Source organism: Schistocerca americana, chromosome 1, assembly GCF_021461395.2.
Source record: "Schistocerca americana isolate TAMUIC-IGC-003095 chromosome 1, iqSchAmer2.1, whole genome shotgun sequence".
In the NCBI taxonomy this organism is placed as follows: Eukaryota; Metazoa; Arthropoda; class Insecta; order Orthoptera; family Acrididae; genus Schistocerca; species Schistocerca americana.
The window spans coordinates 1255137076-1255266803 of NC_060119.1; the positions used below are offsets into that span (position 1 = coordinate 1255137076).

At 40.8% G+C, this 129728-nt stretch overlaps 1 protein-coding gene across 1 annotated transcript; it reads left to right on the forward strand.

Annotated features, from left to right (window-relative positions):
- The first annotated feature begins 13534 nt into the window (after positions 1-13534).
- On the forward strand, positions 13535-109083 carry LOC124566580 (myeloid differentiation primary response protein MyD88). Its single transcript, XM_047131032.1, has 9 exons — positions 13535-13676; positions 33959-34084; positions 42987-43171; positions 47252-47347; positions 51774-51901; positions 64196-64364; positions 76413-76593; positions 89615-89780; positions 108509-109083. Coding segments are annotated over exons 1-9 (1203 nt in total). The 5' UTR covers positions 13535-13674; the 3' UTR covers positions 108659-109083.
- Positions 109084-129728: the final 20645 nt, after the last annotated feature.

Genomic DNA, 129728 nt, shown 5'->3' on the forward strand with positions numbered 1-129728 from the left:
ATTTTTGTCAGTTTCGAGATATGTGGGGCACGATTTGAACAAGAGTTTGTAGTCGTACCAGACTTTACTACGGAAGTAATTATCGGGTTAGATTGGCTATTAAAGTACCGTGCAGTGATTAATTGCGAAAGCAAAACTTTGACATGTACATCACAAGATAAAACAATAGTAGGTAGTTTTGACGAGGCAGGAGATGGTGTGCATAGGCAATACAAGCCTATACACGTTAACTGGTCGGATGCCATTGACATAGCTATGCATTTAAACTACTGTAGTGTGAGGAATCTCGGCATTGACAATAGTGTAGAAAGTGAATTGGAAAGTATTGTAGACAGTGTGTCAAACGTAACAAACGAACAAAGACGAGGCCTGTATGAAGTAATAATGAGGAATAGGAGAGTGGTTTCAGACAAACCGGGACTTGTGGAAGAGATAATCAAATTCCCTACACGGATAGACATTAGTATTGGTGTGAAAAACGATCGTTTGCGAGAAATAATGAAGCTAAAAGCCGATGCTCGCATACGTCGTCATGACGCTAAAGCGCGTTTTGCTAAGTTTGCAATCGTAGACTTAGTACTTGTAAAAGCTCGTGAGAAATCCAGCGAAGTAGACAATGAAATCTCTAAATTTAAGTTTGTTTATAATGGACCATATAAAGTCATTGGTATACCTCACACAAATACTTATTGCTTAGAGTATCCAAGCTCTGGAAAACTATTAGGTATATGGAACATTGTAGACTCGAAATTGTACCAACCAAGGATTGATTAATACCACAGAATGGGTAATGTGCAGTATGTAAATATAGAGTGTAAGATTTAAGGATTTGCTAGTTTGCCATGCTTTTGCCTGACCAAGAGGTCATTAAAGAAGTTGTAATTAATAAGTAATTAATTTTGATTTAATGATTTAAGGGTAACTGATTATTAATTAATTGAGAAATCCAAGCTGCTAGTTTAAGTTTTCAGCTGAGTAACAGTAGATTAAGGAATGAAAACACGATTTTGTAACTAGCTGTAAGATTTCATGAATGTGTGTTTTACTAGTCATTGCCGATGTACTTAGACGCTGTTTTAAGTTTCAGGCTAGTACATGCGTGTGATGATGGACAGTGTTCAGTTATCCACTGTGATAGTATTAATGGACTCCTTGAGATTACTCGGGAGTGAGTTTTCCTGAAAGAATTCAGTGAAACGGACGTTCTGGAAATGCCGTTACACAGGCGAGTGATATCAAGCGTGCTGCACAGGCGGGCGCAACAGTACCGGCGAGGCGGAGCCGCTGTCGGCTTTTGTGCCGCTGTCGGTATTCTTTGTACTTGCGGGTACGGAAGACGGAGTTGTTTTTCTTCCCGGACAGGTGATGTGAAAGGATTCTGCTGTCAATATTTATGTTTTTTTCGATTTGCTGTATATTATTTTCTGGTTTAGCGTTAAGTGGACTCTCATGGCGAGAATATTAATTATGAAAAGGTTATATAAAAATGGGTACTCTATGCAATTAATTATTAATTTGCGTATTTTGATCTACCTGTTTTTATGACCATGTACTCTGATTAATTTTGTAAATAGTATTCCATTTCTTGATACTGTTAGGAATTTTGCTGATTTTAGAATAGCTGAACTATTTTCTATGTTTTCTATAAATTTTAATATGTTGTCAACCTGTTTTCTTTTGTGTAAGCTAACAGACTGGAATAAGGTTAGGAGTGTTTCCACTCAATTATTATGGTCTAAAAATTGGTTTATGGTTAATTAGCCTAATGCTAAATTTTCTTGATATTTTGATCATATGCATTTCCGCTGCTTTTTTTTCCTTTTTGGGACATTTTCTGAGTCTGTTTAGGTTACACGAACATCCTCAGACAATGTGGGGCACTTGTAACGCCGGAAATGCATATCCTTCTATTTCCATCTATTCTACTATAAATTTTTTTCCTTTATTTGTTACCTGTAGATATGACATTTCTTTGTCTTTATAGATTGTAATTGTTTTACTATTTATGCATTTATGTCGATATATAATTAGTTAGTTTTGTAAATATTATTTATAGTTTTACGCTGGGTCTGGCCTAGGGAAAACTATGCTATCGAACGACTACATCGATAGGTCGTGTGGAGAACCAAATTGTTTAGGATCTTTGGTAGTGTTAACTCTGCCACATGGAGCGTGGGCAGAGAGAGTCTGGCGGGAGTAGGGCAGTGGAGCAGAGGTGTGTTGAGTGACGCTCCCGCGAGTTGCCGCGCTTCCGGGGTTTGGCAGAATGTAATTGCACTCGACTTGCTAAGATAGTTTCTGACACAGTGTCGTGGACAGGAAGCATTAGCTGGCGCACATCAAGAGCCCGTTTCGCCTGGTGGCCGTGTCGAGAAGGAGGCGCGCCAACATCCAGCTTCTGCAACAGCGACGGCCGACAATGAGTGACTGTCGCCACCTCCTCGATCGACGACTTCAAACCTTCAATCAACCAACAAGGAAGACTGGAAGCACGTAAAGTTTTAGAACTGTATGGCAGACCTCAGCTTTTCAAACTGTTTCAAAATTACAGCAATGTAGCATGAACCTTTGTTGCTCATTGTCCCAATTGCATTACCAAGCAGGGTCGCTTCCTTTTCCAGAATGAACCCGAGTGTCGTTGAAATTCAAACGTCAGCAATAAAGTAATATCATTCCATTTCACTGCTTTAATTTCAACATTCAGTTAAAGTATTCATAGCTGGCTACAATATTTAGATTACACAAGCACAAATTAAGAGTGCGAGTTTTGTTATCATATTTTAGCTTATCTGTGACTGCAGCTCAGCTGCAATTTTACTATTGTTAGTTGTTCAGAATCATTTAATACAAGTTAAGTCTCTTATTTCTAAAATGCGCTGATTCAAGTAGCTTTTGAAATGATTGTTGAGGTAGCCCAAGACTAACCTTATTTTATTGAATTTCGTCGTGCTTCAGAAACAAAGTTCACTATTAATTTCAGTCACTAAATTAACTTTTAATTTTCCGGTTCTATTACTTCTTTTGCTAAATTAAGTCAGAGTGTAGCGAAATTTATTACTTCTGACAAACATTCAGTTTTCACACAAAACGTGTCACCCTTCAGTTGCCACGCCTTTAGTGTTAATTATATGTGCATTTATCTTTCATTTTCAGTTATTATAGTAGTTTTCACTGTCATTAAGGTCTATAAGTGAGCGGGAGGTTACAAGGCAACTGCAAATGTATCATGTTGGACTGTGATAGTGTTAAATTACTTAAAGTAATTTCTACGAGAAACTGATGATCAAATCTTGCAATAGATCTAACTACCATTTTTCCCATTTAAAGATATTTTTGGCACCACAGGGGTTTCCCCATAGCAGGATCGTTTCCACCTATAAAATTCTATTATGGGGAAACTCTGGTGGTACGAAAATAGTACTTTATGACATAAGTGGGTTTTAGATCTATTTTGGGATTCTCACCACAAGAATCTTGTAGAAATTTCTATAAGGAATTTAATGTTATGACATTGCCCACTTAATACATCAATAGGTGCCTGGTATATACTAAGAAATCAATTTGATCTTAGTGCTCAGTACATGCTGTAGTAGTGGATATCTGCCTTTGTTTCTTCTTAGATTTTATTTTATTTCTTCGCTTAATTTTTTGACACGTTTTAAATACTCAATGACGACCTCGATTGTTTTGCATTGAGTGTTCTTCAGTAACAGAGGTGAGAGATCTGAAAATAAAAAATGATTTAACTCTTACAATGGCTGGACAGAACCAACAGCTACCTGGTGTATAAATAGAAACATAAACTGAGGGAACTATTTCCAGTAAATAACCTTTTTTTAGGTGGAAAAGGCAGCTAATTGAAGGTGAAAACACTGATATTTCTGACATTATTTGTTATACAGAGAAATACGCAATGAACAAGCTAAACAGACTTTATGTGTTGTATATGTTGATTGATGTGTTTGTATGCACATATTTTTTCGAGCAAATAAACATCAATGTTTCACTGCTCAGTAGTTTGCTATAGAAAACTGATGAAGAACATCCATTATGAAGTTTGCTTTGCCCATTAATTTACCTTATCATTCCTAGCTCCTTAATTCTGATTTACATTTTGCCTTCTTTGCGTCAAGAACAGATTTTTAAATCTTTTTTTCATTGATTGTTACTGGGTTAAGCGAATTGAAGTTGTGTCGATATTCTAGTTTGAACACTGCGCCATTTCACAGTGACGTCTACTGAGGTTCCATTTTGTTCTGTCCTATTACATTGACGTCTAATGTGAATCGGTTTTAACACTGCATACTGCAGTTGCATATGTGAACTCCGAGTTTTTAGTGGGCAACTTAAAAGATGCAACTTTTGTCGCGCCACAAAAAATTCAGCTTAGTTGAACTTTGTGGCGCCTCTTTCCTACCACCACTACTCCCTGGTGGCAGTATTTCGAAACACCAGTTTTATGTCACAGTTATCGTGGTGTAATTGCTGTTGTCTGTCATTCGATTTAAGTGTTTTTTTATTTCTTAAAAAAAATTAAAACAGTGGTCAGCAGGTACACTTTCGCAAATTCTAGAGCTACAAGAACAGCAAACATCCCCGATTTTCTGCAGGTATGTGTGTGTGTGTGTGTGTGTGTGTGTGTGTGTGTGTGTGTGTGTGTGTGTGTGTGTGTGTGTGTTCTTAAAAGACTTTTGAATGCATAAAGAAACTTAATATACTTAACCATAACAGTGAATCATACAAACTTCGTAATTTGTGTGACCAAGCATTTTATAAATTGCGGATATGCGCGAAGTAGTTCCAGAGTGTGATATTGCAGCTATTAAACTAAAAATTAGTTATTCAAAACGCCTATATCAACGAATATAATAAGAGTCTAAAATCTTGGAAGAACTTCATGTCTGCCAATGACATTTACATGCCAGCTGTTGGTTAGTTTGCCATTTTAGACAGAATTTTTGGCTCTTAGTGTAATTTCTTTTATACATGTGTTTGATTTCGCCTTATTTATTCCTATGCGAAATCTATTTTTGGAGCTAACATTGGGGTTTCGTCTTCATTTTATTTAACTTTTGTCACAGCTCACAGGTCATAACCTGCACTATACATTCGTGTCCACCCATATTATTTCAGTTGATGCCATACTGAAAGCTGTGGAGCTATGTAGAATTTGTGGCATGCTGTTTATAAGGTAGGACACGATGCCACTACAGTGAGCCACAAGCGATGGCACCATATTGTATGTGTGGGTGAACCTGGCTTTAGAGAAGGAAGACAACAGTGCAAATCGACATAAAAGAGTGTGTGGGTCCAAAAAATGTTAATTTCAAGGTACAGAAGGGGAATTTCACACATCATACAAGGAGCTCTAGGAGAAGGAATCTGAATCTTGTGTTTATTTATTTTATTATCCATCTTTAGGCATTAAAAATGCTATTGATGTCGTCATTTTAGAAAGCCGAAGCACCAGTTTTTCATTTGTTACGTTAAACTTCACTGGCTTTTAACAGTTGAGGTGCCTTATTTGTGATACAGTTAGCTAGTGAAACCACATAAATTTTGACAACTGTGCTTACAAAACTGTTTCAGACACAATTCAGACAGCTACTTAACAAGAAATACGTCTATCACAAACATGTATTTGAAGAAACGGCTTGCAGTGTCTGAAGGTTTCAGTCCATTTATTCATGAAACTCTGCAAATGCATGACAATATTAAAATAAGTTCCACCTACTAATCAATCTGATCCTATACGCAGTAATTTTTTCACTTGCTGCCATATTGCAATCTATTTCATTCTAAAATATTAAATACGGTAGTGGAGGGCAAGTAATTTAGTATGCCCATGACGAACAATTTTAACCAAAGAAATGACGAAACGAAACAATTTACAACAAAAAACCAACATTACACAACTAATATTAACAACGAACAGCACTGCGAAACCATATATGGAGCCCTGCGCGTGGCATTGTATTGAGAGGAAATGTGCTTTAGGTCACGTGACCAACGACGCGTGGATGACGAGAACCATCAAAACTTTCTTCCCGAGAAACACTGATGGTGCTGTGACATTACGGGACGGCCAATGTGGATGCTGCAATTTGAAACTCATAGCAGAATGTTTTGATTGGACGTGACGTGACGACCAGTGTGAATTGCCGTATATACGCAGATGCAAGCATATTATGACGTGATGCTCCGGTGACACTGCTGTCTGCCGATCTGCGAGAAAGCCCGCGCTAAGGCCGGTATTACACTATCAAATTTCTTTGTCAAAGATTTGATCAAAGATGTGATCAAATATTCCGTCAAATATATTTGACAAAGGTCTTTGACGTAGTGCTACAAGGGGTATTACACTGTCATCAAATTTTTCGTCAAAGTTCAAGATGGCTGACAACAACTTGTTATTAACCGCAGCAGTTGTACGTACCCCAATTGCATTGTGTGCACATGCGGAAAAGAAGTGGGGGAAAAAATGGAAACATACATACGAGGTTGACAGTCTTAAAAGTCCTGGGATTACAACTTGATGATAAATTCAGTTGGGAGGAGCACATCCCAGAACTGCTGAAACGCCTTAACAAATCTGTTTGCAATTCGAATGTTAGCTGACATAGGCAATATAAAAATGAAGAAGCTTGCATACTTTCATTCCATAATGTCATATGGTATAATATTTTGGGGTAAATCTTCAAGTCAAACAAAAGTTTTCAGAGTCCAAAAGCGTGTAATACGTATTATTTGTGGAGTAAATTCACGGACGTCCTGTAGAAACCTCTTCAAAGAACTGGGTATACTAACTACTGCCTCTCAGTATATTTACTTCTTAATGAAATTTGTCGTAAATAATATATCTCTTTTTCCAACAAACAACTCGGTTCATACATACAATACCAGGAACAAAAATGATCTACACAAGGACTTCTACTCCATTGACGAAATTTTTAATAGAAACAAATGATGTATTGTATTTATTCATACTATTAGTATTGTTATTTCAGCTTTAAAAAATTGACATGTTCCACATCCATGAGGATCTCCTCAGCATGGATCTATGGAACGAAAAACTAATCTAATCTGGGTGAAGTCGTGGGTTTTACGACGACACGATAAAAGCATTCAACAAAACTTCTTACGTGAGCTTACAGTGGAAGACGTCAAGTGGTACATCAATTACTTAAGAATGGATGAGCATACATTCCTGTATGTGCTCAGTGAAGTGTATCCTCATATCACAAAGCACAATATTCACTTAAGAACTGCTACATCTTCAGAAGACAGGCTCACTGTAACACTCCGATTCCTTGCTACGGAAGAGGGTTATGTTAAGTTATGTTAGGTTAGGTTAGGTCAGGTCAGGTCAGGTCAGGTCAGGTCAGGTCAGGTCTCGTCTCCAATCTTCTTATTTTATTTTTGTATTCAGGGTGCCTCACGTTGTAAAGCGCCTCATCAGCTTCATACATCTCTATTAATTTTGTAGTTGTCGGCAGACACCAATTGTATTTACCGGCAATGTTTATAAAAACACTACAGACGACAGAACGCTGCAGCGATGCTAGCGCTCCATGTGGTAACATGTCACCATGGAGGTAGAATAAGGGAGATGGCGCTACAGACTTGCGCTGTACGTTGTTTTGAAGCCAGTGGGCGAGGCCTGCCGCCATCTTGGATCCCCCAAAACATTTTTTTTATTTTATTTTTTATTTATTTATTTACGTCCTGAATCTTTGTGGTACGTATACCATACCTTAGATGTTGGACAAAATATTACATTAATATACTGTTACATTGGTGTATAAATTACATTTATAAATTGTTACATTTTTATATTGCTATGTTGTTACATTACATTTTTATACTGTGACAACCAACTTATTTTTCAAGATACTGTGTAACTGAGTAAAAACAGTTTTCCAAGAGATATGATGTTACAGATTTTTTAAAGCTATGGATTTTGTTTATGGCCTTTAGATTACTTGGCAGCTTATTAAACAAATGTGAACCTGAGTGATATACACCTTTCTTGCACAGTGTGGTATAACAATGATGTCTGTGTATGTCACTGTTTGCCCTTGTATGGTGTTCGTGTACAGATTTATTTTGAATAAATACATTTCCATTTTTTAGCATGCTCTTTTTTAGGAACATTACAACTTCTAGTATATAGATACATGGTAGGGGTAGAATCCCCAGTTCTTTAAAGAATGGTTTGCATGATTTTCGGCTGTTGGCATTTTTCATTACCCTCACAATCTTTTTTTGTTTCCGGAATGTGGTTATGCAATGAGGAGAATTTCCCCAGAATATGATGCCATATCTTAATAGGGAGTGTATGCAAGCGTAATACACTGCTCTAACTGTTTCAGGACTTGTGTTGTTCCATATAATCCTCATCGCATAAGTCATTTTGGATAGTTTAGAATTTAATGAAGTGATGTGGTAATTCCATTTAAGATTGTCTTGTAAGTGGATGCCTAGAAATTTTGCTTCAGTGACACTGTTAATTCTTTGGTTTTCTATTGACATGTTTGGTTTTAAAGGGTTTTTATTTTGTTGTGTATGGAAGTGTAAGACGACTGTTTTTTGAGGGTTTATCAGTAATTTATTCCTCATAAACCACTCTGAGACATTATCACTTGTGACTTTAGCATTTAAACTTAGAGCCATTTCGTTTTCACCTTCAATTAATATGCTTGTGTCATCTGCAAATAGCACTGGTTCGGAGTGTTGAACGTGTAGGCGGAAGTCGTTTATGAAAATTAGGAAGAAAAAGGGACCTAAAATTGAGCCTTGTGGTACACCGTGGGTTAATGTGGAAGGTTTCGATTGATAAGCTTGGAGTTCGTTTTTTCCCATGTGTTTTACCTCTGTTACCTGAGAGCGATTTTCTAGGTAGGATTTCAGCCACTCGTGTGGCAGGCCTCTTACACCATACCACTCTAACTTTCTTAGGAGAATTTCATGGTCTATTAGATCAAATGCTTTTGTTAAATCCAGGAAAATCCCCGAAACATTTTTGTGACTATCCACTGAATTTAAAATACGATTTATGAGGCTAAAAGTGGCTGTTTCAGTACTGCACTGAGGCCTGAAGCCATGCTGACATCCTGAAATCATATTTTTTTTGTTAAAGAAATCAGTTAGTTGTAGCAGAACTAGTTTTTCAATGATTTTTGAAAAACCTGATAGGAGTGACACGGGCCTATAGTTGACCATCTGCTGCCGATCGCCCTTTTTGTAAAGGGGTACAACTTTTGCAGTTTTTAACTGTTGTGGGAAAATACCACTTGATAGTGAAGAATTGCATATATCTAGCAGACGAGTGTTTACAATTGCTTCTTGTTCGTTATTTATGTCGTGTGCACGTGATATTTGTTTTATATAGTAAATGTTACTCGGTTTTAGTGAACAACACAGCATAAGGGACGCAACTTCAAACGTTTTTCTGGTCTTAAATGCGTATTTGATACAGTAATACGTAAAAATGTTACGCTTCTTGCCTCAGTACTGTAATTCCTTTTTGTTTATACACTTAGAATAACCGAGAAGAGACGTATGTGCTATGAAAACCGTGCTTTTGTAATCCATTTCTATTCACTTTCATTGTGTTTGTGTCGATAATTGATAAAGCCAGAACTCCAAAAACAATGATTGATAGTTTAGAGGCACCGATTTGTATTCGTTGCATTTTCAAGTCAAATGCAAATTTTAAATGTTCACGTTTGCAAGAAAGTTACCTTATTTCCTTTGGTGTCCCATAGATGTATGCAGGGATGATATAAACAAGCCAGCTGTCATGTCAACAAAGTGAAAAATACGTTAAATTACGAAGGAACAGAACTGAATTTAAGATTGTCAGGCCCATTGCAATTTCCACATCTGCTTTCTTTTTAAATTGTACCTACCAAATGACAATCCGTGTGGCAAATAACAGCAATTTACGGGGTAACACGACAACACAGTGATTAATGTAATGATCTAAGCCTGGACTTCGATAGGGAACTTTGCTTTAACAAATATGTAACCATTTAAGTACTTATATTTTAACCACTGTAACAGGTGTTTCACACATTTTACTGAAGATTTAATTAACTACATGTAGTTACATTAGTTTTACATTAAATTATTGCATTTTAAAACATTAGTCCTCATTTCCAGGATATTTCTTGCCAGGACTTTTCAGTTACTTCAGAATAACCACACAGTGAAAACCAAGTGTAATGCTCACTTCCAGACAGCTCTTCGCCTTGGATTGATAGGAAATCTAAAGTTAAATCACAGAAATAAAACCATACTGTAAAACTTTACAGTGCATCACAATTTCAAGTATATATAAGAAAATAGCACTTAAATAAGTCCACTTACGAATGAAATGTGATTTGTTTAAACTTTAGACTACAATCAGAACGATTAATACACCCGTGAGCGACGCAAGCCGGCATTTTTTATCAAAACACTTCACGACTACACGGAATCAAACCACCAGAAGCGAATGTTTTGGGGTAGCTAACATGGCGGACCTTCTCTTGGACCGGCTTCAAGTTTGTGACGTGATGACAACTCCTCTTATTTTTACCTCCATGCATGTCACATTGCAGTGAACAGAAGACAAGCGATTTCTTTGATCAAATATACAGCGAGGCCCTAGATTTGATCAAATATTGGACGACATTTGACAAAGTACCTTCGACCATAGATATTGGTAGACTGGTCATGACGTATATTTCGTGGCACCAACAGCTCTACTGCTATACCACGTGACTATTGGCAAAACAATGGTGGTATCCTGTTGTGCTTATGGTTGTACCGAGCGTTTTGTGAAGGGAAGTAACATTAAATTTCACGTGTAAGTATTATTAGTATAATTTAGCGGCATTTCTTGAATACTGATAAACTATTGTGTGTATCATATCCTTACCCAGAACGCCACAGTTACGTAAATTGGCGGTTTGAAGTATTGTGTGTGTTTCCAGGCGCACATTGCAATCGTATATATTTCTTGAAATGGTAAGCTACAAAGCTGCTTTTTCTCTTTCGTATAGGTTTCCAAAGGGTGAAGGGCGCAGGCAGATGTGGATACAGGCAGTGAAACGAAAAGATTTCAAGCCTACTGCGCACACACGCATCTGTTCGAAGCACTTTGAAGAATATATATATATATATACAAAGATGATGTGACTTACCAAACGAAAGCGCTGGCATGTCGATAGACACACAAACAAACACAAACATACACACAAAATTCAAGCTTTCGAACCAACGGTTGCTTCGTCACGAAAGAGGGAAAGAGAGGAAAAGACAAAAGGATGTGGGTTTTAAGGGAGAGGGTAAGGAGTCATTCCAATCCCGGGAGCGGAAAGACTTACCTTAGGGGGGAAAAAATGACAGGTATACACTCGCACACACACACACATATCCATCCGCACACACACATATATATATATATAGTGTGTGTGTGTGTTTGAGAGAGAGAGATATATATTTATTACCAATAACCCTTCCCACTCTAAAAGCAATGGCAGTGTGCATTGCTACCACATAAGAAGAAAGGATGATTTTTACTATCCTGGATTAAATTTGACTTTGGTACAAAAATGGGTGAATTATGCTGGTATTATTTTAAAGAACAATTTGCAAAAACAAGTTAGGGGTTTGATTTCTCATCTGGGTTTAGTTTTATTTTGTACTTCCCAGTTACAAAACATACGAATATCAGAAACAAATACTGAATACCATTTGCAAAAATGGTAGTTGTATGGCCTATGTTAGTTTCCAGATAATAAGCTGTAATGCATGGGATAAATAATATGCTGCTACAAAAATCTTTGGTCATTTCCCAAAAAGCACTAAAAGCCTGACAGATAGCCAACCAGCATTTAAAATCAAACTAAAAGAATCTATGAATGACAGATCCTACTCAGTAGACGATTTTTAGATATAAATAAGTGATTGGACGACTCGTCATGTAATGATAGGTCTACCCTTCATTAAACTGACACATCATTGTGAAGTATCGTATTCATGATCTGTGGAACAAGTATTCATGTAAGTAGGTACTGATTTGGTAGATATCTTATTTGATACATCTACGAAACAAACTGTTTAAACCAAAAAAGAGCTTTCAAATGAAACTGCTTTACGTTTTGTGGGTGAACGACACAATTGAGTTCGTTACATTCGATATGAACACGGGTGTTTACGTTACAGGTTTCGTTGTTTATGCCGATTTATGAAGTCTATAACACTTTCTACAACCAAGGCATTAAAACACACACATGCAATATTTACGTTTTATGCAGTGCATAACGCATATTGTTAGTAGAGAATGCATCTCATAATTGGTAACACTGAAATATTCGCGGCGAATATATTGCCGAACATCGAAAGTGTTTCAGGAGTTCACAAAGTTCATTGTGAGGTAATGGCTGTAAAACTAAATTTGTACAGCGGTTACGCAATAATTTATCACTTCTAGCTGTGTTTACATAAGCTACATTTAATGTGGTGAAGTTAGCAGGAAATCCACTGAGAAATACTGGAAGTGAAATCAGGAATCAGAATGCTGCCTTGAACTCCCACCGACGTTCTGCCAACAGTCACGTGATTCTATGTTGCAGCCACGCCAGATGTATAGCTACCTCCATGGTATAGCCGCTGCTCTGTTTGCCCAGTCTATTAGTATCTATGGTCGAAGCAAAGTACCTATTACACCATCAAATATCTTTGACAAAGATTTTGGACAAAGAAATTTGATAGTGTAATACCGGCCTTAGTCACACTGTGCCGCTAGGTTTTCATAGACGCGCACGCACCGATGACAAAATTGTCCATCTCTGTGCATTCTCCGCTCCGCATTTGGTTTCCGACTATCGACACGGTGATGCGCAAACTGGCATCAACGTCTTCGCACAACGTGACAGTGCACGAAGTCGATATAGCTAACGCTATTCCTACAGAAGAGATGGGATAAAACCCAGCACTTCTCGACAGAATTTTGAAGGATTATTTTGGAAACATGAAAATAAAAAAGGATGGGAAGGTATCAGTGGAATGATATTTTTAAGTTGGGAAAATTTATGTTCAGTTGGGTCAGACACTCTCATGTTTATATTTTAATATTTTAATCAAGTTAAATGTAAATGATTCATCAAAAGTTTTAATACTTATTGAGAAATATTGAAAATTGTCTTGTAAGCGTGTCGAGGTTAATGAAACATTGTGTACAACTTTCCACTTATTAGCATGTCAAGGTTGTGTACACACTACTCTTTTTACGATATTTTTTTTTACGTCTCGTAAGTCCAGAAATAAAATCCATATAGATTGGATTTCAAAACTGTCATTTTACGTTAGCGCACGCCACTTTGATGATATGACGAAACAGTGATGGTCTTGTTTTTCCCGTTAAAAACTCCGATGCCTGCTAAGTACAGAAGCCGATCACGTCACTTCACGACATCCATAGATTTTAACCTCTTGGGTATCGACTTCCCAGGCAGCAAAGTCGTTATTTGGCTGGTTGTGTGAATAGTCTGTGCGTCCTGTCACCTGTTGATTTGCAAAATGTAGTTATAAATGGCATCAACATAACCTTATTTATACCTTAATTATAACTTTAATGTCGAAAGATAACTCTAAATATTTTGGACACAGGTCGCTTTTGGAGCTATGTAAGTTACTTTTGAGTTGCACAATGATTGTAATATAACAGTTGTCTTTTATTCCTAATAACATTTAGTCCTCTTATGTTCGGTCATGTTTGTTTTTTTATGTTATTCTTTAAAATTTACATCACACGAGTATTTAAAAAGGAACGAAAAATTTGATATCTACATTTAAACTCTGCAAACCACTGTGAAGTGCTCGACAGCGGTGCGTCCCATTGTATCAGGTATTAAGAATATTTATTCCATTTCATGTGATTGTGGAGGACGGAAAACTGATTGTTGAATTATCTCCATGCTTGCTGTAATTAATCTAACATTGTCCTCGCAATTCCAATTAGTGCGATACATAGGATGTTGCAGTACATTCGTTAAGTCGTCAGTTAAAGCAAATTCTTGAAACTATGTAAATAGGCGTTTCTGGGGTAGTTTACGTCTACTTTAAAGAGTTTGCCCGTTTACTTTCATCAGCATCTCTGTGACACTTTCCCACGGATCAAACCAACCTATGACCGTTCGTGCAGCCCTTCTCAGTATACGTTGTTAGGCCTACTTGGAATGAGCCTCAGCACTTGAGCAATATTACAGATAGGTAGCACGAGTGATCTGTAAGGTATATCCTTCGTAGATTGATTGCATTTCCCCCATATTCTACAATAAACCGACGAACACCAGCCTACCAATCACAACCTACAAGTGTTACAGCCAGATATTTTTTTGAGTTCACAGATTCCAACAGCGAGTCACTGATATTACGTTGATGCGATACGTTTTTCGTTTTGTGAAGTGCACAGTTTTACATTCCAGAACATTTAGAACAAATCGCCACTGCTTGAATCACTTCGAAATCTTAAGATTTGATGGAAAATTTATGCAGGTTCTTTCAGACAACACTTCATTATAGATAAAAGCATCATCTTCCAAACGTCTGAGGTTACTGTTGATATTGTCTGGATGGTCATTAATATAAAACATGAACAGCAAGTGTTCCAGCACACTTCCATGGGGCACACCTGAAGCTACATCTGCACCTGTCAATGATGCTCTGACTGAGATGACACTCTGTGTCCTCCGTTAACCCTTAAGCCTGTAGTCGGAAGTATATATATTCTCTCTCTCTCTCTCTCTCTCTCTCTCTCTCTCTCTCTCTCTCTCTCTCTAAGTGGTTGTCAAATTTAGCAGTAAAGCAACATACTCTGCGTGTTTGAGTCTAAAATTGTATGAAGTTAAAGATGTCCTATCAGAACTCACTCAGATGGTACTTCTTCATTGTTAGTAGTGCAGTAAGTCCCTATGGAGATTATTAAGAAAACATATTTAAAATATAATGTCTTTAGTTTCTCCAAAGTAAGCCAATAATTTGCTTCATACAGCTCACGTGTACAAAAGAATTGATTGTAAGTTTTCATTTGCAAAATTTATATCTTTATCATTTTAGCTCTGCTGTGACATTTTAATACCATTTACGAAATTCGTTTGTGGATGATGGTATTTTAAATATTTCATTGATACCTGTTAGTTCAAATTCTGTCCCCTTGTAATTTTTTTAATTTTTTTTAATGTGGGCAGAGCAAATTCTCATTGCAGGATACAGAGAAATACTAACCACAGATAAAATATGTAGCTCTTTGTTTGAGGTTTGTGGTACGTACATATTTTAAAGTGTGCCTGACTCAAATATTTAGAGATTAAATTATGTGGTGGTAAGATCATTGTCCTTGAAAGGCAAGCATCCATGTTTGAGTCCTGGTGGGAAATATCAAGATAGGTTATTTGACTTTATTTGGTTCTCTTGACTATCTACTGTACAAGTGGGATATTAGCAATCTAGGCCAATTACATGAAATAATACAATATTATGTGACTTTCATATCATCTATGTACTATTTTACGTACACTGTGAGGGCATATAATATTACAACCCGCAGGCTACTGGTGCAAGTTTAAATGAATACTTACGAATGTAGTATAAATGAAAGTACATATTTTTATCATAATGACATAGATAAATTCACATTTTGTCATCATATTAATGGCCGGTTTGAGGCTTAAACGACTGCTTTGGCGCCAAGCCAAACTGAGGTGAGAGAGATGCTCTTAGTGCCAAATTTGTACAATGGTGTAGCATAATTATTAGCAATAACAACCCATTTCCACGCTCACAAGATTTAGAGCCTACCACGAGCGCAAGGCAACTGATGTAAGGAGAAGTGAAAGAATGGGTGATGGGTACCAAATGATATGTGCTCGTAAGGAAAAATGTTCTTGAACTGGTTCTGGTTGCAAATTAAGTTAAAATACAAGATTTGTCTTTATGGTGTAAATAAAAGTACATACTTTTTCTTTCCTTCTAGATCATGTTTTTGCTTAACTGTTTTACTTTTTTTCCTTACACCAAAGGATAACTTTGAATTCTAAGAATTTATTCTTTTTATAAAGTTTTATCTATGAGGGAAGTTTTTAGTCTTCTTTTGAATCTCAGTATATAGTTAACTTCCCTCTTTTTTAAAGTATTGATGGGAAGCTTATTGTATACTTTTGACTCAGTAACTCCATTGTGTACTTTTGTGGGAGTTGCAGAGCCTGAAATCTGAAGCTGCAACTTTTTGATTATCATAGTCTGTATCATTACCAGAGGACAGTTTTTTGTGATTTTATATTCCAATTTGGCTCACTGTTTATGATGTTCCATATAGTTTCTACTGTATTGTTTTACTTGCCAATTTTTTGTGTGTAATGGATGTGTTTGGCCTTCCTGCTTACACAAGTTAGAATTTTGCAGTATTTGTTGGGATGCAATTTTGCTGCTTGGCTTGTATCTGATCGTGCCATGCAGCAATATATGTTAAATATTGAAACTTATCGGGATATAAGATCTAGTAAATCTGAGTACAGGAGGATAATAAATCAACCAAAAAGAATGTTTGGAAACTGCTCAAAAGACATGGATAGAAGTTTACAATTCTTCTGACTTAAATAGAATATACAGAGCATTCATTAATAAACTTACTTTCTCATTTGAAATTGTTTTCCCTAAAGGTAAATCAGATCAAGCAGAAGTCTAGAAATAACCCGTTTATTGCGGAAGGAATAGAGGTATTATGTGACACAAAAAGGAAACTGTATCTTGTGTCTGAGAACAGCTCTCTCATTAACATTGTAATGCATTACAAAAAATGCAGCAAAGTATTGAAGCAAGTAATACAGAAATATAAGCAGCTTTATTATGAGAAAAGATAGTTACATCTGGCAACAAAATAAAAACTGTATCGAATATAGTCAAGGCAGAGGCAGGTAGGACCAGAAAGGAAGAGGAACACGTAGCTCTAAAAATAAATGAGGCATTGGTAACAATTGCACATAGTGTTTCAAACATCTTAAACAAGTATGTAAAACATTCTAGGTTTTGAAACTTCCTGGCAGATTAAAACTGTGTGCCCGACTGAGACTCGAACTCGGGACCTTTGCCTTTCGCAGGCAAGTGCTCTACCAACTGAGCTACCCAAGCACGACTCACGGCCGGTCCTCACAGCTTTATTTCTGCCAGTACCTCGTCTCCTACCTTCCAAACTTTACAGAAGCTCTCCTGCGAACCTTGCACAACTAGCACTCCTGAAAGAAAGGCAAAGGTCCCGAGTTAAAGTCTCGGTCGGGCACACAGTTTTAATCTGCCAGGAAGTTTCATATCAGTGCACACTCCGCTGCAGAGTGAAAATCTCATCTGGATTCTAGGTTTTCTTGCCGCGTCAATTCAGGATAAAATCTCGAGTTTTTGACGATCATCTCCATCATCATCATCATCATCGTCATCATCATCATGAGCAACTGACTGCCTTCACTGCTGCTGTGGTAGCCTTTTTTTTTTTAATAACCCGTGGATGGCTTCTGATTGGTCGGCGATTACGTGCTGCTGTCACAGACGGTGTCAATGTGTGCGCTGGTGGCGCCACCACTTCCGTTGGAACGTAAACCTTGGAATTAACATCTCCGCTGCTTCTCTGCATCAAACACTCGTTTCCATGCGCAGCTCAGATAGTATCCGTTATTGCGGTTAAAGTTCTTTTGGCTCATTCTTATTTCAACAGCTTCCTTAATAATAGAATCCCAGTACGTGGAGGCATGGGACAGAATTTTTGTTTCATCAAGCAATGTTTTATGTTTGTTCGTGAAGTTGTGCTCTGCAATTGTCGATTACTCCAGTTCTCTATTTTTTATATGGCGTTGGTGTTCTGCACAGCGGTCGGAAACGGTACGAATGGTCTGATCTGTATATTGCTTAGACACTCACAGGGGGTATTATAAACTCCAGGAACCCTGGGGCCCTTAACAAGGCACATCATATACTTAATTTTCTTAGGAGGACTAAAAATCGGTCTTGCACCTCGTCTATGCAGGACTCTTCCTATTTTGCTGGAAATCGCACCACAAAAAGGAAGAGCCACAATCGGTGTTTCATCCTGTGAGTGTGCAGCATTTTCATGCTTCCTTTTTTATTTATTTATTTTTTGGAGAATGCTGCCTTTATATCGCGTGCACCATAGCCATTCTTTTGGAACACATACTTCAGATGGTGGTCCTTGTCAGAAAAAGTTTTTGCTCTATATACCAACGTGTTCAAAATGGCTTTTTTTCTGAGCAGGATTATGGAAACTCTGTGCATTCAGGTATAAATCTGTATGCGTCGGCTTACGGTATACAGAGTGGCCAAGATTTCGGTCCGCCTGTTGTACTAAAACGTCTAAGAAATGCAGTGAAGACAGTCAGACATAAATTTAGTTACATACCTTAGGACACATACAGGTTACAATATCAAGGCAAACCATGGTGATATTACTAGTTGCCTATAACATGCAGGCCTTACACAAATTGTTGTAAGTAGCCCATAGGCGTCCAAGAGAGATGACATTATAAATGTCCATCACATACAAGCCCAAGCTAGGTACTACCGCAACTTTGGCTCTGTTCTTACGCTACAGGCCGCGTTGCGAGATGGCGCTAGCAGAAGAGGCGCCAATGAATGTCACAGCTTGCATCATAACAGGCTCTGGGTGTGCGGTAACACTGCGTCATTGGGGCTTGTACATAATTCTAGAGATTACTGTATCTTGTAAACATATACAAAACTTGTGAAAGCTGCAGACCTACGCAATTGCCCATCTGCCTGGTCACATATACGACATATCGTAAAGCAAATGAAAATTTCATGAGAACTGTAGAATTACAAAAATGTATATCTGTTTGGTCATACACGTAATAAGATATGAACATACATAGATATTTTATGGGATCTGCAGGGTTATACACAGCACATCAGTCTGGCGATATTTATAAAATCTACCGAGAGTATATACAAATTTTAATAACATTACAGGGTTACACAGTGCATACCCGTCTGGTCATATATAAAAATACCAATAAAACACACCTTCCGTATGAGCGCAGATTTTTTTCGATCATACCAAATGCACATCTGCCTGGTTACATATAAAACATACCGAAAAGAAATGCAAATTTTCTGGGACTGTCGAGTTACACCAGTGCACAACTGTCTGGTCATATATAAAACCTACAAAACTCATACACAAATTTAAGAACACTGCAGGGTTACACAAATTCATATCTGTCTGGTCTTATATTTAAAGAAACAAAAAAAAAACAACATACCGATAAAATACACATTGCGTATGAGCCTATGGGTTTTGGTCTTAAAAACCAATTAATATAAGAAGTACAACTATGTGGCAGCCTCATGTAAATGAACCAGTCATGTAACAAAACCAATATCAAAAAGTTATGTCATCTAATGTTGACCAATATACTTATGTAGTCGTAAAAGACACTCTTCTGTGGTGTACGTGGCGATCACCGAACCAAAACCAATATTAAGTGGAATAAAAAGAATTCCTGTGATCTTAGCTACCAGTTTATTGTTTTACAAGCATCTAAATCGCTCCCACATGAGCACAATGTGCTCCCTACTAAAGCGTATTTTTATGTATCACAAATCAGCCAGCTACGGGTGAGTGGTTAACTTTATTTGGCCACCATGATCAGGCAGGCCATTTATTAAAACCCTGTGTTTTTACTTCACTGTAATCTGTCTGGCCCCCCCTGCGGGTTCGGGGGTAAGAATAGGTTTACGGTATTCCTGCCTGTCGTAAGAGGCGACTAAAAGGAGTCTCAAAAGTTTCGGTCTTATGTGATGGTCCCCTCTCGGGTTTGACCTCCATGTTTCTAAATTCTTCCAAAGAGCGAGCCAATTGGGGAAGGGCACCTTACATGGTGCACTGTATCTGTTGTGCGTTGAGACCTTTAGCCGGCTTTCTCGTCGCCGCAATGCTGTCCTGCTCGTTTTCCATCTCTTGGGTGAGGATACCTTCCTGGGTGCGATTACCACTATGCACTGTGCAGTGTTGCTTTTGCTGAGATGACGACCTCGGACATTTTTGCACCTAAGATCCAGCACGGTAGCCAGTCTGTTGTGGTGGGGCCGCCATGTACCCTGTTGGTTGTAGCCCCCTGACAACACAGGGATCGCTCTGCTGATGCCTGCGCTGTTAACTCCCCACATATGCCAAGGAGTAGATGCCTATCTCCATGTGGCATTGGGACTCCTGGCAATGGCCATCCTGCCAGGTGGCCCTTTCTGAGGCTGGGTGGCGCCCGTGGGGAGGGCCCTTGATCAGAGTTGGTGGGATCGGGGCGGATGACCCGCAATGAAGCGTGGTACATCATCTCTCACTGGTGGCCAGCTGCCAGCAGTCTCTAAGTGTTCTTGGGCTCAATTTAATGCTCAGAAATACGGTCCGAAAACGTTCCCCTCCCTGGCCACACCGTTGGAGGAGCGTATGTCTCAGGATGGCAGCAACAGTTATTAGCCCCGGTTCCTAGTTTGTGCGAGAGCTGATGTGGAGTCTTTCATGTCCACGAAGCCTCAGTTCTTCGTAGAGCATTTAGAGGACAAGTTTGGGGAGGTGGAAGGCTTGTCCAAAATGCACTGTGGATCAGTTTTGATAAAAACGGCATCCTCTGCCCAGTCATGAAGGTTACTTGCTTGTGACAAGTTGGGGGATGTTAACATTATCATCACACCACATGAGAGTTTAAATATAATCCAGGGTATTATTTTCCATAGGGACCTACTTTTGCAGTCTGATGATGAGGTGCATGCCAACTTAGAGCATCGAGGTGTGCATTTCGTCCGGCACGTTCATTGGGGTCCGAGGGATAATCAGGTTGCTACCGGTACCTTCACTTGGCCTTCGAGGGTGATAAATTACTGGAGAAGGTCAAGGTGATGGTCTACCGGTGTGATGTCAAGCCCTATATCCCTCCCCCAATCCGGTGCTTCAAGTACTGGAAGTTCGGCCATATGACTTCGCACTGTACTTCCAGCCCCACATGTCGAGATTGCAGACGCCCATCACATCCCAATACTCCATGTGCCCCGCCTCCCATCTGTGTCAACTGTGGAGAGCACCATTCACCTTGCTCGCCAGACTGCAGGATCTTACAGAAATAGCGAAAAATCATGGAATATAAGACCCTGGACCGACTGACCTATAGTGAGGCTAAGAGGAAATATGACCGACTACATCCTGTGAGAATAACATCTTCATATGTCGCTGCTACGACAACCATCAGTTCCGAGAATTCCAGCTGAATCGCTGAGCCGTACAACTCCACATGCCCCCTTGCTAGTGGGGGGCTCTACCCACCCTGTTGCACCTGCGCCACCTACCTCGGTAGCAAGACCCTCCCACCCATCTGGGACGTCCGTCCCCGCTTCTAAGGCGGAGAAGCGTCCAATTTCTGTGGCTCCTCTCGCTCGCAAGGGGTCCCTTGGGTCCCTCCCTTCTCAGGTTTCCACCAGCGGGAAGGATGACGCCCGACAGCTGCGTAAGTGCCCACAAGCGGCTGGTCGTAGGGCTTCGTGATCCTCCTCCGTCCCAGAGACTGAATCAGTCAAGCCCTCCCAGTGGGTGAAACCCAAGGTTCAGCAAGAGATGTCCAAAAGATAGACCTCTAAGGCCAAAGAACTTGCGATAGCACCCACCCCACCGCAACCTTTGAGCTCTGCGTCTGAGGATGAGGTGGAGGTCCTGGCGTCTGCTGAGGACCTCGATCTCGCTGATCCCTCAGACACCATGGATAGCACTTGCACAGGTGCTCAATTGGGTGGAACTGCAGTGGTTTCTTCCACCATCTTGCTGAGCTCCGACAACTTCTCAGCTTTCACCCTTTCCTCTGCATTGCTCTTCAAGAAACTTGGTTTCCAGCAATGCGAACCCCCACCCTCTGTGGCTATCAGAGCTATTATAAGAACCGGGTGGCTTATAAAAGGGTATCTGGTGGCATCTGCATCTATGTCCTTCACTTCCTTCACAGCGAATCTGTCCCTCTACATACACCCTTAGAGGCTGTCGCAGTTCGGTCGTGGACCCATCAGGCTGTTACTGTCTGCAGTCTGTATCTTCCACCGGATGGTGATGTCTCGCAGCATGTCCAGGCTGCGCTGATAGCCCAATTGCCGCCACCTTTCCTGTTATTGGGCGTATTCAACGCCCATAACCCTCTGTGGGGTGGGTCAGTGGCGACAGGTCGAGGTGCCTCCATTGAGAATGTATTGGCAAAACTTGACCTCTCCCTTTTAAACGATGGTGCTTTCACACATTTCAGTGTGGCGCATGGCATGTACTCCGCCATGGACCTTTGTATCTGCAGCCCTAGCCTCTTACCGTCTGTCCAATGGAGTGTGCATGACAAGTTGTGTGGTAGTGACCACTTTCCGATCTTTCTGTCACTGCCACAGCATCACTCTTCTGGGCGCCCTAGCAGATGGGCTATGAATAAGGCTGACTGGGACTTGTTCTCCTCTATTGCTGCTATTGATCCTCTTTTTAATGAAGCCATTGATGCAGTGGTTTACTCGGTCACCAGTGGCATCGTTATTGCTGCAGAATCTGCCATTCCCCGTTCTTCCGAGTCCCCTCGGCAGAGGACTGTGCCTTGGTCGTCGCCTGTGATCACCGAGGCGATTAAAGATCGCCGGCGGGTGCTCCAGCGTCACAAGCGGTATTCCTCATTAGAAAACCTCATCACCTTTAAACGGTTCCGTGCGCGGGCCCACCGCATCATTCACCGAACCCAAGCAGGAGTGCTGGGAACGGTATGTCTCCACCATTGGCTTCCGTATCTCTCCATCACAGGTTTGGGCCAAGATTAGGTGCGTCTATGGCTATCGGACCCCTGTCAGTGTCCCTGTGCTGTCACTGAATGGAGCAGTTTGTACTGACTCCGACATAATTGCAAACTGCTTAGCAGACCATTTTTCTGTGTTCCGCTTCTGTGAATTACCCACTGGCCTTCCGCTCCCTGAAAGAGCGGTTGGAACGTTGGAGCCTTTCATTTCACACCTGCTATCCTGAATCTTACAATGTTCCATTCAGTGAGTGGGAATTCCACAGTGCCCTAGCTGCTTGCCCTGATACAGCTCCCGGGCCAGATCACATCCACTGTCAGGTGCTGAAACACCTCTCCGTGGACTGCCAGCGATGCATCCTCGACCTTTACAACCATATCTGGGTCGAGGGTGAGTTTCCATCGCAATGGTGGGAAAGCATTGTTATCCCTGTTTTGAAACCTGGCGAGAACCCATTGGAGGTGGACAGCTACCGCCCCATTAGCCTCACCAAAATTCTTTGCAAGTTGCTCGAATGCATGGTGAGCCGGCAGTTGAGTTGGGTACTCGAATCTCGGGACCTTCTGGCTCTGTCTCAGGGTGGGTTCCGTAAAGGCCTCTCTGCCGCCAACAATCTGGTGAGCCTGGAGTCAGCCATCCGTACGGCCTTTGCCCACCGTCAGCATCTCGTCGCTGTCTTTTTTGACATGCAGAAGGGGTACGATATGACATGGTGCCATCACATCCTCTCTACGCTTCATGGTTGGGGTCTTCGAGGTCCGCTGCCAATTTTCATACGAAATTTTCTGTTGTGTCATACCTTCCGCATGCAAGTCGCGGCCTCCCATAGTTCCCCCCCGCCCCCCCCCCCCCCCCCAAGTTCAGGAAAACGGGGTACCACAGGTACCTGTCTTAAGTGTCTGCCTGTTTTTAATTGCAATTAACAGGCTCACTGCGGCGGTGGGAACGTCTGTCTCAGCTTTCTTGTATGCTGATGACTTCTGCCTCTATTATAGCTCCATTGGCATTGCAGCTGCAGAACATCAGGTGCAGGGCACTATCCGCAAGGCGCAGTCTTGGGCTGTAGCGCATGGCTTCCAGTTTTCGGCTGCCAAGACTTGTGTTATGCATTTCTGCTGGCGATGCACAGTGTACCCTGAGCCGCGGCTTTATCTTGCCGGCGAAATTCTTGCTGTGGTGGAGACACATCGGTTTTTGGGTGTAGTTTTTGATGCCCGGTTGACTTGGCTCCCACATATTCGGCAGCTTAAACAGATGTGTTGGTGGCATCTTAATGCTCTGTGATGCTTGAGCCACACCCGCTGGGGCACCGACCGTCACCCTCTTATGGCTCTACCAGGCGTTACCCCAGTCCCGTCTGGATCATGGGAGCCTGGCTTATGGTTCAGCATCCCCTTCTGCGTTGCGGGTGCTGGACCCAATCCTTCACAGCGGGATCCGACTTGCCACTGGAGCTTTCCGGACCATTCCTGTGAACATCATACTTGTGGAGGCAGGCGTCCCTCCACTGCAGTTACGGCGCCAACGTTTGCTGGCCGCTTATGCTACATATGTTTGTAGCTTGCCCGGGCATCCTAATTATCGTCTCCTGTTCCCTCAGTCTATTGTCCGTCTCCCAGAACGTCAGCCCCGGTCGGGTTGTACAATCGCAGTCCGCGTTAGAGAGCTTCTCTCCGGGCTTGGGGTTTTCCCTCTTCCACCTTCTTTCCGGGCCCCCCTGCGTACACCCCTATGGTGTGTGCCCCGCCCTTGCCTTCAGCTCGAATTGGCACAGGGCCCGAAGGACTCAGTCCCTCCGGAGGCCTTCCACTGCCTCATTCTTTCCATCCTTGCCACATGTCGGGGCTCTGGCGTTGTTTACACTGGTGGTTTGATGGTTACTGGTCGTGTCGGTTATCCTCTCACTCTAGGGGACCAATATGAACAACGCTCATTGCCGGCTGGCTGCAGCGTTTTCACTGCTGAGCTGGTCGCCATCTTTCGTGCCCTAGAGTATATCGGCTCCTGCTCAGGTGAGTCCTTCGTTATCTGTAGCGACTCCCTGAGCAGTTTACGAGCTATCGACCAGTGTTTTCCTCGCTCTCGTCTGGTGATGGCTGTCCAGGAGTCCCTCCATACTGTTGCAGCTGCTCTGTGGTCTTTGTGTGGACCCCTGGTCATGTCAGCATCCCGGGCAATGAACACGTTGACCACCTGGCCAAAGAGGCCACTCGTGAACGAACTCTGGACATTGGCCTCCCGGAGACTGATTTGCTAGCAGTCTTACGCCACCAAGTTTTTGCGCTTTGGGATGCTGAATGGCGCGAGCTGACCACACCCAATAAACTCCGTGCTATCAACGAGACGACGACTGTGTGGCGATCATCCATGCGAGCCACTTGCAGGGACTCAGTTGTCCTTTGTTGGCTCCGCATTGGCCACACTCGGCTGACGCACTGATATATACTGCGTTGTGACATTTGTGATGCCTGATATGCTCCCTGCCCTTTTAACAGATGACACTGCCATGGCAGGCTTAGTTTTGTGATTTATTCAAGCAGGGGGCTTTTATCACTTAATCTAAGTGTTTGTCTTTTTTGTGTTGAGTCTGGCCTTTGGCCTACGATTTTAGATTGAGCTTTTAGTGTGTTTCTCGGTGGTTGGTTTTCCCTTTTTTGTCTCTTATAGTCGGCCAACCACTGTCACACTCTGTGTGATTTAATTCCTTTTGTCTGGTCTCTGTCTAAGTCTTTCTTGTCCTGTGTCATCTGTCGTCTTTTACATTGTTTGTTTTTCTTCTGTGTGGGTGTTTGAAATTTTGGAAAAAGGGAGCGAAGACCGTAGCAGTCTGGTCCCTTTAATTCCACAAACCAACCAACCAATCTGTCTGGGTCCAGAGACAGATTATCAATCATAGCCTTGCAGTGCCTGTATACTCTTGTTGGGAATGAGATCATAGAGAGTAGGTTTGAAAGTCGACAATAATGATTCCAACCATTTATGATTGCTATTATTTGAAAAGAAAACTAATGTTAAAATCCCTCCATAGTGTGATTTTACTGTTATTCATATAAAATTTTATAACAGTTGATTGTAGCTGAGAAAGAAATTTCTAAATGTTTCCTGAGGTGCCTTGTAAATTGCTAATATTATGAGGGACTTAGTTTCCAGTTCTAATTTGACAGCACAGTATTCAAAAATGCTGTTCAATTCAGTACTGAATTACATCTATGACTTGTGGTCTAAGAGCATTGTACATGTAAATTTCCACCCCACCATGTTTGAAGTTGGTCATACAGAACCAACTCTATAGCTTTTTAAATATATCTGATTAATTTCTGTAACTTCTAGAATGTGCTTCAGCTGTTTCTTGAAGGAAAAGTTGCAGCTGTTCTTTTTTTTATTTAAAAGGCTTCTTATACTTTCATAAAATGTTTTTAAGCAATACAGGTCATATGCTGTATTTTTGACAGGTTCCTTAATGTTACGTTTGACATGAGCTAAATTATTATAAAGTACATTTATTCTGAAACTTTCTCCATTCTGTAACCTAAAACAGGTCTTATTTGAATGGTAGTTATTACTGGAATGTGGTACTGGAGTTGTGTTGGAGCCAAACATAAAAACATCACTATTATGAATTTTCTTGTGGCCATTCAAATGAAGACCGTGTGTAGTGCTAAATCTTAAATCACATTTATAAACTGTTTCCATATATTAGAGAGCTGTGTTAATTTTCGTCATTGATCTCCTTGTAAAAATTATGTAGGGGGTCCATTATGTAACTTATGTAAGGAGATCAATGCTGCAAATAAACAGTTTTTTTTTATGTGTGTGATAGATACACATGAAACTTCATATATTTTTTGAATTTAAGTTTTAGTTTTTGTGGTGAAAATTATGTTGGATATGGCAAACTGCATTTTGATGTGTTGTGGACGTAAACAGTAGGCTATGCTAAGGGTCAATCTATTACCACAGTCTTTTGTAACTTTCGTATTTGTTGGATGGGAAATTAGACATAGACAGCAAACAGTACAGACATAAATATACCCATATATATATATATATATATATGGATTTTGGAATGTAACAACACTAATGAGGTGTTTTGGCTACTGCAGTGTATCTGGGAATGTACCAGGCCCACTTGCAGCATTAACTATATGTTCAGCATATTTTGCAATTAATGTCATGCAGGTTATGCCACTATGAGCGTTAAAGTTTGCCAGATGAACATACCAATACTGGATGTCAACTTTGTTCCATAGCGTAATGATGATGTGGTGCGCAACATTATATGTGTGCAAACAGAAAGAGAGTAGAACATTTGTGTTCGCCTTTGGAACGTGGTTGTGGTGGCTGACTTATATGTAGTATAGCCTGAAGTCTAGATAAGAATTAAAGGTGACAGTTCAGTTGTGAGTTGACAAATCGATATTGTAAACTCCATTATCCTTGTTCTATTTTTATTTATCTTTTTCGTAGAAATTATTTTCAAGATGTTGTTCATTATATTCAACTGATTTTCCAAGAATTTTGCCATCTCTGGCAGAATTACAGTGTCATCGGCAAACCTCAAGGGTTTTTAATTCTTCTTCTTAAATTTTAATTCCCTATGAAAATTTTATATGGTTTCATTTACCGCTTACTCAATGTAAGGAATGAATAATATGGGAGATGGGCTAAAACACTGTCTCACTCCCTTGTCAACCATTACCTCCCTTTCACATGCTTTGACTCTGTCTATTGCAATCTGGTTTCTGTATGAGTTGTAGATAATACTGTGCTTCTTGTATTTTATTGCAGCTACTTTCAGAATTTCAGAGAGAGTATTGCAGTCACCATTGTCAAAAGCTTACTCTAAATCTACAAGTGCTGTAAACAGAGGTTTACCCTCCTTCAGTGTATGTTGTGAGATAAGCTGCAGAGCAAGCATTTTCCCATATGTTCCTGCATTTTTTCGGAATTAAAACTAATTGTTCCAAGTTCATTTTCTACCAGTCATACGATTATTATGTAGCTTAGTCATGTTAGTGTTTTATAACCATGATTTATTAAACTGATGGTTCAGCAATACACCTGCTTCCATTGCAACTGCCCCTCAAGGCAGAAAACTTAGCAGTGATCAATGGTATGAGGATGCAGAAGGTAATGGAAACCACTGCTTTATAGACAGGACATGTGGCCTGTAATTGAAAAAGTGTCTTGTTGATCTCTCCTTTGGCAAAAGATTCCAGACTGGTTCCCCACTTGGATCTCTAGGAGGGGACTGCCAAGGGGGAGGTGACCATGAGAAAAAGATTGAATAATCAACGAAAGGACAATATTCTATGAGTCAGGGTGCAGAATGTCAGAAGTTTGAACATGGTCGAGAAGCTAGAAAATCTGAAAAAGGAAATGCTAAGGCTCAACCTAGATATAGTGGGGGGTCAGTGAAGTGGCATGGAAAGAGGACAATTTCTGATCAGACGAGTATAGGGTAATATTAACAATGGCAGCAGACGGGTGTAATGAGAGTAGTATTTGTTATGAATAAGAAGGTAGGGCAGAGATTGAGTTGTTGTAAATAGTTCAGTGACTGGGTTGTTCTCATCAGAAATGACAGCAAACCAACACCGACAGCAATAATTCGGGTGTGCATGCCAATGTAGCAAGCTGAAGATGATGAGATAGAGAAAGTATATGAGGATATTGAGCACGTAATTCGGTATGTAAAGGGACATGAAAATCTAATAGTCAGAGGGGACTGTAATATGATTGTAGAGAAGGAGTAGAAGAAAGGGTTATGGGAGAATATGGGCTTGGTACTAGGGATGAGACAGGAGGATGACTAATTGAGTTCTGCAATAAATTTCAGCCAGTGACGGTGAATACTCTGCTTAAGAATAACAGGAGGAGAAGGTATACATTAAAAGGGCTGGGAGATAGGGAAGATTTAAGTTAGGTTACATCATGGTCTGACAGAGATTCTGAACTCGGATACTGGATTGTAAGGTGTACCCAGGAGCAGATATAGACTCAGATCACAATTCAGTAGTGATGAAGAGTAGGATGAAATTTAAGAGAGTAGTAGGAAGAATCACTGCACAAAGAAGTGGGATACAGAAGTGCTAAGGAGTGAAGAGTTACACTTGAAGTTCTCTGAGGTTATTCATACTAAAATAAGGAATAGCTCAGTAGGCAGTTCAGTTCAAGAGGACTGCGCATCTCTAGGAAGGGCAGTCACAGAAGTTGCAAAGAAAACAGTCGGTACAAAGAAGGTAACTACAGAGAACCTATGGGTAACAGTAGGAATAATTCACTTGACTGGAAGAAGGAAGTACAAAAATGTTCAAGGGAATACAGAAATATAAGTCACTTAGGAATGAAATAAATAGTAAGTGCAGGGAAGCTATGGTGATATGGCTGCATAAAACATGTGAAGAAATCGAAAAAAGAAATTATGGTCAGGACTGACTAACCTATAGATAAGTCATAACAACCTCTGGTGAAATTAAAAGCAAGTGTGGTAACATTAAGAGTGCATTGGGATTTCCATTGTTAAATGCAGAGGAGAAATTGGGTAGGTGGCAAGAGTCCAATAAATGCCTCTCTTTAAGGGGGAAGATTTGGCTGATGACATGACAGAGAAGAAATAACAGGACTCGATTTAGAAGAGACAGGGGATCCAGTACTAGAAACATAATTTGAAAGAGCTTTGGAAGACTTAAGATCCAATAAGGCAGAAGAGATTGACAACATTCCATCAGAATTTCTAAAATTGTTGGGAAAAGTGCTAACAAAATGACTTCACATTGGTGTGTAGAATGTGTGTGTCTGGCGATACACCATCTGACTTCTGGTGAAACATCCTCCACAGAGTTGTGAAGGTGACAAGAGATGACAAGTGCAAAAACTGTCATGCAATCAGCTTAACAGCTTGTGCGTCCAAGTTGCTGACAACAATTGTATACAGAAGAGTGTAAAAGAAAATTGAGGATGTGTTACATGACGATCAAGTTGGCCTTAGGAAAGGTAAAGGCAACAGAGAGCCAGTTCTAACTTTGCGGTTGATGATGGAAGAAAGACTAAAGGAAAAATCAAGGCACATTCATAGGACTTGTTGACCTGGAAAAACTGTTTAACAGTGTCAATGGTGTCAGAAAAGTGGGGTAGGCTACAGGGAAAGCTGGGTAATATACAATTTGTACAACAGACAAGAGGGAACAATAAGAGTGGAAGATCTAGAAGAAAGTGCTCAGATTACAAGGGTGTAAGACAGGGATGCAGTCTTTCACCAGCACTGTTCAATCTATACATCACAGTAGCAATGACGGACAAAAGAGAGAGACTAAACAGTGGAATTAAAATTCAGGGTAAAAGGAGATCAATGATAAGATTCACTGATTACAGTTCTATCCTCAGTGAAAGTGAAGAAGAATTATGGGATCTGTTGAATGGAAGTCTAATGAGTGTAGAATATAGATACAGAATAAGCCGTAGAAAGATGAAAGTAATGAGACAATACTATGAAATGGAAAGTTGCATCCCATCCCGGATTTTCCGTTGTTTGAAAATAATAAGTAGCAGCAGAAATAAGAACAGTGAGAAACTTGACATCAAGGTTAATCACGAAGTAGATGAAGTTAATGAATACTGCTGCCTCGGCAGCAAAATACCTCGTGACAAATGGAGCAAGGAGGATATAAAAAGCAGACTAACTCTGGCAAATAGGGCGTTCCTGGCCAAGAGAAGTCTACTAGTATCAAGCATAGGACTTAATTTCAGGTAGAAATTTCTGAGAATGTATGTTTGAAGCACAGCATTGTATGGTAGTGAAACGTGGACTGTGGGAAAATTGGAAAAGAAGAAAATCAAAGCATTTCAGATGTGGTACAACGAAAAATGTTGGAAATTGGGTGGACTGATAAGGTAAGAAATGAGGAAGTTCTCCGCAGAATCTGAGAGGAAGGTAATGTGTGGAAAACACTGACAAGAAGAAGGGACAGGATGGTAGGACATCTCTTAAAACATCACAGAATAACTTCCATGGTACTTTCTGTGTCGTCTCGTTGTCACTGTAGGCTTGTACCACGGGAAGCAAGGAGAGGATGTTTGGCTGGTATCTTCTTCTACAACACAAACTACACACACATATTAACAGGGTTGTTTATTCATAAGAACAAGAAGTTCCATAACTTAAGATAGTTCAGGTGTTGTGGTACAAGCTCTTCCGTGATAGTCCATGTTAGCCGCACTGCTGGTGAAGTTCAAGTCCCACTATGTACACTGCTCGGAAGGAGTAGAAGAAAGGGTAACTGACTCACTCTGAGCTAGACTCACTGGATGACTGACTGAGCACTCCGGTCTGCGGTGGCCATCTAAATACTAGCGGTTGAGAGAGCATAGGCAGCGCGTTGCTTGTGAGTCTCCTGATAGGTTTGCTTGCTCCGGTGCCTACTATCGATCTTATCGCAGCCTCTTTGCTGATCGGAGTGCTGGCCACTGCTTAAGCCAGCACATTCCTCCCCCTGAAATGCTGCACTGTTGTCGTGTAGTGAGGTTGTGAACGACAACGGGGAGGGAGGCAGGATGCTGGAAGTAGATGAGCCAGGAGCTGTAGCTGTCGAGGAAGGTGTACTCCCAACTGCACCTCGCCGTGTGGCTTCTGACGCAACAGGTATGCCCTCCGGAAGACTACAGGTACTGCCAGGGCACATATCTGGGCCTGAGGGTGTGTCGTGGGGCAATGATGGTGATGGTGGGTCCAAGTCCAAGGGTCGGCGAGTGGGGGAAGGTGAGGGCAAGGGCGCATTGTCCGTCGAGTCCTGGGGTGTCCTGGTGGCACCGTGAACTTGTTGAGCTCTTTTTGGCATAGGAAAAATGGAGTTTTCCATTGTGGTGATTGCTGCTTTGTTTCAGGGTCATAACCATAGACCCAAGAATTCTGGACACACTCGAATTCTGTTCCATCTCATTGCATGTCTGAATCCTGAGGTTTCATTGTTTGATGTTTAGAAGATGAGGGGTAGACTTTACTGCAATTCATCTGAGGTTCAGTTCATTGGCTGGAATTTGTTGACATGTACCATACTACAGCCCAAGTCTGTTACGAACATTGTCAGTTGCCTGCCTTTGATCTTTGTGAATCACATCATGCACTGTCATGATCATTTCCTGTGTTGTTCATGTTGATGGTCGACCAAAATGTTTTCATCTTCCACAGATTTTCAGTCTTTCTTGAAGTGCTGGAACTACTAGAATATCCTTGCTTGATTCACTGCAATCTCACCAAATGCCTCTGTTAGCATGTGATGGGTTTCAGCTGCAGTTTTCAACTTGAAACAGAATTTGATATTAATTTATTACTCCACACTATCCATTTCACAATTTGCAGTAGCACTGAAATATATCCTGACATGCGCCGTTACAACTCGCAACTGTACATGTCAAAGATGATGCCACAGTAGCTAAGATGTGTACCTTGAGACAACTAGCAGCAGAATGTCGTACTGCCTCTAGTCAGACCGGTACAATGAAATTCTGAGATGTTTTAGGTAGTATTTTGTATGTCACCACAAGACATTGGCTGTTACAAGCTAATACTAAAACCCTGTGAGCGTAACATGCTGATTACATTCTTTTTGCCAGTGTCTTTTTGTGTTTATTCTGTCATAGTTGACAATCAATGTTAATCCCTAAAAACTGTGCATTTGCTACACAACTACAGATTTATCAACTATGTTTAATATGACATAGGTGTTGTTCCCCTTAATGATGAAGGATGTGCTGTTTTTTTTGTGTGTGTGTTCAATATTAATTCATTACATATTGTCCAACAGTGAACATTCTTGAGGTTTCGTTTGCTTTCTTTAATACGGATTCTGCTATTTAATCAGTGATTATGATGTTGTATTAGTTACTTTGGAAAAATACATGAACTAAAGGAATCATTTATTATGTTTGTTAATGGGGCTTGTATGTGATCTAACCATGCCTTCAGTAGAGAGACAGGAACCTCATCTCTGCCTGTTGGCTTCTTAATTTGTAATTGTTGTATTATCTTTCTGACTGCAAGCTCTCTTGTGTGAAACACGGCATTGTGCTTGCTGTATTAAGTCATGGTAGGTGCTACACATCTTTTAGAACATTTTACCACAGTTTCACTGCAATACCAGAGAAACAGTCATTTACAAAATTTGCTAATTCCTAAGGGCTTTGTTATTCTACCCCCATTTTTGATTTGCATGTTGTACTTAAGCCTGCCTTTTTCAGTTTCTTGTTTTGTAACATCCCACACTACTTTGCTTTTATTTCCTTCATTATATGTTGTTTTGTCATAAAATGATTTATTTTATTTTTTTATACACGTGATAGGAATCTAGGCTTGTGGATTAGTGTAGTGTTTTAGCAAAGAACTAATAAATTTAAGTGCCTAGGAGGACTTCCTAACATCAGCAGTTATCAATCTGTTTTCCTTAGCTGCTCTGTAGGAATGGCTGCTTTTGAATACATCTCCACAAAAATTAATTTATCTCAGTTTTGATTTGCCAATGCCCTAGAAAAAGTGTGTATTTATGTTCTGAGAAGATCCATTTATTGGCTGCAAGGTTTTACAAACCTTGTCTTTAGCTTTTTTATCTGACAATAGTGACCCAAAAGGCCAAGATTCTTAAAAATACTTTACACATTTTCCCTATCAACACCTGTAAGTATATGGTCAAAAACTGATGCTGAACTTTTTGATAACCTTGTATTAATGTTTGCTATTTGTGCCACTCTAAAAGTGTCAATGTTTAGGAAGGTATAACCAATTTCACCCTCAACACCTATGTTACTATACATGTATTGCAGTTACCTATCTCGTGATTGGGTGGGATTTTGACTTGTATATGTCTGTGCTCTTGTAGCCCTTATTTTGCTCTGTGTATTTTTGCTGCTAAACTGTTTTGCCCATTTCTGTACTCACCAGACTTTCACACAGCTATTTTGCAATCTGTGTCAGGTAAAAGGAATTTAAATGTAGCAGCTTGTGTACACCTTTTCTGGCTTTTTCTATGTTCTAAGGTATGCAGCAGGTTATACACATATGGTGTCAGCTAAAGTGTATCTATTCTGTTCACAGGGCAGGTTTTGAGGAGCCAGACTTGTTTCAGGTTTCTATTAAAGCTCTGAAACCTTCTACACAAGACATGGTTTGCAGCTTACTGAATCCCTTGAAAGTTATTCCAACAGATGAAGGCCTGCCAAGGTTAGTTTATGAGATAACTAAATCTTTTATGGGAGCTGAACGAAACAGATTCCATAGTTCCTTTTTTAGGAAATGCATTTGAATTTGACAGGAATGTCTTGAGCAACACATTCACATAGTACAGCTGTGCATCACAAAGTTCTTGCGTTTGCTGACTGGTTGCTTTTCCATAAGATTTCATTGAAAGAGGTGTCATTGTGCTTGAGATTGTGTGAGTGGAGTACATTTTTTGTGTGTGATGAGATATGTGATAAGATTAAGATATCTGTTATTGATTATACAATGGAACATTTAGCACGGAATAACAATAATATGGAAAGGATAGATTAGTCCACCCCCCCCCCCCCCCCCTCATGGAGAAGGCATTGGGTCATAGACAGGCAAAATGAAAAAGAATGCTAGATACATTCAGCTATTGGACCAAGCCCTTCATCAAAACATAGAAAACACATATGCATTCACACAAGCACAACTCCCATACACAGGGCCACAGTGGTCTCTGGGCATTAAGGCCCTTTGTGCCCTGAGACAGCAGTGGCCCTGTTTCTGATTTGTGCTTGTGTGTTTGAGAGTCTTTTATGCCTTATGAAGGACTTAGTCTGATAGCTGAACATATCTAGCATTCTTTTTCATTGTGTGTGTCTGCAACTCAGTGCCACCTCCATGTGGGGAGTTGCAAGTGTTGATTATGCATAAACATATAGTATGCAGGGTGTTCAGAAAGTACCACTTTTAAGAGTAAGACACCATTTAGTTTTCATTTTTCAACTTTTTACAAAGTCCCAGCCACATTTCTAACCCACCCAAAACTTGGGAGTTGTTGAGCACTGTAAAATATGCCTTTGTCTAATTTGAATAAAATGTTTTCCCTGTTTTCCTTGTTTTGAAACAAGAAGAAATCACTGTGGAAGTGGGTCAGATGAAGAGAGTGGAGGGAAGGGAGAGCAATTAGTAGTTCAATTCATGCTGTTTTATGGCGACAGTTTCAGATGATGGTGTTGGCACTTGGGCGTGGGGAAACAGCACTTTCTTCTTCACCAAATGTGGCCATTATTTCTCCCAATTTCTTGTCAAAGTGGTCCAGTAGCTCACTGTATTGTTGTTCAGTGATAATTTTTCCTATTTCTAAACTTTCTGTCATCCCCTTAACATTGCAAATATGTTTTCTTATTGCCAACTTATGAAGTAAAATACTAATTGTCCAAGTGCCATTCCCTTAGCACTCCATGGTGTCTGCTGCTGTTTCCATCTTTGTTCGATGATCAGCAGTAGTCTTGCAGTGGATTTCTTGTGTTTTATTCTATAAGTGCATCTTCAAGGTGCCTAGCTGATCCTTACCAGAAACAGATGTGAAACAAGATTTAAAGTTGCTGAAGCAATGTCTGGCTGTTGTTGTTGGTGAAGCATCAGCATAAATAGCATCCAGTTTCACTTTGATCTTGTCACACATTATCCCATCCACAAACAGAAAATGAATAGCTGAACAATACTGCACTTTCTCTGTCTCAATGGGAACCACATAGCACAACGCAATAAAATAGCTGCCAATTCCAAAGTAACGTATGAATCAGTGTCATTTTTGTTTTAATGTGTCCAACAGATTGTGGTGCATTATGATAATGTAAGTTTCCTTTATCAATGACATCTGTCTTCAAACATGAGTAGGTCTATATTTACTGAACCATCCTCTTAATTATTTCTGTATAGTGTGCCATATTATGTACCTCTTTGTGTGTGGCTAACTCTTAAAACTGTACAAAATGATAAAGACATATCTAATAATAATATTTCAGGCATAATAATTTTTTTTTCTTTACTGATTAGCTGCTTACCATCCTTCCAGGCATTCATTTGTACATTCTGTGCTATTTGATACTGGAGGCATATTGTGTCATTGAAAAGGAACAATGATATGTAGTAGGTGACTGGAAAAAAGGAACTTTCTTGTTTTCAAGAAGGGTTGTTCCAGATGTGCACATAACCATAGATTTATCACAAACATCAGTTTGTTGTTTAAGTTTGTTGTAGAATTGGGTACCTATTCAAACTCGTACATGATACCCTTTTTTAGGCTGGAAATCTCTGTAGGAATTCACATGGATTCTGTAAGCAGCTGTAATGTAAAACTCAGTTCATTCTTTTTGTCTGTGAAACCTGTAAGACAGCAGGCAATGACATTAAAGTTAATATCATGTAGCTTGAGTTCTAGATGGTATTTGATGAAGAAAAATTGGACCAGGATTGATGGCTTCGTGGTAAAGAGAGGGTACATTATTCTCAGTGCAGAGATGACAGATGTGAATGCTAGATTTGTTATCAGTAGGTTCAAACTCCTCACACATATTACAGATGTGCTTTGGGAGCTCAAATGGAAGTCACTGGAGGGAAGGTGGTGTTCTTTTTGAGGAGCAGTGTTGCGTGAAAATTTAGAGAACAGATATCTGAAATTGACTGCAGAATGATTCTACAGCCGTCAACGTACATTTTGCATAAGGACCATGAAAATAAGATTAGAGCTCATATGGAGGTGTACAGACAGTTGTTTCCCCCATACTCTGCTAGTGGAACAGGAAAGGAAATGACTGGTAGTAGTAGTAGTAGTAGTAGTAGTAGTAGTAGCAGCAGCAGCACAGGGCACCCTCTGCCTTGCACTATGCAGTGGCTTGTGAATGTGTATGTAGATGCCCCATGGAAGTTTGTGAAGCCTACACTGCTCACAATATATGAAACTCATCTCTTTGGTAACCTTAAAAGTTCTGTATAGTTGTTGACAGATTATGCAGATCTTTATAGCAAAATTTCACTTTCAGAAAGTTGCAGTGAAAGGTTTGTTAGTCACTGGAAAAATCCCTTTATCTGGGAGTGTGTGTCCAGAGTGATGTAAATTGGGATGACCTCATAAAACAAGTTACAGGAAAGGCAAACGTTGCCAGAAATTAAGGTTAGAGAATAGTTCGTATGTATGAAGCTGGTATCTGTACAGATACCACTGGTGATCTTGCAGCTCTGGAAGAATGAAATTTTAATGAAATCCAGACCATTAGCTGCTTGCAGGCATTGATAAATAGTTGAAAATGTGGGTCTCACGGGGAACATGCCAGAGATAAGTCCCTGCAGTCGCACTATTGTCTGTGTCCTCGGTGGCTCAGTCGGATAAAGCGTCTGCCATGTAAGCAGGAGGTCCCAGGTTCGAATCACGGTCGGGGCGCACATTTTTCAACTGTCCCCGTTGATATTTATCAGTACCTGTAAGCAGCTAAAGGTCTAGCTTTCATTATAATTTCATAGTTCATATGTGGTGATGTGTTGCTGTTCCACATTTCGTTAAGAAATCCAAAAAGAGCAGTGTAGATGCTGATGCACATAGTGAAGTAAGTGCAGCTGTATGTTCAGGTGGTGCGGCGGTTAGCCAACTGGACTCACATTTGAGGATGACAGAGGTTCAACTCCCTGTCCATCCGTCCAGATTTAGATTTTCTGTGTAAATGCCAGGATGGGTTCTTTGAAAAATAACACAGCTGATTTCCTTCATCCTTTCCTAATCTGAACTGTTCTTATCTCTAATGACCACACTGTCAGTAGAACGTTAAACTCTTCATCTTCCTTCCTTCCCTTCCTTTGTGCGGTTAGTATTACAGCAACAGTATAGAACATTATTCCTTTAGACTATCAGTACAATGAAGGCTTTCACGATCGGATGTCATAGTTGCTGACGAGTCTTCCAGGCTGTATGGCTGTGGTCAAAAAAACTTCTCAGTTCCTGAGAAGTTGGCAAGACAGTGTTACCAGAAGCACCTTTGAAGATGTCCATCACAGCTCTGAACAAAACACTGAGAACCAAAAAGTTTCTTTGACCACGGCCATACAGCCCAGATGACTCATCAGCAACTATTAGACCTTACTTAGAAGGGATCACTGCACGCGTGGGCAAAATTCCCGATTGAGCAGGTATAAGTCAGCTTTCTGAAGCAGCAGCAAAATAAAAGATGAGACAACATACTCTTATATGTTAAATACTTTTAGCATAATAGATCCTGAAATTAAAACAATATCAGAAAAACTAGTCTAAAGTAAACTATTTAGTGTTCAGAGAAACATTGCAAGATTAAGATTGAGCCTTACTGTGAATGCTGTTCATTGGCATGGAGTGAGATAGTTGCTGATTGTAAGAAGCTGGAAATCACTCTTAATGGTGTCAAGTGATTGGGAACTGCAATGATAGGGTGTGTGGGGTATATGCTGAGAGATGTGTACTGGAGATACCAGTTGCATATCAAGTACTAGCCTCTCCAACTGGTATTATCTCCTTGGCTGGAAGTACAGGATCCATCACCGCTTGTCCACTCGATGGTGAGTGGCATGTCAGAGGCATGTTAGTGACAGGTCTAGAGACTCTGTGTGGGGGACACAGGGATAAGAGAGAACTCAGGTTATTACACCCATTCCCTTAACCAACAAGTTCAACGTACAACTGAACCTGAGTCAGTGAGACTTACGTAACCTGTGGCGAAAAACGCCATGTGCTCTGTCAAGGGAAAGCAAACACAAGAGTAGAGATATGTCAATCACAAACATTTAAAGCTTGCAGCGAATAATGGTACCCCTAGTGAAATGCCAGCTTTGGAGGGATCACCTTATGCGCTCTGTGTATATACCTAGAGGCCTTGTTAAATGCATTGAAGACACTGATCCGGTAGCATTGAAGGAACAGTGTGCAACCAACTGCAGAATGTGGCGTATGCTGGATTGAATTATGCTTGTCATCTGGGAGTCAGAAGTTGCATTTGGGCATTTTAATGACTGGCAAAGAGAATTGGGAAGACCAGCCTTGCTCACAATTTCAACAAAGCTCAGTCTGTTGCCTTGTTCCCAGAACTGATTGGAGCTGTCTGGTTCAGAGCTGAGTTGAAGGCTTGAACCAGACATGTTGAAGGTTCTTTGACTTCCTGAACTTATGTCAAAGGGTTGAGAATTGTTGGGTCCCCCTAAATGGGTCAAGGGTGCAGTACACATCACGGTCTAGTACCAATGTGGCTGGCTGTGTTTGGAATGTACACAAGATAATGATACCTGTAGAAGATACCAAAGTTCTAGGGTAGGATTCAAAGAAACAACTCCCACAGATATAACATTTAAAATCCGAGTGATCAGTTGCCAAAGCTTTCACAACAAAGTCCATGGTTCAAAGTAGTGCAAAAACTCGGTGGAGGTCATATAATATACTGCCAGAAAGTGGCTAAAACCCAACATTATCAGCTTTAAAATTTCCTAGATCTAATAGTTTGGGATCCCACTCATGACGGAAATATCCTAGACCTAATAGCGACCCACAAACCAGATCTCTTTGAGGATGTTCATGTTGTTGATAGCTATGTAACAAGTAGAAGAGTTCATGGTGGAAGGGACCCTCCATTATAGACAAATAGACATTCGCTGTGTGTGTGTGTGTGTGGGGGGGGGGGGGGGGGGAGGAACCTCTAAAGAAACAGAAACTAGTGCATAATAGGGGTCAAAAAAGAAGGAAAAAAGTGTTGGGCTATAGGTAGAGAGATTCTGAATGAAATGCATTTCAGCTGTCAAAAGTGTTGTGAGAAGCCTTCAGTGTCTACTGTAGCACAGTATCATTAAAAGATCTCTCACAAAACCCAAAGAAATTCCGGTTGTATGTGAAGGCTGTCCAGTCACTCATGGATGACATTTGAAATGAAATTGAAGGTAACAAAGTAAAAGCCTTACTACAAAATTTCAAAAATCAGTATTACATGAAAACTCTAGAAATAGTCTGCAGCATCCTAAACATCGCTCCTGTATGGACTGTAAAGACAAAACTAGGCTAAGTACAGCACACACGAAGGCATGTAAGCAGTCATTCTGCCCATGCTTAATAAACAATTGGGACAGGAAAGAACTCTGGTAAATGGTACCAGGAGTAAAAGTGTTTGGGGGGGGGGAGGGAGGGGGGGGGGGGGAGCAGACACTATTATGTGCCAGGATGGTTGAATCACTAACAGTTCCTCAGTGGTCGTAGTAATGAAATGCTTCATTAGCAAATACTTTCTCAAATGGTGGCTGTTGGCAGTGGCTTGAAGGTGTGCGTTTAGCCCCAGACAGCAGTGGCTGCCTCAGAAAATCCAAAGGTGGCTTACTTGGCCACAGCGGGATGTGGTCGCCGGGTGGGAGTGCTGGCTCAGCTGAGAACATTGTCAGCTTGCGACCCTGCAGAAATGGTGCTGACATCAGGAGTCTGCAGTTAGGTGGTGCGTGTGTGGACAGCTGGTGCTACGGCAGTTGGTCAGGAAGCTGGTTTGCCCACCTGGCCGTGGGTTTTTAAGCCTATGCTGAGGGGTGTCATTGCGACACATGTTAAATACCCTCTGCCGTGCTCTTCAAATTGACTGTGTATGTACATGTAGAGGTATAAGATCTGGTCGCTGTGGTTGACCTGTGCCAGTTCATCAGTTTGGGTTCATAGCAACCAGGTGGTGCCATACATTGGCATCAAAACGAGCTGCAGCTCCTTCGTTTTGCAGCCACACTGCCTGACAATCCTGTTGTTACACCCCTGTCTGAAAGGAAGGAAGAGCCTCTCCAAGGAAAATTGGGTGTATTGATTTTTCAGTCTAGCTGGCATTGGATGTGGTCTAGATGACCTAATCACAAATAATCACAGTTTGTACATTCACACTTAATCAGTGTGGTGTGTGGAACCCCTTCAAAGTTGTATAAAAAGTCTTGTTCAAAGACAGCAGTGTGAGCTGAGTGCGGACCACCAGCAAGATTTTTAGCACTAGTTTACAACCGCAGGTGAAACTTCGGTCCACTACTACACTCTAGAGATAAAACAACAGTCAAAGCAGTGGAAACATGTTGATTCACCACCGCCAAAGAAAGCACAGGTGATAGGGTCAGCCAGATAGGTCACGGCATCAGTTTTCGGGGATGCAGAAGGTATTCTGCTGATAGATTATTTCCTACTGCTCAATCACAGGACAATACTTCGTTAGTCTCCTGGACCAACTGTAGCAGAAGATACATAAAAAAGACCAAGTTTGATAAGCAAGGAGGTCCTCTTTCATCAAGACAGTGCGCACCCATACACATATGTGCACCCGTACACATATGTCGTCGCCATGGCAAAAATATATGAGATAAAGTACATATTATTGCTACACCCACCTTATTCATCTGATTTGCTTCCACCAGACTATCATCTCTTTGCAAAGTTCGAAAGTTTTTCAGTGGATGATGATTCTCTTCAAATGAAGAACTAACAACTGAAGTTGACTGTATTTTGCAGGCCTGGAGGAATCTAATTTTCACGATGGGATCAAGGCATTGGAACATTGCTGGAAGCTAGTCATTGATGTACAGGGAAACTACATTGAAAAATAAAAAAGTTTCACTGAGGTGAGTCATTTCACTTCGAGAAGTTTTAAAACCCTTGTACAATTTGGGAAGAACTCCAGGCAGTATTTGTGGTAACTACTTGCAGCTTTCTGGTCCCTCATAGTCTTTACTTAGTGACTGTGAGCATCGATGTGATAGGGAGTGTTTTTGTTGGGAAATCTTTCTGTGGAAGATCATCCAGCAGCTCCTCCGATGCCCTCAACTGTGCAGTATGCTGCAGCATATTGGTCGTTTCATTACTTGTGTACTGGTACAAGTTTTAATGTTGTCGACATCGGTACTGCACCGGTACATGACAAGACTATCAAATTATGATGGAGAATGACTCGCATGTGCGAGAACGCTGTTAGGTTTGGTCTCTGAATATACCTGATGAGTAATGGGTTCCATAGCAGGCTTATAATCAGTTTTGATTCTACTGTTATTGAACTTTGATCTCCCACAGTGTCAGAAATGTACATTTCTGGAAGGGGGTTCTCCACTTAGAGAATGGCCAATTTTCTGTCCCACACAATATACTAAGCACTGCTGATACTTTTCCGATATAACCAATATAGTAAAATAATCCAGAAATAATTCCCATAATTCTCATTTTTAGTAGGGTGGTCCGTGTTAGAATTAGTCACTGGTACTCTTTACAGAATTAGCTGACAGTGGCTGCTCTGCCAGTTAATCTGACTTGTTCCACATCCATGGAAGCTCTGTCTCATGCTGGGATTTATGGAATACCTCGTCTGTTTTTTCAGTTACACAGATATGTTTATAAAATGCAGTGGTACTAAGGACATTATAAAACAGTTGCCTCATTTACTGTTGATTCTCATATTTTTACATGCATCAGCAGTCCATCAAAAGGTGTGAGAAAACCTGTGCACCTTTAATAAAAATGAAATTACTTTTAACAATATCCTGGATTTTTCATTGCTTTAATGAGATAAGTAATAAACTATATTCCTTACCTTTGTACTGTGTCTCTTGTATCGTGATCTAGTTGATGTAACTAGCGTAAACGATAATCATACTATCAGTATATAAAGCATGCCAACAAACAGAGCTCCTTCACAGTAGCTAGCTTCTTTGACCGATTGGGGGGGGGGGGGGGGGGAGATTAGTGAGGAGGCTGTGCCCCTATGCTCATGGCTTTGCAGAGATTAGTATTTTTTTCTTTTGGCATTTACTGTGCTCCTTCATTGAATCGGCAGTTACAAAATCAGTAAGTACGTGTCGTGTGTGTGTGTGTGTCTGTGTGTGTGTGTGTGTGTCTGTGTCTGTGTGTGTGTGTCTGTGTCTGTGTCCTGCCAGAACCCAAATGTTGGGACTGCACTTGCATCATAACTGAAGGGAAAGGAATACGTAGTTTCCAAAGGAAAGCTATAAAGAACGAACTACCATTATTTGCAAGACAAATGCATCTCACCAAATCATTGTGTAGTGTTATCTGTGGATGGCCAAATATTTTATATAAAAAGTTTACAGCAATTTATATACTTTTTAGGGACTGGAGAGGACTGGCACAGTTGGTTGGCCTGCACGGTGAAAAAATTCCTCAGGTTTCTTCAAACCCAAATCCTACAGAACAAGTTTTAAAGCAATGGCAAGAGAACTCCATAGGATTGCTACAGAAGTATTTGGGAGAGCTGGATCGATGGGACATTGTAGATGACACTGAAGTTCTAATGAGTAAGTCAGTACAATATGTTCTTCAGCTATGTGTTGAAATATTTGTATCTGTAATATGACAAAATTTAGATAGTTGCTGCTGGATTATTAAAGGTTGCATTCATAAATGTGACAAAGCAGTCTTTCTCTTGTATCACTCTAGAGATGGTATCCTAATGGCAGTTTACTGACAGTTGCTTTCAAATGAAGGTAAAATCATTAACAGATTCAAATTTTATTGTATTTGGAGCTTTATACTTGTAACAATGGCAGATGATTGCAATTGTTCCTAGACAAAACAGGAATTTAAATGTTATTACATTTACACTCTATTCTGTATGTTATACTTCAATGTGTAAAATATGTAAAATAAGGCTAAGCAACCACTGACCTATAGAGAATATGTGCGTGGTACACAGAAACATGTAGTAGAAAACAGTTAACATTAGATTTTGAGCTCTTGCTCTTTTTCTGCTAAGAGTACACAAATCCATGCCAACTCCTACTAGAAAAAGAGCAAAAGCTTGAAATCTGATGTTCACTGTTTTCTACTACTTGTTTGTTTGTGTGTACCACACACATGTCCTGTATAGGTAAGTGACTGCGTATTCCTTATTTTACGTACTATTCTACCCAGAAATTTCCATTATTGTTTAGCTTTTAAAATAAGTATTTTTCTTCTTTCGCAAGTAAACGATGAGGAGGTAAAGGTAGGTGAAACACAAGTTTTTATAATGATTGAGAAAACAGCTTTTGCAAAATTACTGGCTTTGCTGTGGATGTGGTAATATATAAAACTTTGATATTGCATATAAAAAGATAGAATTAAATTCTGCTAGTTGATATTGCATCAGAATAGATATTAGTTGTGGTAGTCCTGTATAGTAAAAATTTTTGACAGCTGCATGTTGCCTTTTTTTTTTAAATGCGGGGGTGGGGAGAGTTAGCTAAGTATGTTGTTGTTGTAGTCTTCAGTCCAGAGACTGGTTTGATGCAGCTCTCCAAGCTACTCTATCCTGTGCAAGGTTCTTAATGTCCCAGTACACTCTTCTGAATCTGTTTAGTGTATTCATCTCTTGGTCTCCCTCTGTGATTTTTACCGTCCACACTGCCCTCCAATACTAAATTGGTGATCCCTTGATGCCTCAGAATATGCCCTACCAACCGATCCCTTCTTCTAATCAAGTTGTGCCACAAATTTCTCTTCTCTCCAATTCTATTCAATACTTCCTCATTAGTTATGTGATCTACCCATCTAATCTTCAGCATTCTTCTGTAGCACCACATTTCGAAAGCTGCTATTCTCTTCTTGTCCAAACTATTTATCGTCCATGTTTCACTTCCATACATGGCTACACTCCACACAAATACTTTCAGAAATGACTTCCTGACACTTAAATCTATACTTGATATTAACAAATTTGTCTTCTTCAGAAATGCTTTCCTTGCCATCGCCAGTCTACATTTTATATCCTCTCTACTTCGACCATCATCAGTTATTTTGCTCCCCAAATAGCAAAACTCCTTCACTACTTTAAGTGTCTCATTTCCTAATCTAATTCCCACACCATCACCCTACTTAATTCGACTACATTCCATTATCCTCGTTTTGCTTTTGTTGATGTTCATCTTATATCCTCCTCTCAAGACTCTGTCCATTCCTTTCAACTGCTCTTCCAAGTCCTTTGCAGTCTCCGACAGAATTACGTTGTCATCAGCGAACCTCAAGGTTTTTATTTCTTCTCCATGTATTTTAATTCCTACTCCGAATTTTTCTTTTGTTTCCGTTACAGCTTGCTCAATATGCAGATTAAATAACATCGGGGAGAGGCTACGATCCTGTCTCACTCCCTTCCCAACCACTGCTTCCCTTTCATGTCCCTCGACTCTTATAACTGCCATCTGGTTTCTGTACAAATTGTAAATAGCCTTTGGCTCCTTGTATTTTACCCCTGCCACCTTCAGAATTTGAAAGAGAGTATTCCAGTCAACATTGTCAAAAGCTTTCTGCAAGTCTACCAATGCTAGAAACATAGGTTTGCCTTTCCGTAATTTATTTTCTAAGATAAGTCGTAGGGTCAGTATTGCCTCACGTGTTCAAACATTTCTACGGAATCCAAAGTGATGTTCTCCGAGGTCGGCTTCTACCAGTTTTTCCATTCGTCTGTAAAGAATTCGTGTTAGTATTTTGCAGCTGTGGCTTATTAAACTGATAGTTCGGTAATTTTCACATCTGTCAACACCAGCTTTCTTTGGGATTGGAATTATTATACTCTTCTTGAAGTCTGAGGGTATTTCGCCTGTCTCATACATCTTGCTCACAAGATGGTAGAGTTTTGTCAGGACTGGCTCTTCCAAGGCTGTCAGTAGTTCCAATGGAATGTTGTCTACTCCAAGGGCCTTGTTTCAACTTAGGTCTTTCAGAACTCTGTCAAACTCTTCACGCAGTATCATATCTCCCATTTCGTCTTCATCTGCATTCTCTTCCATTTCTATAATATTGTCCTCAAGTACATCGCCCTTTTATAGACCCTCTATATACTCCTTCCACCTTTGTGCTTTCCCTTCTTTGCTTAGAACTGGGTTTCCATCTGAGCTCTTGATATTCATGCAAGTGGTTCTCTTTTCTCCAAAGGTCTCTTTAATTTTCCTGTAGGCAGTATCTATCTTACCCCTAGTGATATGTGCCTCTACATCCTTAAATTTGTCCTCTAGCCATTGCTGGTTGGATGCTCTCACATGCGCTGCATTTTCCGGTGTTGTTGCAGTCCAAGGTCAGCCAGTAGATTTTCTTTTCACTGCAGAATCCAATGTTCTAAGGTTTGATACCCAAACTCGAATAGTTGTTCTATCAGGAACAGAATCATGTTGGCCAAGTTCGGACTGGATATGAAATGCTTGCTGAGTAGTAATCGCAAAATCATCTTTACAAATATACTTCTCCAGGAAAAATGTGCAGTGCTCATCTCACCTAACCAAGCCATTGCTCTTACTGAAAATAGCAGGTGTACCGCTATCTATTGATACCCCATCCACACCAGTACCACTGGAACAACTCACACATGCTTTCTCCAGAAATGGGACATCTGTTTGCCACTTCATGTAGATATCTTGACTTTCAGATGGTGCATCTTTGAATGTACCAATAGGAACACGTGTTGTTGTTGTTGTTGTTGTCTTCAGTCTGGAGACTAGTTTCACACAACTCTCCATACTAGTGTATCCTCTACAAGTCTCTTCATCATATCGTAAATACGGAACCGTACATCCATTTGATAAATAATCTGCTAACTGTAGTGAAGAATTGCTCTCCTCTGGAATTTCTTCTCCCCTTTCATACACGTGTGATGCCCCCCCCCCCCACTCTCACCTGCCCCCCCCCCCCCTCCCCACACACACACACACACACACACACACACACACACACACACACACACACAGGTGTGCATGCTCACCTATTTCCCTCAATTATCAGACTAACTATTCCTTGATGACTAAGAAATTCAATCAATCCTTTCTTTTAGTCAAGTTTTGACATAAATCTCCCCCCCTCCCTCCCCAATTTGACTCAGTATGTCCTCATTCATGTATCTTCTGAGATAAGTTGGGGGATCAGTAATGCTTCACATGCTTGCATATTTCACTAAACATGTAGGTAATGGCACTGTCTCTAATCTAGATTATTACCATTTAGATTCTTACCATGCTTGCAGTAGGTAGTGACATTGCCCCTGATGTAGATTCTTACCATAAGACTTACATTGTTCCAACAAAGATGAAATTGCAAAAGTGCATTCAGGATTTGTGTTGTGTGATTTGACATGAACACCGAGTTTCATTGCTGAAATCTGTTTTATGAAGTGATGAGTATATTTCATTTGTATAAAAATTGTGTTTAACCTTCCTTCTTTCCTTTCATTACACTTTTAATATAATCATTTTATTACAGTGTCATGTATTGTCTTTTAAAAGGAGAAATTTAGATTTCTGCACAGGAAGTAATTTCAGAACAGTAAGTATAAAAGAAAATAATTTCTGACATTTAAATTTCTTTTCTAATTTGAAATATTGATTTTTTCCCTTTCTTTTTTATCCACCAAGAAAATGATGCCATTGAATACCTCAAGTCAGTTGAGAGGGCTTCCTCGTCAGCTTCTGTTCTAGATGTGGAAACAGATAAGCAGATACTTACCAGAGGTTTGTATGATGCTATGTGTTATGCATAAAGTATAGTTGTTCAAGAAAATGTAAGAAATGTGTAGAAGGAACGTTGTTAATATACTGTTTCGCCACTTTTACCCCACGATAAAGCTGTGATTCTATGGAGATAGGTTGTGTGTGTGTGTGTGTGTGTGTGTGTGTGTGTGTGTAGAGAGAGAGAGAGAGAGAGAGAGAGAGAGAGAGAGAGAGAGAGAGAGAGAGAGAGAGAATTAGTGAATCATTTGCAGAGGAATCATTCAAAATGCAGTATCATTCTGTTCCACAAACATTGACAGGAGAGGGCCTGCACCCATCTCTTTGATCCAAAGCATACTCCAGATACTCCTTAATATTAAAATACAATAATTGGACAACTTAGGGTAGGTGAATTGTGGTTTATTCATTTCATGGGTCACATTTACAAACAGTTTTTTTTGTCTACAGCCAGACATATCAGAAATTAACATTTCAGCTACAGCAGTCATTATACTAACAAAGAATAATGTTACATTAAAGTGGTGGTCTGTGAATAAACAGGTATGTTTCCTCTGCAGGATACGTAACAACTTTAATGTAACTCGAATAGCCAATACATCACTTATAATCCAGTGAATAATACAGTCCCTTGTCTCTCGCAATTTTTTTTTTACCAGAGGACTGCCGTCATCATTCCTGTCTAAAAAGTATGGTTCATTTGGAAGTGAGACATTGGCTGTTTTTGCACTGCTTGTTCTCTTTCCCAGTGAAGTTAAACTGTTGCTTTGCTTGCTGTTTGAGAGCACAGTGGCTTAAAGTCTTAAGGTGTAATGTTTAGCATATTGCAACAGTAGAACACTACATGAATGCAGTGTTAAAAATACTGTTGTGTTCACTATCATTTATACACAAGTCTGCAATTACAGCTATTGCTGCATGCACCAGCAGGTAAACGAGATGCTGCACCCATGATACTAGTCTACCAGCTATGTGCTGAATGTTGTTGAAAAATCCAAATGTGAGTGACTGACTGTTATCAGCATTGTAGTGCTGTGATTTGACATTTTTATCATAGAAGTGTTGGTAACAGTTTAAAAGAAAAGCTCCAATACACGTTGGAACTTTGCTTTTTGTCCATCTTTGTTTTGCTATAACTTAATTCTGTTTGTTTTAATTCATTTCACTATTTTTTTGAAAAATTGTTCATCTCCATCTATATCCATACTCTGCAAGCCATGCACAAATTAGTGGCATATGGTACTTATCGTTGTACCACAGATTAGGATTGCTTTATGTTCCATTCATGTATGAAGCCAGGGAAGAATGACTGCTTTAATGCATCTATGCACATTGTAATTAACCAAACCCTCTTTTCAGGATCACTGTGGGTGTAGTGCATAGGGGGCTGTAGTATGTTCCTAGACTCTTCACTAAATAGTGGGTCTTGAATCTTTGCTTACAAGCTTTTGCAGGTAATTAGTGTCTATGTTGAAGCACTGGCTAGTTCAGATTTTTCTGTCTGTCCATGATGCTCTACCAAGAGCCAAACTGACATGTGACTACTGCATTTGTGCAATTTTTTATATTTGTGACAAAAGGGTAGAGCTTGTATGTCCGCCTCATGCAGGGTGACAATTATTGAACTATATGAAAAAAAAGTAAATTAGTTACTGACTACGGCATGCACACACTGTATTAAATATGTAAACATCACTACAGGAATTTAGATGTAGGTTATGACATGTTTGATATGCCTGCCATTGTTGGCAATGATGTGGGCACAGAGGGATAGAGAAATTCTGCATGACCTGCTGAAGTGTTCGAATGTCGTTGCTTTCGATGACCTCCTGAATGGCTGTTTTCAGCTTGGCAGCTATTTTTGAGTCATTGCTGTGCACATTGTCTTTATCATAGCCCATAAAAACAAGGCACATGTGTTCAGATCCGGAGAATATGGCGGCCAGTTGAGGCTCATGCCAGTGGTCTCTGGGTGCCCCAGAGCCAGAATGTGGTCCCCAAAGTGCTCCTCCAGGACATCACGCTCCTGCTTTGATGGTGTTGAACTTTTCAAAATCAGGGTCACTTTGGATAATGTGGGTGAAATCGTCTTCCAGAACCTTGATATACTGTTGAGTAGTCACCATGCCATCAAAGAATATCATACTGATTATTCTGTGGCTGGGCATAGCACACCATGCAGTCATCCGTTGGGGTGAAGAGACTTCTCGGTCGTGAAATGTGGATTCTCAGTCCCCAAAATGTGCCAGTTTTGCTTATCGATGAACCCATTGAAATGAAAGTGGCCTTCATCGCTAAACCAAACCATACTAATTCCAATCATGCTCCATGGCCAACTGTGCAGTTTGAATGTCCTAACGCAAACCTTTCAGGAATTACAATGATCTTTATTTCATATAGTTCAATAATTTTTCACCCTGTATACAGTAATAGCTGGAGCATAACACAGGCAAAAAAATTAAAAAAAATGGAGTTAGTACTTGAGATTTTGAAATTTAGTAACATCTGTTCACCGAAATGGGGAAAAGGATAATGTACAGTTAGAGATAAGGAGTTTGCTGTTGACTAATGACCTAATTTCGGAATCCAGAGCACCTACAATAATGCCATTTAGAATTTGCAGTAACTGACACTTCCCTTTAGCTTCAACAGATATGCCCTTTTTCCTCAGCACATTGAGAGGATTATACCTATTCTTTCTCAAATCAACATCTCGCTGTCTTAACACTTATTTATTGTACCAGGGATGAATGAGGTATCATCTGAAAGGTTTTTTAACTGGCTTCTGACATTGCATATCGATTTTGCACTAAAACTTATTATTTGTGGAAAATTTTAACATAAGAAACTTTTAACTATCACATGCAAAAGGACATCAAGGATGCTCAACTTCATACCTGTATTTTACAGAGCTAACTTATTACTCAAGAATAAAAGACTCACTTTTTGTGTTATTGTATTACAGATTTATTTACTAGATAATTTCTTATTTACTGGATTGTTTCTATACAGCATTGTTATAGATAATAATTGCGACCACTGCAGTAGCCCATTATTTCTGCCTATCATACAAATTGACTTTTCTAAACAAATATACTTTCCAAACTGACAAACATATTTTTCATTTTCACCTTGAATTATGATTCACGTATTGCTACTATGGCCTAACGTGCTTACTGTAATTGAATTTTGTTCAAAATTATGTGCATGGAAATGTATATACAAGGATGTATCATAAATTCGTGATTATTACATCACATCATGCAGTTCCCTTTTAAAGATGTTTTTTCTTCATTCTCATAAGTACTCTTAACCCAGTGATTACACCTCCAAAAACTGTCATTATTTAAAACTATAAAAGTGTGAAAGTTTTACGTGTTTACAATTAAAGCTCAGCTGATTGACACTGAGAAAACTGTTCTAATACCATGGATAAACTTGGCACCATTGATCCAAGCATACCTTTTCAGTTTACAAGTAGTAGTTCACATATTAAAATTGTGTGTGTGATCACTATAAACAAATTGCAGTGGCATATGCTTCAAAGAGTGAGACTGTACTTACTAAATCCAGCCTCTGCTCTTGGACAGTTGTATGTAGACTTTTCAAGGGTAACTAAATCAAATAACATTTTTTTAGCAATTAAAGAAAATGAACAATAAAAAGTACACAAAGATTACATTCCTATATCAAGTATCGTTTACACCAAGGCACTGCAATGTTCTGCCAAAAAAATCCATTCCAAATTATGTGCTTGGAAATATATATACAAGGATGTATCATAAATTCGTGGTATTATTTCACATTGTTCGGTTCATTTTTAAAGATGTTTTCTCTTCATTCCCACAAATACCAATATCCCGGCAACTACACTTGTTCCAATACTCAAAATATTGTCATTATTTAAAAGTGTAAAAGTTTCGCACAGGTCCCCTTGTTTTGATAAATTTCAAAAGTTCCAGATTCCACTATATTTTTAAGTTTGTGTGCATGCGCGTGTGTGTCGTTTCCCCAACAGCTCTTCCTTGTTTGATAGCTGATATTGTTTATCTTTCATTATTTCAATTCCATTTTGAGTTAGTTCATATTATATGTAAGTTTAGTATTTAAAATTATGAGCAGACTTGCTTACCTTCAAGAGGTGAAATTCCAGTATTGCCAACAGGTACATATAAAAATAAAAATACACAGCACTGCTCTAGCTTTCAGAACCAATAGTTCTTTCCATAGAGAGGAGAAGGGACAGACTAGAGAAGGTAAAAAAGGAAGGGAGTGGCATACAGATCCCAGCATGAAAGTGAGAATATGTTTTCATGAGTGAATATTCCTTTTGTCTTCTTTGATAAAAATGTTTTTGTACGACAGTTTATTTTGTGAATTATGCTATTGCCGACAGTGAGCTGAATGTTTTACTGATCATTATTTTCAGATGATGTTATTCGTGCAGAGAAAGGCTTAAAGCCACAAACTTACAGTGCCTTTTTGCTGTATGCAGATGAAGATGAGAATTTTGCAATGCGGGTTGTAGACCAGATGGAAACAAAGTACAAATTGAAGGTATCACAGTGTATAAATCATATTTGTAAATGAATGTAGTAAAATTAATGTAATATGCTTGTCTGTTGCCTCATGTTACTGTAAATGGATATTACCTCAGGTAATTAAAATTATGGGGTGGAAGAAGGACGGAGACAGCTCTCCGCATGGCCACTTCCCCTGAAATTATATTCATAGGTTTGGGTCTTTGTGAATAATCCATCTCTGATGACCATGGCTCCTCTTGTAGCTACAGAATGTTAAATGTACTAGTTCACATCTGATTTGCTACCACTTCTGTTGATGCAGAGTCCTAGTAGAATGAAGTATAAGATCTTTGTATGTTTTAAGGGGATCTTATGTCCATTTGTATAGCTGCGTTCTGCGGCTGATGACTTTTTCAATTCTCTGAACTGAATATATTGTTTATGTTCAGTACAGCATCATGACACTGTTTGTATTTCTGTCATGGTACTAAGACAGTCTTTTACTGAATGCAGAAATTCTATCATTTTCCACAGCAGACAGGAAACTGATCTGATACTATGTTTACCTAGTATGCGTCCTGTTTTATTTGGGATTGCTTCACAGAAGGGCAGAATGCTGTTGCACTATTTTTTTTCCATTGGCTGAATGGCTTTGGGCTTTCATTTATCTTGAATACATACTTCATACTCAGTGAAACCTTGCTTTTACACTTTTCAAGGGACTTCAAAAAATGGTGTAAAATGCGGGAAGATGTATAATGCGGGAAATAATATTTTAAGGTGTAAAAGTTACTTATAAGACACTCCTTTGCATTTTTGCAGTTTAGTTATTATGTATGTATATAATAGGCATAAAAATACTTGGCAGGAACTTGTTTATTATGTAATAAAAGTTTATCATCTAACAAAAACAATTGATGTAACTGGAACTTACAACGGTCTGGGAAGTAGGAACGTTTGACTCGATATCGTGCATGATAATTGATGTTTTTGGAAAGCCTGCAGCTGTCATTCATTATTTAAATAATGAAACACTGCACCAGTTATGTATTTTTTCATGCTTAGCTCAACGCGTTTCGAGAATTATTTCCCATTGTCAATTGCAAATATTTACATAAGTATTTTGTGTAGTGTTTGCATATGTGTTGTTCTGTCTCTTGCACTGTAGTCGTCTCCTTGAGGTTATCGGGTACTCTGCCACCTCTGTTACGTAGAAAACCACTCAGACGCAGACAGTCATTTACATTCATTGTTCGTATGTGTAATATCACAAAAAATACATATGTAAATACTGCACTTGACCATGAGAATAAATTCTGGAAACATGCTTTGCTCAGCATTAAAAAATACGTTTAAGCAAAAAAACATTTGAGCAACTCAAAGTGAGAGAGTGGTATCAACTAGGGCTACACATGGCCAAATATGGTTCGACCAGTGAACTTAATACTAAACTGGAGAGACTACTACACGAACTTCATGTACAAAGCAAAGCCATGACGCATGGCATCACAGTTGCCATGTTAAACCAGGGCAAGGTGTCAAATTGTTCTGCAGCATAGAAAAAATGCAGTTACAACTTATGTACACCAGATGAATGATTGTGTGTGTGTGTGTGTGTGTGTGTGTGTGTGTGTGTGTGTGTTTATTGTTCACTGTTAGCTATTGCCTTGTATCTTCTAACTATTCCATGCAAGATCAGTTTCGCAGTTATTTTGTCGTGTTTACATACGCAATTTCCATACTGCTGCTGAGGCTGCTACCAAATTATGCTTCTCAAAAATCTTATCTTTGTGCAACAGATTTCTTGCTGTCACTTTTCACATTTTATTTTCTGAATGATGCAAGGATATAGTGATACAAGAGACGATAACATTGACATGAAAAATTAATAAGCCTGTCATAAAAATGTTTAGAGATTGAAGTAAATCTCACTAGAGCAGAACTAAAGCATTTTTCTTTATGCTGCACTATTTTAAACACTGCTACAGATGGGTGAAGCAAACCACATCTGTCAACCTTCATAGTAATGGCAACTGGATTTGCCACAGGAGTCTTGCAGTAAATGTGATCATTTGGGTTCACAACATATCCTGATACATAATAAATAATAATGTCCTGATGTTCACTGAGTAGTGTTGAATCAGGAGCATCAAAGTAACTAGTATCTTCACTATCATCAGTGGACTTACCACTTTTCTTCTTATGTCACATAAAAATATGAACACAGAAAGAGCTCACTTTCTCAATGTCGTTTACATTACTGGAACTGTAATGTGTTGGGATAATTGTTCCACCAAACCTTCATCTAGAACTCTATTATCATATCATGTTGTGAGAGTTCGTATGTTAAAAAATACACTCCTGGAAATTGAAATAAGAACACCGTGAATTCATTGTCCCAGGAAGGGGAAACTTTATAGACACATTCCTGGGGTCAGATACATCACATGATCACACTGACAGAACCACAGGCACATAGACACAGGCAACAGAGCATGCACAATGTCGGCACTAGTACAGTGTATATCCACCTTTCGCAGCAATGCAGGCTGCTATTCTCCCATGGAGACGATCGTAGAGATGCTGGATGTAGTCCTGTGGAACGGCTTGCCATGCCATTTCCACCTGGCGCCTCAGTTGGACCAGCATTCGTGCTGGACGTGCAGACCGCGTGAGACGACGCTTCATCCAGTCCCAAACATGCTCAATGGGGGACAGATCCGGAGATCTTGCTGGCCAGGGTAGTTGACTTACACCTTCTAGAGCACGTTGGGTGGCACGGGATACATGCGGACGTGCATTGTCCTGTTGGAACAGCAAGTTCCCTTGCCGGTCTAGGAATGGTAGAACGATGGGTTCGATGACGGTTTGGATGTACCGTGCACTATTCAGTGTCCCCTCGACGATCACCAGTGGTGTACGGCCAGTGTAGGAGATCGCTCCCCACACCATGATGCCGGGTGTTGGCCCTGTGTGCCTCGGTCGTATGCAGTCCTGATTGTGGCGCTCACCTGCACGGCGCCAAACACGCATACGACCATCATTGGCACGAAGGCAGAAGCGACTCTCATCGCTGAAGACGACACGTCTCCATTCGTCCCTCCATTCACGCCTGTCGCGTCACCACTGGAGGCGGGCTGCACGATGTTGGGGCGTGAGCGGAAGACGGCCTCACGGTGTGCGGGACCGTAGCCCAGCTTCATGGCGACGGTTGCGAATGGTCCTCGCCGATACCCCAGGAGCAACAGTGTCCCTAATTTGCTGGGAAGTGGCGGTGCGGTCCCCTACGGCACTGCGTAGGATCCTATGGTCTTGGCGTGCATCCGTGAGTCGCTGCGGTCCGGTCCCAGGTTGACGGGCACGTGCACCTTCCGCCGACCACTGGCGACAACATCGATGTACTGTGGAGACCTCACGCCCCACGTGTTGAGCAATTCGGCGGTACGTCCACCCGGCCTCCCGCATGCCCACTATACGCCCTCGCTCAAAGTCCGTCAACTGCACATACGGTTCACGTCCACGCTGTCGCGGCATGCTACCAGTGTTAAAGACTGCGATGGAGCTCCATATGCCACGGCAAACTGGCTGACACTGACGGCGGCGGTGCACAAATGCTGCGCAGCTAGCGCCATTCGACGGCCAACACCGCGGTTCCTGGAGTGTCCGCTGTGCCGTGCGTGTGATCATTGCTTGTGCAGCCCTCTCGCAGTGTCCGGAGCAAGTATGGTGGGTCTGACACACCGGTGTCAATGTGTTCTTTTCTCCATTTCCAGGAGTGTACTTGAGAGGTTCAGTATCCTATAACAGAAACACCTGGGAGACACTTCAAACACCATTAATCACATCAAAAATCCCAGCACAAATGTTTTTCGTGGATGTACTAATGCACACACTTCATCAATCCTTAATGTTTGAAGGAAGTTTTCTGTACAACAAAGAAATTCAGTCCAATAATTTACATTTTCAGTTCTCAGTGGTTTTTAAAGCCCTTAGAATGAACATTCTTAAAGTTGTGCCCATCAAACAGTTCATCAATAATTCTGATGAATTCTACAGTGGCAGAGGTGTCTTGAAAATTTGGGTGCTGCGAAGTCTCTAGAAATTCAGTGGCAGGAGCAGCACTGGAGCTCGTTGTCGTGGCTACTAGAGAGAGACATTCTTTTTGTTATTATAGAAAGAGTGAATTGGCAAAGTTTAAAGATTCACACTCATAAGTGCAGATAATGTAACTTCAAAATGAAGTCCCACTTCAGATCTCCAGCTTCACAGTTAATACTTTAGCCCAAAAGAAAATTATTATGAACTAATTTTAGCATATGGCATGGATCACGAATTGCATGAATATTACTATCATTGGCTGGATGCTTGAAGTAAGGGGCAAAATTTTCCAGATTCAGTGAGCACCCAAGATTCTTCAGTGTCTCACTATTGACAGCAACACCATCACATCGCTGACCTCACAAGAATACCTACAGAAAACAGTTTCAGTATACAAGCACTAACAGTTTGTCATTACATCTGATGGTAGTTTATCCACAAAGAAATATGCAATTGGGCACTTAAACTTTTCAGTATATGACACCATCTGAAGAACTAAAGCTTCAGTAGCCAGTTATTCTGCATCTATAGTCACAACATTGCCCAAACCAGCATAGTCTTCATACTGTTTTTTGTTTTTCCACACAGGGTGCTTCATAACTGACATACTATCAAAAATAAGTGCACACTCTTTAATATATAATTTGTCACTGGTATTATGTTTTAGATAGTTGGAAACCTCTTGTGGATAGCCAGGTTCACAATTTACTAATGACACCCAGCCATGAAGAATACTGGGATGGGGCAAAAGAAACATAGAGCATACAAGTCTATATTCTCTAGGAGAATAGAAATGCAGAATGAGGACAAATTGTTTGGTTAGTACACTGTATCACTGAATTGCACTGTTTTTCAGTTGGGTAAAAATAAGGTCTAAAGAAAAGCCACTAAAATGTTCACCTGACGAACACTTTACAAGTTGTCATTTACACAGTTTCTTTCTTTTTTCTTTTTTTCAGCACTCTCTCCCCCCTCTCTCCCCCCTCTCTCCCCCCTCTCTCCCCCCTCTCTCCCCCCTCTCTCCCCCCTCTCTCCCCCCTCTCTCCCCCCCTCTCCCCCCTCTCCCTCCCCGACTCTCCCTCCCCCCCTCTCCCTCCCCCCTCTCTCCCTCCCCCCCTCTCCCTCCCCCCTCTCTCCCTCCCCCCCTCTCTGCATCCCCCCCTCTCTGCATCCCCCCCTCTCTGCATCCCCCCCTCTCTGCATCCCCCCCCTCTCTGCATCCCCCCCCTCTCTGCATCCCCCCCCTCTCTGCATCCCCCCCTCTCTGCATCCCCCCCCTCTCTGCATCCCCCCCTCTCTGCATCCCCCCCCTCTCTGCATCCCCCCCTCTCTGCATCCCCCCCTCTCTGCATCCCCCCCTCTCTGCATCCCCCCCTCTCTGCATCCCCCCCTCTCTGCATCCCCCCCTCTCTGCATCCCCCCCTCTCTGCATCCCCCCCTCTCTGCATCCCCCCCTCTCTGCATCCCCCCCTCTCTGCATCCCCCCCTCTCTGCATCCCCCCCTCTCTGCATCCCCCCCTCTCTGCATCCCCCCCTCTCTGCATCCCCCCCTCTCTGCATCCCCCCCTCTCTGCATCCCCCCCTCTCTGCATCCCCCCCTCTCTGCATCCCCCCCTCTCTGCATCCCCCCCTCTCTGCATCCCCCCCTCTCTGCATCCCCCCCTCTCTGCATCCCCCCCTCTCTGCATCCCCCCCTCTCTGCATCCCCCCCTCTCTGCATCCCCCCCTCTCTGCATCCCCCCCTCTCTGCATCCCCCCCTCTCTGCATCCCCCCCTCTCTGCATCCCCCCCTCTCTGCATCCCCCCCTCTCTGCATCCCCCCCTCTCTGCATCCCCCCCTCTCTGCATCCCCCCCTCTCTGCATCCCCCCCTCTCTGCATCCCCCCCTCTCTGCATCCCCCCCTCTCTGCATCCCCCCCTCTCTGCATCCCCCCCTCTCTGCATCCCCCCCTCTCTGCATCCCCCCCTCTCTGCATCCCCCCCTCTCTGCATCCCCCCCTCTCTGCATCCCCCCCTCTCTGCATCCCCCCCTCTCTGCATCCCCCCCTCTCTGCATCCCCCCCTCTCTGCATCCCCCCCTCTCTGCATCCCCCCCTCTCTGCATCCCCCCCTCTCTGCATCCCCCCTCCCCCTCTCTCCCTCCCCCCTCCCCCTCTCTCCCTCCCCCCTCCCCCTCTCTCCCTCCCCCCCTCTCTCCCTCCCCCCCTCTCTCCCTCCCCCCCTCTCTCCCTCCCCCCTCTCTCCCTCCCCCCCTCTCTCCCTCCCCTCCTCTCTCCCCCCCTCCTCTCTCCCTCTCCCCCTCTCTCCCCCCCTCCCCCCCTCTCTCTCTCCCCCCCATCTCTTCTCTCCCCCCCTCCTCTCTCTCCCCCCCCCTCTTCCCCCCCTCTTCCTCTCCACGGGCCAGAATTCCGAGCGAGACATCAGTCTGAACACTTGCATCACACTTCTCATGGTCATCATCACATTCGCTAATGTGTTTGTCATTAGGATCTTATTCATTTCCTGAACCGGAATTAAAAGAACCCATCAGAAACAGTTAAGAGCTACTAGAAATTCGTAACTATACATTGACAGCAATGTGTACCCTTCTTGCTAGTTAAATGCATGGTTTTACATCCAGTTACTGATGGTTTATTCCAAACAAGTAACCCTCTCTGATTGATTTGTGCTTGCAAATGGTCTGGAAAACTGAATAAACTTGGTATAGCATCATCCATCAGCAGCTGTCAATCAGCTCCTGGTCGAAACACACAGCTGTTTTTTGTAAAATGAGCACTAAGAATGACGCTATGTTTCAGTGGGGTCCATTATTACCTTAATAATGCATGTACCCATTTCTTTAAAAGTTCTGGACCCAACTGAGGAAACTGAAAGGATTTTAGATATCTTTTCATAGTATTTGAATTTCTCGAACACTGTTTTCTTTTCCCTATACTAAAGTGTGTGTAAGTTAGATGGAATTGAATATTGCTTCCTGTTGTCCATCGATTACTGCACCTGTATGCAACTCAACTCTTGACCATGTTTGTTAAAAAAAGAAATAGTCACTTTAAGGGGATTTGGAACGCCCTATCCCTACAATGTTAAATTTAATGTCTTGGCTTCCTTGTGTATCAGGAACCACCGTAGCCATTCGCATGAAACTTTTACAGGACATTAAACAGTATGTTCTGAGTCTACTGAACTACAATAATTGCATTTCACCCACTGCTTTCAGAAATACATTTTTTTAATTACATGGTTAAAATTAGGTGTACTTTTTTGTTTGTTACCCTAAATAATTTTAATTGTACATAATATTATGTTGTTCTTTTAGTTCAGTAGACTCAGATTATGTATGCTATTACTCCCAGAAAATTTGAACACTCTACTTGAAATGGTTTCTGAGATTTAGGAAAAAATGCAACAGAAAATGTAAATTTTCAGGAACGGCTTCTAAAGTTTCAAAAGACTGTGCCTCACTTAAAACATGCTTATTTTTTTTATTTGTAGTCACTCAGAAGCACCCTGCCTCATACTGTATATCATCCTCTTGATCTTTTTCCAAGTTTTTTCTTCTTTTCTTCTTTCTGGACTCCTTAGTGGCCAATTGTGCTGCATACTCTGCTTTATCAATGCGAACCTTGTCCATCCATTCAAGTTCTCTGATGCAGTTTGCTCCAGGATTAATTCCCAAATTCTGTAGCACTTTCACCCTACCAGTGTTGCCATCATTAAAAGCAATAACAGTATCACTGATCCCCCCCCCCCCCCCCCCCCCCCCACACACCACCCTCCCTCCATTTAGTGTCTTCATTCTAACAAAAACATTTTTTGGTAAGCAAGTCCATATAAGATTATTGAACGACTCATTGGGATTTTGAGTCTGACCATGCAGGCACTTCTTCAGTAATTCAGGATTTTCCAGGGCTTTGTAAATATGTTTTATGATATCCATGACTGCTGCTGGCATGGAATGTTTATTGCTGTATGAACTGTTTGAGTACTGGGCATTGCGGTAATTGCACCATGAATCGGGCAGGAGGGCAAAGGTGGTGTACTGGTTTTCCATCAGTTGACAGTCTGTGGAAGAAGGTAGCCTATACTGCCTGCTTTATTTTCAACAAATCCTCAGCATTATTTCTAATGGCCATCCCACAATACAGCTGCAGTTCATCAATCATTTTGTCTGTCAGCCTCCCTCTTATGGTTTTACCATCAGAATGTTTCTTGTCTCTCAAACTTTGTTTAAACTTCCTCAACCTGGTGCCCATCCTCTTCTGTACATGACCTTTATAACACAGCAATCCACAGTTTTATATATAAAAAAATTACTGATAAATGTGAAAAAAAATTTTTTTTTCCTTTCTAACTCCTCTTAATATGCCACAGTTTCCTGGGCAAAGATGCCTTTGAGTAGTCTCTCCAATTTAGTATTGAGCTCATTGGGTTTGACAGAGGTGTCACCACGATCACAACAATCACAAAACTGTGCATGTGCAATAGACAATTTGGAAAGGACTGTGATTGGTCATGGTATCTTTGTTCGAATGAACCTAGTTGCTCCCATCCGCCAGCACGGCAATTACAGCTTGGCAGGAGCAGGTGATATGACATGAATTGTTCAAACTTTCTCATGTTTATTGGTTCAGATTCACTCAATAGAACGCCCTTTTGTCAAAAAACTTGAGCACGTAATATTTGTTAACACTGCTTGACGACCAACATCATGCCAGTGTCATTTTATGTCAATTTTTTCTCCACAAACATTTTTTTCATGAAGCGTAAATTGTGTGAAAATTATAAATATGTTGATGCAAAATCAGGTGTAAATTAACATGTGGACATAGGAAATTTGAGGGAACTTCAAAAAATGTCGTAAATTGTGATAAAATGTTAATGCCAGGAACATAAAATCTGACATACTATGTACTCAGTTTGTTAATGTGTTCAGAATGTGATTCTTTGTACAATGTCTGTGCTCTGGTCTGAACCCAAAGATCATATCAAATTCAGAAATTTGGAGCAGTCGCAGATAGCAGAATGTGGCCTTATTAAAGATCATAAACTCCCCTCGAAGATACAAAGACGTTATACTTTTTCTTACTGGGACTTCATTATAACAAAAGTGGTTGAAATATAGATGTGTGTTTGTTGATTCACCACACACTGGTTATTTCCTTAGTGCAGCAGCTGGGGTACAGACAATAGGAGTGGACTGTTGACAAAGAACTAAAATTAAAAACTTGATTTCTGAGGGAAGTTGTGGTGCTGCTGACATTCTTCTTCTGCTCTATAATTCTGACATACTCTAGGTGATGTCACTCCATCAGTAGTAAGTCAGAGATCCACTGTATGATAAACACACATCAGTCAGTCCCAGCATTCAGTTATCTCCTGATTAACAGTATGGAGAATATCATTCCATGTTATAGTTTTTAACTCCAACATGGTATGACTTGAACACTGAGAAAATTTTATACCTCAATGACACAGCTTCAGCTGATCTAATTAGCTGACTGTGATTGTGTTGTCGTGTACTTAAAATAATCAGTTCCTGTCTTTCAGAACTAAATTTCATTGGGGTCAATTTAAGATAATGATGTGTATGCAGTTGGGCTTCAAATATCTGGTGATGATACCACTTTCAGTTTTTGTCATATGTTTTTTCTAGACTTTAATGAGAAAGATGGGTGCAATCAGTTGTCAAACCTGTACATCTCATCCCTTAGTTAAGTATTGTCAGGAATAGAAATAATTCTTTCCTGTTTGATGCAGTACATGTTATGCTCTGTGATGACTTTATAGAAGCTTATCGAGCAGTGCACTTTGTGAAGCGAAGTACGTAATATAAGAAGTAAATAATCAGGTGACTTACTGTGAGTACAGGAATTACTTCTGAAGCAGTACTATTAGAATCACAGAGCGTACCTTTGAGGTTATTTTTCCTCTTTTTGTGTCTTAACTACTGCTGTTGATATACATACGCAGTCTGTCGCACAGAAAAGATGACTGATTTTATGTAAGGGGCATTCAAAAAGAAATGAGCTGGAGGCATAATTACAGAAACCAGTACCTGCATGTTAGAAGTATTGACCATGGCTGTTGAGACACTTGTCCCACTGTGACACAAGGCAGTGAATGGCTGTCAATGGCAGTCTCATAAAATTCCCGTGGTTGCTATGTTAACCAGTTCTGGACGTATAGCTGGATGTCGTCATCCGAGGTGAATCGCTTGCCCCTCAAGAGCTTTCTTAAGGGGACCAAAAATGACATAGTCACAGGTAGAGGTCCAGACTGTGTGGAGGGTGGCAGAGAACCTCCCCTGTTGAATTTTTGCAGGAGTGGTGCGATTATGTTGGCTTTATGAGGCTTTGCATTGTCATGGAGCAGAATAAGATTGCGTGGTGGTTATTATTTGATCGCTTGGCAAAGGGTGATCAAGGTTTGTGAGTAATGCTGGGCATTCACTGTTGTCCCATGCTGCAGGAAGTGAATCAGAAGGGGGCCATCTTGGTGAAAGAAGAACGTCAGCATAGGAGCAAACGATTCACCTCGGACGGTGAAGTCCAGCTGTACATGCAGAACTGGTTAACATCGCAGCCCTGGGAATTTTATGAGACAACCATTCACCACCTTATCACAATTGGACAAGTGTCTAAATAGCCAGGGTCAATATTTCTAATATGCAGGTACTGGTTTCTGTAATTATGCCTCCAGCTCATTTCTTTTTGAATGCCCCTTATATTTGTGGAACCACTGCTGCCATCTGTGATCTGATGCAAGAATTGAGTAGTGCAGTGTTTTGAATGCCTGCCATTTTAAAATGAAGAGCACTGGCATCATATACTGCTTGTAGTAAACAAAACTGTAACAGTATGTTTTGACCCTTGGTCATGAAAAGAGTAATGGCGCAATGTGCAAACATTAAGTTTTGTTGCACAGTGGTTAAGAGTGCCACATGAACTTCTGAAATAGTGCAGAGTGTTTATGGTAGTGAATCACTGAGTTGTAAAAATATTTTTAAGTGGTATGCAAGATTTCATGATGGCAGGAGAGCATTGAAGACGATTGACATCCAGTAGCATCAGCAACAGTTAGAGTTGAAGAAAATGTTTGAAAAGTGGCTGAAAATGATTGTTGTGCATCTACCAGGTTACTTGAGGAGTTCACTGGAATTCCTAAAACAAGTGTGCATTGAATTGAGACTGAAAATTTGAACAAAAAGATGATTTGTTGTCTCTTTGTGTCCCACTTACTCACGGATGATCAAAAACATTGCAGAGTGGATGTCAAGACACTGCTCACAGTCATCTTTGATTCCAAATAAATTATCCATAAAAAATTAACTCCAGAAGGTAAAATAATGCACATTATCAACTGGATGTTTTAACTTGTTTATGGGCGATGCTTGTTCAGACGAGACCCGAATAGCACAACGAAGGAACATGGTGTTAGTTGCACGACAATGCTCCAGTGCACAAAAGCAAGTTTGTACACCATTTGTTGGCTCAAAAAGGTGTCATTATGTTTCACTACCCTCCTTATTCAATGAATATGGCTCATGCAACCTCTTGACTATTTCCCAAACTGAAAATGGCAATGAAAGGACGGCATTTCTACGTGATCTCGGATACTGGAAGGCTATGACAATGGTCCTGAAGGCAATTCCAATTGTTGACTATCAGAATGATTTTGAACAATTTTTCCAGTGCTTGCAGTGTGTATCGACTCACAAGGAGACTGTTTTGAATAAACAAGACATGTACACTACAAGCAAATGTCATCTTGTGTTTTATTTCACATCAGTCACCGTTTCTGTGGGATGGACTGTGTAACTAAGTAGCTCAAGGAAATTGTGTAAATCTGTCAATATTCTCTAGATACTAATGTAATTTTGGATGGGAGGTTATTGGTTTGCTGTACACCATTGTGTATAATTAATCTGTAATAGTGAAATTTAATTTTGTGTAAAATCTCTTACTTCCCATACCACATTAAGCTTTTTTCTGTCAGTGAACACTTAGTCTTACATTGAGAATGTACGTAGTGTTAGGTGTGGTCTGTGTTATAAAATCACAAAGACAAGTGCTCTTAACATGGATCAGTTACAGTGGCAAGCAAGTAGGCTTTGTACCTTATTTGTTGTAGTTGTTGTAGAAAATATTGATTATAATTAGAATCTTCTGATAGCCTTGTGTTTATTACTGAATTATATTTTCACATGTTTTACACTGTTAATTTGTTCCAGCTGTGTTTACGAGATCGTGATTTGATTGGTGGTCTTGCATTTGAACATGAAGCAATTATGAGACTAATATCTGAAAGGTGTAACCGGTTAATTGTTGTTGTCTCTCCAAGCTTTCTTAAAAGTGAAGCAAACAAATTTTTTGTTACATTTGCTCAGGCTCTTGGCATTGGTAAGTACATAAAAAATGTGAGTGAACACTCACAAAATATGCTAATATAAACCAAATATGAAAAATAAGTATCACAATTGCAGAGAAGGTTAAAATCACTCTGAGGTGCTTGATTATTTGCCCAGACAAATTATTTCAGAAGGATATAGGGACTGTGGTAGTGAGTGGTGTCAGCATAGTCTACTGGGAGCTAATGGTCTTATTTTTTTTATGCTCTGTAATGTTGTTGGATGAGGTTTATAGATAAGGGCTTCTGTTCTCATTTGTTCTTCCACATGTAAAAAAACAATTTATTGAATGTTGGGCGCCATAAGATTCCCTTTCTGTGCAGTGACTGTGGAATATAAAATTATAAAGAATGTAGCAACCAGTAGTAGTTGCCACATTCTTTGTAATTGTAAACAATTTATTGTTTTGAAACACATCGATGTCAGTTCTGAAAATGTAAGTGAAATATGAGATAAGTGTTCTGTGCTAAAGTTCAAAGGCTGTAATTAAGAACATTTCAGAATGAATTTTCACTCTGCAGCAGAGCTTGCACTGATTTGAAATTTACTGGCAGATTGAAACTGTATGTCACATTGTGACTCAAAACTGGGACCGTTGCCTTTTTGTGGGCAAGTGCTATACCAACTAAGCTATCCTAAGACGAGTAAGAACCTGCCCTTACAGCTTTACTTTTGCCAATATCTCATCTCCTACCTCATAATCTTCACAGAAGCCTTAGGCTATAGCTAAGCCATGTCTCCACAATATCCTTTCTTGCTGTAGTGCTAACCCACAAGGTATGCAGGTGAAGTTCTGTGAAGTTCCAAAGTTAGGAGACAGGTACAGGTTGCAGTGGGGTGGGTTGGTCTCTCACTATTGTTTAATCAGTCAGTCCACTTACCTGGATAGGTTTCAGCTTGCCTGCCCCTTCACTCTGCGATGGTAGGTACTGGTTTAGCTGACAAAAGCAGTGTTGACAAAAATTTGGCTAAATGCCTACCATACAAAGGCCATGTAACTCCAGTCTATGGGCAGAAGCTGAAATTTAGTTAAACTGTAGGGCCATTGGGATTTTTGCATGACTCATTTGAAAAAAAAAATGTCTAAAATTTGCTTTAAGTTGGTTTATTGTCTTTAAAACAAGGAAAAGGGCTAGCAAGTCTGTATTTATTGTCCCAACATCAATTGTGCAATGTTACTGACTGTCTCTGATACAAGTTCACACCCGAAACTAGACAGAAGATATTTAGTCCAACCCAATATTTTGAATGTCCTAAATAGTCACTGACCCATGACTGCTTGTAAGTTAACATATTCAGTCATTCAGTAGGCTTCTTGTAAGCTAGTGCTTGCCATAATGTCTCGTAATCCATATGAAACGTGCCACATGGACTTTCTGTACAATGTGAAATGTTCACATGTTAATATCTCCTAAAATAAACTACTTACAAACTTCAAACTTTCATAAAATACTCAAGACTGTAGTTCTTTTTTGTCAACGACACTAGAACTGCTCAAATGTGTGAATTTCTTCATTTTGGTACAAATTTGATCAGTGCAGTGAAACATAAGTGTTTACCATAAGACAGCTCCCGAGGGATTATCTTGACTCGTAGGTCTGAAGCCCAAAGTCCTATCAAACATGTGCAACATGCTGAATTCCTTTTGGTTAGTATGTTAAACAACCAATGAGATCATCTGGAGCACTTCTATAATTGCGGTATTTTGAATGTTCACCAGTCAGATTACCACAGGTAATTTAGACTAGAAATCTTATAAATCTGAAACTAAATTAAATTGAACGGAAACGAAATAAGATTCCTTTTCACTAAGTAAATTACTGATAAATTTAATAATCGATGCCCCTTCTAGCAGCCTTTCACAAAATCAAGCTCACTTGGTCATACATAACAAATTCCTTTATTCTATAACAACTTTCTCACACATACATTTACATATTTTTAATAAAATATCACACTCTTGCTTTATGTATGTCCTCCATTCACTCTCTTAGTCTCTCCAAAACACGCACCCAACCAAAACACGACGAAATAATAATTTTCCAAAGTACTTCTAATTACTTCAGAAATCTGTAGTAATGAAACTAAAGAAAATTTCAGAAAATTAGATTGTACAAACCTATTCTCGTGTTTGTAGTTTCAGTTTATACTACTGATGAATCCATTACAGTCCCTAACTCAGTTTCATGGTTATTAAGTGTTTGTAAATTTTATATCTCTGAAGGTTTGATATTATTGATTTGAACAGTATGGTTGTGTTATCCATAGAATTTGATATACTAAATCTGAAAAAGATTGATTAATATTTGATAGTACTTCTTCACATTCATAGATTTAGTGTGATTTGTGGAGTATTCATGTAGGTGTAGATGTGAGTATAATGTATTGCCTGCAGCGTTAGGCAAGCACACGGCTCGCTCGGCAGAGTAGCCAGCATCAGCTATGCAAGCATGAGAATCAAAATCTGCTCTCCTCCTGACCCTACAGCAAGCTACGCATTCAACACAAGCTGATAGCTCGTAATAATTTGCTAAATTGCACACACCCCTATGAACCAGAAATTACTTTAAAGTATATTTGAGGTTCACATTACAGCAGAATTATTACCACTATGTAAATTTAACCAAGCAAACAGAAACTAATTGCCCACTGATTCTTTACAAAATTTTGAATGCTAGAAAGCTTATTGAAAAATGAAAATTTACAAAACATTTAGCTCTGTTACAGTAATACAGTGAATATTCATGGCTTGGACTTGGTAGCAATATATCAAAATTATTTACAAAAATCATTACAAAATTCAATTTTTTTATTCTTTTTGAGAAAATAACTGTCCATTTGACAAAAATTATTAAAATTGTAATTTTTTTTTTTTCAAATTGCCTTCACCATAATACATTACTTTCCCATTTTCATAAAAAAAGAAATTTTTGTAATAAAAACTGCACTATATTACTTCACTGAAACCATCTCTATATAAAATGCACTTTGGTGGGTGTCCTTCATTATGAATGTAAGCTATTGCCGAAATTGGCTATGGTGAGTGTTTATAAGAAAACTTTTAGAACATTGTTCATTTTCGTATTCATATTACTTATATAAGTACAAAGTCCATTTATTTTACTATTCATTTCATTACCCAGGCCATTTATTTTAGATCTCACTCCATTCATAATACTATTGCTAATACTGCCCATCTGTTTCATAATGTTCGGAACATGGTTTCTGTGTAAACTTTCTGCTAACCAGCCTCCAATGCTGGCTCTATTTTTGCTTCAGTAACAGTAAGTGGTACAAATCTAACATTAGGACCAGGTGTCTGTGACCTACTTATTTCTTGAATAAGAGTACTTATATTTTTCTCATCAACTTCAAAACCTGACTTCTTTTTATTTCCTTCACAAGGCCTGGTGCCAACTTAACATCAGCTTTCAATGTGTCTTGCTCATTAGTAAACCTGATTTTGGATAACCATTGTCATTAATTTGAGACATACAAAAACTAAAATTTCTTCTCATACTGAATCATCAAAATCTGTGTCCTCCTTCCTTTCAATTATTCAGACTTATCACCTTTCTCCATGTTGACAAGTTTCTTACCCACTTACACACCAAATGAAGTACTGCTTTGCTTTCCAACCACACTGTCAGCAAAGAAAGCATTTCTATAATCGTGGTATTTCTATAGTCAGTCAGTCACATTACCACTAGTTTAGACCAAGTGTGGCGCAGTAGCTAGCACACTGGACTCGTCTTCGGGATTACGATGGTTAAATACAGCGTCTGGCCACTCTGATGTAAGTTTTCTTTGATTTCCCTAAATCGCACCAGAATGCCGGGAGAGTTCCTCTGAAAGGGCAGGGTCAACTTCCTTCCCTGCTCTTTCCTAATCCGATGAGATTGATGACCTCACTGTCTGGTCTCCTTCCCCAAAACAACCAAACCCATTAGTTTAGAGCAGAAATCTTGTAATTCTGAAACTAAATAAAATTTTATGGAAACAAAATATGGTTCCTCTCCACAAAATAAATTACTAATAAATTTAATACTCAGTGCTCCTTCTAGCTGCCTTTTACTAAATCAAACTCACTGGGACATACATCACTAATTCGCCTATTCCACAACAACTTCCTCATGCATACATTTACATAGTTTTAATAAAATATCGCACTCTCACTTTACATATGTCCTCCATTCACTCTCTGTATCACCTAAACACAAAGAAATAATAATTTTCCAAAGCACTTCTAATTACGTCAGATATCAGTGGTAATGAAACTAAAGAAAATTCCAGAAAATTAGATTATATAAATCTATCCTCTTGGTTGTAGTTTAGATTGATACTATAGATGTGTACATTACAGACCCTAACACAGTTTCACAACACCAGCACGGTTATTATGTATTGTAGGTAGAATTTATATCTCCTGAAGTATTGAAGATACTTATTTGAAATTTTAGCAGTATGGTTGTGTTATCCATAGACTGTGGTATACTAAGTATGAAAAAGATAGATTAATATTTAATAACACTTCTGCAGATTCATAGTGTATGTGTAACGTATTGCACACAGCATTAGAATAGTACATGGCTCGCTGGTCCAGTAGCCAGCATCGGCTGTGCCAGTGTGAGAACGAAACTCTGCTCTCCTTCTGGCTCCACGGCAAGCTATGCTTTCAATGCAAGATAATAACTAAAATAATTTGCTATTTTACAAGGTGTAAGTAAAAATGTCCCAGTCCCACACTTTTAATCTGCCAAGGAGTTTCAAGAATGTTTTTGTTGTACATTTAAGAGGTGACATGGGTGAAACAAAATTTTTCTATTTTTTTCAGCTCTTTATTATCACTTTTCCAAAATTTGGGCATTGTGTGAGTTGCTATTGGGTTTTTCTTAACTGACTTGCTCCAAGTACTATAAGCAAATGAAATATCTATGTCAGAACAAGCCCTTTACTGAATGAATAACAAAGACACATTAAAGACTAACACAGAAATCTTTGGCAGCGCACTGCTACAAAATTGCATCTTCTTTGGCGCAAGTATTCGCACTGGCTGTGGGGAAAAGCAAGATTGTGAAGAGTTCCCATTTACTTTGGTTAAGCTGGAATGGTATTGTGTGGCACTTAACCAGGAAGAGTTTTCCAATGATACTGTCAAATCGGCACAAAATACAAAAACTTTTTAGGAAGAACATTCAAATTTTCTGGGCCCTACTAAATGAGACGCATCTTTCACCATGTTCCTGTCTGAAATTCAGGCCATATTATCTGCTTTACAATAGCTTCCAGGCAATGTTAAATTCACCATTGAATTCCACTATATCAGTTTTGCTGGAACACATTTTAGCCGAAAAATATTGAACATACTGTCTCCAAGAAAAAGTACTGGGAGGGAAGATCTAAAGTACCCAGTGTGTACTTCACAAACAGTTATACTCTGCATTATGTGGAGCATGCCATATTAATATTAGCCACTCCCTATTGTGTTCAGTTCACGTGTGGAGCGAAGAGTAAATGATGACACACCATTGTATATAAATTAATGTTTCTTGTATTTTCTTCATGGCCCCTGTGTGAGATTCACAACAGTAGTAGTCTGCCTCAAATGTTGCAGCCTGGTGAGGTGATGCAGTGGCTGAGGTACTGGTTTCACATTCCGTAGTAGAGTGGTTCAAATCAGTGCAAATTTATACACACATGCAATTTTTGTTAACTCCCTAATTTGCTTCAGGCAGACAGTTCTGCAAAGTTTACTAGCTTCACATTCCACAATGTTCTGTGTACTCTTTACAGTCCTTATTGTAACCTCTTACATTTGAGCCTTCATTCTAGAAAGATTTGCTGTCAGCATATATCACACCATCTAATCCAATAACAGAAAGATCAGCGTTTGTAGTACTGTCAAAAAATATCTTTTTAATTTCAGCTTCTCAAAATGAACTTTCATTGTTGACTCCATTTTTTTGGACTTTTTATGTTATGTAGGACCACTGCAACAGTTTCGCATGATCACAGATGCAAATAATAAATTAATATAATACTTAATTAGACCTCAACCTTTAGTGCATACGAAACACATTAAGACTTTAATGAGGTAAAAGAATAAGCTGTCTTTATAAATGGATATAGCATAAGGAACAATTTCAAGGTTGTGAGGAAAATTTGTGTATTAATTACTGCAATGTCTTGAATTCATGGCTATTGACTCAGTTTATGATATCAGTACTAACAACTCTTGGGGAACTAGGTATTAAGTTAACCTGTTTGAGTGTATTGAAGATTGTGTGTGTCAGCTACACTGCTTCCATTAGGCTTTAACAGGCTAGTAAGAAATCCAGAATTGAAAGAGGAACCAGGCATGGAGATTACACATCATCGGAATTATATTCATCAGTCCTAAGTGAAGTTATCAGAGCCTTAAACTGCAAAAACAAAGAAGGAACACATGTTGATTTACTTCAACAGTGAATGGAAGAAAGTAGGATGACAGTCTATTAAATAAGACAAAAGTAATTTATGAGCAATGTATCAAAACCAAACAGTACAAATTAACAATGAAGTTGAAGAACCATTTGATTAGTAATTGTATGTAGGGCAGTTGAAGACGATTACTGGATGAACAGCAGAAAAGTAAAAATTGAATGGTGGTCTTACAGAAAACTAAATAGCATTTCAAAAATAAAACTTAAGGTTTGTACGAAAAGCAGGGTTTACCATCAGTGTGTACCAGCTGTTTTAATTATTGCAGTGAAACATGGAATTTTTTAGTGTGAAATCCACTCAGAAACTGATAGTGGCGAGATACATTTTATGGGCTGCTGGGTAAGAGACAGGGTAAAGAAACAAATGCATCAGGGATCAGAATGGAGGGGAAGACATGAATATGATGACACTGAAGAGATGTAATGGAGCTGAGCAGGACATGTAGCCAGACAAATGGATAGTAGGTGGATGTCAATACAGAGGTGATGACCTGATGACATTTAAAAACATATAGCACCAATGTGAATGTCTATAGCTGGAAACTGTAATATAGAAAGTATAGCAGAAGCCTTTACCCACAAGTGCTTGTGGTTCTTTTCCAATCCCAACCTGCCTCTCAAGGTTTCAGGTGGAGGAGGGACAGGCAGAGAGAGGGTGGAGGTGGGGGTGGACAGGCAGAGAGAGGGTGGAGGTGGGGGTGGACAGGCAGAGAGAGGGTGGAGGTGGGGGTGGACAGGCAGAGAGAGGGTGGAGGTGGGGGTGGACAGGCAGAGAGAGGGTGGAGGTGGGGGTGGACAGGCAGAGAGAGGGTGGAGGTGGGGGTGGACAGGCAGAGAGAGGGTGGAGGTGGGGGTGGACAGGCAGAGAGAGAGGGTGGAGGTGGGGGTGGACAGGCAGAGAGAGGGTAGAGGGTGGGTTGGACACAGAAAGATGCCAGGAACACAAGGTGGGAAACGGGAAAATAGAGGGGGCATCCAAAAGGGCAGAGAGACTAAGCACATGGGCAGAGGTAGAGGACAAACAGAGAAAGGGGTGAGGAACAGGGGATGACAGTGCCCAGGGATGGGGGTGAATGAAGCAACAGAACTGGCAAAAAACGGGATGGGGGAGGAAACCAACAGAGAGGGGGTGATACAGGCAGAGGGGATGGACACACCAGAGAGAAGGGGCCAGAAGGGGAAAGGGGGGGGGGAAGGTAGAGACAAAGTGAGGGAGGGGTAGAGGCGAAAGGGGACAGAGAGAGGCGATTAGGGAGGGGCAGCCAGAGAAAGAGAGAAGAGGTGGTGACAGAGAGAAAGGGGAGGCAGATGAGATGGACAAAGAGGGGGGCAGCACAGGGACGGACAAGGGGGGGGGGGGAATGGCATGGACACAGAGGTGTGAGAAGAGGGGCACAAAGAGCGAGGGAAGAGCGCAGGAGATGGACAGAGTGGGGGTTATGATGTACAGAGAGAGTGGGTGGGGGGGGGGGGGTGATGCTTCAAGACAGGCAACAAGATATGGACAGAGAGAGGAGGAAGAGGAAATGGGCAAAGAGAGATGGGAGGATTGAGAGGTGGAGGAAGCAGGTGGAAAATGGAAGAGGTATAGTTGCTATGTAGAAAAGGAAAAGGGTGTGGGTGAAGATGAACAGAGAGGGCAAAGGTGAAGCTGAACCTTAGATTGGGTAGGATGAGGTGGATGGAGGGAGTGAGGAGAAGGAGATGAAAAGAAAGAGGGACAGGAGGGGACCTGGAAAGAAAGACGGCCAGGAGGAGATGTGTGTAACTTACGTGCCATACTCAAGCAAAGTATAGCAAGTTATAATTAAAAACAGAAGTCAAAGGAGAGGCAATTGGAAAGGAAATTACATTAAAAGTTTCCTCACCACACCAAGTGTATATGCAGTTATTTGAAGAAGCAAAAGATCTACCTCAGAATTTAACTCCAACATTGCTCGTATACAGGGTGGAGAAAATGTGTGTCCCGGAATTTTAAGCCTGAATACCTGAAGCCAGTAGGAACCAAAATTACTAATGTTGTGTAGGTTGACAATGCACAATTTTTAAACTATGAAAACTTGGTGCCACGCACTCAGATTGGCCGTGGGAGTGCACTGTTGCCGGATGCTCTGTAGTTTCATGATAAGACATACTGGGAACAAACCGGTCAACAGCTGTTAGTTCGCTTTTTTCTTTTTTTTTTTTGTGTGTGTGTGTGTGTGTGTGTGTGTGTGTAGCTAGGACGTTGTTTACTTAAAGCAGGTGCTCGAACTGGTGACTCTCTGATGCGACACAAGCTTGGTAATGTCAGACGGTGTTTTGACGAAATCTTTCAAAGATTCTTGGTATTTCCCTGATGTCAATGGTGGCATGCTGAATACGATCCATTAATTCCTCTTCGTTTCTAAGTGGTTCTCATCCTGGTGGGTGAACTAGAACCTTGAATAATCCCCACAGGAAAAAGTCCGGTGGTGTTGGGTCTGGTGATTGCAGGGGCCATGTGCTAGGAGCACCTCTGCCAATTACCTGACCGTCAAAGGGTTCATTTAAATATCCGCACACAGCACGAGTGTTATAATTGGGTGCCCCTTCCTGCTGCAACCACATGCGTAACCGTATGTCCAGGGGAAAATCTTCCAGCAGGCCAGGTAGAGTTTCTTGCAAAAAGTGAAGGTAATATGCCCCGGTCAGTGGAGTAGGTAGACAGTCCGGCCCAATCATATGGTCACCCAAAATGATTGCCTACATATTGAGCGAAAATTGTTGCTGGTGTCTGTGGACATATGCAGCATGAGGATTTGCTCTTGCCATTCCGATGGAAGGTGCACTCGTCGGTAAACATTGGGGTGCCAGTGAAAGAAGGCACTGAGGAGACAAGGATAAAATGAACTGGAGCCGCAACAGCTCACCACTCCCTTCCAGTCTGTCCCTCCTCCATTCCCTCCCTGTGTGTCCCTCCTTCACCCTCTCTTGGTCCAGCCATATGAATCACATGTATAAACCCTGAAAGGCATTCTGGTACTATCCACAGAACACATCTGTTATGCTGGGCAGCCTAGATGTAAGGGGATGCGAACACTTCTCACCCCTACCACTATGGGAGCTGGGTGGTTCTTATCCCCACAGTACTTCTTTCCAGACAGTAAATAGTAGTGTGCACTGAATTTGGCCGAAATCGATCCAGTGATTTAGGACATGTTGAACACACACACACACACACACACACACACACACACACACACACACACACACACACACACACACGCCTCCCCTCTGCAGCAGTCTTCAGACCCGTTTGACGTGGTCCATTGTGAATTGTGCAAAGCTCTTCATCTCAGAATACCGCCGTACCTCTTCAATTATTTGTTGTTTGTATTCTAACCTCTGTTATTTCCTACAGTTTTTACCTCTACAGCTCCTCCTCTTACCACAGATAATATGCCCCATTGTGTTAACACACATCTATCATCCTGTCCCTTCTTCTAATCAGTGCTTTCCACATGTCCCTTTCTTCATCAATTCTGCAGAGAACCACCTCATTCCTTATTAGTCTACCTAATTTTCTGCATCTTTCTAATGCACCACATCTCAAATGCTTCACAAAAGTTAACTTAAGTTCCCCATTTGAAAAAGCTGTATGCAACCAAATACACTGTGTGTGCATATAATGAGGGCATTTTCAGATTTTGCATTGCTTATTTGTCTTGTGTTCATACCTTCAAACTTAATCTCAAACAAGGATTTTATTGAGATCTCAGGCTTTCCCGGCGAATGTGCTGTATCCAAGGTTCTCGGATGTCCAGCCGGATCCGTTCATCAAAGTTCCACGATATTTCGGTGGATAACCGTGGTGCTGATGGAATGATCTGGCTGCACTGTGTCCATGGTTGTTATGTCTGTGGGGTCCCGAGTCGTACCCTGGCGCGGGCGGCCGGCGGGGTGCCACGTGATGGGAGGGGGGGGGGGGGGGGAAAGCTGCAGCCACGCCCGGTGGTAGGCGCAGTCCATCTCCGTCCGCCGTGGCGGAAGGCTGTCGCGTCCGCTCGGGCCGTTGCTCTTTGATGGTGTTCAATAACTGTTTCCAGGCCTTGCTAAGTTGAAACCCAGTGTCCCTGTTGATGAGGTTATCTGTTACTCGAATTTCTATGGCCTCCTTGTAGATATTGTCCCAGTAGGCACTTGTGGCAGTCAGGATTTTTGTCTCTTCGAATTTCGCTGTGTGTCCGGTTTCAATCCAGTGTTCTGCTAGGGCCAAATGGCTGGGTTGGCGTAAGCGGGTGTGACGTTCGTGTTCTTTGCATCAGTCCTCGACCGTGCGAACTGTTTGGCCGATATAGGATTTGCCACAGCCGCACGGGATTTTGTATACGCCGGCTTTCTTCAGCCCTACGTCATCTTTTGCCGTTCCTAGTAGGTCACAAATCTTTGCTGGTGGCCGGAAGGCTGTGTCAATCTTATGTCACCTTAACAGTCTCCCTATTTTTGACGACACGTTGCCAGCAAACGGCAGAGAGACCAGAGCTTGCTTCTCTTCTTCGGGTTGTTCCTCATCTCGGTTCTTGCTGCACTTCTGTTGTCAGAAGGCCCTTTGGATTTGCCGGTTGCCATACCCATTCTAGCGGAACACGGTCTCCAGGTGTTTGAGTTCCGTTGGCAAGTTCTGTTCATCAGAGATCGAGTGTGCTCCATGTACCAAGGTGTCGAGCATTCCATTAAGCTGCGCCGGATGGTGGCAGATGGAGGCATGTAAGTACAGGTCAGTGTGTGTAGGCTTGCGGTACACACTGTGACCCAGTGAGCCATCAGACCTACGTTCCACTAGGACATCAAGAAAGGGTAGTTTTCCATCTTTCTCAGTCTCCATCGTGAACCGAATGTTACTGTGGACCGAATTTAGATGTTGTAGAAAAATCTGTAGCTGTTCCTGTCCATGTGGCCAGATGGCGAACGTGTTGTCCACGTAGCGAAAGAAGCATACAGGTTTCAGTTCGGCAGCTTCCAGTGCTTCCTCTTTGAAACTCTCCATGAACAGGTTGGCCACCACTGGGGATAGTGGGCATGTTTTATATGTGTATTCCAATATAGCATCTGCAAATGTCAGCTTTTGATGTAGAAAGTGTTCCTGTACTGTATTTGTTAACATTTCCTGTCTTACTGCTGAAATCCGATGGAACTCTGTATTGTTTCCATACGTGTGAATGCTTCACAATATGGAATTCTTCTGTATGTTGTTGCAGAACACATCCTGCTCTGTATCCTTGTTAGTTTTCCCATCCTGTGTGAGGATGATGATACTGTTGAAGGGAGAATTTCTTGTCAAAGTCTCCATATGGGGCGCATTTTTTTAATCTGTAAGATAGGTTCAATTCAGGCACACTCCACTGCAGAGTGAAGGTAATTAAGATGGTTTTTAAAATAATTCATGGAAAGACACTAAAAGACAGGAAGCTAAGTCAAAGCCTTTTCAAAACTTTGTTTCTTAAAAAAAAAGTGCAGCACACATTTCTGCTGTTATTCTTACTGTAAGAATTATTAGTAATTGTAGTATATATTTTTTCATCGCCTCTTGTTTTCAGATCAGAAGCACCGGAAAGTTGTACCTGTGCTGTATCAGAAGTGCCAACTACCTCCTGAGCTGAGTTACTACTTCCTACTGGACTTCACTCGACCTGGCCACCTCTGGAATTTCTGGGAGAAACTGCACGATTCTATTGCAGCTCCGAGTGCAAATAGCAGGACCACAAGAGACTTCAGCAGGTGCTGCGACAGTACTTTTTTTTAATATACTATATTGGAGAATTAGCACCTCATGTGTACAGTGTGTGTTTGTTCAGAGGGAGAGGCTCACAGGCAGTTAGGCCAACTGCTGACTGCCAGTTGCGTGTAACCATTTGAGTATTCAGCATTTTGAATCTCCTTAATTGGAACAGTAATGAAGTTGGTGATTTTTTTTTAAATCCCAATTGTTTTCAGATCTGGAGACAAAACATGGAGGGCCGTTTTACAACAGAACTGAAGCAATAGTCCATAGAATTGAGGCGTTCAACATTGCCAAAGAAAGAAAAGTTCAAACAAATAATTTCAGCTAAAATAATGAAATGGCCCCCCCCCCCCCCCCTCCCATGGTAACACAATCAGTTCTAAGCCATGTTGTGAGGTCTTAATGAAACTGTGCCAAAAAATCCAAATCAAAAGCTTTGTAAAGCTTAGTGAAGGGATGATTTTTCTTTTTTTCCATCGTTTTTCATGACATTGTCGATCTATATTACATGTCAGTGAATGTAGGATCTCAATACATCTGAATCACCTTTGCGGTTGAAACTTTCTTAACCTCTGATTTCTCCATTGAAAACTCTGTGTCTATGTGAAAAAGGAAAATTCAACAAGATAAGAACCAAATGCCACCACAAGTCACATTTCCTGCTGCTCATCACACCTAAACCCAGTTCTTACTTCTCATTGCCAACCATGAGTACTTCGTGCCTCAGAGCGAAGAATATCCAGCCTTCCTACACACAAAGCAACCCACAGGGAATAATTGGGTGCACAGAGCACTACGCTCCAATAAGTTGCATTGATTACACGTAACCAGTTGTAAGTCTCCATCTGTTCCTTCACTTTGTCCTTTAAAGATACACAAATCACTGACTGGATCCCCTTTTAAAAGTTGAACTCTCAACATAGCTCTCCAATCCCATGGTGTACCACTAGGGCAATTAGACATAAAATGGCCAGCCCTGTCACATGAAACACTGTTCATCTTCACTGACCATATTGAAATTATGCAGCAGACCATTGCTCCATGATGTCCCTCACGAGTGCTGACTCTTCTAACGCCTGTGTTGTAGAGCAGCCATTCTGACTTGAGCGGTGCATGTGGAATGGTTTCTCCAGTGCCGCAGCAGATAATATGAAATTTCCTGGCAGATTAAAATTGTGGACCAAACCAAGACCCCGAACTCGGAATCTATGCCTTTCACGGGCAAGTGCTCTACTATGCATAACAAGAATGCAAGAGTAATTTGTAGTATTAACTGATGTCCTCAATACAGAAATACAGTGCTAGCTGCTATTGTGTGGTCCATGTTTTAACAGGCAGTGTGTTGCATCCCTGTTGTTGAATGATGACTCGTAACAGCAACTTGCAGCATCTGTCTTGTTGCTGAGTAAGTAGCATATCAGTTCTGCAGCACAAAGCCAGATGGCTGCCATTCTTCACCTGTGGTCTCCGTGAAGCTGGTAGAAAGTGCACATGTACTCAGAGTTGAACTCAGGACATCCACAGACTGGGTGGAATGTCGGGTGATGAGCACTGAGTGACCTCACCCTAGCAGGTCCTGTTCGATGCCTGGAATGAGGGAGGGGGGGGGGGGGGGTCTGTTGGCTTGTCGACCAGTGGCTCTGATTAGTAGATAATGCTACTCGTTGAGGTGTGATAGGGTCTACTTGTTCATTAGGCTGATGACTGACCAGGAACCTGCGGTGGTTGACTGCAGGATGCAGATTGTTTTAGTCTGCTGAGACAAGACCGTTTATATTCCCTCAGGTGGAGTGTGTGGTTGCAGGAGCCAAGCATCTGTTAACATAAGCAACTGTGCAAATGGTGTTGCGCACCACCTTAGCAGTACAGCCAGCCCTTGATGACGGAATGCAGTGTTGCTGGTTTTTGGGGCTGTAGATTTGTGACTGCAGCTGACACATGGGTTACTCTGCTAGTTGTGTGGGCTCGCTTTCAACTTAGCCCACTTCTTTGGAAACAAATTGATCACCCTTCATACAGCCCTGACGTTGTGCCCAGTGATTACCATTTGGTCCCACACGTGGTCAAACATTTAAGCAAACAGTGCACAGTAATGACAATAATATCAAAATGGCTTCCAGAACTGGTTGGAAAATCAAGTGGTATATTTATGAGAGTCAAATCAAAAGTTGGTTCTTTGCTATGGTCGTTACATCGGTACTGGTGGAATTGTTGAAAAAGTATGTTTAAGTACAGGCTTTTATGTAATAGTAGCAGCTGAAAATACTGCTTCAGTTGTAATGTTCTTTTTATTTTTCAGTGCTTACCGTATTTACTCGAATCTAAGCCGTACTCGAATCTAAGCCGCACCTGAAAAATGAGACTCGAAAACAAGGAAAAAAAATTTTCCCGAATCTAAGCCGCACCTGAAATTTGAGACTCGAAATTCCAAGGGAGATAAAAGTTTTAGGCCGCACATCCAAATCGAAACAAAGTTGGTCCACTGTAATATGAGACACAATTTAGGTCGAATGAATGACTATACAGCTACAGTAGTTTGGTTCGAGTCTTAAGCTTAGCAGTTAAGCTTTACCATGTAGCCACTGCTATGCGTCAGGTGCTCCGTCCATATTTATATGGGTACCGTTCCTTTTTCACATGCTTCGTCTGGTTTGAATTGATTGCTTATTTTTCTTTGATCTGGTAAGTGCCGTTCTCTTTGTTATAGATGTTTACGTCACTCTAAGCTGAAAATGCATTACTGTACTGTGTCATGCATTGTTTGTCGCATTCTGATAGTGAGTGCTTACGACCTATCGCCGCTCGCGGCATGGCTTCCTTTTGTGCGCGCTACCGCCGCTTACAAAAAAAAAAAAAAAAAATAAATAAATAAAAAAATAAAATAAAATAAGGAATCGTCTCATTAGCGAAACAATGGCAAGAGACTGCTTGCTATTTGCTGTTACTTACACTGCTGCTTTCTTTGATAATGATCAACAAGAACCAAATAATAGACTGCGTATGACAGAAGATGGTCTGAACAAGAGTTTAGCGAAAATTTTTCTCCTGTTGAAAATCTTTGCAGATGCCTCTGTAGTACATTACATTCTGCACAGAAATTAGTCATCTTAGATTTAAAAATCTTGTCAATTGTCGTGCTTCATTTCTGACTGTATCACTATTAGGCATAAGAACAATACGAATATAAACATCTATCGACCTGCCAGCGCTTTTGTTCGGTAAGTCACCTCATCTTCGTTTTTATATACAAATATAAACATGGCATGATATGTATATTATTCTGCGTTTGATATTGTCTTACTCTAGTTTCGTAGTTTTAGGCAGACAGGATTTAAATGAGATAGCAGCAAACACGAAAGAATACATGGCAAAATGTTTATATTCGTACGGTATTATTCTTATGGTGAAAAGAATACTGCATGCGATTCACAATTCATAAAAGTTCTTATTAGCAACAATCTCTTGTCACAGGTAGATTTGGCCATATTGACAAACATCCCAAACAATCTTGCCAGTCGGATTTTCGTAGCACGTTGAAATGCTGCTACATTCGAAGATGAACAATACGGAATTTGTATTTACTTCGTTGGATAATGTATGAAAATGCAGTGGTCGAAACTCGGGGCAGTGAAAAAAAGCTCGTCTTCCACCCTTTTTTTTTTTTTAAATTTACTGATGCAGAGGTTTTGTCGCCAGTATTTATCTTTGTGCCTGCAAAGCATGCCTGTGTAGCTCCGCTACATAATTCGATGGCAGAAGTTAGTTGTGTCGGCACCTACCAACATTTTTCAGAACTTCCGCTTACTTTGCACTCGATTCTAAGCCGCAGGCGGGTTTTTGGATTACAAAAACCAGAAAAAAAAGTGCGGCTTAGATTCGAGTAAATACAGTAAACCATGACTGGTTTCAGGCTCTTACATGCCCATCGTCAAACATGACAACTTCGTGCTGTGACCCCGAGTGTCGCGGCAGAGGAATATAGGATGTGGTGTACCACCAATGATCACAGAGCACCGCATCCAATACTCATTCATCGTGGCACTTGGGGTCACAGCACAAAGTTATCACACTTCATGATGGGCATGTAGCCCAAAACTGGTCATGGGTTAAGCATTGAAAAGTAAATACAACATTATAACAGAAGCAGTTTTTTCAACCTTTACTGTAATGCTCAGTTGTCTATGTTCCTTCAGCTGGATTGTTTGTAGTTTCAGGGTTATAATAAAAGTTTTATTAATATGCTTGTTTTCGCTTAATATGGAAAAATACTTATTTAAAAAACATGCCTTGTATATATCAAACCATGCACAGTCAGTAACATGGAACAAAACAGGACTCCCTCTTGCATATAATTTGGTCAGTGGAATTGTTCCGAGTGATTACAGTAAAGTGAACAAAATTATGGGACTCTTACACACTGCGGATCATTGACTTTTGTGGCTGTCGTGCTGCATCATGCTGCTGTTTTTAAATCATCTTGACATTTCCCAACTGCCATCAAACGCTCCTGTTAATAATCGTACTTGTCAGCAAACTGCCCCTGTATGAAACACTTAGAACTTTTCAAACAGTTTGGGTCAGTGTTAGGTGAAGTAAACAGAATCTTCTAGTTTAGGCAATATTATTATTTCCACATACAAAATGGAACTTTCCCCTCATAACTATGAGATCATGTGTCATATGAAACCAGTTTCATCGGGCCTCTGACATTATAATTTCTGAGGACTCCAAGTACACAACTTCTTCTTCTTCTTCTTCTTCTTCTTCTTCTTTTTTTTCCTCATGCTTTTGTCCCACATCTCGCACAGGATTGGCATGTTTATTAATTGATATGGCATGGTTTATTTGAGGGGTGGCCAGATGCAATTCCTGCCACCAGCCCGTAACCACCCGGGACTGAATGTGTGTAGCCAAACTGTCTGTGTGTTGTGTTATTTATGTGAACTTGTGCAACAGTTTTACTCAGTGTTTGTGAGTCATGTAACTGTGATGGGACTTGGGCACCAGCCTGGTATTCACGTAGGGGGATGTGGGGAAACCATTCAAAAATCACATCCAGTATGGCCGGCACATCGACCCTCATTATTAATCCATGGGGTGGATTCCATCCAGGGTCAGAGCACCTCCTCATTCCGAGGTGGCTCTTTAACACACACAGCTATCTGGATGGGATCGGTGAACATCGTATGTTATGGTTATATGTGCTACCTAAGTAAGGATAGTCCATTTCCCAGAAGTTGTTGTGATCAGTGAGAAGTAAATGAGGCTTATGTAGCTTGGGAAAAGACAAGCACTTGTTTTTGAGCATGTTGATAGTATTCTTATTACTGTTTTGGTGTTGTATGGGAGCTAAGTGAACATCCACAGGTGCAGTTGCATATGAATTAGCTGCATAGTCAGTGTTAGTTAATTGCGTTTTCCATCAGTCATAAATTGTGACCTCTCACTATGATTTGGAATGCGTCAGTTTTATGCATGCATGCACATGCACATCATAAACTATTGCACCACACAACAGATGCTCAATACCAGAAGTAACGATTGTGAATTTTAATTACCAATGTGTGAGCAAGTAATATTAACTCTGACCAGGTAGAGAGGAGTACTTCAACAAAATTCCTACATAAAAATTTATTGTGCAATGAAAAAATAATGTTAAACTGACAAGTTCCACATCATTATGAAATGTACTATTTATGATCTGTGGAACAATAATAAATGTAAGGTAACGTAACGTAAAATGTATTTCTGTATTCCTGAATTCCCCTGAACATTTTTGTACTTCCTCCTGACACCAATCAACTGAAGTACATTATGTGATCAAAGTATCCGGACATCCCCAAAAACATACGTTTTTCATATTACGTGCATTGTGCTGCCAGGTACTCCATATCAGTGACCTCAGTAGTCATTAGACATCGTGAGAGAGCAGAATGGGGTGCTCGGCGGAACTCACTGACTTCGAATGCAGTCAGGTGATTGGGTGTCACTTGTGTCATACCTCTGTATGCTAGATTTGTACACTCCTAAACATCACTAAGTCCACTGTTTGCAATGTGGTAGTGAAGTGGAAACGTAAAGGGACACATACAGCACAGAAGCGTATAGGCCATCCTCATCTGTTGACTGACAGAGACTGCCAACTGTTGAAGAGGGTCGTAATGTGTAATAGGCATACATCTATCCAGACTATCACACAGGAATTCCAAACTGCATCAGGATCCACTGCAAGTACTATGACAGTTAGTCGGGCAGTGAGAAAACTTGGATTTCGTGGTCGAGTGGCTGCTCATAAGCTGCACATCATGCTGGTAAATGACAAAAATGACAAATGACACCTCGCTTGGTGTAAGGAGTGTAAACATTAGACAATTGAACAGTGGAAAAAGTTGTGTTGAGTGATGAATCTCAGTACACATTGTGGTGATCCAACAGCAGGGTGTGGGTATGGCGAATGCCTGATGAACGTCGTCTGGTAGCGTGTGTAGCGCCAGCAGCAAAATTCAGAGGTGGCGGTGTTACGGTGTTGTCGTGTTTTTCATGGAGGGGGCTTGCACTCCTTATTACTTTGCATGGCACTACCACAGGACAGACCTACATTGATGTTTTAAGCACCTTCTTGCTTCTCACTGTTGAAGAGCGATTTGGGGGTGGCGATTGCATCTTTCAACAGGATCGAACACCTGTTCATAATGCACAGCCTGTGGCAGAGTGATAACATTCCTCTAATGGACTGGCCTGCACAGAGTCTGGACCTGAATCCTATAGAACACCTTTGGGATGTTTTGCAACACTGACTTCATGCCGGGCCTCACTGACCAACATTGATACATTTCCTCAGTGCAGCACTCTGTGAAGAATGGTCTGCCATTCCCCAAGAAACCTTCCAGCACCTGATTGAACGTATGCCTGCAAGAGTGGAAACTGTTGTCAAGGTTAAGAGTGGGCCAACACCATATTGAATTCCATCATTACCGATGGATGGCACCACGAACTCAACCAGGTGTCTGGATACTTTTGATCATGTAGTGTACTTCTGGTGTTACCCATGGCTTCTTCGCAATTACCTTCTTTGTACATATGTTGTTCTTTCCAGCTTCTGTGACTGCCTTGTGTACAGATGTCCACTCCTCTTCAACTGATCTGCCTACTGAGCTATTCCTTATCGCAGTTCCTGTAGTCTCGGAGAACTTCAAACATATCTCCCCATTCCTTAGTACTTCTGTACTCCATTTCATTGTGCATTGTTTCTTCCTGACTAGTCTCTTAACTTTCAGCCTACTCTTTATCACTACTAAATTGTGATCTGAGTCTGTGTCTGCTCTTGCGTATCCCATACAGTTCAGTATCTGATTTCGGAATCTCTCCCTAACCATAATGTATTTTCGGAATGAAATCTTCCTGTATCTCCCAGCGTTTTCCAAGCATACCTTCTCCTTGTGTGATTCGTGAATAGAGTATTCACTATTACTAGTTGAAATTTACTGCAGATCTGTCTTTCTCCTCTTTCATTCCCAGTACCAACCCCATATTCTCCCATAACCCTTTCTTCTACTCCTTCCCCGACAATCCTATTCCAGTGCCCCATGAATATTAAATTTTTATCTCCATTTATGTATTGAATTACCTGTTCAGTGGCCTCATATATTCTCTCTCTCTCTCTCTCTCTCTCTCTCTCTCTCTCTCTCTCTCTCTCTCTCTCTTCATCTTCAGCCGTGACATTGGCATGTATACCTGAATTATTCTTGTCAGTGTTGGTTTGCTGTGATCCTGATAAGAACAACCCTGTTACTGAACTGTTCACAGTAACACTTTCTCTGCCTTACATTCCTATTCATAACGAATCCCACTCCTGTTATACCATTTTCTGCTGCTGTTGATATTGCCCTGTGCACACCTGACCAGAAATCCTTGTTGTCTTTCCATTTCACTCCACTGGCCCCTAATATATCTAGATTGAGCCTCTGCATCTCCCTTTTCAGATTTTCTAGCTTCCCTACCACATTCTATCTCCTGACCTTCCATGCCCTAAAATGTAGAACATTACCCGTTTGTTGGTTATTCACTTTTTCTCATTGTCACCTCCCCCTTGGCAGTCCCCTCCCGGAAATTCAAATGGAGCACTATTCTGGAATCTTTTGCTAATGGAGAGATCATGATGACATGTTTTCATTACAGGCCTCATATCCTCTGGATACACAGTATGTGTCTTTAAAGCAGTGGTTTCCAATACCTTCTGTATCATCATGCCGTTGATCATTGCTGATTCTTCCACATTTATGAGTAGTTTCCTACACAGAGGCCAAGAGACTTATCTGAATGAGTGTCTACTCATCTGCCTTCTTGGGCAAGGTCATTGACAAAATGAGGATGACTTCTTATACGGGAAGTCTTTGGCCACCATGCTGGTGATTTTTATTCAAAATTTAAGTCATGGCGGGGTTTGAATCCAGGATCGAGGATGTTTTGATTAGTAATCAAAGGCACCATGCTACGCTACACCTAGACCATGGATGTGCTGCTGTAACCAATCCTCCATGGTCCTGATGGTCTGATCAGTGTATGATATGCCACAACTGCATGGGATACTGTAGATACCACCACCAAGACAATACTTTACAACCATAAAATGGCTCTAATCTTAGATGGTGGTCAGTAAACACACTTCATATAATGTTTCTGCAGAATACAACCAATCCTATTGAAAATGCTACCTGCATGTGGCAAAAAGGTTTAGATTTGTGTAACTTCTCGTTATTTTCTTCATTTACCTGATTCACTGTTGGCTGATTGTGTAGTACACGTCTGATCTGTCATTCACAGTCCGTAGCTTGTGGTCTAGTGGCTAGCATTGCTGCTTTTGGATCATAGGGTCCCGGGTTCAATTCCCGGCCGAGTTGGGGATTTTCTCTGCCTGGGGACTGGTTGTTTGTGTTGTCCTTATCATCATCATCATCATCATTTGTGACAGCATCTAGATTGGATTGTGAAAAAAATGGACTGTGTAAGAACTGCGACTTTGTAAGGGTGCTGATGACCACACAGTTGAGCACCCCACAAACCAAACACCACCATCATCATCATAATCATGTCATTTACTGTAACCATTCTGGGAAAAGTTGACTTCAAGTTGGGCTAACTCAGCTGACAAACTTTCAGGGTCCAAGATAAGCTTTCAGAGTCAGAGATATGCTTTCAGGGTCTGAGATGACATGGGCCACGTGAACCAAGGTCTGAAGTACCCATTCATCCTGAGTGGGATGGTGACAACTGTCAGCCTGAAAACCAAGAAGTGTGTGTATCTCCTTCCTATAAATGCCATAGAATTGCAACTGTGGCCTCAGGGTAGCATCTTTGATTAGTAAACAAAACGTCCTCGGTCCCGGGTTTGAAACCTGCCACCGCTTAAATTTTGATTGCAAATCAGCATTGGCAGCCAAAGACTTAAGGCATAAGAAGTCGTCCTGGGACTGCCAATGGCCTTGTCAGAGAGAGCGAAAGAGTGGACAAAGGTTCAGAGCTCTCTTTTGTCCTAGGGGTGGGAAACTGCCCTTAAAGACGGAAGAATTAGCAATGATCAACAGCATGAGGATGCAGAAGGCAATGGAAACCACTGCATTAAAGACACACAACATTTATCTATAGGACATATGGCCTGTAATTGAATAAGTGTCATGATGATCTGTCCATTGGCGAAAGATTCCGGAATAGATCTCCAGGAGGGGACTGCCGAGGGAGAGATGGCCATGAGAGAAAGATTGAATAACCAACAAAAGGATAACGTTCAGTGAGTCAGGGCATGGGATGTCAGAAGGTTGAATGTGGAAGGGGAGCTAGGAAATCGCAAAAGGAAAAGGCAGAGGGTCAATCTAGATATAGTAGGCGTCGGTGAAGTGAAATGGAAAGAAGACAAGGATTTCTGATAAGGTGATTATAGGATAATGTCAATAGTAGCAGAAAATGGTATAACAGGAGTGGGATTAGTTATGAATAGAAAGGTAGGACAGAGATTGTTTTACTGTGAACAGTTCAGTGATAGGGTTGTAATTACAAAATTGCAGCAAACCAACATTGATAAGAATAGTTCAAGTATACATGCCAACATTGCAGGCTGAAGATGAAGAGATAGAGAAACTATGTGACGATACTGATACTGAAAGGGTAATACAGCACATAGGCGGGAGGTGAAAATCTAATAGTCATGGGGGACTGTACTGCAGTTGTAGGGGAAGGAGTAGAAGAAAAGGTTACAGGAGAATATGGGCTTGGGACAAGGAATGAGAAAGGAGAAAGACTAATGGAGTTCTGTAATGAATTTCAGCTAGTAATAGTAAATACTCTGTTCAAGAACCACAAGAGGGGGAGGTATACTTGGAAAAGACCAGGTGACATGAGAAGATTTCGGTTAGATTACGTCATGGTCAGGTAGAGATTCCAAAATCGGATAATGGATTGTGAGGTGTACCCAGGAGCGCACACACTCAGATCAAAATGTAGTAATGATTAAGAATAGGCTGAAGTTTAAGAGATTAGTTTGAAAGAATGAATATACAAAGAAGTGGGATACGGAAGTACTAACGAATGATGAGATATGCTTGAAGATCTCTAAGGCTAAAACTACAGCAAAAAGGAATAGCTCAGTAGGCAATATAGTTTAAGAGGAAGTGACATCTCTGAAAAGGGCAATCACAAAAGTTGGAATGGAAAACATAGGTACAAAGAAGGTAACTGCGAAGAAACCAAGGGTAAAAGAAGAAATACGTCAGATGATCCTTGAAAGAAGGAAGTATTAAATGTTCAGGGAAATTCAGGAATACTGAAAAGTCACTCAGCATGTAGGACAGTCAAAATAACCTTCGGTGAAATTAAAAGCAAGGGTGGTAACTTTAAGAGTGCAATGGAAATTCCACTGTTAAATGCAGAGGAGAGAGCGGATAGGTGGAAAGAGTACATTGAAGGCCTCTATGAGGGGGAAGCTTTGTCTCATGTGACAGAAGAAGAAACAGGAGTCGATTTAGAAGAGAGAGGGGATCCAGTATCAGAATCAGAGCTTTGTAGGACTTAAGATCAAATAAGGTAGAAGGGATAGGCAACATTCCATCAGAATTTATAAAATAATTGGAGAAAGTGGGCACAAAATGACTACTCACATTGGTGTGTAGAGTCTGGTGACAGTCCATCTGACTTTTGGAAAATTATTATCCACACAGTTCCAAAGACTGCAAGAGCTGACAAGTCTGAGAATTATCGCACAATCAGCTTAACAGCTCACGCATCGCCAAGTTGCTTACAAGAATAATGTACAGAAAAATGGAAAAGAAAATTGAGGATGTGTTACATGACAATGAGTTTGACTTTAGGAAAGGTAAAGACACGAGAGAGGCAATTCTGATATTGTGGTTGACAATGGTAGCAAGACTAAAGAAAAATCAAGGCTCGTTCATAGGATTTGTCGACCTGGAATAAGCTTTAAACAATGTGAAGTGGTGCAAGATGTTCGAAATTCTGAGAAAAATAGGGGTAAGCTATAGGGAGAAATGGGTAATATGCAATACGTACAAGAGCCAAGAGGGAATAATAAGAGTGGACAACCAAGAATGAAGCACTCTGATTAAAAAGGGGGTAAGACAGGGATGTATGTAGTCTTTTGCCCCTACTGTTCAATCTGTATGTTGAAGAAGCAGTGATGGAAATAAAAGAAATGCTGCGGAGGCAATTAAAATTCAAGTGAAAAGATATCAACAATATGAATCACTGATGACATTGCCTTTCTGAGTGAAAGTGAATAAGAATTACATGAACTATTGAATGGAATGAATAGTCTAATGAGTACAGAATATGGATTGAGAGTAAATCAAAGAAAGACGAAACTAATAAAACGCAGCAGAAATGAGAACAGCGAGAAACTTAACGTCAGGATTGATGGTCATGAAGTAGATGAAGTTGATGAATACCGCTACCTAGGCAGCAAAATAACCAATGATGGATGGAGCGAGAAGGGCATCAAAAGCAAACTAGCACTGGCAAGAAGGGGATTCCTGACCAAGAGAAGTCTACTAGTATCAAACATAGGCCTTGATTTGAGGAAGAAATTTCTCAGAATGTACGTGTGGAGCACACCATTGTATATAGTGAAACATGGACTATGGGGAAACCAGAACAGAAGAGAATCAAAGCATTTGAGATGTGGTGCTACAGAAGAATGTTGAAAATTAAGTGGACTGATAAGGTAAGTAATGAGGAGGATTTGCACAGAATTGGAGTGGAAAGGAATGTGTGGGAAACACTGACAAGGAGAAGGGACAGGATGATAGGACATCTGTTAAGACATGAAGGAATGAACTCTTAAGAGGAAGTCAGAGATTGGAATAGCAAATAACTAAGGACGTAGGTTGCAAGTGCTACTCTGAAATGAAGAGGTTGGGCAAGAGAGGAATTCATGACAGGCTGCATTAAATCAGGCAGAAGAGTTAAGAAAAAAAAGAAACAGTGACATGTTCCAATGAAGGAAGGGAAGACAGTCATCCTTTCCCAACTCCATGGCAAAGTAAATATTCAGATGGATTGAATTCATACATTCTGAAAAAGATGTTCAGACACTCTTGTTGCATTTGTGCCTTGAAAATTACTGGCTGTTTGCCTGTTGAAATATCAATAGTTGTCCAAGATGTCACATGGCTGCATTCCCATAAATTGGATGACATTTATTACACCAGTACAAACTCAGATTTTACATAATATCATTCATGTTTTCAAGTGCTGAAGTTACGTTAATGACCTGTTGTAAGTGGTCCTGAAACATTCAGACAGTGTGACTGACTGAATGAATTAATGAATAAATTGTCCCTGTATTCCACACAAGGGATTGTGCTGTTGTACTATGCAATCTTCTGCAAGTGCACCATTCACATTTTGCATTTGCACATGTCATTTACATTTTGCATTTGTGCATGTGCATACACTTCCTTATGTACACCAAATATGACTAAAATTTTGATTTAATTATCTGCTCTCTAGGACTGAAGAAATTACAATAAAGAACAACATAGATGACAAATTTAAGGAGCCTACAGCTAGTGGACTGCCATACCATTCAGCACCACATGACATACATGGAAGTGCTTTATATAAACCTCGCAGTTTGAAAGATATACCATCAGATTCATTGTTCACACCTGTTAAGGTAAGTAGCTTACCTATGGTAGCAAGTAATGTCTATAGTGATCCTATTCCTGACATAAAGATGGTAATTACATGGTTAACAGTTACATGAAGGCTGTGGGCTTATCTCATTAAACTACTGTATTCTTAACTTCCTTTCTAATGCAAGCAAAACTGGATGTATTGTGAATAGTTGAAATTTTACCCAAAATGAGACTTAAATGTCAGATGCTTTGCCATCTAATACTGATGCTTTTTATCATAAGAAAGTTCGTGTGTCACAAATTTTAAATGGCTTGTGTGATACTCTGATTGGTGAACTTAAAATGTGTAGTGTGACACCAAATGTAATATTTATTTATTTACAAAAGCTTTTGATGCTTTGACAGATTTCTGTACAAGGCACAAAATGTGAGAAAGATAATACTCATCATTCCAGACCAAATAATTAAGTTATGCATGATTTTGTGGTCATTGGTGAACGGAGTTACTAGTGGGAATGAACCCTCTGCGAAGCACTTAAATGTGAATTGCAGAGTAATCATGTTGGTGTAGATGTAGATGGGAGAGTAGACTGAATGAAAACATCTGTTATATAAAGAAAAATTTTAGATTGATGCCTCAAACTGCTATGCTTAAACATTATGGAGATGTAATTTGTATACTCATCTGGGGCCACTATATCATATGTCAGATAAGGACATTATGTATTATACTATGAGACCAAGAAGCTGCTGTGCCATTATATATTTCAGCATGGTTGCTACCTTCAGGTTATCTTTGTAAATACATAGTTTGGTACAATATTTCAGATTTTGAAGTTCATACGTTACTTGACAGCTTACTGAAAGAGAGTCAGTGATGTTACATAGTTACAGACCATTTGCTTCTGCGGTATTCTCTAGGTCATATCTTTGTTCGTACCAGCTTTATATGATTCAAATGTATAAATTTCTATGCTCATACGTAATTTAATCCTGCTGTTTTTTTTTTTTTTTTTTTTTTTTTTTTTTTTTTTTTTTTTTTTTTTTAAAAATTGGTTATTTAAGATAGTGTTGCAGTACACAAAGTTTATAACAATTTCCTGACATTGTTTTCTTTTCAAATTTTTGTGGTAACCTGATCTATAATACGTTTGTAGATCTTGTTTCTCTACTCATTTGGTGTTTGGGAGGACAATTACAACAAAAATTTCTATGCAATGTTTATGTTTCAAATCAGTCTGTTCATTTAGGATTTCTTGAAGGTAAATCTGCGTGTGTGAATATATTTCAATATCTTGAAACATATTCATTAGTGATCCCTTTTGTGCATTGTGTAAAACAAGACAGCCCGCTCTGCATCATCCGCCGTGTGTCATTCTGTCTTTAAGTGGTGGAAGAAAGTTGATGGGTTACTGTCATGTCGCTCTCCCTAATGTGTTCTCGGTATTGAACATTGAAATTCTGTCCAGTTTGAGTTTTATATATGCCTGGATTTGAATACATGGTTGATATTGTTTGTCTGGAATGTAGTAGTGTTTGAAGATTGTGTCTGGTCTGCAGATTTTATGTTTGTGTGTTTCGATAATGCGCTATCCACATCACTGTCTGACATAACCGATTCCAAAAAAACAGTAGGATTAAATTACATATGAGAGTAGAACTACACCAACAACACAGGTCATACAAACAACATACTGTAGCTGGTAAGGACAGAGTTATGACATACAGAATACTATAGAAAAAAACTGCCTGTAATCATATAATATCGCTGATTCAACTGTCGAAACAACTGTCAAGTAATGTCATTATGAAATAAACTTTCATAATTCAACAACTTCAGAAATAACTGCTGCAACTCACATTTAACACCTACTGTAGCTCCACTGATTTGAAAAGAGCAAGCCTGGCAGTGATATACAGTGATATCATACGGTTATAGAGACCGCCTGATGTACATAGCAAAGCATAATTCTATTCCATAATACATTAAATTATAAACTTCAAAATCTGAAGTATTATACCAAAATAAGCATTTCCACAGATAACCTGAAGGTGGCACTCGTGCTGAAAAAGGCATACTGTAATAAGATATTGTCACACAGCAGTATTTTGGTCTCGTAGCATAATATATAATATCCTTATATGACATAAACAACGTAGCAGGCGCAGATGAGTATACAAATTAACATTTCCCTAATTTTTAAGCAGCGTAGCTTTAGCCATCGCAACGCGAAATAAAATGAAATGAGCATGTAAGGTAAGCAGTAGGGAAGGCAACTGATATACTCTGATTTGTTGCACAAATTGAAGGAAAGTGTAGCCAATCAAAAATGGAAACTGCTGATAGAACACTTGTGTGACCCATTCTTCTTCAGTACTGATGAATTTTTGGTATCCCCACGAAGTTACTTTGAAGGAAGGCACCGAAGCAATTTAGAATCATGTTGTTGGATTTGTTACTGGTTCGTTCAGTTCACATGTAATTACTATGGAATGCTTTGTGAACTCAAATGGGGGAATCCCAGGGGGAAGACAACATTCTCATTCTCTTCATTAAACACTTCTGAGAGAGTTTAAACAACTGGCATTTTCGACATACTGCAATAGGATCCTAATGCTGCCAACATACATACAGAGAAATAAAGGCTTGCACAGAAGTAAGTAGACAGTAATTTTTTCCAGGCTCCGAAAATGGATTGATTAGCAAGTACTACAAGGTGCTGTTTGGCGTGCACCATATAGTGGCTTGTGGAACATGAATGTGGATGTAGAGGTGGAGGTGTAAGAAACATCAGATAAACTGTCACTGAGCACTGCCTATATATAACATAATAATGGAATAAAATTGACGAGACTAGTATCGTAGTGCAAATTATGAGACATCATAATTAAGGAATATGGCAAAATAAATGTCAGAAAACTGAATAAACCAAGTCAGATGTTTTGATTTAAGCAAAGTTGGCATCTGGCACTCAGTTTATTAGGATTCTGCAGACCATCGTATCCACCAGAACTGGAAAATGCTAAGAGACTGCAAGTTTCATGGAATAAGAGTATGGGCACTGGAAAACAAAAAAGCATCAAAGGGCATAGTAGATATTGGGTATTGAACTGTGCTATAAATAGTGGTGCTAGACGAGCAATATGTCACAGTCTGGTTGGTGTACAGGCAGCGAGCATACATAATGTCGGAACTCGTAGCATGAGAATGTGACGACTTGGTCAGTCATCAAAATATTGTGCATAAAATGGAAACACCAACTCGGTTGAACAATCTAAAGCTTTAATCATTCTTGCTGAGAAAACCTGAGAGACCACGAAACAAACTATTAAAAGAATAAAAAATAAAACGCAGGCAGGCAGAGAGGGGGAGGGAGAGGGGGAGGGGGAGGGGGAGGGGGGGAGTGTTCCTTCTTAGTGCTGCAGCTTGATTGTGCTCTTATCTCCCAAGGTTTAAATTGTAATCTGTGTCACAACTGCTTTGGGAGAGATGTACTCCCCCCCCCCCCTCCCTCCCCCCCCCCCCCCCCAAGCACATTTGTCGAAGGTGTGAAAAATTCATCTCATTGTGTAAATAAGAAGAAAAACATTCCATTCAGCTATTTTTATGTAAAAATGTATGCAGCTCATGGTCTTGTGGTAGCATTCTCGCTACCCGCGCACGGGGCCCCGGGTTCGATTCCTGACGGGGTCAGGGATTTTCTCTACCTCGTGATGACTGGGTGTTGTGTGTCTTTCATCATCATTTCATCATCATTGACTCGCTAGTCGCTGAAGTGGTGTCAGCTAAAAAGGACTTGCAATACGGCGGCCGAACTTCCCTGCATGGGGCCTCCCGGCCAACAATGCCATACTATCATATCATATCATATGTAAAAATGTTATACATGTACCCATGTTCATAAAATTTTATTTTTAAATTTTTTTTTTTATTGGACACATGAACAAACTTTCATATAATTACTTGCCAGTTAGTAAACATAGTAAAGAAATTGTGTTACAAAGTATGGAGAAACAGAAAAAAGATTAAAAAAATTTAATTGCTGAACTGTTCACAACAAAATCTCCCAGAATGGCAGTTCCACACAAATTACACTGAGCGTCAAAAGCTGAATGGGACATGCAGGGTGTAACAGAATATGAAAAGTGGATTTGTTTTCTGCGAGGGACATTTGGTACCACACACAATTACAGCAGATTGATGCAAAAAGTGAGTGTTCCATAAACAACAATAAACAATTGGCTTCAGTCATCAGTGGAACATTTTAAAGCTAGAACATTCCTCTATTTTTCTACATAATCAATATTGGGTATTGTATTTTTATAGCCCCGCGTAATAGCTAGAGAACCTTCTGTCCAAATTTTCTTAAGTGGTACTACTTCTCTGTCTTGTCTGGACTGAAGGAAGGGTGGCAGGATGGGGTCCCATAACTGTTACACTTGAGTACCCATATACTTCCACCAATTGGCAATGAATTTGATTGGTTTCCAAACTTACCATTGATTAATCTTCTCCTGAAATCTGTGTGAAGTAGTATGTCAGTCTGATGAGCTGATATTTATAATGACATAGACATCAACATCTACATGTACATGGACATGGATACTGTGCAAATCACACTTAAATGCCTGACCGAGGGTTCATCAAGCTACCTCCACATCATCTCTCTATTATTCCAATCTAGAGCAGCCGGCCGGAAAGCCGAGCAGTTCTAGGCGCTTCAGTCTGGAACCGCACGACCACTACGGTCGCAGGTTTGAATCCTGCCTCGGCCATGGATGTGTGTGATGTCCTTATGTTAGTTAGGTTTAAGTAGTTCTAAGTTCTAGGGGACTGATGACCTCTGATGTTAAGTCCCATAGTGCTCAGAGCCATTTTGAAATAATTTAGAACAATATTCGGAGGAAAAGGGACTCGCACATCTTTCGGTTTGTGTGTGGATTTCCCTTCTTTTATTGAGATGATCATTTCTCCCTATGCATCAACAAAATATTTTCACATTCAGAGGAGAAAGTTGGTGATTGAAAATTTGTGAGAAGATTCTGATGCTACATTAAACACCTTTGTTTTAATGAAGTCCACTCCAAACACTGTATCATGCCAATGACATTGTCGCCTGTATTGCACGATAATACAAAATGTGCTGCCCTTCTTTGAACTTTCTCGGTGTACTTTTTAAATCCGATCTGGTAAGGATCCCAGACTGCGCAGCAGTACTCCAAAAAGAGGACAGACAGTCATAGTTTATGCAGTCTCGTTAATAGATCTGTTGCATTTTCTAAGTGTTCTGCCAATAAAATGCAGTCTGTGGTTTGCCTTCCCAACAACTTTCTGTGTTCTTTCCAATTTAAGTTGTTTGTAATTGTAATTCCTAGGTATTTAGTTCATTTTACGGTCTTTAGATTTGACTAATTTATCATGTAACTGAAGTTTAATGGATTCCTTTTAGCACTCATGTGGATGACCCCACATTTTCCATTACTTGGGGTCCACTGTCAATTTTTGCACCACACAGGTATCTTTCCTAAATTGTTTTACAGAGTGTTTTGTTCTTCTGATGACTTTACTAGACGATAAACGACAGTATCATCTGCAAACAAACTAAGGCGGCTGCTCAGATTGTCTCTTGAATCATTTATATAGATAAGGAACAGCAGAGGGCCTATAACGCTGCCTTGGGAAAATTCAAAAATCGCTTCCATTGTACTCGATGACTTTCAGTCAGTTACTATGAGGTGTGACCCCTTTGACAGGAAATAACGATTCCAGTCACATGACTGAGACAGTATTCCATAAGCAAGTAATTTCACTATAAGCCGCTGTGAAAGTATCAAAAGGCTTCTGAAAAATCTTGAAATATAGAATCAATTTGAAATCCCTTGTCAGTAGCACTCAACACTTTGTGTGTGTAAAGAACTGTCTGTAATAGACTGATAAAAATGGAAAATGTTACACATTCAAGCACCACTTCAATACTTACTGAACTTTGAGGAGTTCGCATCACATCATCATTACATGATTAACCTTTCATTTCATTTGGAACTGATATCATCAGTGTAAGATGTGACACCCCCCCCCCCCCCCCCCTCCTCCTCCTCCTCCGGCACAAATACATTTTGTGGTATGGAAACAAACAGCACCTGAATGTTATCTTTAGAGATTCATGCTGTGCATGAAACACATGCTGTGTCAGTTAATGAAGATTGCTGGCTGGAGGCTGGTATGAAAGTGTACATTGTAGCTTCTCGTCCAAAATGTGCTCTGTGGGTGACAAATCAAATGACCACGCAGGATGGTCAAGGATCCAAACATTCATTAAGCTTCCAATAACATTTTTCTGTGTTTGTGACCGCATTGTCAATATATATATATAATAGAGGGAAACATTCCACGTGGGAAAAATATATCTAAAAACAAAGATGATGTGACTTACCAAACGAAAGAGCTGGCAGGTCGATAGACACACAAACAAACACAAACATACACACAAAATTCAAGCTTTCGCAACAAACTGTTGCCTCATCAGGAAAGAGGGAAGGAGAGGGAAAGACGAAAGGATGTGGGTTTTAAGGGAGAGGGTAAGGAGTCATTCCAATCCCGGGAGCGGAAAGACTTACCTTGGGGGGAAAAAAGGACGGGTATACACTCCCACACACACACACATCCATCCACACATATACAGACACAAGCAGACATATTAAAAGGCAAAGAGTTTGGGCAGAGATGTCAGTCGGCAGACGTGCAGAGGCAAAGATGTTGTTGAATGACAGGTGAGGTATGAGTGGCGACAACTTGAAATTAGCGGAGATTTAGGCCTGGTGGATAACAGGAAGAGAGGATATATTGAAGAGCAAGTTCCCATCTCCGGAGTTCAGATAGGTTGGTGTTAGTGGGAAGTATCCAGATAACCTGGACGGTGTAACACTGTGCCAGGATGTGCTGGCCGTGCACCAAGGCATGTTTCACCACAGGGTGATCCTCATTACCAACAAACACTGTCTGGCTGTATCCATTCATGCGAATGGACAGTTTGTTGTTGGTCATTCCCACATAGAATGTGTCACAGTGTAGGCAGGTCAGTTGGTAAATCACGTGGGTGCTTTCACACGTGGCTCTGCCTTTGATCGTGTACACCTTCCGGGTTACAGGACTGGAGTAGGTGGTGGTGGGAAGGTGCATGGGACAGGTTTTACACCGGGGGCGGTTACAAGGGTAGGAGCCCCATATATGATGTGACTTACCATACGAAAGCGCTGGCAGGTCGATAGAAACACAGACAGACACATACATACACACAAAATTCAAGCTTTCGCAACAAACTGTTGCCTCGTCAGGAAAGAGGGAAGGAGAGGGAAAGACAAAAGGAAGTTGGTTTTAAGGGAGAGGGTAAGGAGTCATTCCAATCCCGGGAACGGAAAGACTTACCTTAGGGTAAGGTAAGTCTTTCCGCTCCCGGGATTGGAATGTTTCCCTCTATTAAAAACTACCAACGTTTTGGTCCCTGTTGCAAGCGAACTTCTTCAGGGTGTTTTTGTTTCCTGGTGAATGAGAAAACTTTGTTTCTTATATACCTGGAGGTATTGCTGTTATCTAATTCTGATAGGGTGTTTAGGATGAAGGGGAGGGATATTAGAAGTCTTTATTGGTGTTTTTATTATTTCTTTTCATTGGTGGAAACCTGATGATTTCATTGGTGTTTGCATTACTGCTTGTGACTGGTGGAAATCAGCTAATGGAAAACCTGGCAGCAGTTGTGACATGGCATCGTTTTCCTGCTTTCTAGTGCCGGCTGAGGTGCGCCAGTACTCTATGTACCTGCGGCTGCTGCAGTCTCCTGTGTGCCTGTATGTGTTGCTTCACATGAGCTAGCATCCTGTAGTGCTGTTATTGCTGGCAGCCAAGAAGTAAGAAGTCAGTGCCCATCTTCTTTGTTCCTGTTGACCGGTCACTTGGCTATTTCTATTGCCTCTGAACTCTTCCTCCTGAAAGCTGGGAGACCACAGTGGCTGCAGGTACATAGAGTACTGACGCACCACAGCCGGTACTTGGAAGCAGGAAAACAATGCCACGTCACAGCTGCTGCCTGGTTTTCCATTCGCCAATTTCCACCAGTCACGAGCAGTAATGCAAACACCAATCAAAACATTGTGTTTCCACCAATGAAAAGAAATAATAAAAACACCAATAAAGACTTGTAGTGTCGCTCCCCTTCATCCTAAACACCCTATCAGAGTTAGATAACAGCCACATCTGCAGGTATATAAGAAACAGTTTTCTCATTCAGCAGTAAACCAAGACACCCTGAAGGAGGTCACTTGCAACAGGGACTGAAACATCAGTAGTTTCATATACAAGGGTGTTTCAAAAAGAATATACATATTACAAAGTATTATTTTTGTCCAAACTATCAATCGCTGAGCCATGGCTTGACTATTGGAGAAACGAATACATAGTCTAATTTATATTAATAGCCGCTAGATGTCAGTTGTCTTCTGTTTTGCTGTGTAACTGCCATATGTTTAAAATGGCTACTCTGCAGCAGAAATCATTTTGTGTTCTCGAGTTTGCAAAGTGCAATTCCGTGATTACAGTGCAAAGACATTTCAGGTGGAGGTACCAAATTGATCCTCCGAATGGATGGAATTCCAACGTAGTCCTTCAAAATCAACTCGTCATGCCAGTTGGGAGTTACAACTGCCTGCAACAATAATTTGGCATGTTTTGAGACGTCGGTTGGTTATGAAGCCGTACAAGTTACAGCTGTTAAAAGTTCTGCAATGTGATGACAAATGCAAATTTGTGGCATTTTGTAACGAGATTCTTGGTGCTATTGACAATGATAAGACTTTCGCACAATGCATTGTGTTCAGTGATGAAGCGACTTTCCATGTTAGTGGTCAGGTGAACAAACACAATGTTCGAATTTGGGGCCTACAGAACCCACATGCAGCCATTGAACATGTACAAGATTCGCCCAAAGTAAATGTGTTTTGTGCGATATCCCAATCATCTGTTTATGGCCCATTCTTCTTTGTTGGAAACATGGTTAACGGTCAGCAGTATCTTGCAGTGTTACGAAACTGGTTATTTCCGAGGCTGCATGAAGACAATTTCATTTTTCAACAAGACGGGGCACTCCCTCACTGGAATCACCAAGTGCGTGAATGTCTGAATGAAACTCTGCTGGATCTTTGGATTGGTCATCAAGGAGCTGGTGACTTAGCACATCTCATCTGTGCTCCACAGTCACCACATTTGACACCCTCTGACTTCTTCCTAAGGGGTTTCATTAAAGACAATGTTTATGTACTGCCACCCCTACAGAACCTGGAAGAGTTGAAGAACTGGATCCATACTGACATAAAATTAGTGAAGAAGGACATGCTTACCTCAGTGTGTGTGAAATTTGAGTATCAATGTGATATTGTTTGTCTTCTTGATGGAGGACATATTGAACATCTGTAATCTGAACTGGAGAGGTTCATAAATATGTGTGTAAAGTGTCATATTTGTGTGTATTAAAGTTTAATAAATATATGCATTCTTTTTGAAACACCTGCAGTCACAAACCCAGAAAAATGTTACTGAATGTGACAATTGCTGCAGAAGCCTATGTTTATATTCGTCAAGCTGTTTGTAGTGTGAACTGCAGTGTGTAGTGTGTTTTGTCGTGCTGGAATAATCCATTTTTTTCCCTGGTCATGAATGTTATAAGGTTTCCCAATCTTGCCACATAGCAGTAAGCATTCAGCTTCCCTTCAAAAATTACCAAAACAATCCTGTTTTCATATCCTGTAGTCCTCATAATTATTCCAGAAGTTTTGGGGTTGTGGGTCTCTGGAATCACTGCTTTTGATTTCCTACAAAGTCATCTACGGGCGCATTAGTGTCGATCTGACTGCTGCTGACAGAAGCAAGACCCATATTGCTGAATGCCACAGAATGCTACCCAGTGTCCTGGTTGACTTTCGTTCTACACGTTCGAGTCTGTTTTTGGTGTTAAGGTGTCAGCAATACACAACACTTAGCAACTCAGGATGTGAATCCAGCTTTCAGTAGTCTGTTCCTGATTGATTGTGATGATGCTCTGCATGTAACCTCTACTTGTATTTCAGCTGTTACATTCTGTCTAGTCATCAGTTGAGCAATCCTACAATGTTCATGTTGTGTAGTACTTCCTGTAGTCCCCATTGTTCTTGTAATGAGCGATATTGAATGTGAAAAATCAGTTTAATGTGGAAATATCTACAACAAACCCACCTCAAACTCATTGTACTAAATCTGTTTTGAGTATGGAATAACTAATGATGGATTTGTAGTTACTTTTGCACCTCAGAATGAAATTTGACCTCAAGGTAAAATATATTCTGTAAATGCAGTTGCTTAACTGAAAATAGAATAACAACAATACAGGAAAGATAGATTACAACTGACCACATAGAGGAGATGATGATTCACAGGCAGGCACAGTGAGAGAGAATACTAAAGTGCGCGTCATTTATGACGGCGGCCGAGTTTAGGTTCGTTCTGCGCATCTGACTTCACAAAACTCCAGTCAGCCAATGGAATAGAGAATGACGTTGCCACAGCTCCACTGCAGTGCAGAGCACGGACGAGTGTCTTCAGTTTTAGAAACGTTCAGTCATAAATAAAGTAATTGAACAAAAGCAATGTCTTGATAGCAGACTTTCTTTTATAGAAAGTTTGGAAAAAAGCATTCTTTATACCAATTGGTTCATATTCCATTAATTAATTAAACCAAACAAGCAATAAGCCTCCTAATACAGGTGATAGCAATGAAAGGTGTTTGTATCATTCTCACTAACCACTTTCTCGCAATAAAGAACAGCGGTAATTGTTTATTTCCTATTGTACTTCGACGAAACATGAGTAATTCATAATCATACCGACAGTGTTTGTCGGTATTTTGCATGCTATTTTAAAGTCGTCTGGGAGATAGATTTAATGATAAGCTGCGTTAGCGTAATGGATAAAATGTATGACTGTTAAGTGAAAGGTCCTGAGTTCAAACCTTGATCATTGCTTAATATTTTCTTTATTTTAAAAACAATATAGAAGTGTCTTACTTCATAAATTTTATTCGTTTGAATGTAATTTTTTGAAATTTCTAGTGGCAACTAAAAACGAAAATACGGAAAGTATACACTATCGACTTTTACCTCTGCAAACTCTTCAAAATTTCGTGCAATGGTTTACTACATCTAATGCTGCACAATAACTGCGTTGAACATCGAAACAAAATTAAGTCATTTATGGGGGGAAGGAATCAGTCAAGAAGACGTGTAAAAATAAAATTTTTGGGCCAAATAGTTTTTGTGAAATCGAATGATAAAGTGTGTCAAAGCAGTCGAAATACCATGTGTCTGCACAGGCGAGCAGTGCAATGATGACAAAATGGCGCACATCGCGGAATGCGGGGAGCTCGTCTCTGTAGCAGCGAAAGGGTTAATGCGGCCGTGGTGGCTTTACTTTATAAACTACGCGCTCCCCCCTAAACGTAAGTTTGCGAACTATGCTATGGCGCTGCATCTCTTGGTGCGTACAACTGGCAACTCTGCACTCTCCCGCGTATGGCGGGCGTGCGGGAGAGTGTGAGCAGCCATCTGCTGGATTGGCTATAGTGGGAGTAAGGAGGTCGCATGTAGTTGGTAGGGGGAAGGATCGCAGGGTAGGGATGGGGGAAGATGCTAGTAGTGCCAGTTGAGAAATTCAGGAACATGGTGGGGACAGGATAGGCTTTGCTAGGTGCAGCATCAGGAGGCTGTGCTGGGTGGAGAAGGTAGGGAGGGGGGAGGAGTGGAGGGAAGAAGTTGAGAAGAGAGAGGATTTGTTGGTGCATTGCTGGTATAAAACATTGTGTGTGTACTGCAGTGGGATGAGCGAAGGGCACAGGCTGGTGGAATACGGATGGGAATTAACGAAGGTTGAGAAGTTGTGGGAGAGTGTCTCACTCGCATAATTCAGAGATGATGGATTTTGGTGGTAAGCATTCCGATGGCACAAGCTGTGAAGCAGGCATTAAAATGAATCACATCATGCTGGGAAGCATGTTCAGCCAGCAACTGGACGTTCCACCAGTCTCTTGGCCACGATTTGCTAGTGGTCATTTATGCGGTCAGGCAGCTTGTTAGTAGTCACGTCCACGTAGAATGCAGCACAGTGGCAACAGGTAAGTTTGTGGTTCACAAGGATGCTTTCACAGTTTTGGTAGGATAGGTAATGCCAGTGACAGGAGTGGAGTTGGAGGTAGTGAGAGGACGTATGGGACACTCTTGCATCTGGATCTACGCAGAGATATGAGCCACGTGCAAAAGGATTGGGAGTATGGTCTGAATGAGGACAGACAAGGATACTGCATAGTTTGGGTGGGCAGTGGAATACCTCCTTAGGAGGGGTGGGAGGATTTTTCTCATTTCTTGGGCTTATCAGTGTTTAAAAAATAGAGTAATTGTTCCAGTATACCAACCATAGTAAATTCATATTCCTACTCTTGGTACAGTTGGTGAATACAGATTCCGTTTTTGCACGGAAAGTTCAGAAATTCAATCATTATTTACATTTTGGAAGATATGTACTACACTTCTAAATGTTATTTCAATATTTGAGGTGAAATCTACACCTAAAATGGTCCAGTTACAATATTGAAATTATTAAACATATCCTAATAATAAGCCAGGATTTCTTCAAAATGAAATACTAATAGGTGCTGCTAATGATGTAAAGATTATTAATAATCTTTAAATGATGGATGCTCGTCACCACTTCATCGACATCTATACTATGTGAACCACAGTGAGGGGCATGGCAGAGGGTATGTCCCTCTGTATGGCTGTCTCCTATTCCGTTCAGGTACTGAGTGAGTGCAGGAAGAATGATTGCTGTTCAAATTGTCTCTTTGTATGCTGTAATTAATCCGAACTTGTCCTTGCTATATCCATGGGAGCAATATGTAAGGGGTCATAAGATATTCCTCGTCCTTAGGATACTTTCAAGGGCCTGCCAGTTAAGTTCTTTAAACATCACTGTGACACTCTCCTGTGGTCCAAACAAACCTATGGCTGTATGGGCTGCCCTTCTCTGTATACATTCAGTATCTTATGTTACTCCTATTTGGTACGGGATGCACCAACTTAAGCAATATTCTACGGTGGGTCACATGAGTGATTTGTAAGCAATATCCTGTGTACACTGATTGCATTTCCCAAGTATTCTATCAATAAACCAAAGTTTGGTACCTGCCTTACTCCCATTATGATCATTCCATTTCATGGCCCTATTCACTGTTACATCCAGGTATTCGTACGAGTTTGCCAGTGCCAGCTGCAGCTCACTGATATTATTTTCATTGGCTGCTATGTTTTTTTTCTTTTTGTGAAGTGCATAATTTTACATTTCTGAATATTTAAAGCAAGTTGCTAATCTTCGATCGACTTTGAAATTTTATCAAGGTGTGACTGGATATTCGTGCATCTTAATTCAGACTGTACTTCATTATAGACAACTGCTTCATCTGCAGAAAGTCTAAGGTTATTATTAATAGTGTCTGCAAGGTCATAACTCTACAGCATGAATAGTGAGGGACCGAACATGCTTCCGTGGGACATACCGCCATTAACTTCTACGTCTGTTGATGACTCTCCGTCGAAGATAATATGGTGTGTCCTCCATACTAAGAAAACCTCAACCCAGTCACAGATTATGCCTGGTACCCCATACAATTTTACTTTTAAAAATAAACATAGCTGTGGTACAGATTGTGAGTCAAATATGGTATAGATTGTGAGTCAAATACTTTGCCAAAATTGAGAAATACGGCATCTTTGTTGACAGCCAAGATTTGTGGTTTTCAGGATGTCGTGTGAGAAAAGTGCGAGCTAGTTTTAAATGATCAGTGTTTTCGAAATCTGTGGTGTTTGGCATGGAGGAGATCATTTTGTTCGAGATACATCGTTATGTTTGAGCTCAGAATATGTTATAAGATTCTGCAACAAATGGATGCTGATGATATTGGAAAGTAGTTTTGTTGATGACTTTTGCTACCCTTCCTGTAGACAGTTGTGACCTGTGCTTTCTTCCAGCTGTTGGGCACAGCTTTTTGTTCAAGGGATCTACAATAGATTATAGTTAGCAGAGGGGCTAACAGCCACAAATTGGGTATAGAATCTGATAGGGAGTCCATCGGGCTCTGGCTTGTTCCGCAGTCATTGTGCTACAGCCAATTGTTTGTGTAATCCGTCAGTGTGAAGTTCCCATGTCCCTCATGCCTGTGATTCGACCTTTCTCAAAGTTTGAAAGATAACGATAAGTTGATATGCGCTTCCTGTGGGTGTGCTGTGTTGTGACTCCATCTGAAAAGTTCCAATAAAATTAGAAGCACTCATGTACTAAATACAGCTGCATTAGGAAGATATTTCAATCGATGTATCTCACAGCAATGGAAATACTGGAGTAGCAATTTGGAATATCAACACAATTATGAAAAGGAAAGATCATGACTCACCATAAAGAAGGCTTTTCGAGTTGCAGGCAGGAACAACAAAGACTGTTACCCATTGATCTTTTGGCTGAAGCCTCCTTCAAAAAGCGAAAAACACACACACACACACACACACACACACACACACACACACACACACACACACACACACACGTACGTGCCTGCGCGCGTGCAAGCAAGCACACTTCGTGCACACATGACTGCTACCTCCAATCACTTTGGCCAGGAAGGAACTGCGTTATGTTACGAAGCAGCAACGCAGGGTGGGCGGGGAAGTGGGAGGGATAGCAGGATTGGGGTGGAGAGAGAGAAGTCAGTGCAGCCTGGCGGGAAGTGTTGTGACAAGATAGTGGCTGGACAAGGCTACCAGGTGCAGCATCGGGAGGCTGTGGAGTGACGGACGGACGGAGGGAGGGGGGGGGGGGGTGAATGGGGAGCTGGAAAGGAGAGGAGCAGAGGAAGGGAAAAAGACCGGTGGGTGCTTTGGCAGAGAGAGGCTCACAGGAGGGTTAGGGGATGTGAATTCAGAGGAGGTGATAGGACAGGGAGTGGAAACTGGTAGGTGGAGGGTGTAGGGACAATATGTTACCATAGGTTGAGGCCAGGGTAATTTTGGGAGCAGGGTGTGTGCTGTAAGGATAACTGCCATCTGTGCAGTTCAAAAAAGCTGGTAATGCAGGGATGGATCCAGATGGCATGAGTTGTGAAACAGCTGCATGTCGTGCCATATATTGGCAGAGGCCATTCATCCTGGTGGACAGATGGTTGGTAGACATACCAATATAAAAAGCTGTGCAGTGGTTGCAGTAGAGCTGGTATATTTGGTAGCACTTAATCATGGAGTTTATGGTGAAATACTATGCCGTTCCACGAGTTATTTTCACTCGGACAGCATTTATCATTAATTATTCACTCAAAATTCATCTGAATAAACAATATTTATTTTCAGGGAATGGAAAGTTCTGACATCCCTCAAATATTCTTCTCACTAAGTAACAAAATTATAACTTGCCTCGTGCTAGCGCACGTCCTCAACTTAAAAACTGTGGCATGCAAGGATCTTTTTAACAGGTAGAGACACCATTAAAATTTAATTCTTTTTCCAGTTGCTGTGAGGAGCTTCTGCACAATAGGAAGTCTCATTTGCAGTAAACAGGGATGTCGTAAAAAGTCTCTTACCAGAGCCGTCTCACAGTTTTTGCACTGAAACCTGTATTATTCAGATGTCAGATGCATTTAATCAGGAGTTCAAAGAGAAGATTCAACAGCAGAAATTCTCTTTCAGATTCTGTAATTGTTCTTACAGGAATGCAGACATTGGCATTGCTTTGTTTTATTATGTATTTATTGTTTCCTCACCTAGCTTCCTGATCAATGATTGTATAATATTCCTTATTGCATTTCTAGCCTCCTTATGAATGCATGCTATATAAAGACAACTGTGGAGGCAGAAGAAATCACCTCAGTGAGCACAGATTCGCCAGTGACTGAATTAAACACTATTCTTTGTAAGTGAAAAACAATAACAAAATAATACCGACAATTTCTTGGATGTCTGATAATACAGACATTAGCCAGTCACAGGGAGGAAGGAAATGAGGAGGTGGTCTGTTTCTCTGCTCCTTGCCTCTGATCTGCTACCAAACACAATCAGTAAATAGGTGCTCAGCAGGGGAGGAGTGTTTGGTGAAGCAGGTGGATGGATTCGGTCCTTGTCTTCCATATATTCCACTAAGAAGGAGAACATTCAGGGATGTGGAACGAGTAATGGCTAAGAGATGCTTGGATTTCACAAGTAAAAATATCTTATGGTTTTTTGTGTAGTTCAGATTACATACGTACTTTTTATAAAATGTTTTAAAATATTACAGCCCCCCCCCCCCCCCCCCAACAAAAAAAAGTTTGTATGAGAACATAAGTAAATTCACTGAGATCTTACCTTCAGGTGGCTGTATGTGACTTTCATAAACTTATTGTACTTAGCCTTGCTAATTACTAGCCTAAATGAAATATACAGTGCATAAATAGATTAAAGAAGAGATCTATTACTGTTACATTAAACTATTTCTGATAAATTACTGAAACAATAACAACTGTGTAACATACACTCTACATTCTAAAATTGTATGACCTTATAAAAGGGCTGTTTGAAAAGTATCTGACTCTTACTTATAAAATCAATCTTTATTTAGATACAACTGTTTGACACTAGTCACCTTCAGAGTAGTCCCCTTCAAGTTCTACACATCTCACTCAACGCCGCTGCCACTGTTGGAAACATTGCTGGAAAGCCTCTGTTGGTATGGTGGGCAGATGCTCCTTTGAATTCTACATAATGCCTTCCCCGTTCTGAAATCTGGTTCCTTTCAGAATCTTTTCCGTTTTAGGGAAAAACCAGTATACACTCGGTGCTAGGTCAGGGGAATAGGGAGGCTGACAAAACACAGCTGTATTGGGTTCGACTAAAAAACTGATAGTTAATTGAGAACAATAAGTGAGTGTGTTATCATGGTGAAGGTCCCAGCTGCTCGCTGGTCACAAGTCTGGCCATTTGCTTCTCACTGCATCACAAAGGCAGTGCAGAACCTTGTATCAGTACTCCTTATTGACATTAGTATCTTCTAGGAGTGTACTTGTGATGAACCATGCCATTGAAGTCAAAAAAGACAGTCAATATGACTTTCACATTGCTGCACACCTGCCTCATTGATGGGTGCTTCCATTGTGATGACTGGAACTTTATTGGTGACTTGTATCCACAAACCCAGGACCTGTCACCAGTTATCATTGTGTTAAGAAAGTTAGGACTACTGTTCACAGTATTCAGCACGTCCTGCGTGATTTCCGTACAAAGTTGTTTCTGTTCAGTTGTTAGCAACTTATGGGATAAATTTTTCTGAGGCCCTCCTGAGGTCCAAATGTTTTATTAAAATGTAACGAATGCATCCAGTACTAATTTTAATCTCATCTGCAAGTTCTCTGATCGTGATTCACCTATCCTGCATCACCAGGGTCCTTAAGTGATCAATAACAACCTCATTTGCAGATGTTGAGAGCATGCCTGAGCATGCTTAACTCATCAGTCTTCACTGATGAGCAGCCATTGAAGGAGTTGTACCCATTGCTTTGTCCCCAAAGACATGTCGAGTCTTGTGCATTGTTTCAATTGAGAAGCAGCCAAGCTGAAAACAAAATTTGTCGCAGTGATGTTGCTCCACATTTGTCGCAGCAGAAAATCTGAGGCCATCCACTTACATGTGTTTACTTGTCAATGGCCAGCCAACAGCTAGTTGTTTCTGCATTGGTGGTAAAAAATCAGGCAGAAAGTACTAATGTCAAGTACACTTAAAAAATATGGAGCCTGTGCACATGCCTCAATACCATTGTTGGTTTCAACAATAAGAAATAAAGGTGGATACTTTTTGAACAGCCCTCATAAAACATAAGATGCCAGGCTTTGACATTCATGATGGAAATAGTGTACAAAATACTCATTCAGACAATTCTTGAGTATACCTTTTCAGTATGAAGTAATAGAAGAATAGGCAAGAATCAATGAAGGGTGGTGCATGTTGCAAAATGCTCACCATGAGAAAATTAGAGAAATTAGAGCTCATACAGGGCCATATGAATGGTCATTCTTTCCACGCCCCATTCACTAATGTAGCAGAGACTGGTGGAAATGTTTGTGGTACCAGAAGTACCCCTGCCACACACTGTTAGAAGAATTACTGTGTACAGATGTAGATACAGATATGCTTAAATTACTGTTTTGATAAAGCCTATTCCTAGACATTTTAGTGTTTGTGACAAGAAATGAAGAACTTTCATAGCAGGTCTGGAAAAATTTTTGTTTTCCATTTACCAACAAGCATAATAAATTCTGGCCTTATTGTAGAGAACAGGACAGTAGAAAGTATTTTCTACTGTGTTAATTCATCCTCATCCTTCATTGTTAATGCCTGTGATCTTCCTGCATTATGTCATGAAACACATGTGGTTTCCTGAAACACCTGTGGTTAACTATCCTGTCTGTCCTGTCAGATAATGTCCTCAAACCTTTATGACTACCCACGACATAGGGAAGAGGTGAAAAATGGAATGTTAGCTCACATACTGAATTTGACGTATTATAAACATCTGTAAAGGAAAAAACATTAATACTATACTGATGGCTTGTATAAACTATTATCATTATGCTAACTACCAATAAAAATGAATGAAAAACATTCATCATATTGTTCCAGCAACATACATCTTCTGATGGCAAACGTCTAAAGAAGAGCAAATCACCTAGTCTAGAAAATCTCAAACCGAAGGCTTGGTTGAAGCGATTTCTGCCATCGTCCAGTCACAAGAAGAAAGGCAGTAAAGTAGCAGAAGGATATGAATGTTAAAAAAACTTGTTACGATAAAGATTTTCTCCGCTCATAAATACCTTATGATAGTTCTTTCACATTCCATAAATGTGTGTAAATGTATATATGGATGTAAATAGTTAATTTTCTGCTGATGTTAGAATTGTACATAAAAATTGTGATACTGTACTGCTACAGTGTTCGTTTTCTCCATATTTGTTAGTAAAATATATATTTTATTACAAAAGTAAGGCATTTTATGAATTTCTGAAAGAAGGGACAGGCATTTGATACTTCACGTCCCACAAGTGAACTATCTGTTGTACTGTAATTCTGTACAAAATGTAACATTATCTGCATATGTTATCCAGAACAAAAAATGCTTGATTTTATTTGAATAGTTTATTAGCAATCAGATGTAATTTAAAGATTTATTTTTTATACAAATATACTATACAATTATACTCTAGACTTTTATACAAAAACTAATTTTTTGAAGTAGTTTGTTGTAAAATTTACTGCCAGTTGTAAAGTATTTTACAGACTGTATAGAAGAAAGTGTTCTTTCATGAAGGAAGATAAATTTATATTTTTTTTTTTTTTTTTCCTTGCTGTTTAAAGATGGACGGAAGCAATGAAGGTTCCATTAGCTCTCTGACTGCTGCAAGATTCTCGACAAATACTGTGTTGAGTGTAACACTGTTATTGCCAAATCCACCTACCTGTGCTGGGTGCCTGGGATTGAATAATTTGTGTCTCATGCTGTATTTATTCTCCTGGGAACACAGTCTTATTGTAGGAACCTTCAGTGCTGGGCAGGAGGGTTTGCATGCCTCAGTGGTGCTGAGGGCTATGCTGACAGTGATGTAGCTACTGGCAGGGACATCCAAGCTAGACAGGCCTCAGATTGCAGGAGTCTGACAGTGTGTTCCACAACTTAGGGAATGGCAGGCTGTTTTTTCTCCTGCGGAACTCCAACAGCAGTTGTTGGGGTGGCCATGGCAACCCCTGGTTTCCTGAGCTGGGGACTGCTCTGTGCTGACGAGGTGAATGAATGTTGAGATAAAACAGTCTCTAGCAGGCAACCTCTGGGGAAACCTGTTGCCCCCCGCCTACCCCATCAGGCATGCTTAAGCACACAGGGCTCTGCATGGGTCGACATTTGTTTCCCCTCTTCCCCAACGGCTCGTGGGATTCCTAAGGGCCGGCCGCGGTGGTCTAGCGGTTCTAGGCGATCAGTCCGGAACCGCGGGACTGCTACGGTCGCAGGTTCGAATCCTGCCTCGGGCATGGATGTGTGAGATGTCCTTAGGTTAGTTAGGTTTAAGTAGTTCTAAGTTCTAGGGGACTGATGACCAAAGATGTTAAGTCCCATAGTGCTCAGAGCCATTTTTGATTCCTAAGGAGCGGTCTCAACTTAAATCTGCTCCTGAAGGGAGTGGTGTACTTTCAGGCGGTACCTTAATCCATCCAACAAACAGAGCTCAGATGGTCGTCTGCCCAAGACATTCTCTCAAAATTATAGTAACAGGACACTGTTCTGCAATAACACTTCTGTCCTAATCAAGGGAGCAGAAAGAACCTTTGAGAAAATCACCCATATGTTCACAAGGTTTACAGGGTTCTGCTGGGTCCTTGAAAAGTGTTAAATGACTTCATGAAGGCACTCTTCTAGTTCAGACTGCCAGATCACAGCTAGACCTTAGCTGACGACCCCGATGCGTCTGAATTCCATAACACTCTTAACTTCTGTAAGGGCATCATATCTGCTATGAAATAATGGAGATGACCCTGCTGAACTGTGTGAAGAATGGTAAAATGTGGGTTTTCAAAAACATTTTGGGAAAAACAGTGGCAAGTTTTCACAATTGTGCTTATAGAAGCAGTCTAGATCACGCAAATGACATTTGTTGTGATTTGTGTGATATAGACTTTTCTTATTACAAAACATAAGTGTCACAGAAGTGCAGAACTGTATGAAGAGAATCAGTGTCGCATTGGAAAAAACTGCAACATTTATTCTAATTTTCAACATTCCGGAATTACCTGAACGTATTCTTGCATGCTGTATCCTCCTTTAGGTTTGACCATTTGTTCCCAGCCAGTGCAATTTGTTAAATCCAAAGATTTGATCATACCAGAATGACATGTAAAAGGTGGATGATGTGGACATTGTGGAGGCCCAGCTTCCATGTCAGGTTACTCCTCTACAGTTTCTCTGAAACATATTAACTGCTCCAGGAATCACCCAGTATGGAGCAGGAAGTGCAGAGTTTATAATGAGGAAAGGAAAATTCAGGAGTTGAAAGTTGAGTTGTACACTTGTGGTGAAGTTAACAGAGTTTTCAAAGCCGTGCAACTTCTGATGATTGCTATTCTTTGCACTGGTCCTTAAGAAGCCAGTCATCAAGTGTGATAGTGTGATGCCCCCATATAAACCCAGTCTACAGATTCAAGTATAAGTACATGTACTTGTCAGTGTACCTGTGGGGTAAAAGCTACACTTGACCCCAAAGCCATTTGGAAGCTGTTAATAATGGACTTGAAGCCTCAGCCACATACCACTGCACACTATCAGAAGCCCAGTAAACCATCCCCTTTATCCATCCAACCGTCTCCTCCCATTAAGTAAGGGAAAAAAGTCACACAAAAAGTCGTTCGAAATCGGAGACAGGCAGATAAATCATCAGATTTGGGAGCACTCTTCCTTTCTGATTGTGATTTTACTGTGAAGGTTATTGATATCCACAAGGAGGAAATGGATAACAGGCCACCATCTACGTATATTTTCGCTAAGCTCCTGTAAATTACTACTGCCAAGGTGGAGGGAAAGGGCAACCATCACTAATCATTGGCTACCAGAGGGACTTCTGCATTGCAGTGGATCTTGAATGGATACAGAATGCATTTGGAGAAAATGCAGCTCCTGACCCTGGAGAGACCATTCTGCATCTGTTTACAAGAAAACTCATTTTAAAGAAACAGACACAACTGTACTCATAATCTGTTGGGTGCAGAAACAGTGATAGAGCACTTCCCATAATTCCACTGCCCATTCTTTTGTCATGAGTGACTCAGTGCACACATTGTGCTATGGATCTCAGCTACTACATGCCCCAGGGGTTGAATTATTGAATGCCTTATCCATTTAGATAGTATCCACCTTTTGATCCATGAGTTAGATGAGACACTTTTGTACAGCTACAGTATCGTCACCAGTGGATGACTATTATTTTTGCTGCCCATCTGTGACAGACTCGGGTCAGTGAAAAGTGGCCACATATTTACATTCCAGTGTGGACCCACGTTGCGGACCCAGACCGCAAAGATGGATGCTTCAAAGGGCAAATTGGTTTGGATACAGTCATCAGGCAATCTTCAAAGAATAGGGATGTGGCCTGGAGATGGTGGACCATGCCAGAGACACTGCTCCAGGACCAAATCAGATTTGTTATTCTGTGCTCTATCGTCTATGCCCTGGAGCCAAAGGCAAGCTCCTGTCTTGTTCTGATCATATTTAGTTTGATGGCCAGTGTTCTGCAACTTAGAAGGAGGAAATATTAATTTCATTATGGAAACTGGGTGAGAACAGTACCAAATCTAAGGTAAAGAGCTGGTTTGCTATCTCCTTGAATCCCATTGTTCCCTGTACCACTACCAGAGCTGTTTTAGGTGTTACTATTCCGTCAACGCAAACTTAATTCTGCTAAACAGTGATACAGGAGTCCTTTTTACACCAAAACCATTTGGTTGGTGCATTGTTTGACCTTGAAAAGTGTACATCACTTAGAGGTACAGCATCTTTTGCCAACATAATGAATGGTGACTACGTGGATGTCTGCCACATCTTATCCAATCCTTCCTCAATATCACATTGATGATGCCTTGTGTAACAGCTTTGTTCAGGAGAGTGTCCCCCCCCCCTCCCCCCAAAAGAAAGAAAGAAAGCTAGCATACTCAGTATCACACTGCTTGAAGTCGCTATCAATGGCATCTCCTTTGCAGTCATGAGTCCTGTTAAATGTTTGTTTGTGGATGACTTTGTGATCATCTACTCATCCTCCAATCTTACCTCAACAGAAAGGTATGGGGAGCTCACAGGTCCCGCCTCCTGCAGTATTATAAGGTGTGCCACAGATGGCAATTAGATTATGGGAGCATGATTTTTGGATCAGCATGTACTTCTATACCTAGAAATCAGACGCTGTCCACAATGAGGCATTCAGATGTCAACTGGAGCCTATCAGACCAGCTCAGTATGGATTCTATGTGAAGAGGCTGGTGAACCACCACTCTGGATTTGGTGGTGCCCCTATCTGGTTCGACGGGACCGGAAGATCTCAGCATTGTCTTAGTGAGTGACCCACTCCAACTTTGAGCGGCTGTTCAGGAGTTGGTCCCATACAACCAAGTTATGTGGGAGCCATGCTACTGACAGTTTCTCGGATCTGGATGTATCAGACCTCCAAGTAAGCAGCCAAGGGTGGAATATATTGCTGCCTTGGTGTCTTCAGAGGTCAGAAAGCGATTTTAAGCTTGACACAGTACAAGAAAACATGTACTCCATTCATTTTACAACCATGTTATCTTCAGTTTTAAGTATGTACTAAAATTTTGTCATTGTATATAGAGATTGCTGTCAGCAAGGGAATGTACTCAGTTAATCAGCTGTTTTCCCTCATAAGGTTTTACAAGTATGCCTTCTGGAGCACTTTACAAATTGTGACGCTGAGTTATATGGCATTATGAGGCCAAGCAGGCTCCTTTCAGAGCATGCTGATACAATAAGTCCGTATTTAGCAATTATATACAACCACTCGCTCATAGAAAGATACGTACCTAAAGACTGGAAAATTGCTCAAGTCACACCAATACCCAAAAAGGGAAATAGGAGTAATCCGCTGAATCACAGGCCCTTGTCACTAACGTAGATTTGCAGTAGGGTTTTGGAACTATATTGTGTTCGAACATTATGAATTACCTTGAAGAAAATGATTTATTGACACTAATCAACACTGACTGAGAAAGTATAATTCTTCTGAAACACAACTAGCTCTTTATACGTATGGAGTCGACAGGGATGTCAAATTGATTCCATATTTTTAGATTTCCAGAAGGCTTTCAACACTGTTCCTCAAAAGTGTCTTCGAACAAAACTATGTGCCTATGGAATATTGCTTCAGTTGTGCAACTGGATTCATGATTTCCTGTCAGAAAGGTCACAATTCGTAGTAATTGGAAAGTCATCAAGTAAAACAGAAGTATTATCTGGCGGCCTCAAAAGAAGTGCTACAGGCCCTCTATTGTTCCTGATCTATATTAATGACATAAGAGACAATCTGAGTAACCCTCTTAAATTGTTTGCAGATGATGATGTCATTTACTGTCTTATATAAAGTAATCAGATGACCAAAACAAATTGCAAAATGATTTAGATAAGATCTCTGTATGGTGAGTGTGAAGTTATTCACATGAGTACTAAAAGAAATCCTCTAAATTTTGATTACGCGATAGGTGAAAAATCTGAAGGCTGTAAATTCAACCAAATACTAAAGAATTATAATTACAAAGAACCTGAACTGGAACCATCGCATAAATATTGATATGGGTAGAGCAAACCAAAGATTGCAATTCATTGGCAGAACACTTAGAATGTGCAACAGGTCTACTAAAGAGACTGCTTACACCACGCTTATCTGCCCAATCTTAGAGTATTGCTGTACAGATGATATCGAAAAAGTTCAAAGAAGGGCAGCCCATTTCATATTATCGCAAAATAGGGGAAATAGTGCCCCAGACATGATACGTTAATTGGAATGGCAATCATTAAAACAAAGGCATTTTTCGTTGCTGTGGGATCTTCTCATGAAATTTCAATCACCAGTTTTCTTCTCCGGTTGCGAAAACATTCTGTTGGCACCCATCTACATAGGGAGAAATGATCTTCGCGATAAAATAAGAGAAATCAGGGCTCACACTGAAAAATTATACTGCTTGGTTTCTCTGCATGCCGTTTGAGAGTGGGATGGTAGCGAGACAGCATGAAGGTGGCACATTGAACCCTCTGACAGGCACTTTATTGTGAATGGCAGAGTAATCACATAGATCTACATCTGCAAGGATACTCTGCAAATCACGTTTAAGTGCCTGGTAGAGGGTTCATTGTCCCCATGTAGCTCAGTGTCAACAAAATATTTGCGCATTTGGAGGAGGAAGTTGGGGGGGAATTGTTAAATTATTATATTTATTTTCAGCTCTTGGGTATTGCCAGACAATAATGTACTACAATGCTTACAATATATTTTTGCTTTTATTCCAGCGATATTTTAGAAACTTGGTATGAAAAACTACAAATCACATTAATTTATTGATAAATGGTACTGAAAATTTATTTTCAACAACAAAATTAGTCTAACATATGCACAGTTAGAAAAATCTGAAAAAAATTAAATTTGTGAACGAAGCCATTAAATGTTCCACTCAATCGAAATTATTTGTGTCTCAAGCTTCCGATCCGAAAAGACAAAATGAAAAGTGTGCTTTTACCTATTAAAATTCTGTAGTTGTAGCTATTTACATGAGATTATTAAATATGTAGCTGTTCCTGTCCATGTGGCCAGATGGCAAATTTGTCGTCCAAGTAGCGAAAGAAGCATACAGGTTTCAGTTCGGCAGCTTCCAGTGCTTCCTCTTCAAAACTCTCCATGAACAGGTTGGCCACCACTGGGGAGAGTGGGCTCCCCATGGCTACTCCGTTGGTCTGCCAGTAGTATTAACCATTGAAGACAAAGTACATAGATGTTAATACGTGCCTGAACAGTTGTGTCAGTTCAGGCCCGAATTTCTTACTGATTAAGTGGAGAGAATTTTCCAGCGGGACACGTGTGAATAATGAGACGACATCGAAGCTGACCATGATGTCAGATTCTTGTACTGTCATCTCCTTCAGTCGGCCAATGAAGTCCGTCAAGTTCCGGATATGGTGTGCAAATTTCCCCACATAAGGTCTTACCATGCCCGCCAAGTGCTGCGCCAAAAGATACGACGGTGCCCCTGTGTTGCTGACTATGGGTCGCATCCCATCTTTGTGCGTTTTTGGGAGACCATATATCCTCGGAGCTACCGCCGAACGTTGGCGAAGTCTTTTGATGTCCTTGTCCTCGAGCGCACCATTTTTCAGCAAGGTGGCGGTGTTTTGTTGTATCTTTCTGGTCGGGTCCGTGTTGATTTTCCGATACGCCCGGGCGTGGCTGCAGCTACCCCTCTCGCAGCACGCGGCGCTCCGCCGACCGTCCGCGCCGGGGTACGACTCGGGACCCGCGGACATAAATACCACGGACACAGGGCAGAGAGATCATTCCATCAACACCACCTGATGATGGCGGAACGGTTATCCGCCGAAATATCGTGGAACTTCAACGATCGATTCCGGTTGGACACCCAAGAACCTTGGATACAGAGTCGATTCTGTTCATCTGAGTACATATTATAAAGCATCTCCACTGTGTAACATCGATCTTTAGTAGTCTTAAAATGCAATTTTAATTCATCCCACTGGGATAAAATTCTTGCTATAGCCGGTTCGATAGATAGCCATTGTGTGTCACACGCTTTCAGTATTTTTAACGGTGCATCACCGCAATTAATTAGCTGAAAAATATCTTTATACTCAATTTGGCGCTTTGACGAGTGTCAGAACCAGGTGTAGGTTTCACGCACCAGAAACTCTGTGTTTCGTGGCTAAGTGATTTCTGATGTGTGCGTTACTACCAACTGTAATGAGTGACATACACAAGGTATCAAAATGAGATGTGGAAGATTACGTTGCAATTTCAGAATTGTATACACGCTGTGGTTGGAACCAGTCATAACAGCTGCATTATCGGTTCCTATTGCAATTAAATTTTGTAGTTTGAGTCCCTCAGCTTTTAAACACTGTTAACAGTGACGATACCATTTCAACGGCATCAGAACTCTCCAGGAGCTGCAAAGCTAAAAACGCAGGCACTACTTTTTTTTATTTACACTGAAATATCTTACGACGATCGCGAGATATTTCCTGATGCTTACATCTGTTGATTCGTCTAATAATAAACTATATTTTTGGTCACCAACGCCACTTAAAAGTTCCTTTTTGAAATGAAGTGCTAGAATATAATTTGTTAGCTTCGTACATTTGGTTCTATGTAATTTCATGTCGTTTGTTGATTTCGAATCCTTAAAGCATTTTTTACACACGTCAGTCAAGTAATCAATGTTGGAAATTGAGCTGTCTTCAGCAATGTACAACGCTAACGTACACTCAGCTCTTGCACATGAATTACATGTTTTCACTGGTATTGCAGAAAATGTCAGTTGCTTATTTTGAGAAATTAGTTCATATTTTGCTCTGTTTTTTCGTTTCCAAAAGCTTTTTCAAATCGTTAATTTTTGTATACATTTCGGACTGACAATAGCTACAATAAATACGCTTTAGTTGAGTTACCGGGCACAGGCTTCAACCAATGTTTGAACTCCATGCCGTTTTCCCACTCTTTTCTATAACTCTGGCTGTAGATCTTTCTTTTAGGCGGCAGTTCCATGATTTTTTTTTAAATTTTTTTTAAATTTTTTTTTTATTTTTATAATTGCGTTAATTCCACACAACTACTATCGTTACACAATCAAAACTGATAATTTGTAAACAACTGCAAGAACTAACGACACCGCAACACATCTATACAACTAAAATGAATATGACATTCCAAACAGTCCAGTTCCAATACACTATTCTTGTTCTCACTCATTGTTGAGTCACGAAGCTCCTACAGTTTTTCTGCAGGTTCGCTACTGCAGTGCAGCCAAGCGGCTGTTCTGTATAAACGCTGCGAAAAGATTGTGCGTTTTGTAAATGAAGTGCAAAAGTACATTCTAAATAAAAATGCGGTTGTATTTCGGACTTATTATGGCACTATAAACTGCAGTAGCTTTCAAAACTATCACTTTTTCGATTTCCAAAGAATGCTGTGAGGAATGTGAATAATTATTATAGGAATTTTAAAAAGTGCCCATTTTAACGTACTTAGACTTTCAGGCTTGCGAGAAAATATTTACATTTTCTATTCACTCGTTTGGCACCAGAACTTTGACACTTAATGAGATTGGCAAAAATCTCTTTATCATCTTTTAATGATGTTACTGCTGTGTAAATTGCTGACCGTTTCTCGGTTAGAAATAAGCTTGTCAGTTGCCAACTTTTCCAATCTGTACGTATTAATATACTAGTATTTGGTTTCATACTTCAGTTTCATTAAAAAAAGAGAAGTAAACACAGCTGTGCATTTTTGTACTAGATTAAGGAAACACGTGGATCTTTTTGTACATAATTAAGATAGCCGTGTATATGTTTCCAAGAAAAGTGTTAAAATTAGCAGGTCGTAAGAAAGTTCATGATAACAAGGAAGCGTTTTGAATCAGCAATTGAATACATTATGCGAGTATAAACGAAGAGTTAATTAAAGTCTCTAGCGGATACTGGTGGTGTAAAAGTATTTTGCGGTACAATATGCATGCATTGAGTTTCTGCCCATAGAGTAATCTTTTATTTTCCCTCCCCACAAGGGGAATTAGGGAAGTGAAGGAATGCTGATATTTATTAGGAAGAGAAAATTAGCACAAAACTGAGGATGTAGCGGTGGTCCATAGCCGAAAGTGACTGGGTTTTAAGACCGATTCATATGCAAAAGATTTAAAAGGTAACTTAGTCTTGACTGCCTGAAAAGTCTATAGAAGTCGCAAAAAAATTTTTTTTCCACTAAAGCCACAATTTTACCCGCTAAAAGTTCATAAAATCCGCTAGGTCTAGCGCCTTTGTCGCTAGAACAGCAACACTAGCCAACCATGTTTAGCCTACCTTTTCGGAACGCCGTTAGGTTCTTAACAAAAATTTCGGCTGAGATTATCTCTGGCTTTAGCCACCTTTCAGTGCCTATAACGATTTGAGCATTAGTGCCTTCTATTAGCGCTTGGAGCTCTGCTACTTTCCCAACGCAGCTGCGACAATTTTCAACTGTTAAACCGATGGTTCCTGTATCTACGTTCTTCCTCTGTTCAGCCTGCAACCCTTGTCGCTGAAGCCCTTTTTGTGTTTTCCTGAGACCCTCTAACCTAAAAAACTGCCAAGTCCACACCACACAGCCCCTGCTATCCGTGTAGCCGCCTCCTGCATATAGTGGACACCTGATATATTCAGCGGAACCCAAAATCCAACCACTCTTTGGCGCAAGTCTAGGAATCTGCAGCCTACGCGGTTGCAGAACTGTCTGAGCCTCTGATTTCCTGACCATGTTATAGTTCTGCGTGGAGATTTTAATTTACCAGATATAGACTGGGAGACTCAAACGCTTATAACGGGTTGCAGGGACAAAGAATCCAGTGAAGTTTTTTAAAGTCCATTATCTGAAAACTACCATGAGCAGTTAAACAGAGAACCGACTCCAGGCGATAACATATTAGACCTTCTGGTGACAAACAGAACCGAACTATTTGAAATAGTTGACGTCGAACAGGGAATCAGCGATCACAAAGCGGTTACAGCATCGATGATTAAAAAAAGATAGGAAGATTTTTCTGTTTAGCAAACGTGACAAAAAGCAGATTTCAGAGTACTTGACGGCTCAACACAAAAGTTTTATCTCAAGTACCCATAATGTTGATCAGTGGACAAAGTTCAAAACCATCGTACAATATGCAGTAGATGAGTATGTGCCAAGCAAGATCGTAAGAGATGGAAAAGAGCCACAGTGGTACAACAACCGAGTTAGAAAACTGCTGCGGAAGCAAAGGGAACTTCACAGCAAACATAAACATAGCCAAAGCCTTGCAGACAAACAAAAATTACGCGAAGCGAAATGTAGTGTGAGGAGGGCTATGCGAGAGGCGTTCAATGAATTCGAAAGTAAAGCTCTATGTACTGACTTGGCAGAAAATCCTAAGAAATTTTGGTCTTATGTCAAGGTGGTAGATGGATCAAAACAAAATGTCCATACAATCTGTGACCAAAATGGTACTGAAACAGAGGATGACAGACCAAAGGCCGAAATACTAAATGTCTTTTTCCAAAGCTGTTTCACAGAGGAAGTCTGCACTGTAGTTCCTTCTCTAGATGGTCGCACAGATGACAAAATGGTAGATATCGAAACAGACGACAGAGAGATAGAGAAACAATTAAAATTGCTCAAAAGAGGAAAGGCCCCTGGACCTGATGGGATACCAGTTCGATTTTACACAGAGTACGCGAAGGAACTTGCCCCCCTTCTTGCAGCAGTGTACCGTAGGTCTCTAGAAGAGCGTAGCGTTCCAAAGGATTGGAAAAGGGCACAGGTCATCCCCGTTTTCAAGAAGGGACGTCGAACAGATGTGCAGAACTATAGACCTATATCTGTAACGTCGATCAGTTGTAGAATTTTGGAACACATATTATGTTCGAGTATAATGACTTTCCTGGAGACTAGAAATCTACTCTGTAGGAATCAGCATGTGTTTCAAAAAAGGCGATCGTGTGAAACCCAGCTCGCTCTATTCGTCCACGAGACTCAGAGGGCCATAGACACGGGTTCCCAGGTAGATGCTGTGTTTCTTGACTTCTCCAAGGCGTTTGATACAGTTCCCCACAGTCATTTAATGAACAAAGTAAGAGCATATGGACTGTCAGACCAACTGTGTGATTGGATTGAAGAGTTCCTGGATAACAGAATGCAGCATGTCATTCTCAATGGAGAGAAGTCTTCTGAAGTAATGAAGTAAGAATGATTTCAGGTGTGCCACAGGGGAGTGTCGTAGGACTGTTGCTATTCACAATATATATAAATGACCTTGTGGATAACATCGGAAGTTCACTGAGGCTTTTTGCGGATGATGCTGTAATACATCGAGAGGTTGTAACAATAGAAAATTGTGCTGAAATGCTGGAGGATCTGCAACAAATTGACGTATGGTGCAGGGAATGTGCTGCGTATACGTAGAAAGAAATATCCCTTATCATTTATCTATAATATAGCAGGTCAGCAACTGGAAGCAGTTAATTCCATAAATTATCTGGGGGGTAGGCATTAGGAGTGATCTAGAATGGAATGACCATATAAAATTAATCGTCAGTAAAGCAGATGCCAGACTGAGATTCATTGGAAGAATCCTAAGACAATGCAATCCGAAAACAAAGGAAGTAGGTTACAGTACACTTGTTTGCCCACTGCTTGAATACTGCTCACCGATATGGGATCCGTACCAGATAGGGTTGATAGAAGAGATAGAGAAGATCCAACGGAGGGCAGTGTGCTTCGTTACAGGATCATTTAGTAATTGTGAAAGTGTTACGGAGATGATAGATAGACTCCAGTGGAAGACTCTCCAAGAGAGACGCTCAGTCGCTTGGTACGGGCTTTTGTTGAAGCTTCGAGAACATACCTTCACTGAGGAGGCAAGCAGTATATTACTCCCTCCTATATATATCTCGCGAAGAGACTGTGAGTATAAAATCAGAGAGATTAGAGCCCATACAGAGGCATACTGACAATCTTTCTTTCCTCAAACAATACGAGACTGGAACAGAAGGGAGAACCGATAGAGGTACTCAAGGTACCCTCCGCCACACACCGTTGGGTGGCTTGCGGAGTATAGATGTAGATGTAGATGTAGATTCAGACCCTCCACTCAGCTCTGTACCAGAGGTCTGCAATCAGTCCTGTCAACTATGCTGCCAATGGTCAGCTCTGTTTTCATCTTGTAAGCAAGACTGGCACCCCTTACCACTTCTGTTAGCTGCTTGACACCAGAGAGAATCTCTTCTGATCCAAAGTGACACTCATCATTAGAACAGATGTGAGCAACCACCTGCAGTTTGCTGCACCCTGTGCTCTTCATGGCATCTGGGAGGACCCATTCCACATTTGGAATGACTCCACCCGGTATGCACACGGAGTGCACATTGGTTTTCTTTCCCTTCTTGGCAGCCATGTCCCTAAGGGCCCCCATAACGTGCCTAACGTTGGAGCTCTCAACTATCAATAATTCCACGCTCTGTGATTGTCTGGACCTTGCAGGATGAGAGATTTCCCCTGAAACTGGACAGACGACAGCATCTGGCTCAGTGACAGCATCAGCCACAGACAGTGCCTGGCCCACTCCACCACAGGTGAGGGGTCAACCTCAGTGCGAGCAGTAACTGGGCTGTCCACCGGTGAGAACCGATCGGAGGACTCGGCCGTGCTGGACGTCTGTTGAATCCCCATGGCTGGCCCACAACAGTGGTGCCCATCCACTACAGCCTCAAGTTGTGTAACCGAAGCCGTCACAGCCTGAAGCTGAGAGCAAAGTGTCACCAACTCGGCTCGATTCCGCACACAACAATTGCAGTCCCTGTCTGTACCAAAGACCGTGGAAAACTAAACTAGCCTAATAAATTAGATTAACACGCAGAGATTTAAAAATATAACTACTGAAGCATTTGGGTCAAACTAAATAATTCGCCCCTGGTTAGGAACTTGTAATATTGCACAAAATCGATTTACTTTCTGAGGCAGACAAAGACACGAGAACTGTGGCTGTTAGATATTAAATAAACATGCAGAAACACAAGAAACTAAACTATTAAAGCACACAGAAGAAGTTATAAAATTTGCTCCTGTTTAGGAACTCGTAGAAGTCACAAAATCGGTTACTTCCCTGTTGCTGCTTGCCTGACTCACTCAGATGTAAATGAAGATGGTGACACAGGAGTAGATTCAAAATCATTGCAGTACAAAGTTTCTTGTTTGCTCTCACTCACTCATTGTACTAAAAGTACTCATTTATCCAGTAGATCATGTGATTCAGATCATCCATGACACTTTACAGCAGACGCAACACTAAGGCAAGAAATTGGTCTTTTTTCTGGGTACATGATCACGTCAGGATACAGGGAAATGCCACATCTGACATGACTGCCAAAGAAATGTTTAGGGATGGTGTGTCTTGATGTGCTGTTCTCTTTCACACCATCATCTGTGTCTGACAGAAGAATAGTGTCAGTGAGAAACCATACGTTTGGAAGTGGTGAATAACAAACTGTGGTCACTCGAATTGACCATGCAGACTTTATACCAAACACGCTGATGGAAGGAAGTGCTGCTCACCATACTGGATACTAATGCAAGGTTTCCTCCTCTGTCAGAAGAATCCACCAGTCTGTAAAGTTTGTGGTGCATCACTTTCAGCTCAGCATGTTTTGGCCATATGTGTTTTATTTACTGACATTAGAGCAACCCTCAATGTGGGTGGAGACACACCCACTTCTTCACTGACACTGTAACTCAAATTTTGAAATTTTTTTGAGCTGTCAGGCCTCGTCCCTGAAGGGGTGTCTACAGAGGTCAGTGTGCTCTGGATGAATAGCTTGTCCAGGCAGTTTGGCATTTGTATTAACTAGTTTTCAGTGTAATAGTTTGTACCTCATGATGGCAGATTTTGATAATTGCTAGGTTGAATTGCATGCATCATAAGGAAGTCTGCCTGTGAGGTCAGCATTCACGTCACTCACATCCCATCCCCCCTCCCAAGTCAATGAAATGCTGAAACTTTAGACACTTCATACTGATGACCATGCTGTTGTGTACTCCATATCAGATACCACCATTCTGAGTTTTGTTACTGCCCTAGCAAAACAATTGTGTGTGTGTGAAATAAATAAATAAGTAAATAAATATTGCACAGTAAGGTTTCTAGCTATCAGTTTTCTCTGCTCATTAATCACAGAAGAAAGAAGCCCACAAGTTATGGAAATAGCTTTCATGGCTACTATTTGTTCTGTTTTTCCTTTAGTTGTGAAATCCTTGGGTCAGAATCAGCAGGAGTGGGGAGTATTCGGACAAACCACATATGAGTTTTGGCTTTTGTCAACATCTTTGAACAACATGGAATGACACAGAAGCAGCATTAGTGTCATTATTGATGAACGTTTTCTGTCATTCAAAAGTGTTGTGTTCTGTAGGAAACAGATGTTGCAGAAGCCTGTGTCCTTCTGCGTATTAGTTCACAGGGATAAAAATATCATAGTCAAATTATGAATATTTTTTCCATACACTGTGTGTGTGTGTGTGTGTGTGTGTGTGTGTGTGTGTGTGTGTGTGTGTGTGTGTTTTCATCCATATTGATCTGAACTTCGGTCCTGCATTAACAAAGTAAAAAGCAGGAAATTGTTTCTGCTTTATGTATTATGATGGTTACTTTTATGGGTTCTACATTGGAAAACATATTATGTAGTGACTCTCCTGTTGTATCAGACATTTTAATGAATGCTGAGTGCCAGACATTTGAAGGCAAACCTACAGTGATGATATTTTACAGTTGGGAAAGAATTACATAAAGGAAAATGGAACCATTTACAGTAAAACAAATAAGATGCAGTATTAATTTGTGTTTCCGCTGAAACAGGAAAACTGAATTACACTGAAGAGCCAAAGAAACTGGTATAGCTGCCTAATATTGTGTGGGGCCCATGCGAGCACGCAGAAGTGCCACAACACAATGTGGCATGGACTCGACTAATATCTAAAGTAGTGCTGGATGGAATTGACACCATGAATCCTACAGGGCTGTCTATAAATTCTTAAGAGTATGAAGGGGTCGAGATCTCTTCTGAACAGCACTTTGCAAGGCATCCCAGATATGCTCACTAATGTTCGTGTCTGGGGAGTTTGGTGGCCAGCAGAAGTGTTTAAACTCAGAAGAGTGTTCCTGGAGCCACTCTGTAGCAATTCTGGATGTGAGAGGTTCGCATTGCCCTGCTGGAATTGCCCAAGTCCATCGAAATGCACAATGGACACAAATGGATGCAGGTGATCAGACAGGATTCTTATGTACGTGTCACTGGTCAGATCATATCTAGATGTATCAGGGGTCCCATATCACTCCAACTGCACATGCCCCACGCCATTACAAAGCCTCCGCCAGCTTGAACAGTCCCCTGCTGACATGCAGGGTACATGGATTCATGAGGTTGTCTCCATACCCATACATGTCCATCCGCTCGATACAATTTGAAATGAGACTTGTCCAAGCAGGCAATGAAATCTGCAGCAATTTGTGGAAGGGTTGCACTTCTGTCACTTTGAACAATTCTCTTCAGTCGTCGTTGGTCCCGTTCCTTCCATATCTTTTTCCGGCTGCAGCGATGTCAGAGATTTGATGTTTTACTGGATACATGATATTCACGGTACACTTGTGTAATGGTTCTATGGGAAAACCCTCACTTCATTGCTGAGAGATTTCAGATTTTCAAATCTCATCTGATGCACTCCCCAACAAACAGTCTCCCCTTCTCATCCCTTACGTAAGTCTCCCCTGACCCGCAGTTTTGGGTGACTTTCCAAAAATCTACCACTTTTTGAAGAAGGAGCCACTGGCTCTAAAAGCTTGCCCACAACAGTCTTTTATGTGTGTGTTCTGCCGCCACACGGTGAGTAGATTTTTTTAACTATCCGGTTATGTAACTTTATCAAGAATTGATTGTTTTCATGATTATTAAATTTTGTACTTCTTGTAATGTGAAATCTCCAAGATCCTTATAGCTCACAAAACATGTAATTGTTCTGTCATGAGCTCAGTTGTTGTACATTAAGGAAGCCAAAGGTCACTTTATAGCAATATTTTGCCATGTTATATTCGACTTAAGCCTCAATTCTGATGTATTACTGTTTTGAGAACTATTTCTTTAGTAGATAATTATCAAATATTTAAGATAAAAGGTCTTCAGTAATAATTCAATATAAAGCCAAAGATTAGCGTTTAACACTTCCAGTGGATTTTTCCTTCATTCACTATTTATATACCACAACCACATAATTTAATATTATGTCAGTTCACATAGATGTACAATCAGAAATGGTTAATTCGAGCTGAACAGAGCTGATAAAATATTTTTTAGATCTATCATTATTATTTCTTAATCCTAATCAATGGGGTCTTGACACAGCTGGAAGCATCTTTTTGCTGGCAAAGGCTGTCATGTTGATTAGATTAGATTAGATTTACTTTCATTCCAATTGATCCGTAGTGAGGAGGTCCTCCAGGATGTGGAACAGGTCAGAAAAACAACAATACATGACAAATATTTACAACTAAAACAAATAAGCTAATGTACCATTCCACAGGTCCCAAGTGGAACGATCGTCATTTTTTAATGAACACTAAAAGTCATTTTACAAATACTAATGCACTGAATTTAAAATAAAAAAGTTTTTTATTTATTTATAAGGTAATAAACATGTAATACAACTACTGTAATACTTATTTACAATGAACACATTACTGCACTGAAATGGTGCAGAACTTAGATTATACTTACACACACACACACACACACACAAATTTTCAATGAACACATTACTGCACTGAAATTGTGCAGAAGTTATGTTGTACTTATATACAAATCAGTTGGTTTTACTAAGAAATTCATCAATTGAGTAGGAGGAGTTGGCCACCAATAAATCCTTTAGGCTTCTCTTGGCAAAAAGTTGGTCGACTACACTGATGTCTGTAAATCGCACCGGAAGATCTCTCCACTGATGCAAAGGCTCCATGTCGTACATGAAAGTGACACCAAACATACACAATTCGTAACAATTTACTTAATACACTAACAGTAACAAAATCTATTAAACATTCATTGAAGTAAATGGTGTAATGTAGTGTACCATATATTATGACAGCAGTGTAATTCGTAATGGAACAGCGTCAAAAGCTGAAACATTACAGGCTTCATCAATGTGTTCTCTAATTTAGTTGTGGCATCTTGGATTTAGACAGAAATTACATCAGGGAGAACTTAAGAACTGTTGAAACTTCCTGGCAGGTTAAAACTGTGTACGGGACTAAAACATGGAGCCAAAATCCTGCTTTTCATGGGTGACACACTTAGGGAGTTGGCTGTATAGGGATTACTCATGGCCTGCCCTCACAGCTAGCATTGCTCTCCAACTAGTACAACTGAAGCTTTGAGGACAGGTTGCAAGTAGTGTCTAGTTTGCTCAATCTGTAAAAGCATCACCCATGAAAGAAATGTTACTGTAGCCAGAGTAGACACAGTTACATGTGCTATTCAGGATCCTGTGTCCTAGCCACTTGGTTATGGCGAAACTATTGAAAGTGTAATTTGTGAGAAACCTGAGTGAAAAAACAGTTTCTCATTCACTCTCAGTGAAGTCAGCAACTGCAGTACTCCAGCTGTCCCGCTGTGTCCTCTTACAGGGAGGGGCAGCCCCATGGCAGCAGCAGCAGCAGAGCAGAGCAAAGCATCCCAACACTGTGTGGTCTGGTGTGGCCGAGTCTGGTCCGACATGGCACTCCCACCATCTTGTACACTTTCAGATGCATTCTCCCCTCCAGAGTTACAGTAGATGTTTCTGTATCTTCCTTGGTCCTTTACTGTGTCAGTTTATAATAATTTCTACATTGAAGTTTGTTACGAATAACAATACGTGCAACATCTGTTTCTAGTGGTTGGAATCTTTTAAACCGCCAAGCAATATTTCATTTTACAAGGCAATAAAACAAAACAAGCAGCCCTATTTCTGGACATAGGGTGATATCATCCCTTCCAGGGAGGTGTTGTGCCAGAGAAATTGTGCAGTATTTTTCTCACCAACTTGTATCATCTGCCTGGGGGCTTCAGAAAAGATTGCAGCAAGCTGAACTTGTCCTCAAATTGGCTGTTTTAGCCCTTTGTTTTCTTGATCTGTTCTACCATACTGCAAAAAGAGGATCAGTTGATATAATTTATGGACAGTTTTCCCTCTACCACACGGTGCCCTGCTCATCACTATTGATGCCACCTCCCTGTACACTAACATTCCTAATGCCCATGGCCTTACCGCTATCGAACACTACTTTTCCAGATGCCCTATGGATTCCAAACCACCAACCTCCTTCCTAGTCTCCATGATCAACTATATGCTCACCCACAATTACTTCTCCTTTGAAGGCATTACCTACAAACAAATCCACGGTAGGGCTGTGGCACCCGCATGGCACCATCCTATGCTAACCTATTCATGGGCCATCTAGAGGAATCCTTCCTAAAAACCCAGAATCCTAAACCCCTCACCTGGTTGATTCATTGATGACACATTTGCTATCTGAATTGAAGGTGAGGACACCTTATTCATATTCCTCCAGAACCTCAACAACTTCTCCCCCATTTGCTTCACCTGGTCTTACTCAAACCAACAAACCACCTTCCTAGATGTTGACCTTCACCTCAGAGATGGCTACATCAGTACCTCCGTCCAGTCCATATCAAACCTACTAACCACCAGCAATACCTCCACTTCGACAGCTGCTACCCATTCCATACCGAGAAGTCCCTTTTGTACAGCCTAGCCACCCGTGGTCGTCGCATCTGCAGTGATGAGCAGTCCCTCTCAAAATACACCGAGGGTCTTACTGAAGCCTTCACTGACCGTAATTATCCTCCCATCCTTGTACAAAAACAAATCTCCCGTGCCTTATATTTCCAGTCTCCCACCAACTCCCAAAGTGCCACAGTCCAGCACAGAGGAGCATTCCCCTCGTTACTCAGTACCATCCGGGGCTGGACCAACTGAATTACATTCTCCACCAGGGTTTCGATTACCTCTCATCGTGTCCTGAAATGAGAAATGTTCTGCCCACTATCCAGCCCACCCCTCCTACCGTGGTATTCCGCCGTCCACCGAACCTACACAGTATACTCGTCCATCCTTACATAACCCCTGCTCCCAATTCCTTACCTCATTGCTCATACCCCTGTAATAGACCTAGATGCAAGACCTGTCCCATACATCCTCCTACCACCACCTACTCCAGTCCGGTCACTAACATCACCTATCACATCAAAGGCAGGGCTACCTGTGAAACCAGTCATGCGATGTACAAGCTAAGCTGCAACCACTGTGCTGCATTCTGTGTAGGCATGACAACCAACAAGCTGTCTGTCTGCATGAACAGCCACCAAAAAACTGTGGTCAAGAAACAAGTGGACCACCCTGCTGCTGAACACGCTGCCAAACATGATATCCCTCATCTTAATGACTGCTTCACAGCCTGTGCCATATGGATCCTTCCCACCAACACCAGCTTTTCTGAATTGTGCAGGTGGGAACTTTCCCTGCAATACACCCCCCCCCCCCCCCCCCCCTGTTCCCATTCCAGCACTACACAGCTGTCATTTCACCGCCACACCCAGTCTTTTAGTTTCTTTTATTTTCTCTCCTTTCCGTTACTTACCCCCTCCCCCCACTGCACCTTCTCTCCTGCTCTCTGTCTAAACTGCAGCACTTGACTGTCCCCCACTCCCACCATACTATCCCTCCCCCTCCCTGCCCCAGCCGCCCAGTCACCCCACCCAGTCGCCACTCCCATCATGCACTGGTGCTGCTGTTCGCAGTCTGGTCTCAGCTCTCTGAGACTGCAGAGAGTGTGTGCAAGTTGCATTTATGTGAGTGCATGTGTGTGTGTGTGTGTGTGTGTGTGTGTGTGTGTGTGTGTCTACTGCTGACAAAGGCATTAATGACCAAAAGCTTTGATTGTGTGAATCTTTTTATTGTGCCTATCGCGACTCAGCATCTCCACTATATGGTGGGTAGCAACTTCCCATCTCTGGTATTATTACATTCAATCCTGGATTTTCCATTGTTTAATTAATTCATTAATTTTATTTCTCAGTCCTCGAATATTTTGATGCAAAAAAGATAGATGACATTTCACATTGACTGAGTTAAAATTGGGTAGAGTTGAAATTTCTGCTGATTGTTGAAAATTCTTAACCAATAGCTGTTTATGCTGATGTAATAAGCTAGAATTATGTTCTTTGGTTTCTTTCTCAAACTGAAGGTTTGTCTCAATTCTAACCTCTCTTAAAACTTTGTTTCTTTCTGTCCTCCCTACCCTAAAAAAGGGTTTTTTCTGGACCCTATAACCACTGGTATTTTATCACTCATGACAGTGCCTCCCCCTTTAACTTTTGTGCTATTTTCCCAGCCAGTTTACCCTTCCCTTTCCTGTTGAGGTGAAGGCCATGCCTAGTATAATCCCACCTATTGAGAGAATCACCAGGAAC

Coding starts and splice junctions, on each gene's coding strand:
- LOC124566580 (XM_047131032.1), top strand. Junction 47,348..51,773: donor TAAGCAGATACTTACCAGAG/GTTTGTATGATG, acceptor CATTATTTTCAG/ATGATGTTATTCGTGCAGAG. Junction 89,781..108,508: donor CATTGTTCACACCTGTTAAG/GTAAGTAGCTTA, acceptor ATATTGTTCCAG/CAACATACATCTTCTGATGG.